Source organism: Cavia porcellus, unplaced genomic scaffold (assembly GCF_034190915.1).
Source record: "Cavia porcellus strain 051 isolate PalLab524CR breed Dunkin Hartley unplaced genomic scaffold, mCavPor4.1 scaffold_22, whole genome shotgun sequence".
Lineage (NCBI taxonomy): Eukaryota > Metazoa > Chordata > Mammalia > Rodentia > Caviidae > Cavia > Cavia porcellus.
The window spans coordinates 42,359,839-42,484,233 of NW_026947505.1; the positions used below are offsets into that span (position 1 = coordinate 42,359,839).

At 42.0% G+C, this 124,395-nt stretch overlaps 6 protein-coding genes and 5 non-coding genes across 13 annotated transcripts; 8 read left to right on the forward strand and 3 right to left on the reverse strand.

Annotated features, from left to right (window-relative positions):
- Positions 1-4,902: 4,902 nt before the first annotated feature.
- On the reverse strand, positions 4,903-23,046 carry Pnldc1 (PARN like ribonuclease domain containing exonuclease 1). Of its 2 annotated transcripts, none has more exons than XM_063233104.1 (19): positions 22,915-23,046; positions 21,889-21,946; positions 21,687-21,760; positions 19,292-19,331; positions 18,482-18,605; positions 18,227-18,315; positions 16,498-16,568; positions 13,909-13,985; positions 13,572-13,715; positions 12,777-12,846; positions 12,383-12,468; positions 10,946-11,001; positions 9,088-9,152; positions 8,656-8,709; positions 8,452-8,494; positions 6,940-7,039; positions 6,472-6,647; positions 6,255-6,353; positions 4,903-5,158 (listed from the first exon to the last, which is right to left on the reverse strand). In XM_063233104.1, the coding sequence occupies exons 1-19, from the start codon at positions 22,988-22,990 to the stop codon at positions 5,095-5,097; spliced, it is 1,566 nt and encodes a 521-aa protein (XP_063089174.1). In that variant the 5' UTR covers positions 22,991-23,046; the 3' UTR covers positions 4,903-5,094. The 2 variants fall into 2 exon arrangements, with proteins under 2 accessions (XP_063089174.1, XP_063089173.1); XM_063233103.1 differs by having other exon boundaries at positions 16,468-16,568.
- A 6,029-nt stretch (positions 23,047-29,075) lies between these two features.
- Mrpl18 (mitochondrial ribosomal protein L18) lies at positions 29,076-36,447 on the reverse strand. 2 transcript variants are annotated; one of them, XM_005002174.4, is made up of 4 exons: positions 36,186-36,447; positions 35,567-35,780; positions 30,066-30,297; positions 29,076-29,437 (listed from the first exon to the last, which is right to left on the reverse strand). In XM_005002174.4, exons 1-4 carry the CDS (start codon positions 36,280-36,282, stop codon positions 29,366-29,368), a joined length of 615 nt encoding a protein of 204 aa, XP_005002231.1. In that variant the 5' UTR covers positions 36,283-36,447; the 3' UTR covers positions 29,076-29,365. The 2 variants fall into 2 exon arrangements, with proteins under 2 accessions (XP_005002231.1, XP_005002232.1); XM_005002175.4 differs by having other exon boundaries at positions 35,567-35,753; positions 36,186-36,415.
- On the forward strand, positions 34,640-34,738 carry LOC111755802 (small nucleolar RNA U13). Its single transcript, XR_002790356.1, has one exon. It is a non-coding gene; the product is annotated as a small nucleolar RNA U13 (small nucleolar RNA).
- A 630-nt stretch (positions 36,448-37,077) lies between the features above and the next one.
- On the forward strand, positions 37,078-48,048 carry LOC100713821 (T-complex protein 1 subunit alpha). Its single transcript, XM_003466333.5, has 12 exons — positions 37,078-37,288; positions 38,476-38,561; positions 38,749-38,877; positions 39,772-39,869; positions 40,264-40,374; positions 40,826-41,007; positions 41,277-41,403; positions 45,281-45,456; positions 45,934-46,057; positions 46,342-46,534; positions 46,665-46,828; positions 47,750-48,048. Exons 1-12 carry the CDS (start codon positions 37,225-37,227, stop codon positions 47,964-47,966), a joined length of 1,671 nt encoding a protein of 556 aa, XP_003466381.1. The 5' UTR covers positions 37,078-37,224; the 3' UTR covers positions 47,967-48,048.
- LOC111755800 (small nucleolar RNA SNORA29) lies at positions 40,033-40,171 on the forward strand. The gene has a single exon (XR_002790354.1). It is a non-coding gene; the product is annotated as a small nucleolar RNA SNORA29 (small nucleolar RNA).
- Positions 46,120-46,249, forward strand: LOC111755795 (small nucleolar RNA SNORA20). The gene has a single exon (XR_002790349.2). It is a non-coding gene; the product is annotated as a small nucleolar RNA SNORA20 (small nucleolar RNA).
- Positions 48,049-66,102: 18,054 nt separating the features above from the next.
- Positions 66,103-79,274, forward strand: Catsper4 (cation channel sperm associated 4). Its single transcript, XM_023563606.2, has 9 exons — positions 66,103-66,320; positions 66,506-66,646; positions 70,183-70,284; positions 71,987-72,078; positions 72,233-72,353; positions 72,545-72,678; positions 76,362-76,533; positions 77,813-78,024; positions 78,331-79,274. The coding sequence occupies exons 1-9, from the start codon at positions 66,240-66,242 to the stop codon at positions 78,515-78,517; spliced, it is 1,242 nt and encodes a 413-aa protein (XP_023419374.1). The 5' UTR covers positions 66,103-66,239; the 3' UTR covers positions 78,518-79,274.
- A 3,103-nt stretch (positions 79,275-82,377) lies between these two features.
- On the forward strand, positions 82,378-93,509 carry LOC100714101 (T-complex protein 1 subunit alpha). The gene is made up of 12 exons (XM_003466334.5): positions 82,378-82,607; positions 83,809-83,894; positions 84,079-84,207; positions 85,464-85,561; positions 85,956-86,066; positions 86,411-86,592; positions 86,905-87,031; positions 90,762-90,937; positions 91,412-91,535; positions 91,820-92,012; positions 92,143-92,306; positions 93,209-93,509. The coding sequence occupies exons 1-12, from the start codon at positions 82,544-82,546 to the stop codon at positions 93,423-93,425; spliced, it is 1,671 nt and encodes a 556-aa protein (XP_003466382.1). The 5' UTR covers positions 82,378-82,543; the 3' UTR covers positions 93,426-93,509.
- LOC111755799 (small nucleolar RNA SNORA29) lies at positions 85,721-85,859 on the forward strand. Its single transcript, XR_002790353.1, has one exon. It is a non-coding gene; the product is annotated as a small nucleolar RNA SNORA29 (small nucleolar RNA).
- Positions 91,598-91,727, forward strand: LOC111755796 (small nucleolar RNA SNORA20). The gene has a single exon (XR_002790350.1). It is a non-coding gene; the product is annotated as a small nucleolar RNA SNORA20 (small nucleolar RNA).
- On the reverse strand, positions 92,465-118,739 carry Acat2 (acetyl-CoA acetyltransferase 2). The gene is made up of 9 exons (XM_003466335.5): positions 118,567-118,739; positions 117,853-117,987; positions 113,077-113,258; positions 111,097-111,214; positions 100,407-100,550; positions 99,513-99,635; positions 98,662-98,816; positions 97,924-98,034; positions 92,465-93,979 (listed from the first exon to the last, which is right to left on the reverse strand). The coding sequence occupies exons 1-9, from the start codon at positions 118,619-118,621 to the stop codon at positions 93,809-93,811; spliced, it is 1,194 nt and encodes a 397-aa protein (XP_003466383.2). The 5' UTR covers positions 118,622-118,739; the 3' UTR covers positions 92,465-93,808.
- Between the last annotated feature and the right edge of the window lie 5,656 nt (positions 118,740-124,395).

Consider the following 124,395-nt stretch of genomic DNA (forward strand, 5'->3'; position numbering starts at 1 on the left):
CTATATTTGGTTCTTGGCTCCTTCCTCTTGAATGTTTCCCTGCTCTCTGCTTCCCACATGCCATAAATTCAGTGGCTTTCCTCCAACATACTCTTCCACCATGATGTTTCTTCCTTGGAGTCAGTTTACCATAGGTTAAGACTCCTAAAACCAGTCAGCCATGGGCTGACACCCCTGAACCCATGAGCCCTCTAAAATGACTTTCTCACATTTTTGGTCACAGCAATAAAAAGCAGCTAATATAGAAAATTGGTACCAAAGAGATGGGTGTTTGGAATTTGTGAGAGGAATTTGAAAATATTTGGAGAAGCAAGCTAAAGAAAGCCTAGACTGCTTTGGGTGATAAACTGAAACAGTATTCCAGCGAGGCTCAGAACACCAGAATGCTGCTAGAAATAAACACAATAAAGTGAATGCTCAGGAAGTTTCAGATGGAAAGGATGCCTCCATTTGGAATTGGACTAAAGGACACCCATGTCACATCACAGCAAATAATGTGGCTACAGTCTGTTCGTGTTCTGAGACTATTTGGGAAGCTGAGCTTAAAGCTAACAGATTAATCTGGTAGAGGACATTTCAAGGCAGCATCATATTTAGGCACCAGCAAAAAGCAGTTGGCTGCTTTTAGCCAAATTTGAGAATCAGAGGCAAAGAAGAGTAAAATGGGAAAATTCTGGAAACTTGTGGCTTGGTGGTCAAAGGAGCACATTTTCAAAGTGCTGCCAAGGAGAACGCCATTGCTGAGGAGATTGGCACCAATAAAAAGAGGCCATGCACTTTGCACCAGATCAACAGAAAGATGCATCCAGAGCATCCGAGCATCTGGGAGGCCACGCAGTGTGTGGCAGGTCACAGCCCTTGCAAGCTGCTCCTGAGAGAAGCTCTGAGAGTAAAGCCAAAGCTGTAAGAGAGACTCCAGAAGTTCAAGATGCCAGGAACGGGGAATATCCGCCACAGGAAACTAGGCAGGGAGCAGAGTCTGCCATGAGACAGGCTGTGTGAGCGGCAGCCCGCAAGGCTGCCACAGGGCCTCAGTGTGACCTGGATGCTGCACTCTGACCTGTGTTCGGTGGTCCCCTGCCATGTTCCTGTTTTTCCCTTTTAGAATAGGTATGTTTACCACCCACCATTTATCTGGGAAATTATATACTTGTTATTTGGCTTTTATAAGGCTCACAGCTGAGTTTACCTTGAGTCTTAAGAGACTTTGGACTCAGACTTTTAAACAATGCTAAAACACGTAAGACTTTGAGGACTCTTGAAATAAATGCATTTTGCATTATAAAATACATAAGGGACCTGGGGTTAGGGAAGGTTTGGTTTGGATACATGTTCTCCAAAGAACCACTGTTAAGGTGTGGTCATCAGCTGTGGCACTCCTGCAGATAGTAAGACCTTTTTTTTTTTTTTTTTTAAGACAGGGTCTCATTATGCAGTTCAGGCTGGCCTGAGCTTACTTTGCAGTCTAGAGTGGTCTTGAACTTGTCGAGATCCTCCTGCCTCAGCCTCGTGAGTGCTGGGATTACAGGCATGCAGTACCATGACCAACTCAGACATCTTTAAAAGGTAAGGCTCCTGGGATAAGGTGAAATCGCTGGGGTCATGCTCTTGAGACCTCGACAGCTTCTCTTCTTGCTTGTCAGCCACAAGGTGAGGAGTCTGTTCCACCATACATCAGCCCAAAGCAACAGTGCCACATGACCATGAAACAATGAGCCATAATAAACTTTCCATCCTTTCATCTCAAGTAGTTTCCTTCCCAAAAGCCAGGAACTGAGCCCGCAGCAAGCACTGGATTAGCTGGCACCCTGATGTCACATGTCCCAGCTGCCAGAACTTAGAGCTAAATATCTGTCATTTAAGCCACTGTGTCAGCCCATAGCACTTACCGTACGGCAGTACCTGAAGGGTATGTGAGAAAGGTTAGCTGGGCATGGTGACACAAGCCTGTAAATACCAGGTCTACTGAGGCATAGTTCAGTGCTCTTTGGGTTTAATCCCCAGTAACACAAGGCAAGGGCGGGGATAAGAGGTGTAACTAATTTTAAGATTTTAAGACTATTTCTAGTCACAATCTCTCACACTAAAAATGTAATGCAGTGGAAACTACAAAAATGCAAAGTTCAAAAAGAGCAAGGGTATGCAACCACTTCACCTCTACCAAATCTGGACCTGGGGCTGGTACAAACACTGCGTTGTGGAGATTTAGAGGCTGCCGCTTGTCCCTTCTCCTTCTTACACACAGGCCCGTATCAGTTACACAAAGTGATGAGACTCAGCGCCATCCTTAAAGTGCCCCAAACGATGAATACTAAATGTCACTCCAAGACCCATGTGTTAAGTTTGGTCCCTCCTGGGGAGGCGGGGAGGCACTATTGGGAGCTGGCAGAACCTTTAACAGATGCAGTCTAGTGGGTGATTTTTAGGTCACTGGAGCTATGGTCCTGAAGGGGGTTGAAGGACCACAGCCACTGTTTGCTTTGTCACTTCCTGACCGTGAGGAGGGATATGTCTTCTGCTAACCTCACCAGCCATGATGCATGGCTTCACCCACCACAGTGGGGGACAAAAGATCGTGGACTGAAACCCCTAAGTTGGTAAGCCAGAATAAACCTTTTCCCTTTATAAGCTGATTATCTCAGATGTTTGTTACAGTAAAGGAAAGCTAGTAACACAGTTGTGCAACACCAAATAACTCTAAAATCACAGCCCAGAGGTGGAGCCTCTAGCAAGCACCAGGACACCCTCTGCAGACACTGAGCAACTGCAGGTGCCACAGTCCAGAGACCCAGTATCACCTGTGTGGGCCAAGATAGGGACAGCCCCACAGGGCCAGGTACCCCAGCAGGCACGAGGTCCCCAGAGGTGAGATGAGTCCCTGACACCTGCTAGGCGAAGTGGGGTGACAATAACTTAGAAACAAGAGATGATGTCAAAGGAGAGACTCAAGGGAATAAGCCAGGCAGATAGAAGAGAAACCCCAAACTCAAGGACAGCTTGCCCATGGGGACAGAGAGTAGAGAGCAGAGATGGCAGGACACCAGTTGTGAAAGTCAAGGGTCTAGGGATTTGGTACAAATTGCAGCACTGGCCATATCTGCTTTGCAGCCCCTCCTCACATCTGAGGTCAGACAGGGCTGTCAGAGCCAAGATGGTTCTCTGTCCCTGCTGGTGGTGCACGAGTAAGCACAGCTGGGCGGAGAGCGGAGAGCGGAGCAGGCTGGGGCCATCAGGGAGCTTGAGGAGGGGTGGCTTTGGTCAGTGCTTCTCAGACAAGGCAACTTGAAGGAGACGTGCCACCCTGCCAGGAAGAGCTGGGCCTGTCAAGGACAATCTAGGAAGCTCAGCAGGGGACCTGGGATGTGGCAGCTGACCAGCAAACTTCAGGGCTGCATTGCCACAGGGCTGACAGTGCCGAGTAGTTAAAATCAAGGTCTGAAACACTACAGGCCTCAGAGGCAAGCACACCCGCAGGCTGGTGTGGGCACCAAGGCCCTTGCAAGGGTACTTGCAGGAGGGCAGGAGAATGGAGTGCACTAGTCCAAAGGTGTGGTTGAAGGGGAAGAAGGGCCAGAGCCAGGCAGCAGCAGACAGAGCCTTGGAAGCAGAGAAGACAGGCTAATTTCTGGCTTCTTTGGTTTTATTCACATCATGATGGGAACTATAACTGAACACAGGCATGCAGAGCTGGATGGGGTCGGGCAAGGAGCACGGGTGAGTGGACTCATGACAGGAGAGACAGGGCCTGTACCACTTGTGGGATCTTCTTCCAGAGATGAGGCAGAAGCTCGGGGAGCAGGTGGCTCCCAGAATGCTAGGCATTTCTACAGTGGGCATGGACTACCAGTGCCAGTGAACTGCATGGATCAGTAAGCAATGCCAAGGCCCTTTCTCCTGCCAAAATGGTCCCATCAGATGAATAAGCAAGCAAGCAAGCAGTGCATGCATGCAATGGGGCCCAAAATCCAAGGAAGAGAAAAAGGAGTTCTCCTTAGCCACACTATTCCATGAAAAAACCAAAGCAAAATTCAAAAACCCTGGCACTGAAGACACAGCCGGGATCATTTGATTATAAGCTGCCCTAAATCTTGTACAGTCACCATGTCCCTTACCCGCCTTAGGAGAAATACATGACTGCTAGAAAAGCAGCTCTTTCAAAGACGGTGTGGGAACTCAACTCCTGTAATCCCAGCACTCTGGAAGGCTGAGACATGAGGATCCTAAGTTTGAGCCTAATGTGGGCAATTTGGTGACTTAAGTGAAATACTGTCTCAAAACTAAAAACAGAAAAGGCGTGGGGATGTAGGTCATTGCAAAGCTTAGGGATTCAATGAGAAAGAAGAGAAAGATGGCAAGCAAAAAATGAGATTTCAAATTCTCAGGGCAGATGCTATATTTTAGTTCTTTTAGAGAAAAGTACCGGACTAAATGTAAGGCTTTGCAGAATCCTCAGGTGAAGTTTACAGCTGAGCAAGAGCCCAGCTGAGCTCAGACCCTTCCGGGAAAAGTGACTGACCACCCTGGAGGGAGTGTGGATGGCTGTGGGGGAAACTGAGCATTTGACTGGAATCTGACTTCCAAGGTATAATCTCTGCCAGGGAGTATTTTTTTATCACTAAAACAAATATGAACATTTTAATAGCTTGAGATACTACATTTATCAAAAATGTCACCAGTGTGTGTCATTAATTCTACCAAGCTTTACTTTTTTCCCTTCATGAGAAAAGTCTTTTCTCGGGCCTAAATCCCCAACAGCTATTCGTCATTAATTTCTCTTCCATAAATGACATGGCCTTTCACTCACTTGGTGGGTGGCTTCTGATGGACTATCCATTCTAGATATTCCAGAGCACTGACTTAAATCACCAGTCAGATATAGAAAGTGATGGCCACACAAAGGTATTATATGCAAGGATTTCTTCATAGTTTATGGTATATATACAGAAGTTCACTCTCAAAACAACACTGACAGCAAAGACCATGCAGATCCACATGCAAATGGAGTATGATTTACAGAAACAAAATCCAGGAAGGCCTTCCCAGGAAGGACTGGGGACAAACAGATGGACAGAGGTTTTCGGAGGCTCGCTGCACTCAGGGGCTGGATCTTCCCAGAAGAAATCCAAGCAGGGCCCAGGCAGCAACTACGCTGCAGACTCTGCAAGACAATGACATGAGTAAGAACAGACAGACAGGGCAGGGCAGGCCTGTGAACTCTACAGGTCAGCAAGCACCACACGGTCGCCCTTCGTTCTCCCAATTGCATTCACCCAACCATGCTTTCTTTTTATCACTTCCCTGGGGCCCACACTGAAGTTTTGCCTTCCAAAGTCAATGGCTCTGGCATTTCCCTGGTGACTTAGATCAGAGGTTGGTACAAGAACACAGTGCCACCCACTAGAGGGATGGTTCGTTCCTACACCATCCCTACACCAGAATCCTCAAAGATGTAAGTCCATCTACCTGGTTGCTCAGCCCCAAACCTTGCGAGCATCCTTGACCCTTTGTGGGTCTGTTGCTGCCCCCCCCCCCGCCGACACCATACCCAGTACCACCAGGCAGGACCAAGTCACGGCCACACTGAAAGAGGCTGTGAGCTTGCTTCCCAAGATGTTCTGCCCTCTGCTTCCACTGCAGCCCATCTCAGCACCTGAGACAGTACTGCTTTGAAAATGCAATCTGGATCTGTCCCTCCTCTGCTCAGACTTGAGTGTCCCTCACTTCTTCTAAGACTGACGCCCATAAGCCTCTCCTCTCCAGTTCCAACAGGCAGGCTCAGTTCCTTCTCAGCGGTTCACTCACTGTGGCCTTCAACAAGGCTTTATACCACTGCCTCTCAGCCCACGCTCTGTTCCCACAGCGCCCTGCCTGGCTTACTCCCTCCCCTTCCCAAGTCTTAGACCTCCTCATAGGCTCCTTTGAGCCCAGCCTTCATTCTGAGACCCTGCCCCCTTCACACTCTTGTTTGTCATCTGTATGTGTGAGGTTTGTCCCCTCATACATACAGTGTACTCGTTTATGTTTGTTTTTGTCTTCTGCTGGCTAGCATGCGGGACTTCGATTTTATTCATTGATTAATTCTGCAATAGCACCCACCACTGCAGATGCCCAGTTATTTGAGGAAGGAACTGAACTGTCTGCTTACTGTAGCTGCGGACAACTCCTGGACAACCAACACTAGCTAGTGAAGTAGCATGAATCAGGCCAACTGGGGACCCAAATGGGCAAAGGGCAGCTTCAGCCTGGGCACTTACTGTAGCACACAGTTGACATTGGGGGAGTGTCTCCAGTATCGGTATAGGGAAACCTGCAGGGTCGGGTGGCACCTGTAGTCCTTCAGGACACTGCGGACACTGCCAAAGAAGTTCATGTGAGTCAGCGAGCAACGCATCACACGGCTGCTGCAGAGGCTCGGGGTGGGCACAGGCAGCGCGGCAGTGATGCAGACCAAGGTAAACTGAGAGCACCTACTCCTTAAACTTATTGGTCAGGAGCAAGAACTGGCTTCGAGTGAGCCGTCTGACATCGAACTTGCAGAGGTTCTGGAACTCGCCATACACTTGCTGCTCACTGACCCCAGGCCACCTTCTGACAGTGAGGATGAGGATGGGAGGCCGGATACTGGGAAAATCTGGGCCTGCAAAGTTCTAGAAAACATGAACAAAAGAGACTGTCCACAATTTTTGCATCTCGTGATTGAAAGTGCTACACAGTAGCAGGAAAGGCTGTGACAGGGGCCGGGGGTGGAAAGAAGGAGAAAGAGAAAAGAGTGCAGTCAGGAGAGTTTTGGTGGAAAAACAAGAAGAAATCAAAAGCTTTCTGAGGTGTGGACACCATCCAGCTCTTACCTCGGTGCTCCTGGAACCCCTCTAGCACATCCCAGGGGACACCAGCCCACCTCCCACCGTCTGCTGAGGGAGCTGAGTGAAACCTACTCACAATTTTAGGGACTGCCGCTCGGATAAGGTTCACTTGGTTCACGTAAGGAGCCAGCACATCGAGGTACTGCGGGAAGGACGACTCAGACGTGGGAACATGGCTACAGGGACAGAGAAGGCCCAGAGCACTCAGGCACATGGGCGTTTGCTCTTACTTCCTCAACCACAGCTGCTGCCCAAGTCGCTCTCCCTTCCACCCATCAGGAGTGCTGGGCTTAATGGTAGAGGCCTTCCTCCAGCCAGCCAAAGTGCCTGCTCCAGGGCCCAAAGAGAAGCACAGCTTCTGGAGAGTCACTATCCACGCTTCCAGGGCAGTTTGGGGACAAGTCCTCTGCTGACCAGCATCACAATAGGCTCAAGACAATCAGCAAGAAGACATCTGGGAGAAGTGCCACTTTATCATACCTTGACACCATGTCACCCTTGATTCTAAATGGTCATCCCTCGCCCCAGAGTGTCATTCTGCCACCAGCCCCACTCTGTCTGGGTATGACCCAAGTTCGGGCCCTGAGAGCAACGCAAGCCAGGGGATCTGGCAGGAATGAAGCCATGGATCTCTATAAACCCAGTACTGCTTCTAGGTCATGGGGAGAAATGTAAACATAGGGTGAAAGGTCCCAGGCCAGCCATGGCGGCACTGTGCCAAAATCAGCAATCTCCCAGCACATTACCATCTGCCACCCACCAGGGGGCACTAAACACTGTCAAACTGCAAGAACTAGGGAGACGGGCTGCTGGATTTCTCACATCAGTCATAAGCTCACATTAATGTGTCATACAATTTTTGTATCTTCCATACCCACTGCCCAAATAAGCAAACACAAGGAATACAGACAGTTATAGCCTAAATGTGTTCCTAAGACAGTCCTGAGTACAAGCTGTAACTGATTAGCTCCTTCCCTAGGCCTGCTAAGCACTACAAATGTCCACCCTGGGACAAGGCTGTAAAACACACGTGTAAAATGTGCACTTGGTTCCTATATCCCTGTGTGGCCGGGCTGGAGGAGTCAGAGATACTGCTGTCATGGTAACCTCTGCCCACAAGCAGCATACTCTAAGTCAGTGCCTTTGCCCCACTTATGTGAACCCCACAGTGTGCCAGGCAACAGCCTGAACTCCTTGCCCTTTTCCCTTGCTTTGAGTTAACAGTTACAAGGATATTTGTAGATAACTGACAGAGGAACACACCAAGCTGGACATAACTGAGGCAGGTATCAGAACCCACACTGAAGCCCGCTGTTGGGTTCCCTGACACCAGTGAATTCTCCCAACTCAAACCCACGGGTAGCAGCCATGACCCACCCAGAAATCAGACAGGGATGACAGGAAAGGGCCTTTATGGACAAAGTCCACGTCTGCACCCACTGTGCTGGCTGCTGCCCAGGCAGAGGCACAATATCTATCCATATGACACTCATGGCACCTTCTCTTTGGTGGCTCAGGGTATGACCACAAGGACTCACTAAATCCTGCCCACAGAATGAGCAACACGATGAAAAGAAGATACACTCACCCATGCACTCGCTGTAGGAGCAAGTGTGCCACTTTCAAAAGAACTGGAAAGAAAAGCTAGAGGTGTAACAACCTTCGAGATCTTGTCAAAACATTCAATCTCCTGTTAGGCTCAACCTGATATGAAATAAACAAGAACCTATGGACAGCAACAGCTTAACACCAATGAAAGTAGGTCTCCTCTAAAAGGGCCCACAACTCTTACCTGATCCACATAGGAAGGCATCATATCCTGCTTCATGGGGGTACTTCGTCTTGGCTGGAGTATTTCCCATATGTAGGACAGTGAACAGCTATTAGAAACAGCCTGGGCAAAGGAGCCCTTTCCCAGCCTAGATCAATGTTCAGGGCAGCTGCAGCACACATGACCCCCAATGCGGTGGGCACTCCCTTCCTGCTCACAAGTCAGTGTCACAACCCAGAGCTTCCTGACAGGTTAGACACCCATCCCGGGGGGAAATAAACAGCTCCTGGCCTTGGATGTGATCTGTGACGGCACACCTCAGAGGCAGGAGTTGTGAGAAGTGGGCAAGGCAGGCAGTGGAGGAAAGCCATGTGTACTCCCACAGCCTGCCACTTGGCCCACTAGGGTCCAGGAAGGCCCCGGCTCAGCCCATAGTGGGACAAGGGGACATACCGTATTTTTCACATTTGTTTCCATGAACAATCACTGGTGCAGAATCCTTGGTGGGATTCAAGTTGCTATTATAGAAAAAAAAAAAACAATCCTTTCTTATTCTCCTGCAAGCCCCTTAAATTATACAGGTATGTCCTCAGCATGTATGCACACACACTACACATATATGTGCACATATACATGTATATTCATGTACATACATATGCATACATGCATGCATACACATGTGTATATATATATGTATAAGAATACACATACAAACACTTTTGGTTTTTGCAGTACTGAGGATTGAACCCAGGGCCCTGGGGCTGGGGATTTAACTCAGTGGTTTGCCTGCCTGCCTGGCAAGCACAAGGTCGTGAGTTCAATCCCCTGTACAAAAAAAAAAAAAGTATTTGATAAGTGAATCCAGAGCCCTTCATACTATATCCCAGATCTTTTTATTTTGAGACACAGCTCAGAATGGGTTTAAACTTTCAATTCTCTTGCCTCAGCCTCCCAAAGTGCTGGGATTATATTGTGCATCACCACAGGCAGTTAGCACATACATTTTTAAAAGCCACAGCTCTAAACATGGACAGTTATGGTCTTGGTAACTAGACAACAGATCAAATGAAAAATCAACTATACAAATAAATAAATTTTTTAAAAGAGAACAGCTGTGCAAAAGGCTCTAGCCAGACCATTCTGGGCATTTAACAAACTCTCACCTGAGCCCAGGCACCAAGACAAACAGGATGATGCCTCTGCTCTCCAAACTTGCTTTCTGATGGCCCAAGTGACAAACATATACTGTGTCTGTGCCCTTTAAATGCATTGTCTTATCCTCATACACTGGCATGAGCGCGTGAGACATAGGCAAATGTCTATTTGAAGGTGCCTGCAGGTCACATAGAGCAGGACCACCCAGGGTTCTCTAGACACAGTAAGAAGCAAGAGGAAGGTCAAGGAAGGGCCCCAAGACAGAACTGAAGAGATGAAGAGATGGACACAGGAATGGATGAAAGACTCTACCCGCCCCGCTCCCAGCAAAAAAGAAAAATCCAGGAGGGCAGCATCACAGACCAGGGCTGTGAAGGACATGGTCATATCCTGTTCTGAATGAACACCTTCCAGCTATTGTCCTGACAACTAAGAGATGTGTAAGCATGTGCACGCCAGCCACACCAAGGGCAATGCATCAAAGGCAAGAAATCCTGATGGTCAAGGTGACGTGGAGACCACTACCTGGACCTGCTACCAACAGCAGAGCAGCAACAGCATCTCCAGGTAACAGCAGCAGATGCCTCACTACTGCCTCCCTGGATCAAAGATGTAGCAACCATCTCAGTCTCCTACCCTAGCACACGGTCACCAACACAGACCTGCCCCATTTTTGCATAGTAACAGGGATGAACTCAGGGCCCTTGTACTGAGGTACATCTCCAGCACTTTTTTTTTTTTGAGATGAACTAAATTGCTAATTTTCTGAGGCTGAGTTTTAATTTACAGTCCTCCTGCCTCTGTAGGACTTCTGTACAGACAGTGTGTACCACCATGCTAGGCTTGGGTTTTAAGTGTTGGTGCTGAAAAAAATAAAAGACTAAAGACCCCAGGGAGGGAATGTAGGGCTAGAGGAGGTCAGGGGGAGTCCTGTCCACCTGGCTCACACTGAGAAGGCACTTGTGTTTGCTGGTGATAGAGGAGACAAGAACAATGACAGGAAAGCAAAGCCTTCAGGAGAGTGGGACAGGGAGTGGAGATATTCCTGCCTCTGGCCTCTTCCTTTCCTCTTGGAAGTGGGGCCCAGGGACTGCCTGATCTGATCATAGGAGTCCCAGCCCTGCTCCAGGAGCACCTTGAGAAACACCTTCCTTACCTACTCAGCACTTCGTATACTTCCAAGAGGTTGGAAACCCGTGGGAAATGCAGTTCCTGCAATTACAGAAAACAAATCAGGGAGAACAAAACATTTGTGCTTCTGGCTATCATCTGCTTTAGGTCTTACCAAAGACCTAAAGTAACCTGGAAAATGTTGACTCCTATAAGCCTCTCTTCCTCTTCCCATGTCCTGAGGGAACGTATTCCTTAATTACAGAATCAGGGAAGCAGGACCCTACAGCGTTGTAGCAGGGTTCCCAATGCCAGGCTAGAGTGAAGTGCCACCAACAGCACACACACCATCTCCCTCAGCAGACAAGTTTAAGGGATTCTGTAAAGACAGGAATCAGGTACTAAATGGGGACTCAGTCACATTCAGAGCATACTAGGGATGAAAGGGTCTTGGGGGAGTCCCAGGAGTTCATCAAAGCTCGAAATACATCAAACCAATATGAAAAGCTTTCCTGGGCAAAGATACACCAAGGAACCTGTTTGTTGGTTCTCTTCTTAAATAACTCATTCAAGGTCACTACCCTAAGAGTTTAAAACTCTTTTCCTCAGTTTCTAGGCACCATTTAAGGCAGCTGGGTCTCTTTTCCACACAGTGCAAGACCTGATGGCACAACAGAACCACCTGGAGGCTGTCAGCACACCATCTGGCCCCATCCTAGACTCCACCTGAACCCACACTGGAGACAGGTGGACCAGTGGGCCAGCTTGTAACTCCACAGTGGTTCTTCCCTCACTATCAGGATGGGAACCCATGACCTCAGGGCCTGGCAAAGATGATGCTTCTCAACACTTTTCAAGAAAGGACCCAACCCTGGTGCTGGGTAAGCCATGTCCAAAATGTTCATCAAAAATCTATCAAGGAGATGTAAGGGAACTTTGATGTGTTGTATTGTTTTTAATTAGATTTTTTTTTTTGAAAACTGACCTGTTCTATCAAGGGGCCCTAAACAGCAGTGTAGGGCCTGCCTGACAAGCATAAGACCTTGAGCTCAATTCCCAGTACCCCCAAACTTATCAAGCTCCAAAATAAAATATTCCATTGTGCCATCTGAAGCACAACAATTACATATAAACAAATCAAAAACAGGGGACTTCAAAGAGGGAAAGGAAAAAATCATATATAAGCTAATATGACCCACAGGTGCCAAAACATGAAACTGATTCCATTTTATTTCTGTTGTGTTTTGATTGGTTTAATTTTTTGAGGCAGGGCCTTGTTATATAGTTCAAGCTGGCCTTAAACTCGTGGCAATTCTCCTGCCTCAACCTCCAAGCAATGGGATTACAGGCATTCACCATCATACCTTGCTAATCCCACTTTTAAAAGGGAAGAATTCAAAGAGAAATTAGAGCAAGAGAAAGCACTAAGTGTACCAATATGGAAAAGAGCAGTCCTTACCCCACAGTAAATTCTATTTGTTACCTTCCAGATATCCTTTGTAACATTCTTGGTGTCAATAAGAACAGGAAACAGGTTGTGGATATTCTGCTTAAACTGATCATAGCTTTCTGAGGAGAAAGATTCAAACAGTAAAATGTGAGTTAGTTTGTTGGTAAAAATGGGAAAGAACCACTCTCTACCCTTGCAGACAAAACAAAAACAAATTAAAAGCATCCTCAATCCTAACCATCAAGGATTTCTAATCTGAAACCAAACTGCCATCACCACTTTTAATGGTACAGACCAGTGGTTTTCTACTAAACTCAAGCTACTTTCATTGCCAACATCAACTAATGCAGTATGAGAAATTCCAGCAAATGGGATGAGAGAGAGAGAGAAATGGAGGTAGAAAGGAAAGCAGCAGGTCTGTCCTCACCTGGGAGGGGTCTGAAGAATTTCTCATGGAGATGCAGCAGATCCATCATCATGTTATGCCCCACCAAGGGCTACTTGGAATAAATCAACAGGTAAGACAAATGAAATTTAAAAAATAATAAAGACAGACACCATAGACCAGAGGTGGTGAGCCTACGGCATGCATCCGCCAGTAAGCTGTACCATTGAAAGCTCTAAAAGGTTTGCCATCACTGTCATAGATGCAAAGGCAAAGGATGTAGCTTCAGAGCCAGCTGTGACTCTGGTCATCTGATAATTCCATCCCCAGTCTCACTCTGTTCCCATGTAAGCTGCAGGACTGCTTGAGGGGAGAAGGCAGGGAAGGGACAGAGTTTTAAAACAGGGTCCACAGTGAAAATCTAAACTGTTTCGATTTTTTATTTGTTTTGGAAGCAGCGTCTTGCTATGTAGTTCAGGTTGGCCATGAATGCAGGGTGATCTTCCTGTCTCACTTCCCATGCTGGGATTACTGGCATGTGCCACCACGCCCAGCTGAGAATCTAAACTGAAATAAATACACATCATTTTCCAAATAGTTTTAGATAATTAGTGTCAAAATCCCTGTGTTACTGAAAAGGACAAACAAAGTATTATTTCACATTATAGTCTTTTGCCAAATTAAGCCATCATGATTTGGTAAAAAAATAAGGTTAGGATCACAAAACTAATTATCAGTAAGAAGGAATCACTGATTTTAGCCTTATTTTACTGTTAAAGGACCCTCAACAACTACAGCCAGAAAGACAAAGGATAAGAAACGACTGTTGTTCCCTACCTTCTGTGCTTGTACCAGCATCTGGAAAAAGACAGAAAAACCTCTCGCAGAGAGAAGAATCTCCTCCTTCCAACAGCTGTCTCGGTCACCAGAGGCATGCTCCAGGTACCAGCGATGCTGAAGGCTCACCTTTTTCACTATCACCTGAAATAAAACAGCAAGAGGCACAGGCCTGTAATCCTGGCTCACTGGGAATCAAGCTTAAAAAAGCTCTTGTCTCAAAATGAAAGGGAAAAAACAAAAGCAGATGAGTGAAGTCTTTCACAGAGACACATTAAGGCTGAATGAGAGACTGGTGACAGAGCTGCTAAAGACGCCTGTTCCCAGGGACACTTACTTCCTGGTCTCTCAGCACTGTCCAGATGTTGGGCAGGGCCTGCCTCAGCACCAGCTGCACCTCAAAGGCCCGAAACCCTGCACAAGGAAACACGAAGCACACACAGACCTGGAGCCACAATGCACACTCTGCAAAAGCAGCCTGAAGACAGGACCTGCTGAGAAAGGCTAGAAGACAGGTGAACCGTGTGCAAAGGCAGGTTTCAGGGGCCCCCAAACCGAGGAGCTACATGATGTCACACAACCTGTCATGATGTTCCAGGGTAGCATTCTCAAAGTTTCTGACAACAGGGCCATTCAAACTGGGGACTCCAAAGAATTTTGGGTTGAGTTACAGTTACATAAAAAATTAGGAATGCGAACTCTAGATTTAAAAAATTTCAATTTTGAAATTCATGAAAATATTTTCCAAAGAGAAAAAGCCAGAAGAGTGACACAGTGCCACGCACAGTGCCACATGCCTGTAATTCCAGCTAAAATAAACAAAAGAATCACAGGTTTGCGGGGAGCCTGGGCACCTCAGAGACCCTGCCTCAAAAAAAAAAGTAAAGGGGGCTGGAGATGTAGCTCAGGGGTAGGTTATGACTGGGTTTCATCCCCAGTACTGTCATTTTTTTTAAGTGTGATATCGTTTCACATTTTTGCACCTAGCTAAAAATCACATCTGCTTTTGCATTTAATCGGCTCATCTTCTGTGATATGCTGTGGTCATTGAAATAAAGAAAAAACCTAAATATACAGATGGCTAAATGGACAGGGGAAGAGCTATCAAATGATTTTGAGTGTTCTTTTGTAATACCATGTAAATTCAATACATGGTAGTTTGAAGATCAACTGTCTAATGTCATCTAAGTTCATTATTAGTAAACTTCCTAGCACTTTAACATTAAATCCTACAGGCCTGTTTTGTATTTTTAATGTTTTTTTCCCCCCAGCATCAGGGATTGAACTCAAGGCCTCTGCACTGAGCTATGTCCACCAGCTTTTTATTTTTTCACTTCAAGACCAAGTCTGAGCCACTAAATTGCTCAGGCTGGCCTTAAACTTGAAATTGTCCTGCCTTAGCTTTCCAAGGTTATGAATACAATAATATGCCACCACATCTAACTCCTTGGATTTTCTTAGCCATGATTTTGTAACAACATACACTGGTTGCTAGGAAGACATTAGTTTGCAGAGTTATGCAGATCTTCCAAATATTCACACATTTCACTACATAATATCAACAAAAGACATTTGTACACATGACCATTGATGTGACATGATGAGGCTATGACATGGCCTCCATGTTAGAAAGCCATCAAGCTTATGGTGGCAGATTCAAGTTTTCCCAAACTCCTGTTTTTGACTGAAATTTTATCACTAGCAAATACTTTTGAGTTTTTTTCCTTAAAGTTACAGACCTACTTTTTCCATTGAGAAAATGACTGCGAAAACAAAGTCTAAATAACAATAAATTTTTTTCCAGTAAAAATTGTATTCCAAGAAAAGAAAAAACCCCAGCTGGGACTGGAAGTATAACACAATGGTAAAACAATTACCTAGCATGCAGGAGGCACTGGGTTTGATTCTCAGCACTGGGACTAAAAAGCACAAAACACACACACACACACACACACACACACAGGGACTAAAAAGCACAAAACACACACACACACACACACACACACTGGGACTAAAAAGCACAAAACACACACACAGGGACTAAAAAGCACAAAACACACACACACACACACGGACTAAAAAGCACAACACACACACACACACACCCAGAACCTAAGCACAATACACACACACACACCCCAGACACACCCAGAACCTAATCCTTGACTCCAAAGACTGCAGAGTGCTTTTTCTCAATAGAACGACAAGTATACTTATTTTTTTCTATACTTACATTAACATAGAATATTTAAAAGACGAGAACTCAAAAATGAGGTCTAAAACTATGAATATTACTTCCTCATCAAGGAGGCTCTCAGTTGCTTTTTTAAAAACCTGATAATAACAAAGAATGCAGTAACTACCAGCACCATCTGATGCACCTACATAATTTAATTCCTGCTAAGATGCCAGCAGGTTTAATCCCCAACACTACAGGACCCAGGAAACACTGCAATGATGACAGCAAGCCACTGCTGAGCAACATTCTGGAAATAGTTCTGATTTTTATGGACCCCATAGCTAGGGTCTGAGACCAACAAGCTCCACAGACTTGGCTCTGTAAACTGTCACATTGGGGCATATGCGTGGGGTAGGGAACAAGGATTAACAAAAGTCAGTAACAAAAAGAATTCAGGATGAAATCTAAAGGATGGCTCATGAATGAACTTCACTTCCTCAGTCTTGAAATTCAAAGTTGAAAAGGCTTTATTTAACTTTTGAATTCAGCTCAGCACTATGTAGCCTGGGGATTAGGCATCTGTGGAGAAAACACTGGCATCAGACTCAATTCATGGTAGTTGGGACCAAGATCTGGAGCTGGTGTGTCCCCCAGCTCTAGTACATGACTATAATCTGCCCCCACACTCCCACCCTGGGAGGATAGCCTGCTCCCTACCAGCCATCCCAGGCAGAGTTATCTGGTCACCTTCCTTGGCCAGGTCCAGCCACCGCGTCACCTCATCAATCACCACCTTGACTTGGTCTTTATCCAGAGTACTAAAAAAGGACATATAAGAGTGGAGACATTGGAGAAAACCACCCCACGAATCCTAAAATAATCTTAACAAGAAAAGTTTCAGGACCTGCTGATTTTATTATTGTAATCTCATAAAAACTGATTCAAAAAGGTCAACTGTTTTCTAGGTCTTTCCATGTAGTAGGAATGCAAAGCTTGACCTATCTAATTGCAGGTTCCCAGAAACTCATTCAATTCCTGCCTGCTCTGCTGATGGTACAAATAAAATGTAAGAAGGCTATAGCCAGTACTAAGCATTTCCACAGAGCTTCTGAAGGGGTACAGTACACACCAGCTTGGAACAAAGGAGAAAGGCAAGGGCTTGGTAAACCTTCTCCTGTATCAGAGAAGAATATTCTGCGAAATTAAGATCTCACTCCAACCTTTGAAAATAATGGGAGATTAAAAATTCAAATTGTTAGCCAGGCACAGTGTGTTATACCTAAAAACTCAGCACTTGGGAGGCTGAGGTAGGAGGATCATTACAAGTTCAAGACCAGCCTGGGCTACATAGTAAGTTCAAGGCGAGCCTGAACTACACAGTAAGATCTGTCTCAAACCACCAAAAATATAAAAATAAAACTTCAAACTGCTGCCAGGCCTTGCGGTACATGTGTATAATCCCAGTTACTTAGAAAGCTGAGGCAGGAGGACTGCAACTAGGCTAGCCTGGGCAACTTAGCAACTTAGCCAGACTCTATATCAATAAAAATTTTAAAAAGGGCTGGCTAACTTAGTGGTAAAGCAACCCTCAGTTTGATTCCCAATACTGACATAAAATTTAAAAAATAGATTTTCCCTTACCAAAAAGAATAAAAAACTCTGTATTTATATATGAAAACTGGCACCAAGGATGGGGGAAAAAAAGTCTGAACATTACACAAGATCATTATCTGGACCAAATTGTGAATCCCATTTCAGAGTTAAAAGCTGTCTAATTTATTCCTTTCTCAGGAAAGTAAAAAAATCTAAAGCCTGAAGAGCTTAAATGACTTCTTCAAAACCAACAGTTAGTTGATAGCACTGGCTGCCTGGACCCTGAGTTCCTGGCTCCATCTGCCACCCAATACTGTAGTCCTCTCCTGTCACTCTTGAACAGGCAGCACAAAGCTGCAGGGCTTAGGCCCAGCACGGGAGCAAAGATAAAGGGGGTACACATGCGTCTCCCACACAGGATTAGGTATGCTGGGCTGGAGCAATCCAAAGCCTATGCCCTGCATAACTGGTATGTCAAGGTCATCTGTGAGTAGCCCTGCAACCCCTCAGAAGGCCAGGCTGGAGCCCAGCATAACATCTTACAGCATGTCCAAGAGAGTTGTTTCTTCTCAACCTGGCACTGGAATAAACTATTTCTTTGAGTCACAAATTAAGGGTTTCTCTTTTTTTCATTTTGAAACACCAGAAACCCCATTTAAAGCAGTGGGCAGTTCATATGAGAGATGAAAGGACAAAATACACAGGAGGCCATGTCTTACCTCTGCAGCAGACAGGTCCCTCACACCACAGACCTTTAGGCCTGGCGGAGCACAAGTGGCCAAAGTGTGGAGTGCACAAGGTCGCCACACTCCCAGAACCAGCTGAACCCACAGGAAACACAGAAAACACGGCAACGAAGAGACGGGCAAGAAGGAAGCCCTACCTGCGAACTTTCCAGTTCCCTGTCAGGATACTATGCTTAATTTTCTTCTCCTGCTCTTCATTCATATATGGGATTCCCTTTTTGAGAAACTAAAAACAGGAAGAAAACAAGTGAGAGGTAGCCTCCAAGGCAAGGAGCAGCAGAGCAGAGGAAAGCACTTTGTCTCCCACAAACAAGTAAGAAAGAAGGCAGGAGCAGGCAGTGTGGCCAGAGAGATGCCGCCCTGAACACGCTGCCTCCCCTCGAACACAGTACCTTGTTATAGTTGAAGCCATACTGATTCAAAAACTGAACACTGGATGCCTGGAAAGAGAATTCTGTGTCCAAAATGCCAAATGTTGTAGGAAAGAGAAAGAAGTTACACGAATGGGCTATATACCTATTTAAAACAAAAAAAGGAAAAGGAGAACATAAGGAGAGTAGAAGCAGTTCAAAAGTACTTTAAATTAAAAATTGCTTTAAAAATTAAAAACAAATCAAAAAACCCATTCTGGCTCATAGAGCAGATTTCAATGGGCTCTTTTTTTTTAATACACGAAGAGCTTGAACACCTACAGTGTAGTGTTTCAAGTCCACAGAGAAGGGCCCTCAACAATGTCTCCCTGCCACTCCGTCCCCCTCCACTGGTAGGAGCCAAAGCCACCCCAGCTAAGTGTAGATGACATGAGGTCACCACAGAAAACACAGCAACAAAGCAAACAGAAAACACCAGAAGACGCAGGCCCTAACCACTGGCCCATGCCCATCAGATCCTTCCTGACGGCCAGAACTTGTGGGCAAACTGCTCTCACAAAGTTGCACAAGGGACCACTGAAGGGAGAGCAGGAGCACCTAAGAGCAGGCCAGGGGTGGTGAGGAAAGGGCCCACAGGAAAGGTAGGCTTGAAGAAAACCGAGGAGGGTAAGTGAGAGTCTGCAGAGGACAGAATGAGTGAAGAGCCAGGAGGAGGAGAGCACACAGAGACCTAAGGCACAGCGACCCAGGTGCCCGGGAACATCCTGGAGGGGCCGCTTAGAACACGCATGGGCAAGAACTGTGTGTTGTGCAAAAGCTCTGCATACATACATGTTTGACTCTCCTTCAATGCTGGAGAATACAGACAACCCTAGAAGAACGAAAACACAAGTAATGACTGCCAAAGACCAGCTACCTGAAGTTAACCAAAGACAAAACATTTCCAGCGGTGCTTTGTATACACATACTCTGTGGATGGCAGAACAAGAGAATGTCCTCTTGAAGAGCAAAAGGACAGACTTCAAGTATGATAACTGTCAAAATGAAATCTGCACTGAAATTACTAAAATATAAATGTGGTCATTTCTTCAAACACAGAAATCTTAAATTGACATGTTCATAATTTAAAAATGACCAGCAGAAACTCCAAAAAGTAGAAATTAAAAACTTAACTGTTTATAATGCCTATTACTAAAAAAGACCATACTCACAGTGAAAAATATTTTAAAATGAGAGAACAGAAACATAAGAATTGTTTCTTATACTTTTCAATGAAAAATAAAATTAAGAAAAATAAACACGGACTGGGAATTTAGTTCAGTGACATAAGCACCTGCCTGGAAAGCACAAGGTTATGAGTTTGACTTCCAGTACCAAAAAAAAAAAAAAAAAAAAGAAAGAAAGAAAGAAAAATAAACAATAAAAAAACAACAGAGGACTAGACTCAAAAGGATAGCTATGCATGGCAGTGCACACTTTTAATCCTAGCACTCAGGAAGCAGAGGCAGGAGGATCACTGAATCGAAGGCCAATTTGTACTACAAGTGAGTTTCAAGGCCAGCCAGAACTGCATAGTGAAATCCTGTATCAAAAAGGCAAAAAAAAAAAAAAAAAAGGAAAATACATATATACTTGTGAATAGATGTCCAATGTCACTCATATAAAAGAGGTCTGTAAAATGCGGCCAATGCTTATCTTGTAAATAACATTTTATTACAATAGTCATGATAAATGATTTATATACAATCAACTGCCAATTTCATAAAGGCGGGACTGAGTAGTTGTAACAAATCACATTTCCAGGGGCTGGGGGTTTAGCTCAGCGGCATAAGCTCCTGCCTTGAAAGCAGGCAGTCATGAGTTCGATCCCCGGTACCAATAAAAAGGAAAAAGACCAAAAAAAAAAATGACAAATCACATTTCCAGCAAAATCTGAGCTGTAGCCTTCTAACCATTTACAGAAAAAGTTGTTGCATCCCCCCCAAAAAAATTGTTGGTCCTGTATTATAAGTCAAAATAGCAATTATATTTTTTTTTCTCTATTAAGTGGGCAAAAAATTTTCAGATCAGTAACACTAGGTATTTGTTAGGTAAATGGGTACATTCACTATTGTTAGTATTAAGAAATTGTGGATGGTTACAATGAACAGTAGTACTTTGGCAACGTACATAAAAAAAGTGGTTTTTGGCAGCACTGGAAATTTGCCTAGTGACTCAAGCACACTAGGCAAATACCCTACCATGGAGCTACATCTCAACCAATATACATTATTAATGGACAAACTTTGGAACTTCAATTCCACCGCTAGAAATATGCATAATGCAAATATTCACAAAAGTACAGTAATACGCAAATTCCAAGCTGGTCAATGAAGTTTGCTTAACTCTATACAGATAGTTAAATGAAAGTATGAATTACTAAGAGTCAACAGACACATTCAGTTCATAATAGTATACAACTATTAAAACTGAACAAGTCTGGGCTGGGGGATGTAGCTCAAAAAAATGTCTGTCTAGAACTTGTAAGGCTCCGATACAATGCCCAGCACCAAAAAACAAACAAAACAAAAAATGAACAAGTCTGAATGTGCTGATAGAGAAGTATCTCCAGGCTCATCAGGTCCCATTAATGGGAGTAAAAAACCCCCAAGATACAAAGTATTCATAGTCTTTTGCTTGTATAAATTTTCTTTTTAAAAAAAAATTGGCATGGAGGTGCATGCTTGTAACAAGGAGGCTGAGGCAAAAGGATTACCACAAACTCAAGGTCAGCCTGGGCTACATAAGCAAGTTCAAGGCCAGACTGTACTGCATAGTGAGATCCTGCATCAAAAAACAGCAACAAAAAAACCAAAAACCTACATATGTTTTTACTTGAAAGATGGAACAGGTGATAGTGATTATTTCTTTACTCTTATTTAGGCACAGAAAACAATGCTGATAATTTTTTCACTTGCTTTAAAGTGCTGGTCACATAAACATAATACAAAAGGATACCTGATGTCTTTGAAAGCAATTTTTAACAACAGAAAAAACAAAGACAAAGGTTTTTCTGAGACAGAGTCAGACTGGTCTTGAACTCACTATGTAGCCCAGGCTGGTCTCAAACTTGCTGAGATCCTTCTACTTCAGCCAAAGTGTTGGGATTATGAGCATGCACCACTACATACCGCTAGACAATAAAGTATTTTCTTCCACAACTCAAACAGATGAATGTTACACTCACCAATTTGACAGATTGAAAATTGCTGAATACTTTGTCGAGTCTTTAGATACCAGTCAGATGGCAAATCAAAAAGGCTGTGAAAAAAGATGTATTGCATACCATAAGGAAGGAAGTCAGATCAGGTGGAGTTTTTTTTTTTTTCCCCGTTACAGCAACTAGGAAACACTAGGACCATTTGGGATCTAGGCAGCTTTAGCTTTACCTGATCTGCTGGAATCTGGACAGGTTAGAACGAAGTCCAGTGAACTCTATGTCCAGGCCTGCAAAGGAGGCAAAAATTACGGTCTCCAGGTACCAGCATGCCACGACTCTACACTAAATAAGGGGTACTCAAATGGTGTTGGTGGGGACTCTACACTAAATAAGGGGTACTCAAATGGTGTTGGTGGGCATAGTAGTGCACACCTGTAATCTCAGCACTGAGGTGGCTGAGGCAGGAAGATTACTGTCAGTTCAAGGCCAGCCTGGGCTACACAGTGAGTTCAAAATCAGCCTAAACTACACAGTGAGACCCTGCCTCAAAAAAAAAAAAAAAAAAAAGTAAATAAAAATTACTACAATTCTTTGTGTATAGATACAGACAGAGACATACATATATGGTGAATGTTGCTGCCAAATGCTATCCAAAAGAAAGGCAGGCTCATTAGGAAAAAAAAAAAAAAAGTCAGGGGGTCCACAGTCATCTTATTCACCCGATAGGGCACCTGGGAGACTTCTAGCTCTTCCCTAGACTCAAAGTGACTTAGAAAGGTCAACGTTTTCAATCAATTCTGGATACTGAGGCAGCTACCATAGCGCCAAGTAAAGACACCCTGGAAAAGGACTCCCAGAACTGCTTTAGAAAGTGGCAAGAAGGAAAGAATGTATGTTCACAGTGAGGGGAGTAACCAGAGGGGATTAACAGCGATGCACGTTACTGTAATGATCTCGTTTTGGATTTTCACCGTATGTTTTGATCACACCTCCTAAATGCTGCAGATGGCCCACGTATTCACACTTGGCACTCAAGAAGCCAACTGGTCAGGATGGGAGATGGAGCAAACTAAAGCAGGACCGGCCATGAGATGACCCTGGACCACAGGGTAGCTGCGGCCACCAAGAGCCCAGGAGCTCTGGGCGCCACTGGCGCTTAATGCCCCCTGCGTAGGGGCCCAAGCAGGGATTCTGATTCCTTTTCAGGGCTCTCTTTCAGGCTAGCGGCCCACAACCACCCTCTCCCGCGTTTTACCCACGAAGTCCGCCTCCCGCAGGAGCTTCTGCAGCATTGGGAGGCTCTTCTCGAACTCGTCGGCACCCACGTCCATGGCGGCTCATGGAGGCAGCCGCGTGCTACGGAACTTCCCCACTTCCGCCTCGCCCTGTCTTAAAGGGCTCGCACACGCTCGCCCAGGCCCCACCCCCACCCCACACCTGCCAGTGGTCTGAAGCTTAACAGTGTGCCCAAAGGTGAAAAGTGCATGCAATCAAAAGCCACCTGCTGGATTGAGGACGTCCTTTCTGCCCTGGGATTACGCTCCTATTGGCAGAAATCCCTATGTACAGCACAGGTTAGAGGTGATTCTGGTCACTACTAGTCCATGATCTTCCTTTCAAACCTTCCCTTGAATTCCAGACTTCTATTTGAAGAGGTTAATGGCACTCCAAACAATATTTAAAGTGCAGGAAGAAAAAAAATTAAGAATCTGCTTCTAAGTGCCTCCAGTGGGGTATTTATTAGGGGATATTTAGTATGGAGTTGCTAAAATATCAATGCTGAAGCCTCACAATCAGTCACACCTTTTATAAGATTGGTGCATACTTGCCAAAACCCACGTGGTTCTCCAACTTCCCAGGGAGAAGATCTTGAAGGGCAGCAGGAAGGTGAAGAAATAGACAAATATACAGAAATCTGGTATCAGGAGGAGCTCTCCTGATCGGAGAAAAGGAACTGCTCAACCAGGCTACCTGTGACACCCCATTTCCTAGCAGTCGGCATGCATGGCAACCCAAGGCCTAGGGGTTCTGTGGACTGTAGCTGCTTGTTTATGCGGCTTGCCCAGGAGCACCTTGTTCTCGGGATCAGCCTTGCTCCAGCCCTGCACGTGTGGTCCATCTCCAGTTTCAGCCACTCCTGACATCTCTTTTCTGTTTTTGCAGTTGTAATTAATGTTGTTTTGTTTTGAGACAGGGTCTTGCTATACAATTCAGTCTTAAATTCAGCTTTGTAGCCCAGGCTAGTCTCGAACTTGCAACTATTCTCCTGCCTCAGCTTCCGAAGTGCTGGGATTACAGACATTCACCACACCTGGCTAATGGGTGTTTAAATGAAGTTGGAAGAGCTATGTTTGGAGAAAGCTGTAGATGATTTTTTTTAAGATATTTAAGACCAAGTTAAAGTGAGACTCGTGTTGAAATTAATCTTTTGCTATTTATCAAGGTTAGTTAAGTCTCTTTGGGAATTATCTTGGAACCATGTACAGCACCTCTTTAGTTTTTTTTGTCATTGTCAGCCATCTGGATGAGTCACAGCCATTGCTTGACCAAATTGCTTTCTGTGAAAGCCTGGAAGATTATTTTTTTTTGGCAGGGGTGACTCTCCTATATATTATTGATCACTTTTTTGGGGGTGGCTCTAAAATCTCCTTGGTTAGAAGACCAGGGATTCACAGTTATAGGATGTCGCAGCAGAGGTTTTTTTCATATCCTGGGTCCTTATTGACTTTGGCAGGATAGGGCCAAAATACTGGCTGTCACCTTAGCCCATCTATTTTTTTAATTTTTGTTTTCCAAACCTGTTATCGAACATCTAGAAGATTGATAACATTACAGTGTGATAGAGGCAGTAAGTTTAACACTACTATCTTATCTAAATATCAAGCACCGTAGAACATGAAATGTTTTTAACCATGTATGTTTTAGTATTTGAATCTCTGTAAAGTGTTAACAGTTACATGCTTCATACATAAAATTAGAAATTAAAACCATATATAATATTGTAGCATGAATCATGATGACTTTTTGTAACACACCTGCATTTTTTGACATAAAACGTTTTAGTCAATCATCCCTATCTAATTACATAACAAGTTTTTACCTAACTTGTTGGCCTTTAGTGGGATACACATCTCATGAGTTTTTGTTAAAGGCAGAGGTCTGTATGTAAAAGAATAGTCTTTTACCATAAGCAATCCCTGTTTTATGTTTTGGAAGACCTGTACATCTGGAGACATGAATACATTTAGTATACCACAAAGTTAGCTATATAAAAACTTTTTATATTAGAGCATTTTTAACTCAAACATCTTACTATCTGGAAAACTTAACCCTTTGATGATGACCAACATAAACATACCACAATAATGTGTTTAATAACATTTATTAGCATGTTTTCCATAAGGCTATGGAGGTCACTGGGGCTTTCTACTAATGAACAAGGACTGGATAATTTTGAGGCAGCTGCTTTTCTATTAATTGAAGTCCTATCTAATAGTCTTTCCACATCCCCAGGGATTTTTGCTTAATTATATTAATAACTTTTGATGACTTACGAAAACCCAATCACAACATTTTACACATTATTTTTGAACAAATGAGAGACTCAAGTCATAATACATAAACAATATACATTATATTTACACAACCAATTTTAGCATCATTTTGACCAGTTTTAACCTTGGCAGAAATATGCTTTTTAAACCTATGAATCAAATTACATAATCAACAAATGAGCCAAAAAGGAAAAAATTCTAGCTCAAAAAAAAAAAAAACTATTCTCGGATATGACAAAGAAACAAGTACACAGCTTACCAGATTGGATAAACAGACAAATTTCTTACAAAATCCGAGTGCACTCAAATACATTTTTGATCAAATCGAATTTTAACTTTTTTTACAATTTTAGGAACTTGTAACTGTAAATAGGCTAGTCAGATTTTGTTATAGGTCAATTAGCAAAGCTTTCTTAAGAATTTGGAAGGAAGGCCAGGGATTTAGTTCAGTGGTTTAAGCACCTGCCTGGTAAGCATGAGGTCATGAGTTCAATCCCCAGTACAAAAAAAAAAAAAAAAAAATTGGAAATATTTTCTCTATAATCAATAAATGTTTAAGATTAGTAACCTTTGTGTCCCTTTCTTTCATGAAAATTTTAGCTCAATATTTATCTCTATATGTGTCACCTACTCAGACCTTTAATTTCTATTTTTTGTTACCATCTACTGAACATCCTGGGTCAAATCCTTTCAGCTTTTTGAAAGGTGGAATCAACTCTTTCTGTGGGTCTGGGTCCATGATACAGCTGGGCATCATGCTCTGGCACCCAGATAGGTGATTTAGCATTCTCTGGAAAGACACACGCATACCCTTGACCTCAAGAGAGTAGTGGGCTGGGGTCCCTTCCTAGATCTTTCCAAAGGTCCTTTCTTAGCTTTTTTCTTTACCTGATTGAATTGTCTTTCTGCTGCTGTAGTTCCATGCCTGGTAGGATTTTAAAAGTTAATAGTATATCTACCAAGTGAAGTCTATTATGAGGTATAAATTTCTTGTAGGAGTCCCCCTTTTGTTTTTGTAGTTAAATTTTGAGTGTATGGTGAACACATTTAACAGTATTTTGACCTTGAGGGTTATAAGGAATTTTCATGATGAGGGAAATACGAAAAGTTTTACAAAATATTTTTTGTAAGTTTTACAAAATACACTCATATAGGCTGGGCCAGTGTAGAAAAAACTCTATTTTGTGTTTAGGTGCCCAGGGCTCCTGCTTTTCACTGTGCCACCTCTGTAGCCATGGCCTTTCTGTATATGGGTTGCCATGGCATACAGGAGGCAGGGCCGCTAGGCTTTTGTCCTTTTGTCCCCACAGCTGAAACAAGTAACTTTTTTTAGGCTGTGGAAGAATAACCTGAGTGATAGAAGCTGCCAAGGCAGCCCCTTTGGCATACCTGGAGCCAGTATCCGTAAAAACCTGTATTATCTGACAGTGTAGCCTGTTTTTTATGGGCTCTTAAAGCATCTCTACACCATTTATTTGTATTTTTAAAGGCCAGTTGTTGAACATTAATTTGTTGGCCTTTGTGTTGCTTATCATCTTTTTACTAGCCTGCAAAAAAGCATGTTGCAAAATCTTGGAAAAAGTTTCATCAGGACTCTGACAAATGGAAGTTAAATCAAGGGATGTTTTAGTCTTTGAAGGAAGTTTTTTTCTAAGTCATTATAGCAGCTATTTTAATTCATTTATATGTTTGTTATTTAAAAGTAAGTTGATTATTTGGCGGCAAAGGCACTTTTTTTTGGTTAACATCTTTTGTAATGGTTGTATTATGAGCAGCAACTCAGTCTGATGCACGCACAAGTCTAAAAAAATTTTTTTTACAATAAATAATCTCCTGGACTTAAAGCATGCTATTTTATTATTTGAGGCCATAATCTGTTGTCTCAGGAGCTCTATTAAACCCAATGTAAAAAGGGCTGTGGTAGCAGCAGCTTAATTCTTTTCAGGGACTTAAAAGGTACAGCTTTATGAAGATGTATAAGTTGTCTTGGGTTATGGGTACTTGAAGTTTAGTAACAGGGTAGATATGTTGAAAACTCTTTATGGACCCTCCCTGCCCATCTGGCTTTTTAAAATGCCAACTATAAGGGAGAGAGAGAAAAAAATGGCTTTATTTCCTGAGAAATGGAAGTTTTAATCTGTGACACAGCAAAATTTTTTTGAACTGAAAAGGTGGGAATTACTGCTTGTGGCTGTTAAGATTATCAGGATGGCTATTGTTTCGCCACCTTTTTATCACTCAGGACTTGACTTTAAAACAGAGCTCTGAGCCAAATCTTTAGTGGTCATCGCAATAAGCTAATGACCATCAACACTCTAATCCCACTCTAAAAAAGAAAGTAAACATGGGAATGAAGCTCAGTTTTTATATTAATGGACTCAATATTGAGGATATTAATACACTTTTGGACTCAATAATGAGGATACTGATACATCTCTCCCTTTTGTGTGCACATTAGAGGTGTCCTCACCTGTTACCTGACAAATTTTTTGTATGGCCCAGGTGCCTGTTCAGGCACCATTCTGCTGCAGCCCAGGTGGCTCTCAAACTTCCCAGGGTAAGGACCATAAAGGGCAGTGAGGTGGGGAAATAAAGGCAAGATGCAGAAAACTGTGATCAGGTGGAGCCCTCTCTCCTGATGGGAAGAAAGGATTCACTCAAGCAGCCTAACCTGTGTATTTATACATTTGGCAGTTAGTGTCACATGACACCCCATTTGCTAGCAGTCTGCATGCAGGCAACCTAAGGCAGTGGTGTTCTGTGGACCGCAGCAGCTTCTTTATATGGTTTGCCTCAGGAGCTCCTTGCTCTTGAGATCAGCCTTGCTCCAGCCCTGAATGTATGATCCAACTCCAGCTTTAGCCACTCCCAGCACATTCTGTATAGACTTGTGTTATCTATGTGCAGGGGCCATGCTAACCCTCTCTGCAGCATGCCAATGTTAGTACTTACTGCCAAAACCAGCATGAGTTGTGTCATCTTTGTAAAATAATATACTGAATAATCAGATTATCAACAAAAATCTACTTTTTTTTTTTGATGCCAGGGATTCAACTCACAACCTTGCCGCTTGCCAGACAGGTGCTGTGCCTCTGGGCTTTATCCTCAGCCCCTTCATTTCTATATAAATATATAAACAGGATATTTAAAATTTTGAAAAAACAATGCTCTGAAAGCTAGCTTAAATGCTTACACACTCTTCTTCCTCACATTTATCAGATGAGATCGGGCGCGTTCGGGGTGGTATGGCCGTAGACTCCTCACATTTATCAAGTTAACAATGTACTTTAATTTAACCAACTAATTTCACAGGGCCGCCATGATACACATCTCCCAAGTACCTTTCAACCTTTCCTGATCTAATTAAAATTCTTGCTTCATGGCTAACCACACACTATCTTTGTTCCGTTTCCACGTGCATTCGCAGTTCTTGCTGGATCTCCTCTTTCATCTGCTTATCTGCAGCAGGAATCAAGAGCCATAGGAGCTTAGCATTTGTCTTTAACTTCACATATCAAGTTTCTAAATGTAACTGACAGACATCTCCTGTTTAAAAATAAAAAATGGCTGGGCATGGTGGCCCACACCTGTAATCCCAACACTCAGGATGCTGAGGCATAAGGATGGCTTCAAGTTCAAGGCCAGCCGGGGCTACAAAGTTAGTTCAAGGGCAACCTGAAATGCAGAGTGACACCCTGTCTCAAAAAGAAAAAAAAAAAAAAAAAAAATGGCCCTACACCTTGAACAGCAAACAACACTTTTACTGAGACCCCCCCCTCACCATGAGCCATCCTTGGTAATGTCCATTTTATAGACATTAAATGTTCACCCTTGGTCACAGGCAAGAAATTTCATATCAGCAGAAGTTATTATACTTTTATTTTCTATCTTACAAATTTTTACTTTTCCTTTAAAAGCTATAATTGCTGATGTTTTCCTTAGATATGTGTTTCATATCCAAAAATGGGGAAGAATTTAGCCATTGATTAAAAAAAAACCACATACAGACACATACAAACCAAGCTTAACGACAAATAATTTCCCACTGTTACATTATTGTTATGAAACTCCAAGATGCTTTTTCTTCCAGATGCTTTCTTTCAATGGCCAATGTAGCCAACAGTTTTATATTTACAAAACAATGTCTCTATTTCATTCATAAATTCTCCGAGGCTCCTGTAGCACTATACCACCTTCTGTCATGGCATTTTGTAGGCGTTTTATCTGGTTTTAAAGATCAGGGGAAAAAAAAAAAAAAAAGAAAGAAAAGATTAAGTCAGCAAACAAGAAAGTTAAAAATAAATCAATTCACTTTCCAAGAGAAAATGAAACAAACAAATGATCTGCTCTTGCTGACCTCCCAGGCTACACTGGTTTTTTTCAGAAAGTGATCTCAAAAATGACCTAGGTAAGAAAAAGGGAATTGACAAACACTCTGCAGTGTTTTAAAATATGTGACCAGGATGCCAGCATGGGAACAGGAAGTGCAACAGCTGACGTTGTGGGCTATCAGGCACCCTGAACTTGAAATCCACCACACACTGACTCTGTTTTACTTATGTATAGAATGGGAATACTAGTCCCTCCTCTATGTGTTGCTGTGAGAATTAAATGAAATAATGCTGTCATAGGGTCTAACTAGGGTCTAACAAATAGAAATCACTTGGAAACTATCATGTAGGTATTTCATATTAAGAATTAACAAAGTACCTTTTATGTATTTTAAAACTTATTTTACAGTGTGCACATGGAACCCATGGTCTCACGTATGCTATGTAAGTGCTCTTCCACCAAGCTGTACCCACAGATTTCCGATGCCCTTTAACCTTTGAGTACATGAAAACAAAAATACCGAGTCTGCAGCGGCTTCCCAAGGGGTTGGCTGGTACACCATGAAGTTGACTCCTGCCTCTAAGCATCGCTGTGCCAGCACCCGTCCTATAGTCTCACAGGCTACCACGTTTCTGGTACTGTAAAGGTGCTTTTTAATTGCCCATTCACGAGTAGATGCTGACACCACAACGCGGCCATTCCAGTGCTCAACAAGGGCTTCTACATGATGCTGAGTCCTTATAACTCGCAACCTAAATAGGATGAGAAGAGAATAAAATCCTAAAACAATCTATCCATCCTAAAGTTAAACTAAAACACAGGAACAAATGCCTAAATATTTTCCAAAATGTCAAAGTTGAGTGTATTTTACTTGGGATTATAAGACTATCTTCAATAAGAATAAACCAAATATTTCAGTTAACTTCAAGTATCAGAGACACTTGGTATTTTCTGAAAGGCTGAGTTTTACTTACTTACATACACACTTCAAAGAAGTTAGAGGCAGAGCTAAACTACTGTGTGCCAGATATATATATACTTTATGCTTTTATTTCCCAGTGAGCACTAAAATAAAGATTTCAATGTAAAAACTGAAATTACAGGAATACAAGGAAATATGTTTTTTTAAAAATAACCTCAAAGTAAGTAAGTCTATTTAAGTGACCCAAACATGTCATGTAGCTTTTATACAAGATAGATACAATTTTCTGCATGATAGGAAAATAAGACATAAAGTCAAAAGACAAGCAATGAAGCTCTAGGTATACCTTGGGCTTGCTTGGTATGAACAAGGCCCAAGTTTAATCCCCAAAACTACCAAAAAAAGAAGAAAAAAAAGGGCAAGCAATGATAAAAGAAAAAGTATGTTAAACATATATATTTCAGAGGGTTAATTTCCACACTACATAAAATACCTCTACCATCAATAAGGAAATGACCAATAACTTAAAGAGAGTAGGTAAAGGATTTGGCTTTTTGAGAAAGGGTTTCACTATGCCAGTGCAGGCTGGCCTTGAAGTCACTACATAGCCCAGGCACACCTGGAACTTTCGACAGTCTCCTGCTTCAGCTTTCTAAGTGCTAGGATTACAGGTATATACCACCACATTCCACAGAGAATTTGAACAGTGTTCACAGGAAAGGAAAATATTAACTTATACATTCATGAAAATATACCTGCTGTCAGTAATAAAATGCACTGTCCAAGCAACTTGTTGCAACACTATAAAAGATAATCATCAGCAGGGAGCCAGTTAACTAGAAATATTCACAAAATTATATTCTACAGTAGGACTTTATGGCAATAGCTATTCACCAAACACTTACAATGCCGTCATGCTTGTTTTAATTGTTTAAAGGTTATATCTCGGGTTTCTAAACAATCTCATTTTTCCACTTTACACTGCAGAAACAGAGCAAAGTAAAGTACACTGGGTGACAATACAACTACTCAGTAATGCAATTAGGAGTTAAGGCCCAAAGTCTGGCTCCAGAGCCAATGCTCTTAACCACAAAGGATCTTCAAGTGAATGCCTGGAGGAGACAGGGCTGGGAAAAGGACATTGCAGAATGATGCTTATGATGTGGTAAGATTTATAATTTTAAAAATATATTTATGATTTTTTATGTGTGTTTCTAGAGAGATACACAAGAAACTTATATTCCACTTGGGGTTTTATAACATATGTAAACACACTTGACCCTCTATGTGTGGATGCCATATCCTTGGATTCAACCCATGACAGATAGAAAATACTTGGGAGGGGGCTGGGGATTTAGCTCAGCGGCATAAGCGCCTGCCTTGCAAGCAGGCAGTCGTGAGTTCGATCCCTGGTACTGATAAAACGGAAAAAGACAAAAAAAAAAGAAAAGAAAAGAAAATACTTGGGAGAAAAACTGCATTTTTGCTGAACATGTATAATTTTTTGTTACTGTTCCCTAAACAGTATAGTATAATAACTACTTACAAGGCATTTATATTGCATTAGGTGGTTTATTTTTGTTTTTAGTTTTTTGACACAGGATCTCACTTCATAGTACAGGCTGCTTGAACTCACTTGTAGCCCAGGATGGCCTGGAACTTGCAGCAATCCGTCTGTCTCAGCCTCCCAAATACTAGAATTACAGATGTGTACCATCATCTCCACTTTGTATCAGGTATTATAAGTAGTCTAAAGATATTTGGAGTTTTGTTGTTGTTGTTTTGAGACAGGGTTTCACTATGCAGTTCAGGCTGGCCTTGAACTCACTTTGTAGCCCAGACTGGCCTCAAACTTACAGTGTTTCTTTTGCCTTAATTTTCTGAGTTCTGGGATTAACAGGAATACAGTACCATGGCAAGATAGTTTTAAGTCACAGGAAAATATGCATAAATTACATGCAAGTGCTATGCTATGTTATATAAAGTACTAGAGCAATCACAGATTTTGACACCTTCTGGAGTCTTGGAGCCAATTCATCATGGATACCAAGTGACAACTCTTTGACTGTTTTCCCCCATTTTTAGGGTTATTTGTTTGGGGCTAGGGGCAAAACCCAGGACCTTGTACATATACATACTATCACTAAGCCTCATTTCCTACCTCTGCATTTTTAAAAATTAAACCCAAGGCCGGGGGTTTAGCTTAGCAGCGTAAGTGCCTGCTTGGCAAACATGAGGTTGTGAGTTCAATCCCTGACATGAAAAAATACATAAATAAATAAACCCAAATTAAATACTCAAATTAGAAGATCTTCACAAAGATTAATAACACAAAATAAAAAAAGCACTAGGGGCCAGGGATTTAGCTCAGTGGCATAAGCGCCTGCCTTGCAAGCAGGCAGTCTTGAGTTCGATCCCCCGTACCAATAAAAAGGAAAAAGACAAAAAAAAAAAAAAAAAAAAAAAGCACTAGGTTTCAATGTGAGTTTTCCTGGTGGCTCTGGTTTAAAAAAAAAAATCATGCCTTTTATTTACTATCTTTTTGAGACAGGGTTTCACTACACAGCTCAGGATGGCCTTGAATTCACTTTGTAGCCCAGGTTAGCCCAGTTCTTCTGTCTCAGCCTCCTGAGTGCTGCAATTACAGGCATGTGCCACCACATGCAGTAAAAATCACTCTCCTAAAGGAAGAGTTTTTTGCAAAGGGCCAAATAGTAAACATTTTAAGCTTTTCAGGCCATAGTCTGTATATACTGATCAACTTAGTCACTGTACTGCTAAACAAATGTAAGTAAGAAAATCTCCTTTGGGGAGACCAAAATTTGAATTTTATCTAAACTTTAAGTGTCACAAAATATTGTTTTTCAACTTTTTTTTCTAAAAAATGTAAAACTAAGGCCAGGGATACAGCTCAGCAACACAGTGCCTGCCTGGCAAGTGTAAGTCCTGAGTTCAACTTCCAGTATGGGGTAGGAGGTATAAAAATAAATGAGTAAGGTGGCACATGTCCACCATCCCAGCCCTCTAGGAGACTCAGGGATTCATAAGTTCCAGTTGAGTTTGGCCAACCTGGCAATTAACAAGATCCTGTCTCAGAAAAAAAAAAATGAAAATAATTTTTTGCTTACAAGCCAACATCAACCTACACGCCAGTTTTTGGATTCTTATCTTAAACAATATATTCAATTAAGGGGTAAGCCTCAGAATCTCTAAGGTCATTTTCCACTACTAATACTCCTAAATTTTGCTGGCAAGCACAAGGTCCTGAGTTCAATTCCCAGCACCAAAAAAGTAAATAAATAAATATCCCTAAATTTCCTGCTAGTATGGCAGATAGGGCAGGAAAAGCTATGTCTATAGGTATTTAAATGATCCAAGTATTTAGTCTCAGTAATAAGCTCAGTGTTTCAAAAGAATTTTAGACTTAAGTTGCAGAATATTTCAAGTCAACTGTTTATTCTTTTTTCAACTCCTCCCTATAAACTTTTAAGTAAAATGTATTGCAGCAATTGTAATGTATTATTATTATTTCTATTCCACTTTCCATTATGAAAGTATTAAGACTCTTTGTGATAAATATGACATAATTTTATTTTGTACTTTCTGCATCTAGCACAATAACTAGCAAGAATATTGGGTGATTTGTGCAGGATAGTGCACACCGATAATTCCAGCACTCAGGAGGCTGAACCAGGAAGATACCCACAAGTTCAAGGCCTGCTTGGACTACATGGTGAGATCCTGCCTCGAAAAAACAAAAAACAAACAAACAAACAAAAAGGATAGGCCCTATGTTGGCTAAACAATTTCTAATCTGCCTTTACTACTTTATATAATCCTTAACATGCTACTTTAACAAATCTCCATCAAGGAAATAAGCAGCAGATGAATACTTTCACTATGCTATACCACAGGATAATAATTTAGTGGCCTTCTCTATCATCATATAAAATGTGTTTGAATCTTAGTTTTGGAACTTACTAATCATGTGTCCCTTAGCCTCAATTCCTCTTCTAAAAAATGGTGACAACTGTTATACCTGCTTCAGAATAAGGTTTAAGGATTAAATGACAAAATACATTTAAAGCAACTAGCATATTTTGTGGCAAAAATAAAATTCCAACCTAGTATAGTTCTTGGCAAATATGAAGTTATTAATAAACAACCATCTGATCCTCAGGTTCATAAGCGTGATTGGGTGTTCATGCTCTATGCATGACATGTGCCTCCTTTGAACCTTGTTACGACCTCAGTACATTACCCATCTGACGTGAAAAAAAGAAAAAAAGAAACCACCGTCTTGGGGTTAGACACAAAGCTCAATGGTAGAGCACTTGTCTATCATGCACAAGGGCCTTGGTTCCATCCCCAGGATTGCTAAATCAACAAAAATATCTCAAGTCCCTAAGAATCAAGTCACAGTGGTCTTCCTTTTTCTATTCCCTACTTTTAAAATTTTGTTTTCCCAAAGCAGCTAAAATGAGCTTCCAACCCAGATCACTCAGACACAAACCTTAAATCCTCATAGTTAACAGGCAGTAAAAACAAGTCTCGGCTGCTGACCTTACTTTGCAAAGCTCATGACCCAATTCCTACCTGCACCTCTGTTTCCATTTCACATTACTCAATCTTGGCCCTTAGGAATCCTACTACACTGACCCATCAGTTTCTCACTCTAAGTTCATTGCCATTGTCTTGAAACAGAACGCTTTTTCTAGTAGATTACTTGGCTTCTTCCTATCTTTCTGATAGCAGCTTTTTAAAAGTCACTTTTTTTGGTACTGAGGATCGAACTCATGACCTCATGCTAGCCAGGCTGGCGCTTCTGTCACTGAACTGTATCCAAAAAGTCACCTTTTAAAAGTCCTACAAGGCTTAGTAGACAGCCAGTTTCCTACTCTGGCATTATCTTCTAAATTTTCTCCAGCACACTATTAATTTGTTCCTCTCCATCTGCTAGCCTCACCTCTGCACATCATGTGTCAACTTCCTGTGTGAGAGAAGCCTAAGCAACCTGGCACAGTCCCTGAATGAACTGGAGAAACAGTCTACAAGATGCTGTGTGCACTGCTGTCAATCACTAAGAGAGTTGGAATTACCTGTGCCAGAATTCGCGGGAGGGCCACACTGTCCCCCAACCCCGCTCCTTCCTGGCTACACCTAAGAGCTCCAGATTCCGGGGATTTCGGTTGGTGAACTCTGGGGCAACAGCTTCATTTTCCACAGTTTCTGTTTTGGGCTTCACCGCTGACTTGGAGCTGGTTGAAAAAGCTGCGAACCGACACCCTAAGAAATGGAAACGACCACATGGATCTTAAGAGGAAAAAAAAAAAGACGAATACAGATAGAATATAAACTTGCTCTAACTATTCCCGTCCCCAAGCTTCCAGGCTTTGAAAGGAGGGCGAAATGTACGTTGTCATCACAGACCCTACTACGTAACGTTCTGCTGCAGTCATCTCAAAGCTGCTAACACGTTTACTTTCCCCTACGTTGAATACAAAACAGTTTCCAAGAGTCAGGCATGGGAGCGCACACCCACAATTCCAGCACACTGAGAGGCTGAGGCAGGAAAATGGCAGGTTCAAGCCAGCATGGGCGACTTAAAAGAGATCTAGTCTCAAAACAAAAAGGGGTAAGCGGCTGGAGATGTAGCTCAATGCAAAGATTCTCGGTTCAATCTAACTACAAACAAAATAGACTGCAAAATTCACTTACTGTGCAGGCACTGGGGAGTACGCTGAGATGTGAAGTCAGATAAATAACCCGGATTTCTGCAAATTGGCAATTTCCAGAGCCGTGATAAAAACGCCATCGCTGAGAGAATGGCGGACGAAAGAACGGCAAGCCTGCCTTCTTTTCCTAACTGTAGACAGAACAATTAACCAGCCTCGGCCATATTAAATCAGGGAAGAGAGGACACAAACTGCCAAAAAAGACGAAAGTCACACTTTCTGGAGCCGAGTGGCTACAGGAGCAATCCGTCATTCTGGCCCCGCCAATCACCGCTTACGTAAAGACGCACCCAGGCACAGAGCCAACCAACCGCTCTCCTAGAGACACTCCCGGAAGGTCGCTGTTTGGGAAACGGTGTTGGTTCGAGTCTAGCCACTTAAGACCCTACTGCGTCCTTTCAGCATTGTTTGGGTCCTCTAGTCTCACAGCCTCACATTAAACAACACGTAAGGAAAAAGATCTAAACCAGAACAGTTGTTTACAATGAACTAAAAACTTGCCTATACTCCCCAGCGAAAGCATTCCCTGGTCCAGCCATGTGTAGACCCTCGAGTCCTAAAACAAAGCACAGCCGATCTGTTCCACCCTGCCTGAACAAGGACTTAAAATGACACATTACACGTTGAAACTAATTCTACCCATAAACGACTTTTTCTAGAAAACACGAGAAAGTTTAACAGCGCAGGCGCAAAATCGCCTGAGGCGAGAATTCAAGTATTTCCTGCTGCCCGTGGTTCCCTCTTTCGCGCCCTTCTCCTCTGGTCTCTAATTGGATGTATATTTTGAGCCGCCCATTTTTATGGTTCCTCCTTTCCAGCAGTCTCCCTTCTCCTCCTTCCCGCCGTGCCTCGCGGCCAGGCCCGGAAGAAGGAAGTGGAACACGCTATTTCCCAGCAGCCCCTGGGGTGCTGTTCTGATCGCTCCACGTTGTCACAGCTCTCGGTGCTGCTGCGCGGCTCGTGGGCGGAGGTAGTAATTGTCAGCCTTCCGAGTCAGATTGGACGCGAACTACACAGGGAAGATGGAGGGACCTTTGTCCGTGTTCGGGGACCGCAGCACGGGGGAAGCGATCCGCTCCCAGAACGGTAAGGAGGGCTAGACCTGTATCAGTTTCTCTTAGGCTGCTGGCCTCGCACCTTAACGTCTCACATCCGAAAGGCCCTTAACAAAGTTCCGTTCAGACGCCGTCTTATTCCGCGGTCATGGCACCCACCCCGCCGCACCCGTGGGTGCAGTGCGTCTAGAGCGCCTGCCCGGAGTAGAGCGGCTGCTCGGGCCGGTACTGACACTGCGCGTCCCGGCGGGAAAGCGCAGCTCGGCCAGGACACGTGCCAGCCACGCCCACAGATTGCAACCATTCCCCGCCCCCAGCATCCTTCCCAATTTTCAGATTTCTTCCTAGGACCCTCAGCCAGAAAAGTTTTGAGTTCGCCTACACAATTATCTCATGGGCAAACGCCTAATTCACTGACATGCACTGCTCCTTTCCACTTATGTACGGTGCATGTCGGGTGCTTCGATGCTCACTCATCCGGTTTTAGTGCACAATCTACTGTGAATAACGTTTTAAAGTGAAATGAGTTAAAGAAATGCTAGATTCACTATTAGTATGAGTGAGACCTTTTCATCCTAGAAAACACTAACATTTCCTGATACCTGTCGCAGTTAATTTTTTTTGATAAAGGCCTTTTTTCCTCTTGAATTTTAAGTAACGTTTAGCACCTTCACTTTAAGACTATTAGATTTTTCAGGTTAAAAAATGAAGTTGTGTAAAGTTCAAGGCCAGCGTAGGCAGCAACTTAAAAAAAGACACTGTCTCAAAGTTAAAGTAAGGGCTGAGTATGTTACTCCGTGATACATACCTTGTCTGTGAAGCAAGGAAACTCAGGTCCTATTCGCAGGACAAAAAACAAAAACCAAAACCTGCCTGGAGTGTGAGGGAAAGGTTGATATCACTGTTTCCCCTCCAAAGCAGAGTATAAAATTGTAACTAGCGATTGATTCCTTTCATATTTTATGCAGCAGTAAACTCTTTCAAATAATTCATGTGTTTGTCAGATATGCTCCAAGTGAAATTTGCTACCATCCTTTGATAGACTTCTAGCAGGTGACTTTTTTTTTTTAAATAAAAAGGACACATTTACACAGTTTTGGAAACTTCAGAGCTGTTGGATGTTTTTTAGTTCTTTAGGCTGAAATAAATGGTTGCTCTTTCGAACAGTGAGGTTTTCTAATGTTATTTCTTTTCTATTTTTCCACCGATGATCTGCAGTTATGGCCGCAGCTTCTATTGCAAATATCGTAAAAAGTTCTCTTGGCCCAGTTGGCTTGGATAAAATGTTGGTAGACGATATTGGTGTAAGTACATTTAACTATCATGTTGTTAACTGTTTTTGCTCAGTAAATTACTTGTTTTTCTGAGTCATTGTAGTGGGACATAATACGTTAAAGTTGAATGTGCATCATAGTGAGGCTGTATTGATTTAGGGGGCATCTTGTTCCCAAAGGTGATTGATGTGACTACTGTGTACTGCATACTTTCTAGGATGTAACCATTACGAATGATGGTGCCACCATCCTGAAGTTACTGGAGGTAGAACATCCTGCAGCCAAAGTTCTTTGTGAGCTGGCTGATCTGCAAGATAAAGAAGTTGGAGATGGAACTACCTCAGTGGTAGGTGGGCCAGTGGCTAAAGAATTGTTTTATCAGGGAATAATTATGAGTCAGTCATTTACTCTCGGTCTGAAATAAGTTGGGCAGCATTGTGAGAAAAAAAATACTACTGTTTAGCAGGTAAAAATTCAGAAAGAAACTGAAAAATTATGATTATAGTTTGCATACTTTTAGCAAGAAACTAATTTGAAATTAAATAATATCTTCCTCATTTCAAATGTTGGATTTCAAGAATTTGGAGGCTTAACATCTCACTGACAATATTCATACATCAGAGAAGTGCTTTTTTATAGTTTCTAAAGTTTTCCTTTTTGTACCACCATCTAAGATTGAGACATTTCTAAAAACTTGTACTTAATTACGCTAAAGGAGAAAAATGTTGCTAGCTTTTTAAAGGGTATTTTTATATTTTAAATGTTGAAAAGCAATCTCAGGGACTCAGAATTGGAGTATGACAAAAAAGAATATAAGAAAGGATTTCGCCACCATGATATGATATACATAGGTACAGATATTACGTTCAAAAGAAGGTAAAAGAATTTTTTAAAGTTATACAATTATTTCTTAGTAATCCTTATAAGGATTTTTAAGTTAAACTAAAACCTAAAATAGTAGAGATCACACCAATAGAATATAGCTTCTCTTGAGTACATAGTTTCTGTTGGTAATAGATGTGATCTGGTGTATTGTAGAACTAGTCACAGCATTTGTTTGACTTCTGATTTTCTCCATTGATGCAGACTCTTTAGTGCTATTTTTAATACTCTGTTCCTCTTTTCCTCACCGTCACACTTTTGTTAATAATGCCGACTCACATAGGTGTTGTGTTCTTATGCACACATTGTATGTGTTGAGTGTTAGGCATATTTAGATCTGTGAATGTTTTCTCAACAGGTTATCATTGCAGCAGAACTTCTGAAAAATGCAGATGAACTAGTCAAACAGAAAATTCATCCCACATCAGTTATTAGTGGCTATCAGCTTGCTTGCAAGTAAGATAGTTTGTGTGTAAACCAAATTTTATTGGCGGTAATATATATGTGAACGGTCTGGGTCTTAATGTCTTCATTAATGATGTCCTTTTAAACTTGAAAGCTTGTGTTTTAAAACTCATGTGGTAACATGTAAGGTAAAAAAACATTGGCCAGTATTATCTTTCCCATTTGACTACCACATTTTCTCCTGTGATAGACTTTAGTGGCTATGCTTATGGGAGAGATGAAAGTTGCCATGATCTGAAGAGGGAGGGCTTTTCAGTGCCCTCCTCCTATATGGAATGGCTGAACAGAAGACCATTTCCTAGAGGGTTTTGACATGATGTGCAGTGTGATAGAGCCAACAGGTTTCAATAGCAAACTTGTATTTTTCTCTCCACACTTTCAACAGGGAAGCAGTGCGCTATATCAGTGAAAACCTCATTATTAACACAGATGAACTTGGAAGAGATTGCCTGATTAATGCTGCTAGAACTTCCATGTCTTCCAAGATTATTGGAATGTATCCTTAAAAATTCCAGTGAAGTTTTTTTTTTTGGTCTTTTTCCTTTTTATTGGTACCGGGAATCGAACTCACGACTGCCTGCTTGCAAGGCAGGCGTCCAGTGAAGTTTAAAGTCTTCTTAATGGAAAAGGTCCTGGGGGTTGGACCCAATTTGAGTTCTTCTTAAAATATCAATTTATTGCAAATTGAAAATTATGTTAGAGATAAGTAGTGGCATACTGAATTGCTTATTGCCTTCCCTGCATTTCTAGGCTGAAACAGGAAGGTAAATAGCCTGTGTGGATGGTGATAATAACTAGTTATTATCACAAACAGTGATAATAGTAGCACAAACAGTGCTTCTTTTCTTGGGTGAATAAGATTGCTGAAAGAAAGTCCTTTTGACTTGCCCTCGCTCTTCATGTGTACCCTCTGTTCGAAGTCTTGTTATCCTTAATTGTTGGTACAGAAATGGTGATTTCTTTTCCAATATGGTAGTGGATGCTGTCCTTGCTGTTAAATACACTGATGCCAGGGGCCAGTCTCGCTATCCAGTCAAATCTGTTAATATTCTGAAAGCCCATGGGAAAAGTCAGACAGAAAGCATGCTCATTAATGGATATGCTCTCAACTGTGTGGTGGGATCTCAGGGTAAGTCTGGGATTTTGTCACAGAGTGAAATTATGACAGTTGAAGCCAACTCTTTTTGTACTTCCCATGCAGTACTTCTTTTTGTAACTTGAGCATACATAAAATGTTAGGATGAGTGTACTGAAAGAGATTGTGTCCTCATAGTGCCATTAAGTTCTTCCAGGATTTAATGCACTAAAGTTACAATCTGAATGTGTGTGGTTGTGTATCCTGTAATATATTTATTATATGATGTGATTTAAAAGAACTTGATGTTTTATTTCTTACAGGCATGCCCAAGAGAATAGTTAATGCAAAAATTGCTTGCCTTGATTTCAGCCTGCAGAAAACAAAAATGAAGCTTGGTGTACAGGTGGTTATTACAGACCCCGAGAAACTGGACCAAATTAGACAGAGGTATGTTGAGATTTTTACTTTTAAAAGAGAGTGTTGCTTAATTATATATACTTGTGTTGGATCAGCTGACAAGAAACCAAAACAATGTGTGGTGTATTTCATACATAACAAATTATCAAAACCACTGATTTTGTGGTTTATAGAAATGAAGGTTTTGTTTTTATTGTGGGTTTTTGGTGATTTGTTTGCTTGTTTTTTGATAGTGTCTTGCTAAGTCATCCAGTCTGGGCTCAAAGCTCAAATTTGTGATCCTCCTGTGTCAGCTTCCCAAAGTGCTGGGGGTGCTGATATGACTACCTGCCATACCAAGAAAAAGTGAGCTTGTAAGTGCTTTTGGAGGACTTTTAACTTTTTATTCAAGTCAAACTGTTTTACATAAGCTCCAGAAAGATTAGAAAATATGGTAATATTTTAAGTGGGATTTGTAGTGATGTAACATATGAAAATGTGCGTTTTTATGGAATTTTGGTCTACTGAGTCTTAAAATTCACTATAAAAAAAGCCATGATGAACTTGTTTCCTCATAGAAGCAGTATAGAACTCAGTAGTTTAGAATTGACTATGCTTTGTTTAGGGATTTTAGGTGCTGGTATTCGTTCACTGGCATACAGGAGAGTTGTTTTTGAACATAGTTTGACTGCTCAAGAAATTTTGGCTCCCCACTTCCACTTGGCCCACATCATTCCAACAGTTTTATTTTTAGGCTGAGCATAGTGGTATATGCCTATAATCCCAGCACTCAGGAGGCTGAGGAGGGAGGATCACTCAAGAGTGCAAGGCCAGCCTGAAATACATAGCAAGAGCCTGTCTCCAAAAAATACAATGAAACAGCGATCCAGTACTTTTATATGACATGATGTATATGTTTATGGGGTGTGCTGTGGCTTTTCAATATATGTATGTAGTGTGTGATGATCAGGCCAAGGTTATTGGTATATATGTCCCCGCTGACATTTACCATTTCTTTGTGTTGGGATCATTTGCAATCCTCTCTACCTCATTTTTTGAAATTATCAGTTGTTGACCTTGTCATCATACTATGCTGTTAAGCACTTGAAATTATTCCTCCTAATCTTAGCACTCTACCTTTTAGCCTTTCTCCCTCTTTACCCCTCACACAAGTACAAACCTCCCCTAAGCTCTGATCACCACTAATGTATTCTCTGCTTCAAGGTATTTTGTTTTTTGACCTTTCTTCATTAGTTTGAACACACAGCTGAATTAAACAAGGATGTTTTGCTGTGATTTAGGAGTGGTCTTTTAACCATCAGCATACACATACTTTAACCTCTTTCTTTCAAAGACCAATGCTACAGTAATGTTTCCATAGTCTTGTTTGTTGGTTGGGTTTTGTCCTAGCACCTCGCTTCATTGATCTTTCTCAATGATACCTAACCGTTCTCATGAGCCCACTTCAGGTTCTTCTATCCCTAAGTAAAGGGCCTGTTCTCCTACATGCCACTCTACTTGCTCCCTGTCCCTCTATATTTCTGGGGGTGGGCATAACATAAGAGTGACTTACGCAGAACTGTTTACTGGTTCTTCACTTGTTATCTGCTCATTACCTGTTTGCTCCTGTGGAGGGCAGGTGTTAGAGTATGTAGACTTCTTAGACTTTTGAACAGGCCTTTGTTGCTTCTGCCTTAAACCACTTTTAGGGGAGGGCTGGCTCGGTCATGTTGACTTTCCTGTGTTCTCTGGGCTGTCATCTCATAATACTTCCCCTGGAATAGCTCATTTATCCCCATGAGTTCAGATATTTATGTTACAAATTCCCAAATGTGTTCCCGATTCTAAACACATACATTTATCAATAACTGAATCTTTTTAGGCATCCTAAAATCAGTATTCTAAAATTAACTTGAAATATTCCAAGTCCACTTTGGCTTTTTAGTAATGGGGACTCCTCCACAAGGCAACAGACTAAGAAATGAGTTTAATTCTTTTCTGCCTAATAGAATAAGTCCTCAATTTAGGAATAGTCAAGTTACGAACTTTCATAACTATGCTGTATAAGACTGACTTTGTCAGATACAAATGAATGCAGAACATTCTTCCAGAACAGTACTCATTTGTAAATCCTGGACTTTACCCTGTTTCTTCCAAACTCTTGAAGACCATTTGATTTTTATGCCTCCAAATTAAATGCAGCAATTTCATTTCTCTTGCCTAGACGATTGCAGAGGTAGCCAAACTAGTCAGTCACAGAGAAATTTTCTTTCTGCCTCAGTCTGAACTTTTCAGTGATACAGATCAGCTCGCTGCAGTCCACATATGATAAGTTTATCACCAGTGATCTAAACTGTGCTCTGTTTACTTTCCCGTTATGTGTTTATACAAATGTATTGTAGCTCTGGAAATAGAGAAAATGATTCTCTTCAGTTTGTAGCCCCAGTCTGCCAGTCCCTGGCATGATACTAGCTCATAGGCAGGGGAAAGTAGAAGTAAGCTGTAAAATATCTGGATGTGGTGAAGCGTGAGTTTAATCCTAGCTACATGGAAGTGTGCGGCAGGAGGATCATGTGAGTGAAGGGGTTTACAACCAGCCATGGGCAACGTAGTGTGGACCCAACATAAAATAGGATGACTAGTGTAGCAGATACACAAAATAGAAGTACATTTATTTATTATTATGCTTGAATATTATGTACTGTGACAATGTGAGCTATAATTGTATACAGTAGAAGCACAGGAATTATATCTGTATCCTAATCACTGCAGACATACAAGTAATGTATGGCACCGTGATGTTAGGTAGCTCTCACATAGTTAGAATTTTAGGGGTTCATTATCTTTTGAACCACTGTTCTGTATTTGGTCCATCTTTTAAAAAAATGTCATGAGTGTGGCACATGACTGCACCTAAAAAACTTGAGTGGTCTCATCTACTCACATGGCTTCAATATAATGTTTTGAATCTGTCTTTCCTGCACTTTACTGGTCATTTCCCTGATGAACCTTACCATGTCCTACCATCTTCAACAAAGTATCAAAGGCTATATTGTCCCAGTGTATACACCTGGTTTCCCAGCCTACCCCCAAACTGTATTTTACTCTAAAAGTCACTGTACCTCCCCATTACCTAAGTCATAAACTTTGACTGGTTTTAGCCTGTGCCTAGGTCATCCTTAACAATATTCTTGTCTCTTATTAATATCTCTTGTCTTGTGTCTTACATCTTTCCAGTATGTTTTACATATCATCAGGAAATCCTTTTGAACAAACAGACTGAATAATGCCTGTTATGCTAAAAAAAATTACCAACTGTTTTAGCCAACTAGGCACATTCATACGGACTACAAGTTTTTTATCTTCTGTTCCCCTGCAATTTGAACTCTGCATCCCTTAACATATGGTCCTGCCTAGTGGGCTGGATTTGTGCCTCTCCTCCTTGGCAGATGGCGTCTCTGCATGCCACTGTGATAGAATTGACCCTAGAGGTGTGATTGGTCATTTTTCCAACTAGATTTGGGCAGCAGTCTTTTTAGTGTTTTCACATAACACTTGTTGATTAAGAACTCAAATTGGAGTTTGGATTTTTTGGGGGTTTTTTTTGGTTTTTTTTTGTTTTTTTGGTCTTTTTCATTTTTATTGGTACCAGGGATCGAACTCACGACCGCCTGCTTGCAAGGCAGGTGCTTATGCTGCTGAGCTAAATCCCCAGCCCTCAAATTGGAGTTTGGAGAGCAAAGTGATACTTTCTCATTGCTTAAAATTTGTCATAAATTGGACTATTAAATTTAGGTTTTAAATTGGGGAAAAACGGTTGATAGAATTTAATTGGCAGCTATTTCATGGAAAATGCCTAAAGGAAGTTATAATTGCATTATTAAAAGGCAGAGAGGGTAACTGAGTTATTAAAATACTTATTTTACAGAGAATCAGATATCACAAAGGAGAGAATTCAGAAGATCCTGGCAACTGGTGCCAATGTTATCCTAACCACCGGTGGGATTGATGACATGTGTCTCAAGTATTTCGTGGAGGCAGGAGCTATGGCAGTTCGAAGAGTCTTGAAAAGGGATCTTAAACGCATTGCTAAAGCTTCTGGAGGTACGTCTTCTGCCAGGTCTTGGGTAAAATGCTTCATGTTAATATGTATGATCGTCTTTGGGGGAAAGCCATAAACCTGAGATCTATAGTGCAACACTTTTGCCATGGGTGTTGTGGCCCATGATTGTAATCCCAGCCATTAGGAGGCTGAGGCGGCAGGAGCACCACAATTCAAAGCCAACCTAAACATAGGCCCAGTCTCAAAAAGCAAAAAAATTAAAAACTTTTAAAGATGTTTCTCAGAATAAAACATGATGGTAAGATCATTACGAGAACAAAGAATGGTGGTATACACCTGTGATCTCAGCACTCAGGAGGCTGAGGTAGGAGGATTACAGTGAGTTTGAGGCCAGCCTGGGCTACATAGTGAGTTCAAGGACAACTTGAACTGAATAAGCAAGGCCCACTACCAAAAAAGCAAAACCTAACAGAAAATCATCATGAGACTATTTCCTAATGGTGTAACTCTCTTAATAGCAACTATTCTGTCAACGTTGGCCAATTTGGAAGGTGAAGAAACTTTTGAAGCTACAATGTTGGGACAAGCAGAAGAGGTGGTACAGGAGAGAATCTGTGATGATGAGCTGATCTTAATCAAAAAGTAAGAGCCGTTTGTGAATCCTAAGGCCATGCTGATTTTGTTGTGAAGGACGAATACATTTCCTTCCCATTTATTTGCTGCTGTAGTCTGTCAGTGACATGAGCGGTTATACGCGTGGGATACAGTAGTGTTGGGCCATTGTACACTGAGATGAAGTGGCTACGTCATCTCTTCTGCATGGTCTGGACATGTTTGGTCAAGGATGTCAGGGTCCTGTGTAAGCAGAAGTTAACCGGGGCCCTCGCAATGAATGACTGAGAATTTCAGGTTTTTTCTCTTCACAGTACTAAGGCTCGTACATCTGCATCAGTTATCTTACGTGGGGCCAATGATTTCATGTGTGATGAGATGGAGCGCTCTTTACACGACGCCCTTTGTGTGGTGAAGAGAGTTCTGGAGTCCAAATCTGTGGTTCCCGGAGGAGGTGCTGTGGAAGCCGCCCTCTCCATATACCTTGAAAACTACGCCACCAGCATGGTAAGAGTGACTTCTGAGGGCTGGGAGCTTAGCTTGCACCTGATCAGTGTGCCTTGTCTGAAACCTTAGCTGCCGCTGAGTTCTTCTTCCCAAATTTTTTGAAGAGACACCAAACTGTCTTTCTCCTCAGGGGTCTCGGGAGCAGCTTGCCATTGCGGAGTTTGCAAGATCTCTTCTTGTCATTCCCAACACGCTGGCGGTGAATGCTGCTCAAGACTCCACAGATCTGGTTGCAAAGTTAAGGGCTTTTCATAATGAGGCTCAGGTTAACCCAGAGCGTAAAAATCTAAAATGGTGAGCATACAGTTTCTTTGTCTTTTTCTTGTCATCTACTTATCATGATAAATTGTACTTTTAAAAAAATCCCTTTCTATACATTGGGAACATGACTTTTGAAATGGTGGTCAATGGGGATGGGGGAGTGTCAGCAAATATCAATCAGAGACTTGTCAGAAGATTTAAACATTACAAGAGGTTTATTGTTTGGTCAGTTGCAGGTTATCCAATGGGCAGTGACTGCTTAACTCTGGTCCCTAACCTGCTTCTCTGGTTAGAGTCATAGTACTTGTAGGAAAGTCAGATTTAAGGATGAGCACATTTATTTTCAGGCTCTTCCCTTAGAGAGTCAGGCATGGCTTCAGCAACTCCTGAGGAATATCTTTTTAAGTGATTTGACCCTTGTGAGAACATCATGCGGTATATTTAAATAAACCAAGACAGCTGTGATACCACTAGGCAAAATGTTGTCATAGGACACAGGACTACACATTAAGTGATCTTGGAATTGGGGTTTTCCGTTTGTTTTGTTCATTTGTTGCTTTGTTTTGTCTTGAGATAATCTCACAATGTAGTTTAGCCTGGGCTTGAACTCACTGTGAAGCCTAGGTTGACTTTGAACTTGTGGTTATCCTACTGCCTCAGCCTCCCAAGTGCTAGAATTAGCAGTCTGTGTCAGCATGCTGGGTTTGGAATTAGGGTTCTTTGCTACCGTCTCAAGGCTTTTGATGGTACTCAGTCCTGCCCTTATCAATCATAACTACTGTATCTTTAATTTTGTAGTGCACTTTTGTAGTACATAGAGTTAAATCCATTGTGGAGTGAAGGTAACACATCCGAATGAACTACTTAGTCTTATTATTGGGAGTAGGGGGAATTAATGGACTGCTTAATCAGTTTCTAAGAGATCGTTTACCCAGGTTTTTTCTTTAATTGCAGGATTGGTCTTGATTTGATCAACGGTAAACCGAGAGACAACAAGCAAGCAGGTGTGTTTGAACCAACCATAGTGAAAGTCAAGAGCTTGAAATTTGCAACAGAAGCTGCAATTACCATTCTTCGAATCGATGATCTGATTAAATTACACCCAGAAAGTAAAGATGATAAACATGGGGGTTATGAAGATGCTGTACATTCTGGAGCCCTTGATGACTGATGTGATCTCCCTTTAATTTATATTAATTTTAGGTGCAATGTCTTGTGTCCTGAATATTACACATTAAAGTACAACAAGCTAACAGTTTTCGTTTGTGTGAAGTAGGAGATGAGTTTATTCCTAGTTTTGGTCCTGATTTCACAGTATATTACTACTTAGTACTTCATTAATTAAAAGAAAAAATGAGATTTAATTTTAGACATAATGTGGTTTTTGTCCAGCTGTTCATACTCTGTGAACACATTGCTGTTCCCATTCCACCTAAATGCACAGGGCCACAGGCCACGCCTTCCACCCGTTCTCTCCAGTGTGTGTAACAGGGTCATAAGAGTCCAACGGCTGGGTGCTCCTAGAGGATGACTTTTCTTTAGTGTCCTAAAGGTAAAAGATTTTTCTCCTTGTCATCCTTCTCCTCTTCTTCATATGGACTGAAACTTCAAACTGAGCTATTTATTACCTTTCCTTAATTTAGGGTGTTATTTTGTCTCAGCAAAGACAAATATTCAAGACTTATCCATTGAGAAACATTTTCTCTTAATGACATTAATTCCATCCAGCAGGTTAAGAATATTCCCTGAAAGGTACCTTAAAGTATAACAGTTAAAATGTTAAGTACATGCACCTGCTCACTAGGGTGAACATGAACATTGTGTACTGTAGCATATACTAATTAAATAATAGCAGCCTGGGATATAGCTCAGCCGCATAAGCTGCTGCCTGGCAAGTGTTGTAGGGTCCTGAGTTAAGTTCCCAGTACCAAGAAAAAAACAAAGCACATGAAGCTGGATATGGTGCACACTTTAATCCCAGCACTTAGGAGGCAGGTGGGTTGTCATGAGTTTAGACCAGCCTCAGCTACAGGATGAGTTTAAGGCCAGCCTGAACTGCATAGTGAAATTGTGCCTCAAAAAGGTTTTTTTAAAAAAGCAGGTAAAACCTGATAAGAATAACAGCCAGGGATGGTGACCCACGCATGTAACCCTAGCACGCAGTTTCCACAGGTTCGAGGCTAACCCGTGGCATGTAGTTCAGAGACACTCTTGACTACATAGGTCCTCTCAACACCCTGCGCCTCCAAAAACCTGGAATGGAAAGGTGGTCTGAGCAGGGGTTTAATGACAGTTCAGCACAGAATGACTGGTCATTGGGCTGTCTCATGGTCATCAGCAGACCCAGGGTATGTGAAGGCTCTGGGTGCATGGGAGCATGATGAAAGTCTCAATCTGAGTTCTGGAAAGCCCTCTGCAGGGTGTTAGATGAAAAACCGACGGAGCCAGGACATTAGTCCAGGAAGAAAGAACAACATATGCACGGACCCTGAGGCCAGAGGTCCAGGAGCTAAAAGGATGTGCTGTGGAAGTGTTCCATTTGAGCTGCTATGCCGGGGTGCTGGAAAGTCAGGCACCCTGGTCATGAAGGTCATGATATAACCAGGTACAGCAACAATAGAATAGCTGCAGTGTTTTTGTTCTCTTGTTTTTTTAAGACAAAGTCACTATTTCAGGCTGAGCTTGAACTTACTATATAACTGATCTTGAACTTGCAGTGATCTTCCTGCCCTCAGGCTCCCGAGTGCTGAGATTACTGGTGTGTATCACCATGAGCAGCTTGGCTGTTAATGATTACATTACTGCAAGTCTCAGTGAAAAAGTGCTTCTTTCTGTCCTTGTTCCCATTTTAGGGGTGAAGGAACAAAGGCACAGCAATTATGTGACTTCCTCCAGTGCTGGCTGCCAGGTTTCCCTCACTCTAGAGGTCCTTGTGGTATCTCTGTGTCACTAGTTCTTAGACTTCTGGGAACATCAGAGACATCTGCTGGAATACCATGCCACAAATGGAAATCTGCAGAGCCTCACAGAGGAACTCCTGAGAGGAACCAGACCTTCCAGAACTTAGTGCAGGGCCACCTTGGGGACCCATGCTAATGTCCTCAGCACCGCTGTGGATCTAGTGCATGAGACTCATGCCTTCCGTCTCAACAGATAGCTAGGTTGGGATGACTGGTTAGGGGAATCTAGTTTTGTAGGGTTTTTTTTACTAATGTATTTAATTTTTGAGACAGGGTCTTACTCTACAATTCAGGCTATCCTTGAACTCACTTTGTAGTTCAGGCTGGCCTCACGCTTGCAGTAATCCTGCCTCAGCCTCCTGAGTGCTGAAATTAGAGACGTGTCACCATGGCCGACTGACCCTCATCATCCTTGGCTTCCTTGGCTTCCTTTAAGGGTTAGAAGACAAAAACAAAGCTTGGTTCTTACTTACACATGGCAGAGTGAGCAGAAACACAAAGAGCCTCTGCAAGATTTGGTGTCCAGAGGCTGGAATATAGCAATGTGAAGGAGAGAAGGATGGAAGTGAGTCTCTGGGACCCAGCAAAGATCCAGTTACATCCCAGTCTAGGTAACATAGCAAGTTAACAAAAACCCTGTCTCAAAAAGTGAAAAGAGGTTTGGGATGTTGCTCAGTGCAAAGGTTTTAGGCTCAATCCCCAACACTGTAAAGAAATCTAAATATATAAAACTATTCCTTGAGATTTAATTGCTAGACATACTTTATGGCTCATGGGTTTCAGCCATTTGGCTTGTGCATGAAGTAAATAATCTGAGGAGAAATAAAATGTACAATCATAAAGGCAGTTAGCAATAAGTTTAGAAGTTAAATCTGGGGGGGAAAAAAAGTCCAAAGGGAGAATAAAGAGAGAGCCCTCAGGGCAGAAGAAGGAGACGAAAAGTGTTGCTTTCTCCCTGAGCCCAGATTCTATGTGGAGAAGTGGCTTGAACCTGTAGAAGCACAGAGGCCTCCACAAAGAAATACACCAGTGAAATGCAGAGGTGGATGCAGAGGACTGCAGTAGCTGATGAGTTATCCCAGTTCAGATGTTCCCCGGAAGAGTGTAGCCTTAGCCATCTTGAAAGAGAGGCTACTGAACTCAGAACTCAAAGCATCTGTAGGCTGACCCCATAGTGGCTCCCAGTGTCAGGGTGAGGCAGAAATACTGTAATCCAAATATTATAATCCCTTTTTCAGTCCTCACAATCTGGAAAGTTATATTTATATTACCACTGAAACATTATTGGAAAGAAGAAAAATCCAAGTTAATTGGAATCCAAGTTAATTCCAATCTACTGCCTCCAATACAACTCACAGCAAAAATAAAGACATATTCAAAGTTATGCCCCCCCCCCAAAAAAAAGTTATGGACCGCCACAGGGTTCTAGATCTGGGGCAAGAGAGGATATATGGACAGAGGCCTTGGGTCAAGAACTGAATATTCCACTGTCACAAATAGACATTAACTAGACAAATCAATAATGAAAGAACTAAATCAAACTTTTGAACAAATGGATTTAGTAGACATCTATAGAGTGTTCCATCCCATGATAAACAGAATACACATTCTCACCTGCCTGGAAAATTCAAAATCATCAGTACCAAAAACAAACAAAACAATGTGATACTGGCACACACACAAAGACCCAAAGGTCATGGAGCAGATTAAAAGAGGCAGAAACAACTGCAGACACACTAAGCCACCTTATCTTTGACAAAGGTGACAAACACATTCACTGGAAGAAAGATAGCTTTTTAAATAAATAGTGCTGGAAGGGGCTGGAGATTTAGCTCAGCAGCATAAGCACCTGCCTTGCAAGTGTGTGGTCATGAGTTTGATCCCCAGTACCAATGAAAAAGACAAAATAAAATAAAATAAAATAAAATAAATGGTGCTGGAAAAACTGGCTCTACACATGCCGAAGATAAAACTGGACCCATATTTTTCATCGTACTAATCTAAAATCAGAATGTATCGAAGCTCTTAATATTAAAACAGGAACATTAAGTCTGCTGGAAGATAGGGTAGATAAAACTCTTGAGACATTGGTGTAAGCAAAGACTTTATGAGCAAAAACCCAGATTGCATAGGAACTATCACAAAGAATTAAGAACTAGGATCTCACCCTACTGAAAATCTTTGCACATCAAGGGAAACCACCAACAGAGTGAAGAGACAAACCATAATGAGGGAGAAAATGTTTGCCAACTGTACCTGAGACAAAGGATTATTATTAAGAACATATGAAGAACTCAACAAAATCAGTCCTTTCAGATTTAAAGACCCAAGCCAATATACACCGCTGAGGTGAAGAAATATGAACAGCAAATAAATACATGAAAAAATGTTCAACATCACTAGTCATTCAAGAGATGCAAATTAAAACAACACTGAGATTTCACCTCACCCCAGAAGGCATGGTTAGCATCAAGAAATCAAGGATTAACAAATATTGGAGGAGCTGTGGAGAAAAAGGAACATTTTTCCACTGTTGGCTTGAATGTAGACTGGTGCAACCACTGTGGAAATCAGTGTGGAGATTCCTCACAAACTAGGACTAGAGGTTCCATTCAACTCAGTTATTCCCCCTCTAGGTGTCTTCCCAAAAGAATTAAAAACATCATACCACAGTGATATATGTGCACCTATGTTTATAGCAGCACAAAGAGTAATAGCCAGATCTTGGAAACAACCTACATGCCCATCAACTAAGGAGTGGATAAAAATGATGTGGTATTACTATATAATGGGATACTACTTGGACATAAAGAAGGATAAACTGGAGATTTTTATAGTTAAGTGGATGTAGCTTGAGACCATACTCATTAGTGAAATAAATAAGACACAGATGTGTAAACATATTGTCTCATTAGTATGAGAAGCTGAAAGAAACAACATATGTGTATGTATATGTATATAAAAGTAGTCAAGATAGTTACATTACTGATTTTTCTGAGTTCACTGAAGAGAACAATTTGTGTGATATTTTTTGGGTAATTGAATGCAGATGTCTTGTGCTCTGAGTGGACAATTTCGAGATAACAGTGGACAATGTATGTATCATTGTTGCCCCAGATTAATGGGTTTTGAAATTTAATATTAGGAGTTTTTTTTCTCCTTTTTCTTTTTCTCCTTTTAAATAAAATGGATTTTAAAGGAAAATAATAAAAGCTGTTAGAGAAAAAGCAGCATATCACACATAAAGGAAAACTGAACAGAGGACTAGCAGATATCTCAACACAATCTCTAAACTTAAGGAGAACTTGGAGTGAAGTATTTTAAGCTCTAAAAGAAAACTTCCTCCCCAGATTGATGTTCCTCCCCCAAAACTATTTTTCAAAATTGATGGAGAAATAAGATACTGCCATGGCAAAAAAAAAAAAAAAAAAACTCCTTAAGACATTCAAGACCAACAAATCAGGACTCCAAAATGCTCTGAAGGACATTCTAGAAAGAGATAAGGACAACCACAGGAACCCCAAGAGAATGAATCCATCAGGCAAGGCAAGCAATTACAGAGGTGATAAAAAAGGGGAGCCAACAACAGGAAAATAGCCAGGATATGTCAGTACATATCAGTTATGACCATCAATATAAAGGACCTCAATTCATCAATCAAAAGAACAGACTGTCAGAAGAGATCAAGAAGCAAGATCCACAAACCTTTCTCTTCTGTAAACTCAGAGGAAAGTATAACTATCTTAACTACTGTGTCTATATTTCTATATCTATATCTATAGAGAAAAAGAGAGACAGACAGACAGACATTGTATTGTTTGGATAATTGAATGCAGAAGTCTTGTGCTCTGAGTGAATGATTTGGTGATGATTGCTGCCCCTGATTGGCATGTTTTCAAATTTTATTTTCTTTTTTCTCATTGAAATAAAATGGTTTTGAAAAAATAAAAATGAAAAAAAGAAGCAAAATCCAATAATAAGCTGCTTACCAGAAACACATTTAATTGAAAAATTCATACTATACTCCATGCAACAGGAACCCCGAAAAAAGCAAGGATAGTTATTGTATTTGTAGACAAAGTAGATTTCAGTCCAATACTGATTAAGAGAGACAAAGAAGGTCACTACATCCTTGAAAAGGGAACAATCCAAGAGGCAGAGATAACAATCATAAATATATATGTGATCCGGCCTGCGGGTCAGTCCGTGGGTCTTGCCTGGAGAGAGAACGGGAATGGGGGGCAGGGCAAGAGGAAAGAGAAATGGAGACAAGATGAGATTCCAATCAAGTCTCGTTTATTCAGGAAGTGTACATGGCTTACATAAAGTCCAAGGGAATGTGGCTTCATAGATAGGTCAGTTTAGATCTCCTCATATGTGGTGGACTTACCAGATTAGTAGGAAACCATGCGTAGGCAACTAGGTTAAGTGGAAGCAAAAATATGTGAGCAGGAGAGAATTATGAGTAATGTAGGCAGACATGAGGATCATTGGAAATGTAGGCGGATGCATCAGAGGCCCACAGGAGGGTGAGATAAGGTGGCAGCAGTGAGATATGCCACTCCCTACGTATATGCACCAAATACCAGTGCACCCAACTATATAAAACAAATATCAATGGACACAAAAAATCAAATAAGCACTAATACAATTATAATAGGGGACCTCAGTATCCCACTGTCACAAATAGACAGGTCAACTAGACAAAAAAAAATCAATAATGAAATACTAGAACTGAACCAAAATTTTGAACAATTGGACTTAATAAATGTCTACAGAGTATTCCACCCCACCACATCAGAATACATTTTCAGCTGCACATGGGACCATTCTCCAACACAGAACCCATACTGGCTCACACAGCATGCTTAAGTAAATGCAAAAGAATTGAAATTATCCCATGCGTATTATCAGACCATAGTGCAAAGAAATGAAATTGATAGAGGTTACATTCAACCCAGCTATTTCCCTTCTTGATATCTTTTGAAAGAACTAAAAGCATTATACTATAGGGATATATCACACCCACATTTATAAAGACACTTTGTAATAACCAAATATTGAAAAAAGCCCAAATGCCCATCACCAAGGAATGGATAAAGATGTGTAGCTCTTTATACAAAGGAGTACTATTGTGCCATAAAGAAGAATACACTTGAGACATTTCTAGCTAAATGAATACGTCTTGAGACTATACTCGAGTGAAATAAATTAGACACACCTCCTTTTTGTGTTGTTTTTGTTTGTATTTTGAGACAGGGTTTCACTATGTAATTTAGGCTGGCCTTGAATTTACAGTATATCCCAGGCTAGCCTTGAACTCATGATTGTCCTGCCTCAACCACCCAAGTCCTGGGATTACAGGTGTACACCACTACGCCTGGCTAAATACACACATTTAAATACCTCGTTGTTTCTCTGGTGAGAGAAACCAAAAGTGTAAATAAGGAGAGCTGCATTCAGTGTGGCTCTCAAAATTCTCAGGATAAAGGACAGTGGAAGGATCAGAAACACAGACAAGAGTCAGGAAACAGAACACTGAGGTCAGGTGGAGCCCTTTCTCTGGATGGGAGAAAAAGGGACTGTTTGACAATGGCAGTGCATTTATTTATACACTTGGCGTGTTGATGTCAAATGACATTCTTCTGCATAGCAACCTGTTTGCCTGGATTACCTTGGGTTCTCCGTGTACTCAGAGCTGGAACAGCTTGTTTACATGGCTCACCTTGGGCATTCCACACATGTGATCAATCTCCAGCTTTAGCCACTCCCCACAAGGGACCAAAATGCATAATAGATACTGGGAAATGGGAAGAAAATATTCAAGTGAGAAGTGGAACAAAGGGGAAGAGAGGAGGAAAGGAAGGAAGGGACAAGGAAAAAGGAATAGAAGGGGAAATGGAAACAGAGCTTTTATAAATAAGGGGAGGAAGAGAGTCTGAAGGGATGGCGGGAGATGGGGAAATCGAATCCGCAAGATATATCATGTACAGGTCCACATTCCCCGTGATGGAGGATTCAAAATGGCTGAATAAACGACTCTCACTGGAGTTTCTCAGAGGAAATCAACTAAAAGCACAGGTAATTGGAAGAAAGGGGAGGACATACATCCTGATACCAAAATTAATATGAGATGAGATTTGTAGAGCAAACAAAACAGGGATAGGACTTTATAAAACCATAAATCATCCCTGAGTGTTTCCCACCATTGGGATTGGAGTCAAAGCAGGAATCACCATTCCCAGGAAGCTCCCCACTGGGGAAAAAAAAGCAAACTCAATCCACTCAGGATAGAACTAGTATCTCACCTCTTTTGATTTCCTGAAATCAAAAACACTGAAACCTGGCAACAAATTTTGCTGGCACACATATGACTGTTACCTCCCTAATGGGCTGCCAGGTTTTTTTCTTTCATCCTTTTCTTTCTCTGTTGAGCACCATAACCCACAAGGTTAAGGTCCAGCCACAGCACTGAAGATTGCTAGTGAAACAAATACAACTCCTCCTGCCCTATGACTAGTGCAAGACTCAATGTATACAAGTTCCTGATTTTTGTTGGATGTGGTAGATTGATAACTGGTGATTAGTTTGTAGCATCCAGCTGAACTGAATCACCATGGTGCTGGATGCAGAGGGCCCACCTCAGGACCATTGCTAATAATATAAAAAGAAGCACTAGAGAGGAAGAGGGGGTACTCTTGTTTCTCCTGGAGACTGTTGTGCTGGCTTTCCTGATATGAATTCAGCTGTTATCATCCAGAGGAGCTTGGGACTTCGTTGTTGCTGAGAATGGCTGTGATTCATTTACTTTGAGGGAGCTCCAGTCCTTACTTTGAGAATCACTTCCTAGTTCTGGAGGGCAGGAGGGTGTTGTTAGTTCTCCTGGAGGAGCTTGTCATGGTGGCTTTCATGATATGAATTCCCAATATCAGAGGAGCAAGGGACCTCGCTGTGGCTGAGGATTACAGTAATTCTTTTCAGAAGGTTCTGGTCTTTAATTTGAGCGTCACTTCCTAGCTCTGTGCAGACTCCTCAGCCTGCTGGCATAGATCCTTCGTCCTACTGGCACTGACTTTCTAGCTTCCACCACTGACCTTTGGTCTTCTCAAGCAGATTCTTGATATAGACTTGCATGAGACATTGTTGTTGGCTGTAGGCCTCCAGTTGGACTTGTGGAGGACGTTGCCATGGGTCCTAGGTCATCAGCTGAATTCATTCAGGTCATTGCCATGATATCCAAGCCCTCAGCTGACTTCCCTGGGTCTCTAGTGCGTGGACAGATTTTCTGCACTCTTTTTGCATTTGACTCTTTTGGGTTAATATTATAAAATGATCCTATATATTATATGTCCTATATCACATCTTTTCCCTTGCAAACCCTGAGTACAACATTGAGCTTTATCATGTAACTATAGATCTTGCCCCTGTGATTGAAGATACCAAGTCAAGAGTTGCCACAGTTTGTCAAATACTAGGTAGTGTGTGTGTTCTTTTGTTATTGCTAATTGTAATACTTTAACCAGGATGTCATACTAGTTATAATTAGTTGTTCTCCTTTTATAACAATACTGTAGCATCTCACAGCACCTGGGACAAACACGTCTCTGCTCTGAGACTGGTGAGTGACCAGGAACACAGCTGATTTCCATTGGACTAGAAGATCAGCAACTGCCTCCAACCTGAAACCTGCAGTACAGGGTCAAGGAGTGGGAGACAAGCCCCACCCTACCCTGTGATAATGGTGAATGGCACAATTACCTTTGAAGAGAAGTCAGCACTCACTCTGACTTGCAACACTTAATGAGGGACAAATTTGTGACCACCAGTGCAGCATGGGACAAGGAGAGCAGAGCATAAGAGGAGCCAGCAATGTGAAATGGAGCAGGCTGTCCAAGATCTGGGAGGGGCCAACTGTACATGGGACGAGAGCCACCTTCAGCTATCGCTGTTTGAGGGTGCAACAGCAACCTGGAGAGAAATGTAGAGAAAAACAGGATAAGGTATACGGGGGGGGGGGCATTCAGAAAGTTGCTGGCTAAAGACTGGCCACAGCCCCTACATTCAGAGGCCCAGATCACCTCTAATTCAGCAGTAATGCTATTGCAGAATTGATGGGACAATGATTTGGACAGTACCACAGAACAGTGGAACCAAAGGGATGTTTTCTCTTGTTTATGTGTTGTTTTTCTTATATTGTTTGGTTAGGGTTTTTGTTGTTTTTTCTTTCTTTCTTCTTTTTTAGCTTTATATGCGTATTCCTATTGTATTCCATTTATCTTTTTTCTCTCATCTTTCTTGATCTTAGCATATGTTTACATAAGTAAACATTGTCTCTAATTTTTCTGATTTGCTTCAATGATCTTTTGCTTTCTCTTCATTCTTTCTTTCCTGCCCTCTTTTCCTAATGCTTGCATAATAATCCTTTGTTCTCCAACATTGCTTTTACTATATTTCTCTTTATTTCTCTCTGTATTGTCCCTTATATTTCATGTGTGTGTGAGTGTGTGTGTGTGTGTGTGTGTGAGTGTGTGTGTGTTTGAAGCAGATTAAAACAGATATCTCGTAAGCCAAAAATTCTATTCAAAGCTGGCAAAATCCCCTCAATGAAAATGAAACCATAATTTCAGACCTAGAAGACAGGCTTGTGGCTAGAAATCAAGAGAAATCATCTCTTAAAAATAACAAGAGGCCAGGAAAAACAGTCCAACATCTGCAAGATAATGCAAAGAATAATAATATTACAAGACTGATTGGAGTTAATGAAAAAAAGCAAGAACCAATACAAATGACATAAAAACTGTTTACAGAAGTAATGACAGAAAACTTCCTAAGTATAGAAAAAGAACTTGATGTAGAAATAAGTGAGGCAAATAGAATTCCAATAAGCCTGGCCAAAATAAATCTATACAAAGGCATATCAAGATTCCAGAAATCTGGCAGGAGAACAGAATATTAAAAACTGCTAAACTGCTATAGGAAAGAAACAAACCACATATAAAAGGAAAGTCCATCAGAATTATAGCAGACTTCTCAACACAAACCCATAAGTCAAGGAGAGCTTAAAGTATCCCAAATTCTGAAAGAAAATAATTTCCAACCCAGATTGATGTACCCTGTGAAGCTGTCTTTCAGAATTAACGGAGAAATAAGATGCTTCTATGACAAAGAACTGAAGAAATTCATGGTCACCAAGCCAGCTCTAGAATGTGTTTTGAATGATATTGTAGAGAGATGACAATGTGCCCAAATCCAAGAACACCAATAGGAATAAGCCACCAGGCAATTAAACAGAGGAGAAAGATAAGGAGCCAACAGCAGGTAATAATATGAGAAGGATAAATCAATACATGTATTGTGGTTTGTGTCTGGATGTCCCCCCAAAGCCTCATGTGGTCATGGGGTCGTGGGGTTTTTGGAGATGCTGAATCTAGAGTTTGTGATTGGTTCATTGTCTAGTGCTGAGATTGGTGGTGTGAATGTTGCACCCAGACTGGGTTGGGTAGCCTGCATACGAGATAAGGGAGGGAAAGCAGCTTGTGCCTCCATTTTGGCCTTTTTTTTTTTTTTTTTTTGCTCTTGCTGCTTTTGCTGTTTTCCACCATCAAGAGCTTTGCCTCTCTGCCATGCCACCCTGCATTGGAGCCCACAGATTATAGACTGAAACCTCTGCAAACTGTGAGCTAAATAAATCTTTTCTCTTTTAACATTGAGTGTTGGGTATTTTGTCTCAGCAATGAGGGAAAAGTAGCCAAGACAACATGTCAGTCATAACCATCAATGTAAATGGTCTCAGCTCACCAATCAAAAGAAATAGACTGGCAGAATGGATTGAAAAACAAAATCCAACACTATGCTGCACATAAGAAATACATTTACTCAAAAAGAAATTCATAAACTGAAAGTCAAATGATGGAAAATAATATTCCCTGAGACAGGAACCCAGAAAAAAACAGGAGTAGCTATTGTATTTGCAGATAATGTGAACTTCAAGCCAAGACAGATAAAAAAAAGATAAAGAAGATCTCTATTTTCTTGTTAAGGGAAACTCCAAGAAGAAGAGATTACAATCATAAATATACATACACCAAATACTATTGCAGCATCAAACTATATAAAACAAATATTAATGGATATGAAAAACAAATAAGCATTAACATAATTGTAATGGGGGGGCCTTAACACCCCATTGTCACAAATAGATCAACAAGACAAAAAAATTAGAATTGAACCAAACTTGTGAACAAATGGACTTAGTAGAGGTCCACAGAGTATTCCACCCAACATTCTTCACAGCTGCGCATGAGTTGTTATTCAAAAGAGAACACATACTAGCCCATAGAACATGTATAAGTAAATGCAAAGGAACTGAAATTATCCCAAGCATATTATCAGACAGTAGTACAATGAAATTGGAAATCAATGGCAAGAGAAATCACAAAAACTCTATAAATACATGGAAATTAAATAACACCTTCCTGAATAACCAATAGGACACAGATGAAATTAAAGCAAAAATTAAACAATATCTACAACTAGATGATAATGCTGATATAACGAATCTTAACATATAACACAATGAAGCAATCCTAAGGGGGAAATTTACAGCAGTGAATACCCATATCAGGAAAACAGAATGAGCTAAAATAAACAATCTAACATTGAGCCTCAAACATCTATAAAAAGCACAACAAGTCAAGCTCAAAACTTGTAAAAGGACGGACTGGGAGTTTAGCTCAGCAGCACAAGCACCTGCCTGGCAAGCACAAAATCATGTGCTTGTACCAAAAAAAAAAAAAACCTTGTACAAGGGAGATAATTATAAAAATCAGAGCAGAAATTAATGCAATAGAGACTAAGAATATAAAGAATCAAGAAATCAAATATTTGGTTCTTTGAACTATTAAATAAAATTGATAAACCCTTAGCCAACCTTATTTTTAAAAAAGGAAAGACTCAAAATCATGCAATTAGGAATGAAAGGGTGAACCACAACAGAAACTATCCTAATGAAATGGAAAACACTGATGAAATGAACAGATTACTAGATACATAGGAACTACCACAGCAGAATCCAACCCTTGGCAGCCTTGTCTGGACCCTAAAATATGTTCTAGGATCTCTGGCATCCTACACTGCTAGCTGAAATCCTATTATGTACAGATGGGCATGGTGGCCACTCCAGAGGCTGAAGCAGAAGCAGCTCAAGTTCATACTAGCCTAAGTCCCAATGAGATCCTGTCACAATTTTTAAAAGCACTAGGGGTGTGGCTCAATGGTACAGTTCTTCCATATTATGTTTGAGGCCCTAGGTTCAATCCCCACTACTGGAGAAAAGTAGTAGGAGCCAGAGCTCCTGTTATGTAGCACCTTCTCCATTCTTGAGGGGCCATGCTGGCTTGGTCTCTGGCAGCATGTTCCAGCCCTGTGATACAGACCTAGAGAAGGGTACATGTGAGGAAGAGAAAGGATGTTACCTCTTGCTTTCACTAGTTGGGAAAACGGAAGCCCCCAGGCTGCCCTGTCCTGCCCCCAACCTTCAAGAAAACTGCAGTCTAGTGTTTCTAAAATCAGCTTCCCTGTGGACCTCTCAGAGGTGGTGGCAGAGGCACAGAGAGGAGCTGCAAACCCTAAGTCACCCAGCAAATTTGGGCAGAACTTTCCTAGATCAATGAAGGAATAAATAGATGGGGGGAGGGTGGAAAGCAGAGGTAGGGTGAAGGGGTAGTGGGAGGCACTGGGGACTGTAAGGAGCTTGGAGATGGCAGGTAGGAAAGGCTGCCCAGGGCTCTGCCCTTTGGAGACAGCAGGGTTGTGGGAACTGCCTGACAAGAAGGTCAGAACTGGCTTCCGGGTGAGAACCTCACACTGTTGGCAGCCACTCAGCCCCAGGCCCTTTCATTTGCTTCTAGAAGCCAAGGCCAAGGGCTCAGGAGGCCCCTTGCGGGCTGTGTAGGCAAAGCAGCAGGAGGAAACTCAGCTCCTAGTGCAAGAGTTGGTGAGTTGCTTCACAGACTTCATGACCTCCTCTTCTTTCAATCCATCTCAGACTGCAAGTGCATTCCAAGGTGACAGGTCTTCAGTGCTCCACTGCCACCATAGCACAGGTAGCAAGGGACATCCTTCAGCCTCCAAGCAGGCTGAGTAGGGTTCTGCACAGGGAGCCACAGGAGGCACAGCTTTGTCCTGTTCCCACCAACAGCAGTGAAGAGGCAATAGAAGAAAAGGTCTGAGGACTGAGGCACAGTGGTGTGTCCCTTCTGCGCCAGTCACAGGTCCTGGCTCATGAACTGCGGCAGTGGTCTTCCATTCAGCACAGGTAAGAGCCCACTTCAGTGAGTGAGTGTACCACGTGCAGGTGCTACCAAGCACGCTTGAGGTCAACTGGGGAAATGGGCATGGTGAGGCACTCGGCTCTGGGCTCCCAGCTCTAGTGGGTGTCAGACTGCAGGCTCAGCCCTGGGTTTTGGACTCTGGTTTGGGCTCAGCTGCTGAATGGGCCAAGTTCTAGCATCCAGCTAAGATTTGAAATCTCACCTGAGTACCTGGTGCCAGGCTGGTCAGGTGCTGGGGTCTAGCTATAGGACTCCAGAGTTAGCTCTGGACACAGGCTCTGCACCCTCCTTGGTGCAGTCATAGCTTCTTAAACCCCTGCTCTCTTACACATAAAGCTGCAGAAGCTACGGGCTCTGGAGGAAGTGTCTATTTCATATCAGACATACTTTTCAACAAATAAACTAGATTTCTCTAAAAATGAATATATGTGCGCCTTTATTTTAGAGTGCAGAGAGAACTGGGAAGGAAAGCTGTAGGGTTGCGTGCTTCTCTGTCGTAGGGTGGGTGACAAGTTCCCACTGTGCAGCCCATGGTTCACCTGAGGCTCCTGCCTGCCAGGGTGATGGGCTCTGGTCCAGGGCTGGGAAGGATCCTGCTCACATCCACCCCTCCCCAGCATCGTGGAGCCCAGCAATGCTCCCCACCCATCTTCAGGGGGACAGGTGAGAAATTTTCATTTGGGAGGTGGAGGAACAGGCCTAGCACAGAAGGGCAAGGAGGACAACCTGAGCAGGGCAGTGGTCAGTACCTGGGGTGGGGGAAGGGTACAATGTGTCATAAGGAAAGTCCCAGTATTAATACTCCTCTCCTCTTCTCTCTCTCTTTTTTTAAAATTTTATTTAAGGAGAAAAAGAAAAAAAGCAGAGAAAGGGTACAAGTTATACAGATTTACAGAAAAAAAAATAAACAGTAGGAAATCACTAGATAATGGATTACATATTGTCATCTTAGAAATAATTGTTCAAGTTACAAAATTAAAGCTTATAAAGTGGACATTCCAACAGTGAGACTGTAAACAGTTTTGTTCAATGATCCAACAAAACTCAGTAATATCATTATCTATCTTACACACTTAAATATACATGCAGTTATATCGTTTAGAGCACTTTCTTTTCCTCTCTTTTGTACAATGACAATTACTCATTTTGGGTTTTGTTGTTCCCACAGTTCTTATTACTTTTTTGGAAGAGAGTAGAACCAAATGTGACATAACAGAACAGAGTCAGTCAAATCAAAAGGGTGGACATAATAGATAATGTAAAAGCATAATACAAGGTGATCAACAATGGTTACCAGAATGCCTCCCGCTATCTCTAATAGAATTGCCTATATCATCAGTTATAATAAAATTGAACAAAACAGTAAAGAACAAAACTGGCAAAATCAAAACATTGGAGACATTATAGGTCTTCAAAAGTAGATAATAGTCAACGAGAATGGGCGTCATAATGAATCCCACTATCTTCACAGCTGTTGCCTAAACTTTCAAACCTGGTACTTTCAAGCACAACAGAATAGAGGGACATCAGTCAAAACAAGATGGTGAGAGCAATACAGGGCTTTAAATCAAGATAATGGAGAGTCAAAGTGGGTTACTATAGTATATCCTGCTATTTTTTATTTCTTTTTCCCTTAATTAAAAGGATAAAAATAAAAAAGTAAATAATAAAATGGAGATTGAGATAAAAGAGGGCATAACAGCAAAACAGCACAGATCAAAACATAACCATTTAAGCAAAATAGTGTTTCACCACAAGATAATCCCAACATAAAAGTAGCTACCATATTGTCTCTTTCCTTGAAATCTTTGAGTATAACTTCATATACTGTAGCATCAAATATATCAAAACAATGTAAAACCATTTAAGAGAATGACAGTATTACAGGGTATTTAGAATCAACTAGCAGAAAATGAACAATGGTTTCTGTATAATCTCTTTGTCTATAAAAGTTTTTGCTTATACTATCATGTATATTAAAATCCAGTAAGATACAACCTGTTTAGACCAATGGAGACAGAAGAACAAAAGCTTCAAAACAAGATGATACTAAATCAGTATTACCTATTAAGACGTCATTTTCTCCAACATAGCTGTTCCTATCATCCAATCTTCTCTGCCTCATTTCTGTTGAGCTCTTTTTCTGTCATTAGCTGTCAGTTTGTCTTCTTCATTTTGTTTTCTGGTCCATTCATTGAGGCCTCCCTGCCACTATTTCTGGATTCTTTGTATTTTTCTTTTTTAGAATATCCTGCAGTATTCTCTGTAGAGTTGAATTGGTGGTTGCATATTCCCCTAGTTCCTCTTTATCCTGGAAGCACCTTGTTTTTCCATCAATTTCCAGGGATAGTTGTGCAGGATATATCAATCTTGGCTGGAGATTATTATCTTTCAAAGCTTGAATTATTTCCCTCCACGCTCTTCATGATTTGATGGTTTGTGCCGAGAAATCTGCTGTAATTCTGATGGGTGTTCCCTTGTAAGTGATCAGTTTCTTGTCTCTGACGGCTTTTAATATTCTGTTCTTGTATTGGATTTCTGGAATTTTAATTATTATATGCGTGGGTGTTGCTCTGTTTGGGTTGTAGGTGGCTGGGGTCCTGTATGCTTCATACAACTGAGTATCTTTACCTTTTGCTAAATTAGGAAAATTCTCCTGGATTATTTCTGTGAGTAGCTTTTGTAGTTCATTTGTTTGTGTCCCTACTTCTTCTTTTATGTTCTTAATCCTTAAGTTATGGATCCTCTTATCATCTTTTAGTCTTTGTATTATTGCTGTTTGTTTCTTTGTTATTTTTAAGAAGTTTTTCATTTCATTTTCCCATATTACAAATCTGCCCTCCAGTTCAGATATTCTGTCCTTAGTTTCTTTCAAGCTGTTATGCCAGTTTTTGATAGAGTGTTTAGTTTCCTGGTAGTCTCTTTGAACCTGCTTCACGTATTCTATGCTTTCTCTATTTTCTCCATCAAACAATTCTCCCCTCTTTTTCTGTTCTTCCATTCCACCATCTGTTTTTTCTTGGGTGGTGCTTAGCATTTCTCTAACTATTCTGCTTATTTCTAGCTTCAGGTTATTAATAACTTCATTCCTGAACTCGTCTATGAGGCTCTGGAGATAGTGCTTTATGTCTATTGGTGCGGTGTCTGCTATTGCCTGTTTCTCAGGATTGGGGGCTGAGGGGCCTTTCTTGTTGCTCCCTCTTCCCATATTTTTTGTTCCTTATATATGCAAGCGTATATAGGAGGCCCAGCTTCCTTCCCTGTTGGCCACAGTCTGATTGAATTGTGCTGGCTAGGTGTTCCCACCCACGGCAGCGCACCAGAGAGTTATGGACCAGGCAGCCTATACGGGTCCACCCCTCCAGGTCACCTTCAGGCGCTGGGACCTGGGTTGTGCTAGCCTACTGGGTCTCAGCCAGCAGCGTCACATAAGCTAGGCACTGCTCACCAGTCCCGCTTGAGAGGGGAATATGTGACTGAAGTCACCGCAGCACCCTTTTCCGGCAAGTCTGCCCGGTCCCAGAATGTCCTCTATTGGAGCCTCCTAGATCGTGGAAGAGTCCCAGTTTCTCTGACTCACCACAGGTCGATGCACAGCTGCCCCTCCTCTCCTCTTCTCAATGCTCCTTTCCTCATCTTCTTTGCTCTCCCATCCCCTCTCTTCCCCTCCCCTTTCCTTCTCTCTCTTCCCCTCTCCATCCAGCCTCACCTCCAGCTTCTAGATCCAGAGCAGGACCATATCCTTTGACTCTATCCCGGGTACCCAGGAGACCTGAGCTCTCCTATTAGCCTCTGCCCTCAGTCAGAGCCCAGCCCAGCATCCTCACCTTGAAAGCTGTCCCTGAGGTCTTCTGTGTTGGTGCAGAGGGACCAATGAGAGGGGCTCCTAGGACAGAATGCCTGGATAGAACACAGAAAGCTGGAAGTCACGGCCACCTCTGTGATCTCACTGTGTTGAGGGGCCAAGACCCCTGGAGCAAAGTTTCTTTTAAGAGGAGGAGAAAGAGTAACTGTGGCCTGGTGGTAGCAAGGCACAGACTCAGGCAAGTCAAATATTTGAGCATCCTGGTGGTGGCTGTTGACTGGCTCCCCACAGAGCTGTCACCTGGGAGTGGACAGGGCCAGTGTTTCACTGAGGACTGCTCTTCTTTCATGCAGAGCACTATGCAACGTCGCTTCAGCCAGCCGCAGGAGCAAGTGCTCATCAACCGCCAGGACGTCATAAACAAAAAGGTGGGGATGGCTGGGGGTGGGATCCGCAGCAACCCTCCATACACATCCTACACTCCATGATCTCCAGCCACTCCCCTTCTAGAACAGACTCTCAGGAAACCCCTTCCCCATGGCTCACTGAAAGCAAAAGTCCAGGCCACTGTGGTGACACTTGCCTGAAGGAAGGTCTCTACCCTCTCTCCCAGGATGCCTGGGAGAAGCAAGAGTTCATTCGCATGTCCATCCAATATATGCTGCAACATCCTGCCTTCCAGCTGCTGCTGGCCTTTCTGCTGGTGACCAATGCCATCACCATTGCTCTCCGCACCAACTCCTTCCTTGACCAGGTGAAGCCCAACCTCTGCTCCCTTGGCTTGGATGGGGGCTGGGGGCAGGCGCTTCCCCTGTGGGCTCCCCATACTATGATAGTTGGTCATCAAGGGTCTGTCCAGTCTGATCTTCTGAGAATGTGCAGGTCAGGAAGACTTTGTGATGCAGGAGATTCTGGAGCCCAAAATAAAGAAAGCATTGGATCTGTAGAGGGACAAGGAAAGAGTCATGGGAAATAGACAGACAAATGGGCACTTTGTGGGGACTAATGGCCAGTAATAATCACAGTCGCTAAAGGAGAGTCACTCCGGCCAAGTGCTGACTCTGCTTGTTGGCAAGGATCCAGGAAAAGAACTACAGATGCAGACATACTAGTACTAGTGCCTGAGTATCAGAGTGTGTGGAGCTCAATAATGACAATAAAACCTAACCTGAGGGGTCAGGGAAGGCTTCTTGGTGAGGATGACACTTAAACTGAGAGTAAAGAATTAGCAGGAAACTAGGTGTGTGGTGCATGCATGTAAGCCAGCACTCAGGAGCCTGAGGAGAGGATGCTGAGTTCAAGTCAGCCTGGGCTACAAAGTAAGACCTTACCTTAAAAAAGAATGAGTCAGAGTTCACCACACAAAGTGAGACAGTGAAGAGGGAGAAGTGTTTTGGACCATAGAAACAGCATGTGAAAGAGTTCTGCGAGTCCAATTCAAAGTCCAGTGACTTTGATCTTACTCATGTTTTAATTTCTTATAAAGAGTATTCATGCAGGTATTGTGTGATTTAAAATTAATATGCCAACTAGGCATGGTAGTACACACCTGTAATCCAAGCACGTGGGAGGCTGAGGAGGAAGATTACTTCAAGTTCAAGGCCAGCCTGGGCTACAAAGTGACTTGAAGCCCAGCCTGAACTGCATAGTGGGTTCTCAAAAACAAATCAAATAAATCAAATCAAATCAGTATGTCAGCATGGGAATATAGGTTGACAGTAGAGTGCCTGCCTAGCATGTGCGCAACCCTGTGTTTGAACCCTTACCGCAGAAGTATGTTCAGTGTGGTAGTGGCAGATAAGCTCAGATAGATAGTCAGTGGCCAGATCACACTGGGTCTATTAGTCAAGAAAGACGACCTTTCTCCTTTGTCATCAGAAATCCAGAGGTTTAAAGCATTAAACTGTAATACACAAACTCTTATTTTAGAAAATTTCCAGTGGCTGCCGCAGTGTGAACTCTAGAGGGAGGGGCCGAGAACGGAAAAGATGGAGCACTGCTGAGATGTGTGTGTGACGGAGGCTGGGTCTTGACGCAGGAGCATGGCGGTGGACAAGGAGGTCAGAAGCACAGGCAGCTCTCCAGAGTTGAATCCCTGAGCCTTTCTGATTGATCAGATTCCTAGCTTACATTTAGGGAGCACAGACTCTGTGCCGCCTTGTGTCAGCAACATGGGTCCACATCTCAGGCCTCATGCAGACAAAGGGACAGCAAGAAAGAAAGTTCTTGACTGAGTAGTGGTGGAGCTGGTGCTGTGTCAGGATGAAGTGGGTGTGGGGCACACAGGAGGAAAGGCAGGTCTGCAGAGGGTGCAGGAGTCTAGGGATTCCAAGGTCAGGTCTGAAAGGAGGTGGAAGGCACCAGCTGAAGATGGGGCACGTGAGATTTTCTACAGTCCTGTGCCCAGGCTGAGGAGGCCTGTGGGGCAAGTGGCCTGTGAGGAGCTGAGGAGAGAGAAGAGGACCAAGACAGATCCAAGGAAACCCTTTTTAGAGGGGGCAAGGAGGGAGGTAGAGGCAGAAAAAGAGACTGAAGAGAAGTGGCCAGGGGCCCATGGTGATGGGGCAGCCCAGGAAAGACCCCCAAGCAGCAGTGCCAGATGTGGTGAGATGCTGCTGAGGACCCTAGATTTGCTTCACTGGGCTGCCGGGAAGTCAGTCAGTTTTGTATGGAGGCAGAAACATACCTGCCAAATTTGAAGAATGAGCAGAGTGGACAGAGGGGTACAGAGCAGATGTTGTGATGGGCTATGAAATCAATCCAGAGTAAAGATGCCAGCTTTGTGCTTTGTTTTGTTTTGTTTTGTAGACAAGGTCTCACTATATAATTTAAGCTGGGCTTGAGCTTGCAATTCTCCTGCCTCAGCCTCCTGGCTGCTGGTGGATCGCAGGCCTATACCATAACACGTGGCAAGAAGTTCTTTCTCTGGGCTCATAGCCACAGTCCCTAACAGTGCTTTGGGAATTTGAAAAAATCAGAAAGCCTGTACAACTTAACCCACATATAAATAGAAGCTCTAAGCAGCCTGACATCAAATGTGGGTAGGGGTAGACACAAGCAGCAGGGAAGTCCCTTCTGCAGTAATGAGACCCAAAGGACCAACTCTGACCACTGGAATAAAGGGGGTAGATGAACCAGGTCTGGTGGCATTCCCCTGTGATCCCAGCACTTCGGGGGACTGAGGCATGAGGACTGCAAGCTCAAGTGAAGCCTGAGAAATTTAACAAGAGTCTGTCTCAAAATAAAAATTAAAAGGGTTGAAGATGTTAGCTCAGAGGAATAGTGCCTCTTGGTTCGATTACTAGTACCACCACGAAAGAAAGAAAGAAAGAAAGAAAGAAAGAAAGAAAGAAAGAAAGAAAGAAAGAAAGAAAGAAAGAAAAGAAAGCAATCAAAATACCACATGGGAGGAGACAAAGTGACTTTGGTGACACTAGGTTGAAACCATGTGGGGAAGGTAGCAGGCTGTCAGTAAAGGTCACAGCTCTAAGGAAGCCGAAGTGAGGCAAGGCAGAAGTGAATAGGGTTTAGACAGATGCTAGTAGTCATCTACCTAGGATACCTGTTCCAGGCCAGTACGAGGAGGGCATCAGGAGCTGAGTCAGGCCTGAGCTAGCGGACTCGGGGTGCTGGAGCAGCAGGAGTGGTTGGGGCACACAGAGAAGGGGTCTGTGGCTTGATGTCCCCTGGTCTCAGGGTTGAAGCTTCTTCCTCCCATGGCTGGGCTTGCTCAGCCCCCTCTGCTTCACTTCCCCGGATCCTCCTGCCCTAGAAGCTGGCGGAAATGGGAGCAAAAGTCTTCAATAAATAGGAATCTTTTCTGGCCATTGGAATAGGAATCTTCAATCAATAGGAATCTTTTCTGAGTATTGGACTCCTCTTTAGTCCCTGTCTGGAAGATAGGAGTAGGATCTGCTCTTGTCTTGTCTTGTCTTGTCTTGGAGATCAGGCTAAACTTGAACTCACTATGTAGCTCAGGTTGGCCTTGAACTGATAGCAATCCTCCCGCCTCAGGCTCCTGAGTGCCGTGATTTTACAGGCATGTGCCACTATGCACATTCAGGACCTGCTGTGCAGGACAATATCCACAGTCACATGAAGCAATGCATGGATGGCCTCAGCACAGGGCCTGGGGTTACAGGGAACTTGTACTCCAAAGCAGGTAACAGAGATGCTGGGAGGAGTAGCCACAGGGACACAGGCCTCCCTTCCCTGCAGACAACCTGTCCCTGTCTGCCCAGGTCCTACTCACTGATGCCCCACACCTCTCTCCATCCGCCTCCTGCTTAGAAACACTATGAATTGTTCTCAGTCATAGACAACATTGTGCTGACCACCCTCATCTGTGAGGTTCTCCTCCACTGGCTCAGTGACTTCTGGATTTTCTGGAAGGTATGATCCTGGGATCTCTCTAACATTGGCCTAACTCTCCCTGAGGGTTAACGACCCTGAGAGCTGTCTGTATGTGAGGTGGGGGAATGAGAGAGTATGAAAAAAAGAGGCAACAGAATTTCTGACATGTCTGTGCAAAAATGGATTCTAGTTCCAAATCTGCTCCCAGTCCCCAGGTCTGCAGGGAGGTGAACCCTGATTTCTGTAGCTGAGAAATCGGGCTGATAGGGGTCTGGAGCAGCAGTCAACAAACTTCTTCTGCAGTCTACCAGAGAATCAACACGATGCGTGGCAGGCTTTACATTCTCTTTTTCAATTGACCCACCTCCACAAGGGCACAAAAGTGGGTCACATATCACACACGTGCTAAAACATGGCTGCATTCCAAATTTTTGGGTGAAAATAGTTCTTTGGTGTTTTGTTGTGTTTCGTTGAGATCGGATCTGACCATGTTGCTCAGTTGGCCCCAAATTCATGGGCTCAAGTGGCCCTCCTGCTTCAGCCTCTAAATTAGCTGGAACTATAGGTATGTACCACCATATCCAGCTCTATTTCAATAAAATTTTATTTATGGGCACTGAACTTTGAATTTCCTATAATTTTCACATTTCACAAAGTAGACAAACAGATGTTGTGTACTTGAAGGCACGGATGGAATTTAAGAGGCCAGGATAACTTGTGTTTACTGAGTTGCCCACAAAATTTAAGAAAATTTTTCCCATTAAAATAAATATTCGTTTTGAATATTTAATGAAGATATATATTGAAAATTAAAACTATATTAGAAAACTTACACAGAATTCTTGTTCCATTCCAGTCCCCTCATCCGTTTCCCACAACTCCTTTCTGGGTAAACTTTTTCTATTCAAAGTCTCTTGTTGACTCCACATGCCAGTAGTTATTTGATAATCATAAGCAAACAGATACATATGCTTAGTCCCACTTTCCTGACAGCAGAATCTTTTGCTCTTGTTGCTGACTGGATCTTTGTGTGTTAGCAGTAGGAGATTTTTTTTCACTGATCTTTTTTAATGATTATATAGTGCTCCATAAAATGAAGGTACTGTAGCAGTTTATTCAAGCAGTCTTTGATGTCTGGGTCCTCTGGTTGTTTTCAACCTTGCATATATGTCATTTTGTACTCATACCACTGGGTCCAATCATTGGTCAAATCATTCATACAGATAAGCTTCTTCCCTAAACCCTGTCCTGTACAGAAACACCTCACTAAACAAACTAAAGACTGGCCTCTTTCCCTTCCTTGTGCTGTATGATTTCACTTTTGCCTTGCTACTGAAGCAGCATTCCTTGATATCTTCACTAGTATTTACTTTTGTTTTATTCATTGGAGCATGCTCCATAGAGACAGGAGCACACACACATCTCAGGTCACTTCATTATCAGGCAAGGCTACTGTCTGCAGGTGACTGGCCCAGGCGGCCTCAGCTCAGGGACATCTGTGTGGGGGTGAGGCAAGGTCTCCACGGGAGTTCCTGAGGTCGCCATGGTTGTCAATACATGTGCAGGACAGAGTGCATGTGTGTTCTGAGGCATGTGTGGGGATGACAGCATGACAGCCGTAGACAGCAGGTCACTGTCCTGCTGTGAGAACACTGAGCCCTCGCCTTGGGGTTTGAGAGAGCAAACTTGGGCACCCCATGACTGGACCTGACTGGCCCAACTGGGGCTGGCCTATCCTCAGGACGGATGGAACATCCTCAACTTCTTCATTGTCTGCATGTTGACTTTGGGGGTCCTGAAAGTGGTCAACGTCTCTATCACATACTGTCTCAGGTAAGATAAGAGATCTGGAAAAGAGGGTGACCTGACTGTATCCCAAGAACTGGAAGGGATGGCTGTTCCCAGCTTGGGTTCAGCTCTGCCTCCCTGGAAAGTTGGTGGAGGGCAGTGGAGGGGTAGGGCTGAGGGGCTAAGAGAGTTTTCTCAGGGTTCTTCGGCTGGTGCATGTGTGCATGGCGGTGGAGCCCCTGGCCCGGATCATCCGTGTCATCCTGCAGGCGGGCCCCGGCATGGCCCAGATCGGGGTCCTCATCCTCTTTGTCATGCTGGTCAGTGCCACTCCTGCTCTCTGAGTAGAACTCCTGGGGCCTTGGGGAAAGAAGGGTCCCTGGAGAAGAAAGGTTTATAAGTACAAAGCTCTGCGTTTCCCTTGGCAACACTTATTTTCCTCCTATTTACTTTTGTGTTCTGGCTCCAAGTGCTCTGAGTGAAGCTAGCATGGGGCTTTGCTTTCTGGCAGGTTTTCGCACTGCTTGGGGTCACACTCTTTGGTGAGTTCGTGCCTATCCATTTTGGGAACCTGGGGGTGGCCTTGTACACTCTCTTCGTCTGCCTCACACAGGATGGATGGGTGGACATCTACAGCGACTTCCGGTGAGTGTCCTGGGCTGCAGGCCTCCTCCTACCAAAGAGGCAGAATTATACAGGCGGGAGGCTGGGCATAGGATGCTGTCAAGGTACATATGGGCCCCAGAGGGAAGAGGTGGGCCTGGCAGGAAGAGAGTATCCAAGTTTTAAACTGGGGAGAAGTCTTTGTAGTGAGGGTCTGGGCTTGTGACCTGTGGTACTGAAATCCTTGGCCCCCATAGAAATTTCATGCATTCAAAATGCCACCTGACCCTGTCCATGGAGCAGTGTCCAATCATGCTAAACAGCTAGGTGGCTAGATGTTGGCTGAAGAGCAGGTCTGTGGTGATACCCAAGGTCAGAGCAATCTGCAACTCCAGAAGAGCTGAGCTGCTCCCTGGACCCCCCGGAGCTTCAGGCTCACCTCAGACTTGCTCAGAATGATCAGCAAGGTCACGTCTCTGTTCTATTCTGTTCTGTTGTCTCTTCACAGGCCCATCTTAGCCAGATTTCTTTCTATTTCACTACAGGCAGTAGATCCCTGACAGGTTTTCTTTTTTGGTCCCTTTCATAAGGGTAGAATCCCATAGCTAAAGGTTTCTGTGGTCAGTATTCATGAGGATATAGGTCATAGAAAAGAATCACCAACTGTTTCTAAAACTATACTGGGGTTTTATAAGGTTGGAGTTGTGCTTTGTTTTTTGTCTGAGATAAGGTTTTACTACGCAGTTGAGGCTGGCCTTGAGGCTCACTTTGTAGCCCACGCTGGTCTTGAACTTGCCAAGATCCTCCAGCCTCAATCTCCCAAGTGCTGGGATTACAGAAGATTGGGATTTTATCCAAGTTCTTTGAAGCCCAAATAAAGAACTGAGCAGGACCCAAGAGGAGGAGCAAGATCAGTGATTTATTTGGAAAAGAAAACACAAGATTCAGAATGGGAGTGGGCCAGTAATAAGAGCTTGCAGTGCCAAGGGAATTTGATTTTGAGGGTTTTAATTCTTAGGGTTTGGGGTGAGACTGAGAGTTTGGTTTGAAGTATGACTCCGTAAATTAGCAGTTTGATGTACCCCCATCATCAGGTTAGTGGGGTTTTTGATCCTTACAGGAACCATCACAGAATCCAAAGCCCACAGAGGTCAATATGGCATGTAGGGTCAGCCAAGGGTTGCAGAAGAGCATCAGGCATGTACTCGGGCCTTACTGTTTATAAGCTAAGCTCTACTTGGTTACTTTCTCCCATTGTATTTAGATCTGGGCATCCCAGTCCTGGGCTAATGTATAGTTCAGAAGTTGAATCTAGTCCCAGAAAATGGGTACCCAAGGGGGGCCCTTCCTTCTTTTTCCAACTACATCTTTTGTTATCTTAGGCCTCAAACACCAGCCTGCAAAGTGGGCTGGTCCTCTCTTCTTTCTTCAACCTTTTTTTTAGCTACTTCTTACCTCAAGGAGGGGATGCAAAGGGATCAAAACTGATCAAGACATATGTACCAATTTCCCAATGTGAACTTAGTAAAGTGGATTTAGTATGTGCATAATAAGTATACTAATAAAAAATTACACTGGGGTAATTTTTTTTGTTCTACCACATTAGTCATATGAATTTGGGTAAGTTACTTCATTGTTCTCCTGAAACTCCGTTTCCTCCACTGTAAACTGGGGATTACTATTCCAGATTGGATGTGGTAGTGTATACCTATAATTCCAGCACTTGGTAGGCTTGGTGTGTCACCATGCCTAGCTTCGAGAACTACATTGTGAAGAGAACTATTTATTTGGTTGTTTTTTTGTTTTTTTTTTTTTTTTTTTTGCAATACTAGAGACTGAGCCTAGTGCCTTCACACTGAGCTACATTCCAGCCCTTTAATAAAATTTTTAAATTTTGAGGCTGGGTCTTATTAAGTTGCTTGGGCTTGGCTGAAACTTTTAATCCTCTTGCCTTAGACTCTCAGACTATGAGACTACAGGTGGGCACTACCAGAACTGGTATGAAAAAATATTTTTGGGAGATTTATAACAAAATATGAACAGCAGGTAACTCACAAGATGAGAATTTAAGTCTGTATATAAGGTATGACCAAAAAGCAATCAACGTTTACATTTTTAAAAAATTATTTCAATAACTATTAACAGTTTTTAAAATTATTACAGTAAGAGATACATTGCCATTAATCCGAGTCAAGATACTCCCCCTCACTTTGAACACATTTATTCTATCATTTTTACCACTTTTGCTGTTTTTGTTTTCAAGACAGGGTCTCACTGTATAGTTCAGGCTGGACTTGAACTCACTAGGTAGCCCAGATTGGCCTCAAAATTACAGCAATTCTCCTGCATCAGCCTCCCAAGTGCTGAGTTGACAGGTGTGCACTACCATGCCTGATTTTTTACCACTTTCTAAAGCAGTCCTCAGTCTTCTTTCATGAATGTCTTTAGTTGTGCTGTCATAGCTACCTCAATGTCTCGAATCTGTTAAAAATGCTTATCTTGGGCCAGGGAAAAAGCTCAGTGGTAAGTGCCTACCTGGAAAGTGTAAGGTCCTGAGTTCAATTCCTGGTAAATATATATACATAATAAATAAATATGCTTACCTTTCATGGTCATCTTGACTTTGGGAAAAAACCTGAAATCGCAGTGCCAGATCTGGTGAGTAAGGTGGATGAAAATACACTGTAATGTTTTCACAAGTCTTTCTGTTTGATGGCATTTGGCATCAGCATTCACTGTACTTTTTTTTTGTTTGTTTCTCTCCCACTGTACTTTTTAATCACAAAAGACGCAAAAGAAGAGTTCTAGAACTGCTTCAAAAGGTGGCCAGAATGATAGGATAAGTGTGTTCCAAATGAAGGGAAGTACCTATATTTTGAAGGAGATTAATTGCAATGTGTCTTTTATTGTAATTTTAAGAATTAAACATTTATTATATTTTTATCATACTCCATGTTTCCTCCCAATCTTTCTATCATGAATTCCAATTTTTTTTTTTTGTAATGAGGGGGGAAAAGCCACGTATGGTAGCAAATGCCTGTAGTTCAAGCATTTGGGAGGCCAAGGTAGGAGGATCCCAGTGAGTTTGAGGCCAGCTGGGGCTACAGTAGCGAAATTCAATGAGTTAAGGCCAGCCTGAAATCTTAGTGAGAACCTGTGTCAGAAAACAAAAAACTGAATAAGAATATAGCTAATGGGAGGCAGGGGCAGTGTAATCTCAGCACTTGGGAGCCTGAGAAAAGATAATGAATTCAAGGCCAGTTGGTACTACATACTGAGACCCTGTCTCAGGGGAAAAAAAGATATAGCAAATTGGTCTGGAGGTGTAAATCCCTGGCTTTACACAAGGCCCCTGGTTCAATCCCCAGTACCACTTTTAAAATATTATGGCTAGGGGCTGGGGATTTAGCTCAGTGGCATAAATGCCTGCCTGGCAAGTACAAGGTCATGAGTTCAAGTCCCAGTACCCAAAATAATAATATTAATGGCTAATAGATTGAACTCAGTAGTGGTGATCCACCAGTCACCTTGTAGGGCTGGTTTCAGAGCTGGAACCTGTGTGGCAACAAAGCAGGTTGGCAATAAGAGCTGGTGCTGTGCCCACCAGGTCCCTGTAATAGCTAAAAAGCAGGCAGAATTGCCAGTAGTTTCCCCCACTTAACAGATGAGGAAACTAAGGCTCAAAGGGCCAGGGAAGTCACAGGGCCCCTGTCTGCCATCTCCAGGAGGAATCAGAGGGACTATGCCCTGGAGACCGGGGGAGCCATCTACTTTGCCATCTTCATCATCATCGGTGGCATCATTGGCATGAACCTGCTTGTTACTGTGGTGATCAGGAATCTAGAACAAATCATGACAGAGAAGATGGAGAAACAGCATCAAAAAAACTTCAGTGAGGTTTGTGGGATAGGGAGGGCAGGAGGGAGAGGGAGGGGTGTGTGTGATGACTTGAGTAGATGTCAGTGTGTATGTGTTTTTGCACACTCAAGAGCCTGGAGAAAGCCAAGTCCAGGACATGGAGACAGGAACCCCCATTTGAAGTGCCACTTACATGTTGGGGTGAGGGGTATGGATTTCATATATATGTTGTACCGGGGATCAAACTCATGACTGCGTACTTGCAAGGCAGGCGCTTATGCCACTGAGCTAAACCCCCAGCCCCAAGATGTTATATTTCTATAGTAATTCAAAACTAAGCAGTTGGGTGGCCTGAGACATTTAATCAATTTCTTATTCTGTAATATGGGACTAGTATTACTACTCACATAGCTGTAATAAAGATTATGCGGGTCAATGAACAGCGCTGGGCACATAGTAAGCACTCAATAAATGGCAGCTCCAGCTTACTCATTCAAGAATAGAAATCCATAAGGTTGGAAAAGGAAGTGGAGTACAATACTTACAGAAGTGCTGCAGCAGCACTCTTGGAGGCTGAAGCAGGGAGATTGCAAATTTGAGCCCTACCTGGGCAACTTGGGGACTTAGGGAGACGCAGTTTCAAAACTGAAAAGTGAGATGGAGTGCTGGGCATGGTGGCATGTACCTGTGTCCCAGCACTCAGGAGGCTGAGGAAGAAGTACTGTCATGAGTTCAAGCCCAGCCTTAAATACATAGCAAAACTCTGTTTCAAGAAACCAAACCAAACCAAAAAAGTTATGTGGTGGGGTTGGGAGCCATGATGGAGAGTAGGTAGAGTTTTACAAGTTTGCTGGGTAGGACTTATCTGGGATGCAATAGGGCTGGGGATTTAGCTCAGCAGCATAAGCGCCTGCTTTGCAAGCATGTGGTCGTGAGTTCGATCCCTGGTACTGATTAGAAAAAAGAAAAAAGAAATGGAATGGAATAGAAGACAACTTTCAAAGAGGAGGGGGAATGGGTGTATGCATTTGAACTTGAGCTCTTATAGCAAGGAGGAAGGATTAGATTGGCTGGAACTAAGTGCTGGGAATCCAGCTCAGTGGTAGAGACCAAGCATGCTGGAGGTCCTGAATTACAGAGGAGAGAGAGAGAGAGAGAGAGGGAGAGGGAGAGAGAGAGAGAGAGAGAGAGAGAGAGAGAGAGAGAGAGAGAGACAGAGATTGGGTTATTAGAGTCCTACTGTCCAATCCCACAGACTTCTCTATGGGGCTGGCGAGTTCCAGGCTGAGTCTCATCCCTCTCCCATTCTCCCCTGCAGGCAGGTACTGAGAAGGAAGACTGGAGTCACGAGCTGCCACTCCTGCACTGTGCACTTGTTCGCGTGGAGAAAACTGGTCCCTACCAGGAACCTCTTGTGGGGAGCCCCATGTCAAACCTCTCAGAAAACATGCTTGATGGTTTCTGCTTGGTGCTTGAAGCAATAGAGGAGAACTTGACGCAGTACAAGAAGATCAGAGAGGAGCTTGACAAGTAGGGGGTGTATTGGGGGTACTCTGAGTCCTGGGAGTCAGGGAACAATGCAGTCTCAGATTCTTCTCATCCTATTTTCTAATGCAGATCCTAGACCCCAGAGAGGTTGAATAACATGCCTAGGGACCCTCAGCCTTATAGATGGAGGAGCTGGAATCTTGACCTGTGTGTTCCCTCCATCTCACAGGAGGGCACAGTTCCGCCTGGATATTCACCAGGGCTGGGGAGGCGGGAGGGGTGCATATGCACCAGGGAAGAGGTGGAAGGGCTACATACTCCTGGAACATACTCCTCTCTCTTCCCAAGCATCGTGCAGAAGGTACGCGCCATCCCCTTCAACCAGGAGCAAGTGGAAGAGCTGATGCATAGGCCCTTGTCGATGACCTTGATGGAAAGCGGGTCTTCTATAGACCTCCAGAACATAGCTAAAAAGCAAGATTTGTTCAGTGCGCTGGTTAGCAGAGCAAAGGTGTGCTTTCTTTCTTGTATCTAACCAACACTCACCCCAACATCCAACCCAGCCCCAGGTCTACTAGTCAAGGTCAATGTCTGTTCCAAGATCTGTCTGTCCCCTCAACTCCCATCCCTGGAGTTAGGTCTCACACTTCCCTTCTCAGAGGCCTTACACACTGGCATCAGGCTTCACCTTATGACTCAGTTTCCTTTCTCTAATAAACCCACTCCCTCTTAGTGTGGCTTGAGCCAGCTCAGCTCCTCCCTAGAGCCAGATGCTTAGCTCCACCATGGACAAAAAGACACCTGGATCCCATCTAGGGTACATAAGAACAGCAGCCTCCTAAGAAAGGAAGCTTCTAGATGGAACAGGCACACATTCATCTCACTTAGTCCTTCCCTCTCTCTCCCACACTCCCCATCCCACCGGGATAGAAAGTCCTGAAACCTTGGGAGTGTATGGGCTTCCTGCTCCCCAACAAACTAAGTTAGACCTCTGGAAAGTCGGGATGGTGCAGGCCTACCTTGCCCCAGCTCCATCCTGGAGAAATGTGAGGCTGAAGGGAAGAAGAGAGTGTCATGTCAGGGAGGGGGAATGACAAGACCTCTTGGTTTGCAGGTTTATGAGTCTGTAACAAACACGGCAGTGAGCAAACACAAGATCAGCCTCTGAGAAAGCAGGATGGGAGCCAAGGGGCTTGTACATGCACAGGCAGCTACTATGTCTTCCTGTACCCTGAGCACGGCTTGGCAAGACCAGGCATTTGTACTGACAATAAAGTTTTGTGTTGGAATCTGTGTCTGACTGGCAGATCTCCCACACTTGGGGCACTTGTCTCAAGTCTGTTGGGGAAGATAAATATTTGATAAGAGAATCACACTATCAAGGGCTTCTAGTCCATTGGGGGTAGAGAATCTATACCCTCCACAAATTTCTGACTTAATAGTAGAGATAAACATCCTGCTCTTTGCATCCTCAATGTTGGGAGAAAAAGGCTGGGCTTCATAAGCCGCCACTCTCCACACTGTTCCCCCACCTCTATATATCCAGACTGCCTGCAAGCCCTCCAAACCTTGAACCTTTGATGTAATAGGCACTCGTATCTCCTTCCCCTAACCCCCACAGACTGGCTATGTCCTGCCAGGTCACTCACTCACCCATATACCGCCAACTGGTTGCACCCTCATCCACCCTCCTACCTCCACATGGGCTCAGCTCTGCCTTGGAGATATGCCTGCCCACGCTCATACACCCTGACTCCAACTTTTTTTTTTTTTTTCTTTTTTGTACAGGGATCAATTTCATGACCTCACACTTGCCAGGCAGGCGCTTGTGCCACTGAACTAAATCCCCAGCCTTCACCCTGACTCCAACTTAACCCAATGGACCATCTTTTTCTATAGGGTACTACTGATGTAGGATTGTAAAAAGAAAAACAAAAAAAGAGACAAGGAAATTGAGATTTTAAAATTATAGATACATGTTAAAAGATTCAAGCCTTTTCCCCTTCCAGAAAATGCTTTTAAAAAATCCTAAAGGTCTTAAAAGACAATATGCCTGTAAATCCAGGGTCTGGATCTGTCCTTTTCACCTTAAATGGATGGCAGCATATCTCAACTTTAAACACACGGACGTGGCTTGCACTATAACTTGACAGGGCATGTTGTAACTTACTTGCTGACTATGGCCTGCACTGCTTTTCTGTGAACTGTTCCCCTCTGTGATGCCTCCCTTAGAGCCATCTGACTATCAACTGAAATTCTATGAACAATAAATTAAGTAAACCTTTCCTCCTCTAACTTGTGTTATAGTCAAAGGTTGCAAGAACAATTACATACAGGACACAGAATTTATATTATTTTATGATGGTCACTTGGAGTTAAATAAATTTCCTGGAGTGCAGGAAATCTATCCACAACAGGAATGACCCAAAATATTCAGCCAATGGCCTGGATCCCACAGTAATGTCTCATCCCACAGCATGAGTCTAGCTGAAGACCAGAGCCCATAACAATGCCTCCCACAAGTCCAACTGGAGGTCAAGAGCCCACGACAAGGACTCATGCAAGTCTGTTTTACAGATCTGCGTTGGGAAAGCCCAACGGTGGGCAGTGCAGTCTAGAAAGTCTATGCCAGCTGGGTGAAGGAGCTGTACCAGTAAGTTGAGGGTTCTACACTGGAGCCAAGAAGTCACACTCAAAATAAGGACCAGGGCTGCCCTGAAAAGTTCCACAGTCATCCTCAGCAAGAGAAGTCCCAAGCTTCTCTGACAATGAGAACAGTTGAGTACATGCCAGGAAGCCAGGGTGACAAGCTTCTAAAAATTAAACAGCACACACCTGCACCTCCAGAGCCAGGAAGCGATGCTCAATGCAAGGAGCAAAGCTCCCCCAAAGTGAACCACAGCCACTCTCAGCGACAAGGTCCTGAGCTTCTCTGATGATAATGGCTGAACTCATATTGAGGAAGTTAGCCATGACAAGCTCCTTCAGAACCAACGGCTCAAAACAGCAACACTTAGGAGAACCCACAATGCCTAAGCTCTTCTCCACATCTCAATTTATGCTGGCAACTTCCCTTAGGTGGGTCATCTACACTCATCACTATGCTGATTTAATTCAGTTGGTGTTGTTGACCTACAGTTTTTAATCCATACCTTGGATGTTGGGTACTTTGTTTCAAAAACAAGAAAAGTAACTAAGACATTTGGAATACGCATCCTAGATGGCCCCTTAAAGACACTCCATTAAATATACTCAATTCCACCTAACAATGAGTATCATTTAAAGTCACTGATAAACCCTTATGTCTCTTACTAATGCGTCCTAAAAATTGCTTTTCTGAGATAAGATTCAGCAAACCTGAAAATTTATTCTGCAGGGATGAGATAAGTTCCTCAACTTTAGTCTCAGGGACCCTCAGACCCAGCCCAGTGACTACTGTGTCCAAATGCTCAGAGCCTTGCCTGTGACAATCTTATGGGATGGAAGTCTCGAGGGAGTGATTTCCAGGTTCTTGATGTCAAAAAAAAAAAAAAAAAAAAAAAAACCCCAAAAAACAAACAAACAAAAAAAAAAAAAACAAAAAAACAAAAAAACTGAGGACACTCACAATAGGAAGAATAAAATTTAAAAAGGAGTAACAAGAGTAAGTGAAAGAAATGAAGGCACACTACTTGGATTGAGAAAAAGTCTGTGAGAAGAGCTTCCAGCCCCCATAGGGGAGGTACTGGGTCTCTTAAAATCCTGGGATTACGGAGAAGTCTATAGTAGAGAACTGACAGAGGTAGAGGACCGACCCATCCATTTGTGGAGAGGGGCTCGACTGCTTGTCAGGCTAGCGCTTCAGCCGCTGAGCTAAATCCCCGGCCCTTACAAAAGGTTTTTACATGAAGTGTGGTGGGGCCCAAAGCCCACTGAGGGTGTATAAATCTCAATGCCAGCCACGTGTGGTGACACTTGGAAGCCTGTGGCACTCCTGCGTCAGGAATTTGAGGGCAGCCTGAGCTACATAGCAAGTACAAGCCCAGCCTGAGATACAGAGCAAGACCCTGTCTCAAAAATCAAACAGTGCCACCCAAAACAAAACAAAAACACCCCCACCCAAATACAAATAAAGCAGGGTGCAGACTAGGGTCATGTACTTTTAAGTTTATGCATGCTTGCCGATCTTGAGGGAACACAGTCACCTTTATGTATTAGTTTTCTGACATTCTGACACACTCGTCCTTTCTGTCTGAATTCTCGACTCTTGTCCCACGGCTTCCTGATATTTATCTCTCCTTGCTCATCTCTCATCCCACACAAATACTAAGCCTGTGCCTTTCCGGTTCCTCATTTCCGGCAGATTCGTGCCCACCCCCACCCCCAGCCCCAGCCATTCCCTCTTTCCCGCCGTGCCTTGCGGCCAGCCAGCGACGGCCCGGGTGGAGCGGGGCAGGCGCTGTGTTACCCAGCAGCCCCTTGGGCGTCATTGTGGCGTCTCCATCGCCTCAGTCAACTCTATTTCCAGGCCTGGGGACAGCTGTACTGGTTGTCAGGGTTTAGTGCGGAAACCCTGGCGAAGATGGAGGGCCCTTTGTCCGTGTTCGGAGACCGCAGCACTGGGGAGGCGATCCGCTCCCAGAACGGTAAGGCGCTCGAGGCCTGTGTGGGTTCGACCTGGGCTGTCGGCCTCGCCCCTTTACGTCCCTCAGCACAAAGGGTCCGGCGCCCGCTGCGGCCACGTGGTCAGCCAGTGGGCGCAGCGAGTCCAGAGACCCCCCCGGGAGGAGCGCGAGTGCCCGAGCTGGTGTAGAGATGGCGCCCCAGCCGGTAAAGCGAGCCCCCGCCAAGACACGTGCCAGCTGCGTCCCGCCGCCCGGCTATAGAGAAGCCAACCGCGTGGGCGTCTGTCCCACTCTTCGGGCTTCCTCCTGGGACCATCGGCCAGGACACGTTTGAGTTCGCCTGCACATTTGGCGCGTAGGCAAATGCGTATAGAATTTAGGTGACTTACGCTGCTCCTTTCCGGTTATCTACTGTGGATGTCTGGTGCCCCGATTCTCGCTCAGATCTAGTTTTGGTGTGGAACCTGCCGTTGATAGCTTCTTACAGTGAATTAAGTTAAAGAAATGCTCGATTCCATACGAGTGTGAGCGAATCGTGTTTATCCTAGCGAACACTAATAAAAATTATCAAATCAGTTCTGATACCTGTCGCAGTTACCTTATTTTTTTAAAAAATAAAGTTCGTTTTCCCTTGAACAGATTTTAAGTAACATTTAACATCTTGACTTTAGGACCACTGGATTTGTGTTTTAAAAAATGAGATTGTGGTAATTAAGGATTTTTTTTTTAAAAACCTGCCGGCTGAGGGTGGGAAGTTAAAGGCCAGTATGGGCAACTTATAAGAGACACTATCTCAAAGTTAAAGGGCTGGGTGTGTTACTCAGTGATAGACGCCTTGCCTAAGAAGCGCGGAGACTCGTGCAATCCGCAGCACCCATACAAAAAAAACCTGCTTCAGTGTGAAGGGAAAGGTTGTCACTGCCCCCTCCAAGGCAGAGCATAACATTGTAATTGGTGGTTGATTACTTTTGTATTTTATGCGGCAGTAAGCTCCTTAAAACAATGTGTTTGTTAAATACTCTCCAAATGAAATTTGCTACCCTTCTTTGATAGACTTACAGCAGGTGATTTTTTAAAATAAAAAGGACATATTTACATAGTTTTGGAAACTTTACAGCTGTTGGATGTTTTTTAGTTCTTTAGGCTGAAATAAATGATTGCTCTTTAGAAAAAGTTTTCTAATGTTATTTCTTTTTTATTTTTTGACTGATTATATCTACAGTTATGGCCGCAGCTTCTATTGCAAATATTGTAAAAAGTTCTCTTGGTCCAGTTGGCTTGGATAAAATGTTGGTAGACGATATTGGTGTAAGTACATTTAACTATTGTGTTGTTCACTGTTTTTACTCTGTAAATTACTTGTTTTTCTGAGTGGTAGTGGGACATATACGTTAAAGTTGAATGTGCATCATAATGAGGCTATGTTGATTTAAGGGGGCATCTTGTTCCCAAAGGTGATTGATGTGACCACTTTGTATTGCATACTTCCTAGGATGTAACCATTACGAATGATGGTGCCACCATCCTGAAGTTACTGGAGGTAGAACATCCTGCAGCCAAAGTTCTTTGTGAGCTGGCTGATCTGCAAGATAAAGAAGTTGGAGATGGAACTACCTCAGTGGTAGGTGGGCCAGCCTTTAAAGAATAGTCATTTTAGGGGTCAGGGATTTAGCTCAGTAGTTCAAGTACTTGAATGGTAAACATGAGGTCCTGAGTTCAACCCCCAGTACCAAAAAAAAAAAAAAAAAAAAGAGTCATTTTGTCACAGTCATAGCCATAAGTGAGTCATTTGATCTGGGCCAGAAATAAGAATAATTAAGAAGGAAAATGTTATTGTTAATATTATTGTTTGGCAGATAATTCAGAAACAAACTTTAAAAGCCAGTAATTATAGATAGTTTGAACAGTTTTAGTAGGAAAGGAGCTTGAGATGATTATATATACCATTTTCATTTTAATTGAAAATGCAGGCTATGTTGGTGCAGGCCTGTAATCCCAGCAGTTGTGAGGGTGAGGCTAGACAAGTATAAACAAATAGAGGGCCAGGAAATTCCTATAGCAAATAGATACTTTTTATATTTTAAATGCTGACAGGTGATCTCAAGAACTCAGGATTGGAGTGTGAAAACAGATCACCACTGTGACATGTTGTACATATGTATAAGCATGACTAGTTTTGTTTTTTTGTTGGTTTTGATTTTATCTTTGGATTTTTGAGGCAGAGTTTCACCATATAGTCCGTTCTGGCCTCAAACTCAAGGAGATCCCCATGAGAAAGTGTCACCTGACAAGGAAGCTTTCTCTTTTAAAATATGAAAATGGTCTTTGACCAAGTAAATGATAAAATGACTTAAATAATGTAATTTCTCCCAAAAGAAGTTGAAACTTTAAAAATGTTTTAAACAAACAAGTATGTCTTAGTGTTCCTTACAAGAAGAGTTTTTGAATTGAACTGTAGTATACAGTCTAAAATTGTACAAATTACCAGTAGTTAGGAATATAGCTTCTCTTGAGTACCTGATGGTGAAAGATGTGTTCTGATCTGTCGTGGAGCTAGTTACAGCATTTTTCTGGGTTCTCTCCGGTTTTATCCACTGGCGTACAGAATCTTGAGCACTATTTTTGATACCCTGTTACTTTTTTGCTCACCATCACTCTGCTGGTTAATAATGCCCACTCATGTTAGTGTTGTATTTTAATGTGTTCATTGCACAGATTGAGAGTAAGGCATATTTTGACTTCTGTGGGTGGGGGATATAGCCCAGTGGCACAGCATCTGTCTGGTAAACAGGAGGTCATGAGTTTGATTCCTGGTACAAAAAAAAAGAAACCAGGCACAAAAAATCATATTTAAGCCTGTGAATGTTTTCCCAACAGGTTATCATTGCAGCAGAACTTCTGAAAAATGCAGATGAACTAGTCAAACAGAAAATTCATCCCACATCAGTTATTAGTGGCTATCGACTTGCTTGCAAGTAAGATTGTGTGTAAACCAAATTTTATTGGCTATAATATATATGTGAACAGTCTGGGTCTTAATGTCTTCATTAATGATGTCCTTTTAAACTTGAAAGCTTGTCTTTTAAAACTCATGTGGTAACATGTAAGGTAAAAAAACATTGGCCAGTATTATCTTTCCCATTTGACTACCACATTTTCTCCTGTGATAGATTTTAGTGGCTATGCTTATGGGAGAGATGAAAGTTGCCATGATCTGAAGAGGGAGGGCTTTTCAGTGCCCTCCTCCTATATGGAATGGCTGAACAGAAGACCATTTCCTAGAGGGTTTTGACATGATGTGCAGTGTGATAGAGCCAACAGGTTTCAATAGCAAATTGGTATGTATTTTTCTCTCCACACTTTCAACAGGGAAGCAGTGCGCTATATCAGTGAAAACCTCATTATTAACACAGATGAACTTGGAAGAGATTGCCTGATTAATGCTGCTAGGACATCCATGTCTTCCAAGATTATTGGAATGTATCCTTAAAAGTTCCAGTGAAGTTTAAGGTGTTTTTAATGGAAGAGGTCCCAGGGGATGGACCTGATTTGAGTTCTTAAAATATCAATTTACTACAAATTGAAAACTATGTTAGAGAGAAGTCAGGGCATACTGAATTGCCTATTGCCTTCCCTGCATTTCTAGGCTGAAACAGAAAGATAAAATAGCATGTGTGGACAGTGATAATAACTAGTGATTTTTTTAGCACAAACAGTGCTGCTTTTCTTGGGTGAATAAGATTGCTGAAAGTCCTTTTGACTTGCCCTCGCTCTTCATGTGTACCCTCTGTTCGAAGTCTTGTTATCCTTAATTGTTCGTGCAGAAATGGTGATTTCTTTTCCAATATGGTAGTGGATGCTGTCCTTGCTGTTAAATACACTGATGCAAGGGGCCAGTCTCGCTATCCAGTCAATTCTGTTAATATTCTAAAAGCCCATGGGAGAAGTCAGACAGAAAGCATGCTCATCAATGGCTATGCACTCAACTGTGTGGTGGGATCTCAGGGTAAGTTTGGGATTTTGTCACAGAGTGAAATTATGACAGTTGAAGCCAACTCTTTTTGTACTTCCCATGCAGTACTTTTTGTAACCTGAGCATACATAAAATGTTAGGATGAGTGCAGTGAAAGAGATTGTGTTCTCATAGTGCCATTAAGTTCTTCCAGGATTTAATGCACTAAAGTTACAATCTGAATTTGTGTGGTTGTGTATCCTGTAATTTATTTATTATATGATGTGATTTCAAGGATGGGTATATTTGATGAACGGTAGCATTGCTATAGTTATTTAAAAGAACATGATGTTTTCTTTCTTACAGGCATGCCCAAGAGAATAGTTAATGCAAAAATTGCTTGCCTTGATTTCAGCCTGCAGAAAACAAAAATGAAGCTTGGTGTACAGGTGGTTATTACAGACCCCGAGAAACTGGACCAAATTAGACAGAGGTATGTTGAGATTTTTACTTTTAAAAGAGAGTGTTGCTTAATTATATATACTTGTGTTGGATCAGCTGACAAGAAACCAAAACAATGTGTGGTGTATTTCATACATAACAAATTATCAAAACCACTGATTTTGTGGTTTATAGAAATGAAGGTTTTGTTTTTATTGTGGGTTTTTGGTGATTTGTTTGCTTGTTTTTTGATAGTGTCTTGCTAAGTCATCCAGTCTGGGCTCAAAGCTCAAATTTGTGATCCTCCTGTGTCAGCTTCCCAAAGTGCTGGGGGTGCTGATATGACTACCTGCCATACCAAGAAAAAGTGAGCTTGTAAGTGCTTTTGGAGGACTTTTAACTTTTTATTCAAGTCAAACTGTTTTACATAAGCTCCAGAAAGATTAGAAAATATGGTAATATTTTAAGTGGGATTTGTAGTGATGTAACATATGAAAATGTGCGTTTTTATGGAATTTTGGTCTACTGAGTCTTAAAATTCACTATAAAAAAAGCCATGATGAACTTGTTTCCTCATAGAAGCAGTATAGAACTCAGTAGTTTAGAATTGACTATGCTTTGTTTAGGGATTTTAGGTGCTGGTATTCGTTCACTGGCATACAGGAGAGTTGTTTTTGAACATAGTTTGACTGCTCAAGAAATTTTGGCTCCCCACTTCCACTTGGCCCACATCATTCCAACAGTTTTATTTTTAGGCTGAGCATAGTGGTATATGCCTATAATCCCAGCACTCAGGAGGCTGAGGAGGGAGGATCACTCAAGAGTGCAAGGCCAGCCTGAAATACATAGCAAGAGCCTGTCTCCAAAAAATACAATGAAACAGCGATCCAGTACTTTTATATGACATGATGTATATGTTTATGGGGTGTGCTGTGGCTTTTCAATATATGTATGTAGTGTGTGATGATCAGGCCAAGGTTATTGGTATATATGTCCCCGCTGACATTTACCATTTCTTTGTGTTGGGATCATTTGCAATCCTCTCTACCTCATTTTTTGAAATTATCAGTTGTTGACCTTGTCATCATACTATGCTGTTAAGCACTTGAAATTATTCCTCCTAATCTTAGCACTCTACCTTTTAGCCTTTCTCCCTCTTTACCCCTCACACAAGTACAAACCTCCCCTAAGCTCTGATCACCACTAATGTATTCTCTGCTTCAAGGTATTTTGTTTTTTGACCTTTCTTCATTAGTTTGAACACACAGCTGAATTAAACAAGGATGTTTTGCTGTGATTTAGGAGTGGTCTTTTAACCATCAGCATACACATACTTTAACCTCTTTCTTTCAAAGACCAATGCTACAGTAATGTTTCCATAGTCTTGTTTGTTGGTTGGGTTTTGTCCTAGCACCTCGCTTCATTGATCTTTCTCAATGATACCTAACCGTTCTCATGAGCCCACTTCAGGTTCTTCTATCCCTAAGTAAAGGGCCTGTTCTCCTACATGCCACTCTACTTGCTCCCTGTCCCTCTATATTTCTGGGGGTGGGCATAACATAAGAGTGACTTACGCAGAACTGTTTACTGGTTCTTCACTTGTTATCTGCTCATTACCTGTTTGCTCCTGTGGAGGGCAGGTGTTAGAGTATGTAGACTTCTTAGACTTTTGAACAGGCCTTTGTTGCTTCTGCCTTAAACCACTTTTAGGGGAGGGCTGGCTCGGTCATGTTGACTTTCCTGTGTTCTCTGGGCTGTCATCTCATAATACTTCCCCTGGAATAGCTCATTTATCCCCATGAGTTCAGATATTTATGTTACAAATTCCCAAATGTGTTCCCGATTCTAAACACATACATTTATCAATAACTGAATCTTTTTAGGCATCCTAAAATCAGTATTCTAAAATTAACTTGAAATATTCCAAGTCCACTTTGGCTTTTTAGTAATGGGGACTCCTCCACAAGGCAACAGACTAAGAAATGAGTTTAATTCTTTTCTGCCTAATAGAATAAGTCCTCAATTTAGGAATAGTCAAGTTACGAACTTTCATAACTATGCTGTATAAGACTGACTTTGTCAGATACAAATGAATGCAGAACATTCTTCCAGAACAGTACTCATTTGTAAATCATGGACTTTATCCTGTTTCTTCCAAACTCTTGAAGACCATTTGATTTTTTGCCTCCAAATTAAATGCAGCAATTTCAATTTTCTTGCCTAGACAATTGCAGAGGTAGCCAAACTAGTCAGTCACAGAGAAATTTTCTTTCTGCCTCAGTCTGAACTTTTCAGTGATACAGATCAGCTCGCTGCAGTCCACATGCCATAGGTTTTTCACCTGTGATCTAAACTGTGCTCTGTTTACTTTCCGTTATGTGTTTATCCAAGTGTATTGTAGCTCTGAAAATAGAGAAAATGATTCTCTTCAGTTTGTAGCCCCAGTCTGCCAGTCCCTGGCATACTAGCTCATAGGCAGGGGAAAGTAGAAGTAAGCTGTAAAATATCTGGATGTGGTGAAGCGTGAGTTTAATCCTAGCTACATGGAAGTGTGCGGCAGGAGGATCATGTGAGTGAAGGGGTTTACAACCAGCCATGGGCAACGTAGTGTGGACCCAACATAAAATAGGATGACTAGTATAGCAGATACACAAAATAGAAGTACATTGGTTTATTATTATACTTGAATATTGTGTACTGTGACAATTTAAGCTATAACTGTATACAGTAGAAGCACAGGAATTATACCTGTATCCTAATCACTACAGACATACAAGTAATGTATGGCACCATGATGTTAGGACAGCTCTCACATACTTAGGAGAGAAGAATTTTAGGGGTTCATTATCTTTTGAACCACTGTTCTATATTTGGGCTGTCTTGTAAAAAAATGTCATGAGTGTGGCACATGACTGGACCTAAAAAACTTGAGTGGTCTCATCTACTCACATGGCTTCAATATAATGTTTTGAATCTGTCTTTATTGCACTTTACTGGTCATTTCACTGATGAACCTTACCATGTCCTATTATCTTCAACAACGTATCAAAGGCTGTATTGTCCCAGGACTCCTGATTTCCCAGCCTACCCCTAAACTGTATTTTACTCTAAATGTCACTGTACCTCCCATTACCTAAGCCATAAACTTTGACTGTTATTTTTAGCCTGTCAATAGGTCATCCTTAACAATATTCTTGTCTCTTATTAATATCTCTTTTTGTGTCTTTCATCTTTCCAGTATGTTTTACATATCATCATCAGGAAATCCTTTTGAACAAATTGAATAATGCCAGTTTTGCTAAAAAACAATTACCAACTATTTTAGCCAACTAGGTGCATTAATATGGGCTACAAGTTTTTTATCTTCTGTTCTGCAATTTGAACTCTGCACCCCTTTCTTAACCTCTGGTCCTGCCTAGTGGGCTGGATTTGTGCCTCTCCTCCTTGGCAGATGGTGTCTCTGCATACCACTGTGATAGAATTGACCCTAGAACTGTGATTGGTCATTTTTCCCACTAGATTTGGGTAGCAGTCTTTTTAGTGTTTTCACATAACACTTGTTGATTAAGAACTCAAATTGGAGTTTGGAGAGCAAAGTGGTGCTTTCTCATTGCTTAAAATTTGTCATAAATTAGACTATTAAATTTAGGTTTTAAGTTGGGAAAGAAAGGTTGATAGAATTTAATCGGCAGCTATTTCATGGAAAATGCCTAAAGGAAGTTATAATTGCATTATTAAAAGGCAGAGAGGGTAACTTGGTTATTAAAATACTTCTTTTGTAGAGAATCAGATATCACAAAGGAGAGAATTCAGAAGATCCTGGCAACTGGTGCCAATGTTATCCTAACCACTGGTGGGATTGATGACATGTGTCTCAAGTATTTCGTGGAGGCGGGAGCTATGGCAGTTCGAAGAGTCTTGAAAAGGGATCTTAAACGCATTGCTAAAGCTTCTGGAGGTAAGTCTTCTGCCAGGTCTTGGGTAAAATGCTTCATGTTAATATGTATGATGGTCTTTGGGGGAAAGCTATAAACCTGAGATCTATAGTGCAACACTTTTGCCATGGGTTTTGTGGCCCATGATTGTAATCCCAGCCATTAGGAGGCTGAGGCGGCAGGAGCACCACAATTCAAAGCCAACCTAAACATAGGCCCAGTCTCAAAAAGCAAAAAAATTAAAAACTTAAAGATGTTTCTCAGAATAAAACATGATGGTAAGATCATTACGAGAACAAGGCATGGCGATATACACCTGTGATCTCAGCACTCAGGAGGCTGAGGTAGGAGGATTACAGTGAGTTTGAGGCCAGCCTGGGCTACATAGTGAGTTCAAGGACAACTTGAACTGAATAGCAAGGCCCACTACCAAAAAAACAAAACCTAACAGAAAATCATCATGAGACTATTTCCTAATGGTGTAACTCTCTTAATAGCAACTATTCTGTCAACGTTGGCCAATTTGGAAGGTGAAGAAACTTTTGAAGCTACAATGTTGGGACAAGCAGAAGAGGTGGTACAGGAGAGAATCTGTGATGATGAGCTGATCTTAATCAAAAAGTAAGAGCCGTTTGTGAATCCTAAGGCCATGCTGATTTTGTTGTGAAGGACGAATACATTTCCTTCCCATTTATTTGCTGCTGTAGTCTGTCAGTGACATGAGCGGTTATACGCGTGGGATACAGTAGTGTTGGGCCATTGTACACTGAGATGAAGTGGCTACGTCATCTCTTCTGCATGGTCTGGACATGTTTGGTCAAGGATGTCAGGGTCCTGTGTAAGCAGAAGTTAACCGGGGCCCTCGCAATGAATGACTGAGAATTTCAGGTTTTTTCTCTTCACAGTACTAAGGCTCGTACATCTGCATCAGTTATCTTACGTGGGGCCAATGATTTCATGTGTGATGAGATGGAGCGCTCTTTACACGACGCCCTTTGTGTGGTGAAGAGAGTTCTGGAGTCCAAATCTGTGGTTCCCGGAGGAGGTGCTGTGGAAGCCGCCCTCTCCATATACCTTGAAAACTACGCCACCAGCATGGTAAGAGTGACTTCTGAGGGCTGGGAGCTTAGCTTGCACCTGATCAGTGTGCCTTGTCTGAAACCTTAGTTGCCGCTGAGTTCTTCTTCCCAAATTTTTTGAAGAGACACCAAACTGTCTTTCTCCTCAGGGGTCTCGGGAGCAGCTTGCCATTGCGGAGTTTGCAAGATCTCTTCTTGTCATTCCCAACACGCTGGCGGTGAACGCTGCTCAAGACTCCACAGATCTGGTTGCAAAGTTAAGGGCTTTTCATAATGAGGCTCAGGTTAACCCAGAGCGTAAAAATCTAAAATGGTGAGCATACAGTTTCTTTATGTTTTTCTTGTCATCTACTTATCATGACTAATTGTACTTTTAAAAAAATCCCTTTCTATACATTGGGAACATAACATTTGAAATGGTGGTCAATGGGAATGGGGGAATGTCAGCAAATATCAATCAGAGACTTGTCAGAAGATTTAAACATTACAAGAGGTTTATTGTTTGGTCAGTTACAGCTTATCCAATGGGCAGTGACTGTTAAACTCTGGTCCCTAACCTGCTTCTCTGGTTAGAGTCATAGTACTTGCAGGAAAGTCAGATTTAAGGATGAGCCACGTTTATGTTCAGGCTCTCCCCTTAGAGAGTCAGGAGTGGCTTCCGCAACTCCTGAGGAATATCTCTTTAGATGATTTGACCCTTGTGAGAATATCATGCGGTATATTTAAATAAACCAAGACAGTTGTGATATCACTAGGCAAAATGTTTTCATAGGACACAGGACACATTAAGTGATCTTGGAATTGGGGCTTTCCGTTTGTTGTTTTGTTTTGTCTTGAGATAGTCTCACAATGTAGTTTAGCCTGGTCTTGATCTCACTGTGAAGCCTAGGTTGACTTTGAACTTGTGGTTATCCTACTGCCTCAGCCTCCCAAGTGCTAGAATTAGCAGTCTATGTCAGCATGCTGGGTTTGGAATTAGGGTTTTTTGTTACCATTTCAAGGCTTTTGATGGTACTCAGTCCTGCCCTTGTCAATCATAACTATTTATTTTTAATTTTTTAGTGCATTTTTGTAGTACATAGAGTTAAATCCATTGTGGAGTGAAGGTAACACATCTGAATGAACTACTTTAGTCTTATTATCGAGAGTAGGGAGAATTAATGAACTGCTTAATCAACTTCTAAGAGATCGTTTACCCAGGTTTTTTAATTGCAGGATTGGTCTTGATTTGATCAACGGTAAACCGAGAGACAACAAGCAAGCAGGTGTGTTTGAACCAACCATAGTGAAAGTCAAGAGCTTGAAATTTGCAACAGAAGCTGCAATTACCATTCTTCGAATCGATGATCTGATTAAATTACACCCAGAAAGTAAAGACGATAAACATGGGGGTTATGAAGATGCTGTACATTCTGGAGCCCTTGATGACTGATGTGATCTCCCTTTAATTTATATTAATTTTAGGTACAATGTCTTGTGTCTTGAGTATTACACATTAAAGTACAGTAAACTCACAGCTTGTGTTCTTTTGGTCCTCTAATTCACATTACTAGTTTTAAAAGGTTTGTTTTAGCTCAGTGGGCATAAACACCTGCCTTGCAAGCAGGCAGTTGTGAGTTCAATCCCTGGTACCGATTAAAAAAGAAGGTTTGAATGTAGAGTAAGTGTGATTACTTTTTTTTTTTTTTAGAGACACAGTTTTACTATGTGGTTCAGACTGATCTCGAACTGGCAGCAGTCCTGTCTCAGCATCCCAAGTGCTGGTATTATAAGTGTGTGCCACCATGCCTGCCTTTGTTATTACTGTTAAGCAATTTATCCTCTCTGAACACACATTGCTATTCCCATTCCACCTCCAATGCACAGGGCTGCAACACCACGCCTTCCACCTGTTCTCTCCAGTGTGTGTAACAGGGTCACAAGAATCCGACAGCCAGATGCTCCTAGAGGATGACCCAAAGCTATCGCCCCTCCTTCAATGTTGACCTAAGAAGGAAGACAAGATCAGTCTTAGATCATTCATTTTGTGGACATATGTGAAAGAACCTAAATTTGTCATTTTTCTTCCTATGTTATATCAACAAACTGTCCTTTCAAATTGAACTTAATTTCTTAATTGCTTAGGATTAAACTCACCTTTGTGATACTTATTGCTGAACACTTTCCCTTGTTCTTTAACAGCATGGGGGGTCAAATCCAGGACCTTGTGCATGGTAGATAAGCACTTTACCAACTGAGCTACATCCTTGGCCCTTTTTACTTTTGAGGCCAGACCTAGCAATTATCTGTTCTGGAGCCTCAACTTCCTGAGTAGCTGGGACAATTGGCAAAGTATCACACCTAGTTAGTTTAAAAGTAATTTCAAAAAGTCAACAATCCCCTGTTGGTAAACTAATGTTTTTATGGTTTGTTTTGTTTGTGCCTTGGGAAGCAATAAAACAAGTTAACTGAATCCTAGTAGGAATTTAGTACTATTTTTTTTTTTAAAAGAGGGTAAGATTAAACAGAACAAAACATCATAAGGAAACAATATTAAGAAACACGGATTTCAAAGCAACTCCACTGGAGATCTTCACTGTCTTACTGTCTCTAGTTTTCTTCTAAAAAGTTGTCCCCACCTTCACACACATTGAATACATACCGAACACCATAGAACTAATCTCATTATAACAGGATGATGAAGGCTTTTTAGGTCTTCAAGACCTGACATTAGGGAAGTCAATAATGACTGCCATAATGTCTCTCATTCTCTTTGTAGTAGCTGTCCTTATCTTTATGTATGCTGAAATTGAACATAAGAGACTACACTAATAACACTCTGAACAGTAAATAATAGTATTGCTAGATTTCATATCATAATGCTACAGAATTAGCGTTGGGTTTCTTAGTTCTATTCATTACTTCGTGATTATATAATCTGTTCCCATAAATAGTTTAGAAACTCGCCATGTGTGAGTCTCTACATGTATATCCTTTCTGTATTCTAGGAAAGAAAAACAGGACAACAAAACAAATTCCTAGAAAAACATGAAAAAGACATAAAACCACAATATTAGGTGATCTACAGTAGTTACTATGCTTTCTCTTATTATTTTCAATAGAATTGTCCACATCATCAGATATAATAATTGAACATAGCATTACATAGCTATTTTAATAAAAACACAACTTTGTAGACATTGTAGGACTTCAAAAGCAGTTAATAATCACACTGGAATGGGTATCTTATTACATCTTGTCATCTTCAGAGTAGCTGCCTCTACTCTTAGACTTGACACTATCAAGCATACCAAATTCGAATAAAATCAGTCAAGGCAAAACAGTGGTCTAACAAACCAGCTTCAAATAAGATCAGTCATAGACTACCTGTGGCTTTTAAATCCTGATACACTATTAACAATGTCCTCTGCCTTCCTTTTTTAGGCAATTCCTCACTTTTCCCCTTCTCAGGATGCTTTGTATATTTTGGGTCCCACTAGCTCCTTTAGTTTTTAGATTAGGGGATCAATCCATTCTCTATCTGGTGCTAAGCCTTTTTACCTCTGAGCTTGATCTTGAGCTGTACTCCTTTACTTACTAAAGCCACAAGGTTTTCCTTCCTTCTAGCTGTGTAGTTCTATACTGCACATAAGTGTCAAAACTTTCCAACCTATCTGTAACTGCTGGACAAGTTGTCCCTATTTCTCTCTGATTCCCTGTCACATGGACCATCGTTTTCTAATCTTTGACTTTCAGTTTATTAACCCTCTTTTAGGTTGAGTATATTTCCTATTCAAAGCATCTCGATGGATCCTGCCTCGTAATCCACTCTGCCTGTGTTTCTTTTTGTTAGTGTACGAAGGCTATCTGTATTAAAGATTATAGCCTACCTTCTCTGCCTCATCTCTGCTATTCTATTTTTCTGCTATTATTTATTCACTTTTCTCCTTCATTCAACTGTCTGCCCTGTTCATTGAGGCCTCTCTGCCACTGTTGCTGGAATCCTGGTATTTTTTTCTTTCTAGAATGTCCTTCGGTATTTTTTGTAGGGTAGGATTGGTGGCCATGAACTCCTACAGTTCCTCCTTGTCTTGGAAACATCTTATTTCTCCATTAATTTTGAGAGAGAGTTTTTCAGGGTACATCAATCTGAGTTGAAGGTTAGGACTATTTCCCTCCAGGCTCTTCTCGATTTGGTAGTTTGTGTTGAGAAGTCTGTCATTATTTTGATAATTTTTCCTTTGTAGGTGATCTTCTTTTCTCTGGCTGATTTTAATATTCTGTCCTTGTGGTAGATTTCTGGGATCTTGATGTTTCTGGATGTAGACCTGTTTTGGTTGTAGTTGGTTGGAGTTCTGTCTGCCTCATTTACCTGGATATCATTTCCTTTTCCTTTGCTTGGGAAGTTTTCCTTAATTATTTCTGTGAATAGTCTTTGTACTTCATTTGTGGTTACTCCTGCTTCTTCACTCACATTTTTTATTCTTTTTTTTTTTTTATCGGTACTGGGGATTGAACTTCATTTTTTATTCTTAAGTTATAGATTCTCTTGTTGTGTTCTAGCCTTTGAATTGTTTCTTCCTGGTTCCTTGTTATTTTTAAGAGACCTTTTCTTTCATGATCACACATTGTAAATCTCTTTTCAAGTTTTGAAAGGCTAACTTTAGTTTCTGGCAAGGCATTTTGCCAGCTTTCAATGGAATTTTTAGTTTCCTGGTAATCTCTTTGGATCTGTTTCATGTATTCTAGATTTTGTTTATATTCTTCACCAAAGGTTTCTCTTCCTTTTCTGGGTTCCTCCATTCTTCCCATCTGTGTCTTCTTGAGAGAGACTTAGCATTTTTAATTAATCTTTTTATATCTTGCATCACTTGGATTAGAATTTCAGTTTTAAGTTCATTTATGAGGTCACGAAGGTATTTCTTTATGTCCGCTGATGTTGTGGCCAATATTGCACGATTGCTGCACTGAATCTCTTCTGTATTTACCTCTCCTGGGCTTATTTTCCCAGGGTCAGTGGCTGGGTTTTCTCTTATTTTCTTCTCTTGTCATGTTTACGGTTTCTTTCAGACAGGTGTGTGGTGGAGATCTCTGGCTCTCTCTGTAATGCTTATGATTTTTCCGAAGTGTGCTGGCTGGGGTTTTGCTGCCCTCTCCAATTTGCTGTTATCTGAGGTGCATGCAGGGACTGTGGGCTGGCCCTTCTCCTCTGAGCCTATCAAATGGCAAGTGCCTTCAGCAACTTAGGCTGTGCTGTGGCAGACGTCACAGGGTCAGGACTCAGCCCAAGCAGATCCCACCAGTCCTCTCTGGGCCAGGGGCAGCCGACTGACACCACCGGACTGCTGGGCTCTGCCCCACTCCAAGATGTCTTCAGACAGCGACACCCCTTGCAGGACCCAATTTCCAAGACTCACCAAGAATTAATGCAGCTCTCCACCTTGGCTCCATTCCATGCTGAGCCGCATCCTCCCGCCAAGGGCCTGGGACTCACCAACTCCAGTTATCAGTGGCCGTGGCTTCAGCGCGACCTTGAATCGTCTGACTCCATGGCACTCCCAGCACAGTGCAGGACGGATCTCAGTGAGCGAGTCGGGCTCCAGCCCTCCACCCCATTTTTCCTTCCTCTTCCTATTTTTGTTTTTCCTTCAGTTTCCTCCTAGGTTCATGAGAATCCCTCTCTACTCGTCCAGCCCTCTCCATGTTGTCAAATTGCAGCATCTGAGCTGTTTTTCCCAGAGAGGCTCTCCACCCAGCTACCTAACAAGCTGGTATCTTCTTCCCCTTTTCTTCCCCTCAATTTCAAAAACTCTTAATATTCCCAATCAGGAATTTAGTACTATTTCTTCACCCATTAACCAGTCAAAAACCTGGAAAATGCCTAATTTGACACGACAACTTTTAAGTTTACAAGTTAGCTGGCACTATGAGGAGTACTTTATAATGCTTACCTTGTCTGGGTTTAATCCAAGTTCTTTAGTTATTGCAACAGAGAGTGCTGCATAGGCTTCATTGATTTCAAATATATCGACATCCTCCAGAGACCAGCCTGCTTTCGCGACCTAAAAAAAAAAATAATGCATAGATTTTGGGTGTGAGGGCTGAAGTAAAACCATTCATTTCTGGCAAGAGACAACTAACTGCATGATACGAAAGGATTTCTTTCTTTTTTTTTGGAACCAGGGATTGAACTCATGACCTCACGATTGGCAGGCAGGCGCTTATGCCACTGAGCTAAATCCCTGGCCCTAAAGACTTCTCTTAACAACTGGTACCCACTATGGATTGCTCTAGATGGAACCAGTGAAAAACATTTTTTTTAGTGACATTAAATTCCATCCAAAGGTTTAGTATGTGCACTACAATGTTCTTTAAAGGAGAAGTTTTAAGCAGTCCTAAAGACTGAATTTTTAGCATTCAGTGTTCAGTGATTTGTGCACGTTAGGGAAAACATCAGACTTGGACTAGTGAAAAAATGTGATCCAACTGTTCTTGGTTGCTCTTCATTATGGAGAAAGATGGGAGAGAAAACAGCAAAAAGGAAATTGTAAACACAGAATCTTGGAATGGAAAGGATGTCTGAGGAGAGGATTTATGAGCATTTAGTAGAATAATGCAGGTTATTGTTCTGCTTTCCTGCTTTTGTGGTTCCTAGCAGTAGAACACAGGATAAAAGCTGATGTACTTACAGCTTGCTTTATGGCTGGAATTGGTCCTATTCCCATAAGGGAAGGCTCCACACCTGCTTGCGACCAGGAAATGATCTGTGCTAAAGGTGTAAGTCCTCGATTATCAGCTTCTGACTTCTTCATGAGAACCACAGCTGCAGCACCATCATTTATTCCTGTGAAATGTGAGTGGCTTGATTTCTACAGTGCTCATTAGCTTCAGTTACATATCTTTGGGTACCTTTTCTACCTAAAGACACCAATTACATTATTCTGATGTCTTGGCAAAGCTGCTTACCACAATTCAGCTGATTTTATAATACAGTTACAAATGCTAAGTGTAGCATGTAACTCACCACAGAAAGTGGAAAAATTACAGTATTTTGGGAGGGGAAAGACTTGAAACGGAACAATCATGTACTACGAGTTTCTGGTATAGGAAAAGTACAAAGGTAACCAACCTGGAGTACTCAAATTTACTTTTTTGGGCCAGGGGTTTAGCTCATTGGCACCAAGTACCTGCCTGGGAAGCACAAGGTAGTGAGCTTATCCCCAGTACCAAAAAAATTTTTTTCATTTATATGTCTGGAAGAGATGCCAAGAAACCAAACTGATTCAGTATAGATGAAGTCAATGATCAAATATAGGGAAACTATAAGATTCTTCTGGTGGGCTGGTGTTTACCATTCCTATAATCTTAGCATTTGGGAGGCTGAGGCAGGCGGATCATTGTGAGTTCTGGGCTCCATAAGTGAGCCAGCCAGAACTACACACTGAGACCTCTGCCCCCAAGAATCAGTTAGTGTACAAAGACATTTTGGTAGACCTTAGAGCAAGACGGCATTGTCCCACATGACCTTCAGAAATCAAACCTGAAGCATTAGCTGCAGTGACTGTTCCTGTCCCATCTGTGAGAAAATAAGGCTTTAGCCTGGACACAGCTTCAAGGTTACTCCCATGACGAGGAAACTCATCTACTTTAACTTCAGTGAGACCTGGAAAGAAAAACCAGTTACCTCAGATTATTACAGACGTCAGCAAGTGTGCAGGGGAATGGTGGCTGTCTCAGAATCATGACGATTCACATTTGATAGAAAATGTTACTAGTTACCCAGTTTCATTACTGTAGCAATGTGCTGTATGTTAAACACTTTATGAGAGTTATTCTCATGAGACAGTTTGAATTTTAAATCTATTGCCCTCCCTGAAGAAAGCAGTCCCAGGGAGCTATTGTTCAAAACGTCCTAAGGTTTGGATCACAGTACAAGCTACCAGGGAGTCTATCAGGAAATCTTAATGCCAGCCTCACATGGGTGGGACACAGTTACAGCAAGGAAAGCGGCTGTAGCATCCTGTATTAGATAAGGACAAGTGACCCTAGAAGGCCCAGCCTCTAGAGAGATGCATGTGAGATACACACAGCAGCAACAGAAAGGAAGAGAAGACGTTCACTGCTGACGAGGTTTAGTTAGTCTGTATGGGGGACAAAGCAGCTGTTGCCTCCTAACAGCCACAAGCCAAGGTCTAGTTTCTCATGAAACCTGCTGATACACAGCAGCTGTAGACACTGAGGCTGACAGTTTGCTGTGTTTACCATGTCCCGCCACATATAGCATCCTCTTCCCCTCATTTAGATACATCTAGGATAGATCCTTGCAACCTGGAAAACTTAGAATAAAACTATAAATATTCCTGTACATTATTCTTTTGGATGCTACTTTTATCTATAAATAGGTTGATGTTTAAATCTCCATTTATATACCTACCTTTTCTAGATGACACAAAAACTGGTACAATCTCTTTGTCAAAATGGCCAGCTTTCTGTGCACTTTCTGTCCTGTTCTGAGATAGGACAGCAACCTTGTCTTGAGCTTCTCTACTCACTTGCCATTTTTTAGCTACATTTTCAGCTGGGAGAAAAAAAGAAAAAAAAAAAAATGACTTCATGAACTAACTCTGGGTAGCCCAAGCCATTCACCCACATGTATTCCCAGGTTCTCCCTAGGGGTTACAGGGCAGTACTCTGTTGGGTATCCTGCATTCCTCAAAGGAAATAACTTTTAGTGGGAAAGGTTTTTGTTTTTGAAGTATGGAACATGAAACCAGGGCCTGTGTGTGCAAGGAAGGTGCTTTACTGCTGAGCTACAGCCCTAGCCCTATTTTTTTGAGATGAGGCCTTAACTTTGTAGCCTACACTCAACTCAAACTTGGACTCTTCCTGCCTCAGCCAACAAGTGTTAGGATTACAGTCATTGCTATCTCACTTGACTCTCAAGTCCCTTATTTTTTATCTATATTTTGCGACAGGGTGTCATCAACTTGCCCAGACTAACCTCAAACTTGAGATCTTCCAGCCTCAGGTTCATGAGTATCTGGAATTACAGCCATGCTGTGAAGTTAGGACTATCACTGGTTTGTCACTACCACCAAGCCTGCTCTGTACGAACACATACACATACCTACAGAACTTAAAACTTTATGTATAGACACATAGTGACAGCATAAATTCATGTTGACATTTCTGAGAGCAATCTGACAACACAAGCCACACTCTTCCTCATTTCTGCTGTATTCATTTCTATAAGCAAGAAGCTTGGCTTCATTATCCTCAAAATATTCATTCATTTATTCAAACTTGAATATACAGAAGGTGGTTCTGGACTCGCTATCCCATACCAATGCAAAAAGCAAACCAAATAACTAGAACCCAGGATCTTTTAAAGAAAATAGTCTCAGCTGGGCATAGTGGCACACGACTATAAACGCAGAACCCTGGTAACTCAGGCAGGTGGATTGTAAATATGAGCCTAGGCTAGGTAACTTAGTGAGACCGTGTCTCAAAATAAAACATAAACAAATGACCCCTCAAAATCTTGCCATGTTGCCCAAGAAGGCCTCCAACTCCTGTGTGTAAGCCAGGACTACAGGTTTGCCACTGTGGCTAGCTTCAGTCTTTCTTCTCTCTTCTCTGTCCTTTTTCTATCCCCCTCCCCCATTTTCTCTATGGTAAAATTTATATTCAGTAGGATGAAACAGAGGAGTCATACATATACACATCTTAATGGTTTCTGTATTTTTTCTTTTTTGTCTTTTTCCTTTTTACCGGTACCGGGGATTGAATTCACGACTGCCTGCTTGCAAGGCAGGTGCTTATGCCGCTGAGCTAAATCCCCAGCCCCATCTTAATGGTTTTTGAAAAATGCATGCAATCACATGTCCACATGTGTAATATTTCTATTACTAAAAATTGAGAGGATTTCTAGGAAGATGGCAGAGCCACAGGCAGCAGAGAAAACAGCCTCAGAACTATCATCCAGATGATGGAATAGAGTGCTGAGAATCACAAGAAGCGAGGAAGTGGATCCCCTAGACCCAGGAAGAATCTCAAGTGTGAACTGAAGCCTGCAGAGAGAGTAAAAAGAAAAACTTCAATGAAGAAGGTCATAGCTGGCAGCGCATTTGCCCTGAGACAGGACTCACTGAGCAAGAGGAGCTGTTCAAAACTGGGGACCCATGGCCATAGTGAAGGTGACAGCTGGCGACCCCAGAGGCCTCTGCAGAGAGACGCAGAATGGAGAGGAGCCACAGATGCGGAAGACTGCACTGGCTGGTGGTGAGTACAGAGGACTTAGTCCTCCTGCAGGAAGAGAGCAATTAGCTGGGAGCCATTTTGGAGATTGGCTGGATAAACCCAGAACCCAGAACTGCTGCTGGCTTTCTCTAGCAGCTTCCAGCTGGGCACAAACCTGTGGAAATTTCATGGACAGTGGTGAGGTCCATGAGTCTGGTCTCAGGGAAGGCCTGCTGAGGTTATCCACTACTCCAAAAAGCAACTGCTGGCTTGCTGGGAGAGATCTGCACACACTGGGACTCTGTGTCCACAGATCTACTACTGAAACCAGAGAAATCCTGCAAGTGGCTATTTTTCTTTTTCATTTTTATTTTTGTTGTTGTTTTCTCGCTCTCCATGTTTTTATGAGTGTGAAAGTGGTTCCTGACCTCCTTGTGGGTGTGGTTCTGTTTTGTTCTTCCTTTTGTCTCTTCCATCGCTTTCCTTCAATTTTCTGCATCAGTTTCCCCAAGTTGGCATGATCCCCCTTTTCCTCCAACCTTACTTCTAATCTCTTTCTCTACTTCCATTTCTCTATTTTCTCCTTAATCCATTTTAAATTTTAACCCTGAGGGCAACATTGACACATTACGCACTTAAATACTGCATATAATTATCTGTTTGTTTTATATTTTGTTATAATCACAAATCTACTTCATACAGTTAAAAGTGGCAAATTAAGGCTTAGCTGAGTTTGTTTTTTCCTAAGCTGTGTTTGATGCTATTGGAACCACTATAGCCAAAATTAACATAATTGTTCTAAAAAGCTGTTGATCCTCATAATCCATGACTGAGATTAACTAAGGGTCATAGCAAACATGCTGGCACAGTGCCAAAGAACCAGGGACTGGGCCAAACAAGCAACAACTTCTCATCTCCAACCGAGGAGGTAAGACCTTCCAACAGACTCAAAACCCAAAAACCAGGTACACCTGGAAGATACCTCCGAGAAGTAATCATCACCTAAGGGTCCTAAATACTACCAACAAAGCAATCCACCACAGGCAATTTACAAGAATCATCACAGAAATTAAACTAAAAAAAAAAATAGAAAATACAATGAGAAGACATTTAAGCAAAATACAACCTCAGACATCAGTTCACCAAAGGCAAATCCAGAGGGCAACGCGATGCAACAATCTGAAAGCCCTCACCAGGGCTCTCTGAAGGAGAAGCAACAAAGAAATTGAATGAGGCTCTGGACAAAATGAAATCTGAAATAATCTCTCAGATAACTACAGAAATTACCAAAATACACAGCATGTTTAGCAATGTTGGAGCATAGGAAAAAAATAGATGAGCTTAAGCAAATTATGGAAGCTCAGTATAGGAAAGAAATGGAATCCACAAAGCAAATTCAAGCAGATAACCAGAAGAATAAAAACTCTATTGAAAGTATTCTAAGCAGATTAAGATAATGTAAGGACAGGATCTCAGATATTGAAGACAGGCTTGCAGTTAGTGACCAGGAAAAGAAAGATTTCTCAACATGAGCAAGGGACCATGAAAATCAAGCCAGCAGCTGCTGGATGAGACAAAGAATAACTTAAGATTAACTGGAGTCAATGAACAAGCAGGAGATACCACAAATGACATTAAAAACACGTTCAGAGACATTGTGACAGAAAACTTTCTTGAGAGAGAAAAATAATTTGACATACAAATAAATGAGGCATATAGAACTCCAATTAGCAATGATCATAAAAAAATCTACATCTAGACATATCATAGTCAAGATTCCAGAAATTCAGCACAACAATAGAATCTTAAAAGCTGTTAGGGAAAAGAAACAAATCATCCATAAAGGAAAACCCATCAGAATCACAGCTGACTTCTTAGCACAAACTCTCAAATCAAGAAGAGCTAGAAGTTGTAAAGGAAAACAACTTTCAACCCAGACTGATATATCCCGCAAAACTATCTTTCAAAATTGATGAAAAAATAAGATACATCTCTGATAAAAAACATTTGAGGAAAATTATGACCACCAAACCAGCAATGCAAAATGTTCTGAAGGACATTCTGGAGAGATAATAAGGACTACAGCTCCATGAACCCCAACAGAAGGAATCCACCAGGGAAGGCAAACAATTAGGAGGGTGAAAAAAGAACAACAAAAGGAAAATAACATGACAAGGACAAGTCAATACATATACAGCCATCAATGTTAATGGTTTCAGTTCACCAGTCAAAAGACACAGACTGGCAGAATGGATCAAGAAGCAAGATCCAAATACAGGCTGCATACAAGAAACACATTTATTGAAAAAGAAATTCATAGACTGAAAGTCAAAGGGTAGAAAAAATAGCCCATGCAACAGGAACCCAGACAAAAGCAGAGGTAGCTATTCTATTTGCAGGCAAAGTGAATTTCAAGCCAAGACTGATTAAGAGAGATAAAGAAAGTCACTATGTCCTTGTAAAGGGAACTATCCAAGAAAAAGAGGTAATAATCATATATATATATATATGCCATAAATAGCAGTATATCCAACTGTATAAAACAAATACTAATGGACATGAAAAATCAAATAAGCCCTAATACAATTGTATTAGGAGGTCTCAATACCCCACTGTCAGAAAGACAGATCAACTAGACAAAATCAATAATGAAATATTAGAACTAAATCAAACTTCACTCAAGAGGTTTCAGGTGAAAAAAAAAAAAAAGAACTAAATCAAACTTTTGAACAAATAGACTTAGATGTCTATAGAGTGTTCCACCCCACCACACTGGAATACACATTCTTCTCAGCTGCAAGCGGGAAATTCACCAAAACAGGCTATATACTGACTTATAGAACATACTTAAGTAAATGCAAAGGGATGGAAATTATCCCATGCATACTATTAGATCACAGTGCAATGAAACTGGAAATCCATGACAAGGAAAACCAGAAGTAGTTCATAAATACATGGAAATTAAATAGCACCAGTGAACAACCAATGGGTCACAGATGAAATTAAAGAAATTAAGACAGTTTTTATAGCTGAATGATAACAACAATACAACATACTGGAACTTGTAGGACACAATGAAAGCAGTCTTAAAAAGAAAATTTATAGCAGTAAATACCCATATAAGGAAAACACAGCAAACACATATAAACAATTTAATGTTGTACCTCAAACTTGTAGAAAAAGAAGAGCAGGCTAAATCAAAACCTCATACAAGGGAAGAAATTATAAAGATCAGAGCAGAAATTAACACCCTGGAGACTAAATCACGATAGAAGAATCAATGAATCAAAGAATTGGTTCTTTGAAAGATTAAATGAAATTGACAAACCCTTAGCCAATCTTATTAAAAAAAAAAAAAAAAAAAGGAAAGAGGGTTGGGGATTTAGCTCAGTGACACAAACACTGGCCTGGCAAGTGCGAGGTCATGAGTTTGATCCCTAGTACCCTCTTTGCCCCCCAAAAAAGGAAAGAAAAGACTCAAATTCATGTAATTAGGAATGGAAAGGGTGAAATCACAACAGATCCTGAAGAAATCCAGAAAATCATATATACCTACTTCGAAAACTTGTATTCTAACAAGATGGAAAATACAGCAGAAATGGAGAGATTCCTACCTACATATGAATTACCTAAGCTGAATAAAGAAGATAAAACAATCCTAAATAATTCAGTATCAATAAATGAAATCAATGATGTAATTAAAAACCTATCAACAAAGAAAGCCCAGACCCTGAAAGATTCACTGCTGAATTCTACAAGAAATTTAGAGAAGACCTAACACTATTATTTCTCAAACTCTTTAATGAAATTGAAGGGGAAGCAATACTTCCAAATTCATTCCTGGCCTGTAAGCAAGCATTACCCTGATACCAAAACCAGAGAAAGATTCACCTAAGAAAGAGAATTATAGGCCAATTTCCCTAATGAACATTGATGCAAAAAATCCTCAAAAAGACACTGGCAAACAGATTGCAGCAAATCATAAGAAGATTGTACACAATGACCAAGTGGGATTCATCCCAGGGATGCAGGGATGGTTCAACATACAGAAACCCATAAACCTAATACATCATGTTGACAGAGCCAAGGTTAAAAAATCATATGATCATCTCAATTAAGTGTAGGAAAAAAGCTTTTGATAAAGTCCAGCATCCATTCATGATAAAAACTCTACAAAAAATTAAAATAGATGGTCTTTGTCTCAATCTGATAAAAGCCATCTATGACAAACCAACAGCCATCATCATACTAAATGGACAAAAACTGAAAGCTTTCTTTCAAAATCAGGAACAAGATATGGATGTCCACTGTCTCCACTCTTACTCAACATTGTCCTGGAAACTTTAGTCAAAGCAGTTAGACAAGATAAAGAAATAAAAGGAATAAAGATACGGAAGGAAGAAGTTAAACTATCATTATTTGCAGATGACAGGATAGTCTACCTCCAAAACTCCACCAAAAGATTATTAGATTTGGACCGGAGATTTAGCTCAGTGGCATAAGTACCTGTCTGGCAAGCACAGTCATGAGTTCAATCCCCAGTACCAATTTAAAAAAAAATAAATTAAATTGAAAGGTTATTAGATTTAATAAGCCAATTCAGTAACCTAACTGGTTACAAAGTCAACACTTGGGGCTGGGGATTTAGCTCAGCGGCATAAGTATCTGCCTTGCAAGCAGGCAGTCGTTGAGTTCGATCCCCGGTACCGATAAAAATGAAAAAGACAAAGTCAACGCTCAAAAATCAATAGCCTTCCTACACATGAATAACAAACTCACTGAGACAGAAATCAGGGAAACAATACCTTTTATGATAGCATCCAAAAAATGAAACACCTAGAAATCAATCTAACAAAGGATGTAAAGGACTTCTACATTGAAAACTATTGTATTCTGAAAAAGGTGATTGAAGAGGATATTAGAAAATGGAAGATGTCATGCTGTTGAGTAGGAAGAACCAGTATAGTGACAATGGCCATACTTCCAAAACTGTTTTACAGATTCAAAGCCATCTTAGTCAAACTTCCAATAGCATATCTCACAGAATCACAGAAAACAATCCTAAAATTCATCTGGAACCAGAAGAGACCTAGAATAGCAAAGGCAATCCTGAGCAACAAAGGCAAGGCAGGGGGCATCACAATCCCTGATTTGAAATTATAAGATAAAGCTACTGTGATAAGAAATAATATGGTACTGGCCAAAAACAGATCCAAAGGTCAGTGAATAGATTAGAAGAGGCAAAACAACTGCAGACACATGAAGTCACTTTATCTTTGATAAAGGTGCCAAACACACTTACTGGAAGAAAGATAGCCTTTATAATAAATGGTGCTGGAAAAATTGGCTCTACACATGCCAAAGATTAAAACTGGGCCCATATCTTTCACCATGTACTAAGGTAAAATCAGGATGGATCAAAGATCTTAATATTACAACAGAATCTAAATCTGCTGGAAGACAGAGTGGGTAAAACTGTTGAAGACGTTACTGTAGGCAAGGGCATTATGAACAAAACCCAGGTTGCACAGGAACTATCACAAAGAATCAACAACTGGGATCTCACCCTACTGAAAATTTTTTGCACAGCAAGAGAAACCACCAATAGAATGAAGAGACAACCTACAATGTGGGAGAAAATGTTTGCCAGCTGAGAGTTACACATAGGTATATTTATATGTATATGTATACTATTGACAACATATATATATGTATATAGAAGATAAGGTAGTTATCCTACTGATTTCTCTGCATTCACGTAAGAGCAAGATTTGTGCTGGTATTGTCGGACAATTGAATGCAGATGTCTTGTGCTCTGGGTGTATGATTTCGGGATGACAATATGCATTGTTACCCCCAGATTAACATGTTTTGAAACTGTGTTGTAGTTTGTTTTTTTCTTCTATTTCTCTTTTTTTTCCTTTTTATCTTTGAAATAAAACGGATTTGGAAAAAAAATTATCACATCTCCTAATCTGAAGCAAAATAATGTTTTGATTTCTTTCACTAGAGATTGTAAATGCAATTCTGCTTGTTTTTCTCAGTATATTTGTCAGTTATTAATATTTACAAGTACAACAGCATTTTTTTAAAGCAGTATTTCATGGTATGAACATATCGCTATTATGCAATCTCCTGTTGACGGACGTATGAGCTGTTTCTAGGTCTGCATGGTTAGGAATAAAATTGGGCAGCCTATGTTTCAATGTTGAGAAAAAAGTCACATGTATCAAATTTTTCTCTTAAGTCTATTGCTATCTATGTCTTATCTAGCTTTGGAAACTATTCATCCCTAGCTTTGGAAACTATTTTCTTTTCTTTTCTTCTTTTGGTACCGGGAAGTAAACTCACAACCTTACACTTGCCAAACAGGCACAGTGCCACTGAGGTATATCCTTGGGCTCTATGGACACTATTAAGTTAACTTTTATTTACTTAACCTTTATTTAGCCCTTATTTGGGGGGGCCTAGACACCAGGGCACTGACGCTCACAGCAGCTTCCATTGTCTATACCTGCGTTCATCAGCTTCTGCTGCCTGTTTTTTCACCTAAGATGCCTTTAAGCTTTTACTGTGTGCCACGTCTCAAAGCCCTTGCCTCCTGCCCTGCATTTGCATATTTTGTCCCCCGGCCTACACTCCTGCGCTTTTCCCCATGATCTTCTTTTGTGGGGAGGGGAACTGAGACAAGGTCTCAGGGTCTTGTTATGCAGTTGAAGCTGGCCTTGAACTTAGGAGGTAACCCAGTTTAGTCTTGAACTTAAGAGATCCTCTTCCTTCAGCTTCCTGAGTGCTCGGATTTACAGGTGTGAGCCACCATGCTTGGCCTCCCCACTATATCTGTCATCTAACTTATACTTCCCATGGAACCAGAGCCATTCTTGCCTTGCAAAAAGAGGCCTAGGGTTCGGTTACCTGAACTATAAACACACACACACACACACACACACACACACACACACACACACACACAACCAAACACCTTGCTGGAGCTGCGGGGGAGGAGTGACAGGGAAGAAAAAAGAAAAAAAAGAAAGAAAGCTATTGCTGCATAGGTTTGAGCAAGGAAATTGATTCCTCAGGGTTTCTTTCTTTACCTCTGAAATCAATGTTCATTTTGTTTATGTCTTACGTTTTCATATAGTAAAGACATCAGTTCTTATGATGTGTTCTTAAAAGAACACAGGAGTTTTCAAGATACATGACACAATTGTGTGAAGTCTCAAACACTGGCTTAACTGAAACTGCCTGTGCCACAGAACCACTTTTCTTTATTTGGCAAAATGAAGGGTTTGATACAAAAGTACCAAAGTACACTGCCACCTTTCACATTCCCAATGTCAAAGGTTCATAAAGTAGAAAGAATATTTATTTATTCACCAGGCATGGTGGTGCATACCAGTAATCCTAGCTCAGGGGCCTCAGGCAAGGGATCTTCATGAGTTTGGGGCCAGCCTGAGCTATCTAGTGAGATCAAATCCAGCCTAAATTACACAGCAAGACCCAGAGTCAAAAAAAAAAAAAAATTATTCACTTTAGTTATTAGGAACTATGGATGTACATAGAGATTCAAAAATAATTAGAACCTGGTGTTATAGCTGATACCTAGATTTTCACCCAAAGCCTCATGTGCTCACAGGTGGAGCTCTTGGGAGGTGGCTGGACCATGAGTCTGGGTTAGTCCACTGATGGTTTTGTAGCTGGATGTGATGCTGGGTGGGAAGAGGTGGGCGTGGCCTGGAAGGGTGCGTGTATAAATCTCCCTCCTCTCCAGACAGATCACTGCTTCTCTTACTTTCAGAACAGCCTCTTGGGCTTTCTTGCCAAATATCTTCAGAGCAAGTACTTCATGGCTGGAGTTCTGATTCTTCTGAGCTGTCAGAGGAGGTGCTGCCGACTGGTCTGAGACTTTCTGGGCAAGGACCTTCTGGGTGCCTATTTGCCACAGTAGTCATCTTTTCTACTGGAATTTTAGCTTTAGAAGCAGCTGCTGTAGCTACCATTGCAACTTGAGCAACATGGAGTTTTAGGGGGGACCCTAAGGAGTGCTGCCTTCTGAAATCTATTAGCTTCGTTCTGTTTTGTCGGTACTGGGAATGGAACCTTCACGGGTCCGCAAGCATACTAGGGAAATGCTCCCCCACTGACCTACATCTCCTGCACTTTTTCTTCTCTCCAGACAGTCTTGCTTAGTTGTCTATCCTGGCTTCACACTTGTGATATTTCTGCATCAGCCTCTCAGGTGGCTGAGAGACAAGTACGTAACTGGACTAACTTTTAAATTGTTAAAACCTGCCTTGCAGTTGACCATTGTGTACTGGTATCTGACTTCTGCCAGGCTTGTGAAACACTGAAAGTGGGCACTGTGAGGGCCCTTGCAGATAGACAGTAAGCTGCTTGCCTTGCTTTTGTTTTTGTTTTATTTTTGAGATACAGTCTTGCTATGTAGTTTAGGCTGACCTTGGACTCACTATGTAGCCCATGCTGGCCTCAGACTCACAACAATCCTGCCTCAGCCTACTGAGTGCTGGGAATGTAGATGTGAGCCACCACGCCGGTTCAGTGAGCTGCTTGTTTTAGACAGGCATGGGCTGGCTCCTCACCTGAGTTCAAGATCCATCCACCTCAGCCCTGTTCTGAATGATAGTATCCATGACTGGGATGATTTTCTGGTGTGAGACCTGAAGAGATACAGGCAACCTGGGAAACCTCCATGAAGTATCTGAACACCATGTGCTTCCCAGGACCCTCTGGCCACCATCCTCAGCTCAGCTTCCTGCCCAAATGAGAGGTCGAGCAGCAGGGCCTACAACAGCAAGACTCACTGACACTACGTGGTCTTTTCCAACTTTTTACAGTTGCATTTGCGGCTATGTCTGCCTTACCTGTCACACCCATGTGGTAGCTGTGAAACGCATCTGTAAGGCCATCACAGAGTATACTGTCACGCAATGCCATCTCACCAATCTTCACTCCTTCTCTCAAGTGAACCAAGTGAGGAGCCTGGAAACAAGGAACAAAAATGGATTTAGGCTTAGTTGATTTTTTTTTTTTTGGTACCGGGGATCAAACTCACCACCTCTCGCTTGCCAGGCAGGTGCTTAAGCCACTGAGCTAAATCCCTGGCCTGATTTAGGCTTAGATGTCATATCTCGCCCTTGGTACACCGCTCAGAACCATCTAGTATTCAGCACTCCTTGCAGCCCTTCCCACTAGGAGCAGAGCACCTCTATGATTGACGGACAACTCCACCTTGCCTACTCTTGGAATCCTCCACTCTACCTGCCCGTTTCCATGGTTCCCTTCAGCCTCGTTCATTCTGTCTTACAGCGATACCCTCATTGTGAGATGGCTCCAAGCTCGAACTTTCTACTACTTGAACAGCAAAGTTTGAAAAAATATGCTTGGTGTTTGTAATTTTGCTCAACAGTCAACCAAAAATCCCACCTGAAAGGAACCTCTAAGTGCCAGTTTCAGCCAGATGAATTTTTGGTGAGAAAAGTTGAGAAAAGACCCTAGAAAGTGTACTGCCAGCAGTCATTACAGAGACTCCCCTTTCCAAAAAATAACATTTTTCCTCAACTTTCTCTCCTGCTTCCAGTATGCCAGGAAGCTTCCAAGTCAAGGTAGAGTAACAGTACAAAATTTATAACAAAATAATTACTATGTATTTTGATAGTTCAGGGGGTACTTCTATAATCTACAGCTGTTAACTTTGTGTTAAAGTCCTGGAAAAATGAATTTATAAGTGTAATTTTGGGGCCTCAGAACCAATTATTTGCTTTTTCGTTATTTCTTATGAGAAACATATGTTTAGCTCAAACTTTTCTTGTCTTCGAACATGAATTTGGAACAACTGAGTTATCACTGTATTTCCTTAAGGATCCCATTGACACTTCCAGAGAGGCAACTAATTATCTGTCAAATGAAGGAGCTCATGTGATGCCTTAAGTAATGCTAAGGATGTGTTACTGTTTTGTTTTTTTGAGACAGGGTCTCGCTATGTAGTTCAGGCTGGCCTTGAACTCACTTTGTAGCCCAGGCTAGTGTCAAACTTGGAAGGGTCCTTCTGACTCAGTCTTCTGAGTGCTGTGATTACAGGCATATGCCACCACGCCCAGCTTTTGTGTTACTGTTTTGATGGGTCAAATAATGCTGACAGTGAGAATTAGGGTGCTTAAACTGGCATTGATTTCTGAGTGGAGAGTGCTTTGCTTTATTTTTTTCCCTTCACACAGGATCTCACTGGATAGCCCAGGCTAGCCTTGAACTTGTGCTGTAGCTCAGGCTGTTCTCAAATGCAAAATCCTCCTGTCTCAACCTCACATGTATGTCACCACAGCCAGCTGAACAGTGGCAACATCAGATTTTGTCTTTTCCTTATGAAAGTAAATTTAAAAACAAAGTTATTAATCAAGTAATATTATGTTTTTGAGATGCCAGGCATTAAGCCAAGGTCTTCACACTGAGCTACACCCTTATATTTTATTACTTTGAGACAAGGTCCCACTACGTCTCTAAGTTTCCTAGACTAGGCTCAGACTCACGATCCTTAGCCTCCCAAAATACTGGTCCACCACCATGCTCACTACATTTTGGGTTTAATTGGGGAAATACTGTAATGCTTCAGTAACAATTTAATAATAATAATATCCCCAGTCCCAATTGCACTGATTAATAGGCATTTTCTTCAAATGGAATTTCCGATTTGGAGAAGAACTTTCATGTAAGGGTCAAGATTGAATCTACTCTTATTTGGTTTTCTAGCTGTAGTTTGAGTCTACCTCTGATATCCAGCAGTTTGCTGCTGTACCGACCGGAGTGTTCAGCGCGAGGTCAGTGAGAAGCACCTTTTCAGAGCTTACCTTGCTCATACTTTCCATGCCTCCTGCAACCACAATACTTGAGTCACCAATCCTTATGGACTGGGCTGCAAGGCACACGGCTTTAAGGCCTGACCCACAGATCATCTGGCAGCTCCATGCTGGAACAGAGTAAGGAATTCCGGCACCTACACTGGCTTGTCGAACAGGATTCTGCCCAGAACCTGGAAGAAGGAACATAAACGTCTCCTAGCAATCAAGGGAAAAGGCACAATACCTGGGTATGAATGTGTATAAAACTGCTCATAAGTGGCTCATCTGGCACTTACGAAGGCTATTGGCCAAGGTCTGACCAAAGGCAGAAAAGTCTTACTAAACACGCTCTCTGCCCACCACAGTCCAGCCCTGGTGTACACTGTCTTGTGCAGTTTTTTATCTAAGTATTTTAGAGATATACACATTTTGCGCTACGAAGTTCTGAGTACATTAAAACAGAATCACAAGATCTTCATCTTGTGATAAGAGCTTAACTGTTTCTCACAACGCAAAAAGAATTTAAAACCACAGATATCAACCAACTGGTATTACACACATACTTTGTATAAGGCATAACCTAAGTTATTATCAATATTTCTAATGAGAGCCAGGATCAGAGCTAAAAACATTTGAGAAGAAGAGTGACTTAAAGAGGAAATCCTCTGAAAAGAAAACACTTCTTTTCTTCCTTACTGTTCATCACACCATGGTTAAGTTACATACAAAACCAGAACTGATAAAAACCTGTCAGTAATTCAACTGTGGGGATTTCCTTTACTTAGGAAGAATGTATCACATACTCAACATAGGAGAAAAGGGAAAGAAGCCAAAGGTTTCTAATATTCTGTCTTTACTATCAAAGAGTCAACAATAAATATTTATACAGTGGTCAGTGTATTACAAGTCTTAGATACATCTACCTAGCATTATTAATGGGTTTGTTTAAAAAAAAATTAACAAATGTGTCACACACAAAAATTTAGAGATTATAGGGCTGGGGATTTAGCTCAGTAGCATAAGCGCCCACCTTGCAAGCACACAGTTGTGAGTTTGATCCCCGGTACCCCTCAGCAAAAGTTTCTTAAGTTTTGGGGCCAGGGATTTAGCTCAGTGGCCTAAGTGCCTGCCTGGCAAGGGAGAGGTTGTGAGTTCGATCCTCAGTACCAAAAAAAAAAAAAAAAAAAATTATCCAGGGAAAATGATTAAAAAGATAGTGTCAATATACAGACTGAATTGAACTCACAAGAAGTGAGCTAATAAAGACAATACTATTATGTAAGATTCCAGCTTTTTTTTTTTTTTGCTTTTTCATTTTTATTGGTACCAGGGTACTCATGACCGCACACTTGCAAGGCAGGCGCTTATGCCGCTGAGCTAAATCTCCAGCCCCAAGATTCTAGCTTTTTAAACTGCAATAAATTACATATGCATTCAAGTAAATAACTCTTCTTTAAAAATTTGTGGATTTTTAAAATATACCCCATCCTAAAAGTAGTCAGGATGAAGAAATGAGTGTTAAAGCTGGCCATCATGGGTGCACTACTGTAATCCCATCACTTTGAGGCTGAAGCAGGAGGATCAAAGTTTCTGTTTATCCCAGGCAATTTACCAAGACTCTGTCTCAAAATAAAAAAGGCTGCTGGGGTGCTTGGGAGGATCACCACAAGTTTGAAGCCAGCCTGACTACATAGCAAGATCCCGTCCCAAAAGACAAACTACTGGAAAATAAAAGGGAAATGTAGATCAGCAGATCAGTGTAATCACTCCAGTACAGCCAAAAGCAATACCAGAATGTAAGCTCCACAAAGTAAGAATTATCCTTCTTTTTAAACTAAGTTTATTAGTACATTTCAGGTATATAATGATCACATTCATTCCAGGAAATTTGTATCTGTATAACATGTATCTTGATTCCTCTTTTTTTTTTCACCCCCTACCCACCCTTCAACCAAAGAAGGTTTCTATCTCACATAGATAACGTTTATTCCTAGATACTAGAATAGTGCCTTGGATGCTGGGGATTTAGCCCAGTGGGATAAGTGCTGCCTGGCAAGCTCAAGGTTGTGAATTCAGTCCCTAGTTCAAAAAAAAAAAAAAAAAAGACAACGTGGTAGAATAGTGCCTTGTATAGTCAGTGCACAGTAAATATTTGTTACATGATTGTGGAGGCTACACCTTGTTCAATTACTCACTGTTCTTCAGATTATGACTTCATTATCTGACCTCTCAAATCTCACTATAGGCATCTTTTGCTTTCTCTCCAGTGTTGGAGATTGATCTCAGGGCCTTGTACCACAAATGTTCTACTAGTCCTTTTAATTTGAGACAAAGTCTTATGGCTTCTCACAAGACTTTAAGGACAAGTTGAGAAAGGAGAATTAGGAAGAATTACACAATCATAAGGAAAATACAGGTTGACTAAGTCTATTCAGAAAAGCTGGATACTCCAAATATAAAATTGATTGAGTATAAAATTGATTACATGCCACAGTAAATTCCAAACCTGACATTTTGTAATGGGTTGAGGTCAAAATGCACATATATTTGGTATTCTCAAGGGAAGAAAGACCCTTCTCAGTCCTTTAGTTTCATGCACAGAATTATTAAAAATATTATATAAAATTACCTTCAGTCTCTGTGTTTAAGATGTATATTGAACATAAATATTGAGTTCAAACTTGGGTCCATGCCCAAGATATCTCATTATGTATATATAAATATTTCAAAATCTCAAAGAAAAACAGAGAAAGAAAAACTAAAATCCAAAATGTAAAACACTTCTGGTCCCAAGTATTTTTTCTTTCTTTTTGGATTTTTTGAGATAAGGTCTCACTGCAGCTCAGGCTGGCTTTGAACTCACAGAGATCTTACATCAGCCTTCCAAATGCTAAGACTGTAGGAGTGTACCACCACACCTGGCTCCAAGCATTTCTAATAAGGAACATTAAACTTGTATTTTGGTCAGGTCTCAGGTGAGGTAAGGACAGAAGTTGGTTTATCAACTATTAATACAATTAATTAGAGTATATATTACTCTAATTGACTGAACAAGACTACTACATAGAAAGTCAGACATTAGCAGGCCTAGAGATATGAGGGTGGGGGGCTACTTGAAAAGCAAAGAGGGTAGGCATGATGGTGCACACCTGTAATCCCAGCATTGAGGAGGCTGAGCAAGACGGCTGCTGTAAGTTTGAGACCAGTCTGGGCTACATGGTGAGTTTAAGACCAGCCTGAATTACACTGGGAGATCTTGTCTCAAAAGCACCAAAAAAAGAAAAGCAAAGATGTGATGATATTTTTCTTTTTTTCCTTCATTTTTTTAATCACTGGGGCTGGGGATTTAGCTCAGAGGCATAGGCGCCTGCCTTGCAAGCGTGTAGTCATGAGTTTGATCCCTGGTACCGATTAAAAAAAAAAAACCTAACATTTTCTTAATCATTAGCTATAGAGAAAATACACATGAACTTGTGTTTTCAAATTTTTGCTTAATATACTCTAGGGCTCGAGGCACAACTCAGCAACATAAGTGCCTGCCTGGCAAGTTCAAGGTCCTGAGTTTGATTCCCTCCACCCCCAAATATATATACTCTCTGAGCATGTCCATAAGGTCCAGGACCTGAACAATCTACCATGGGTCAGGGCTTGATAAAACTTCAAGGTCTCAAAACAAATAAGAAACCAAAGTACAAAATCGACCTAGAGAGTAAATAGACTCCTAGGTCAACACAGAGCTGATTTGTAGAAGTGATAAGATCCAGGGCCCATACAAGTGTCTAAGCATATGTGAGGGGTCGAAAAACTGTGAGCCTCAAAAAAAGTGGAAGATGTCCCCCTAGAGAGTACAAAAGAACCCATCTAAACAGCCCATTTTCTTTGTAAAAGAACAAAAAGGCTGGAGAACAGAAAGGATATTCCTTGAAAATGTCACTTAACCTGAGAGCTTCCTCAGAGACAGCCACCTTGGCTCCTGCTCTTTATGCTCCAAGGCACACTGTCACTCACTCTAAGAAACTAATTTTGCAATCAGCTGTAAACTCTAAACAGGCTGCATATCTGAAATCTAGGCCAAAGACACAAAAGCTCAAAAGTGTGTTGGTTCCTCCTGCTGTTAAGGTCCAGTTTCCTGGTGATAAAATTAGTTTTTTTTTTTTTTCCTGTTGTTTTATTTTTTTCTTTGTTCTTTCTTTCTCTTTTTTAAAATTTTTGATGCTGGGAGTGGGCCATGAACACAGTGACCATGCACTTGACACTGAACTACACCCCAAATTAGTTTTATTAACAATTAACAACAAGCAAAGGTCAGAAGTCCCTTAGCTCGGAAGTAATCGGGAGATTGCGCAAAATCCTGTCAAAGATGGGTAACCTACCTCTTCAGTTCTGAAGTGTGTCCTAAGTGGGTAAGAACATCACCTTTGTTGTTCCAACCACCCCTGCAACAGGGTCCTAACACGGTGCTGGGCACATAGGACGACTTCAGTAAGTCTCCATAAGATGTATGACATTTTAGAGGAAGACAGAGACATGTATACACTCTGATGCAGCAGGGAGGCCCTGCTTCTAAACAGTGTTGTGGAATCATTCAGGAAAAATGTTGAACACATGAAATTACCAATGGCCGGGAAGAGAGGCAGCAGCTGGGACAAGCTAAGCAAATATATGGAAATAGACGCGCGTGTGCGTTTGTTCGTAGGTTGTGCGCCTGGGTGTGCAACGTGGGGAGGAGGGGAGAACAGGCTCTTCCTAATAAACCTGACCTTTCCTGGTTCACTGAGGAGTTACCTGCTGACAAAACATGTCCAAATATGACCTCGGACACGTCTTCCGGAGCTAGTGTGGCCCTTTTCAGAACTTCTTTGATGACAGCTGAGCCCAGGTCGTGGACAGGCACAGTAGATAAAGCACCATTGAAAGAGCCTACAAGAGAATGGTGGGGACAAGGGACGCGTGAACCTCGGAGACACTTCAGAAGCCGCCACGCGCCCGGGGGCGGCGGGATGGGGCGCCTTTTGGTAAGGCCACCGAGAGTGTGGACGCGGCCGCATCGTTCCCAAACGAAAGCCGCAGGTGCTCTAGTGAGCCAAAGATTTGCAAACTGCGGCACTAATGGAGGCCATCCCGTTAGCAGTTGCAACAGCCCAGACCCTGCGGGAAACTGATTGCTGACCTCTTGTAGTCAGCCCAGACCGACTGATGGCGCGTCCCAGTTCGGCCAATTAGAGGACATCGCCAGAGGATGCCTCCCTACACCAGCCAATGGGAGAGCCTGAGCCCTCAGTTGCTCTATCGCGGAGAGCCAATCCGCGGGCAAGGGGTGGAGCGGGGGCGGGCAGAATTAGGCGAATAGGGGGCGGGGCAGACAAAAGGGCGAGGCCAGGGACTCTAGGGTCCCCAGGGTCCCGGGCAGGTCCTTTGCCCAACCCTATCCCACACCAAGCTGATCTGGCCCTCAGGGCAGGGAGCTCCAATCCCGATCTGAACCTGCTGGCTACTCACCTATGGCAGTCCGCGCCGCCGAGACGATGACTACGGGGTCCGAGCCGGCACTCATCCTGCCTCTACCGCCTCTGTAACCGTTCTCTGGTGCTCAACCAGCAGAGTGAAGCAAAGCTCTCCGCGTTTTTATGGACCGCGCTGGGGGCGGAGTCTGAGCCCGCCCCGCCCCCGCGTGGCTCTCAGTGCGCAGGCGCTAGTCCAGACTGGCAGTGGAGTAAGGGCACGGAAGGTGGGGGCGGGTGCGGGTTGCCCAGAAGCTAGTGTTCTGTGGGCCCGGGTGGGTCCTGGGACAGGTGGTCTGGGGATTCGTGGCGCTAGCGATTCCCTGAGTGAGGGAATAGTGTCCCTGGAGTGGGTCTGGGGATTCTTGTGGCGAGGGAGGGAGCGTTCCAAGGTAGCCGTCTGGGAATTACTTGGACCAAGGCAAAGAGGAGGTGCTGATGCGGAGGGTAGGGTGTTCCCTGGCCGGGGAGGGGTGTGCCAGAGGTGGGATCTGGGGATTTTAGGTGGCGGGGATAAGGTCGTGGTTTCTGGAGGCGCGAAGAATCCGCGGATTTTAGACCCACACACACCCCTAGCTCTTTATCTGGGCCCCAGCAGTTGTATCCTGTCTTGTTTTGGGTTTTTGTTGTTTTGTTTACCTGGGAGTTTTTCTCAACAGCAAGAAATGAGTGACGAAGTAGGATTTTCTTACTGGCAAGAATCTTAAGTGGGACTCAACTGCAGGACTGGGGATAATTCTGTCGTGTCCTTTTGCTCTCAGTGGCTTTGAATGTTCCTCCAGATTTTGCCTGGGTGCCATAACCACCCTCAGCCTCGACTTCCCAGAGCCACCAGCTTTTGTCCCCGTCAAAAGTTCCTCTGGTTGACTTTTGACAATTTAGACAATGAAATATTAAGGGTCTGTAGTGATGTTACATGTTTTAAGACCTTTTGTGACTTCTTATTCCAAATGGAGTCAGAGTTTTTCTGAGCTGTCTAGTTACCTGACAGATGGCATCTATTCCATTTGCAGCCTGAGCTCAGGGACACTTCCCTGGCCAACTTCTGTTCTGAAATGACCTCCCTTATTTCACTTTCCCAGCCTGCTGGCTGGTAGAGGACTCCACCTACACCTTAGGAAAGAAAGGTGAAGACAAGAAGAGACATGATTAGCCATTGTTGATTTCCTGTTATTTTATTTTGAAACCCTGTGTCACACTTTTGATTGGCTTTATTGTTTTATTTTGCTTGGTTTCATTCTCTTTAAAATAAAAAGTTATACACACAAAAAATGAGTTTGCTCCCTGGTACCAAAAAAAAAAAAAAAAAAAAGAAAAGGCAAGGGTTTCAAGGTAAGCATTGCAATAGGTTGGGAACACTGAATAATCAGAAGATTGTGGACAAGCCTGAAGAGTCCTCAACTTTAAAATAAACCATTATAGGGGCCAGGGATTTAGCTCAGCGGTGTATGTGTCTTCAATCCCTGGTACCAAAATAAACCATTAGGTTTTAGGATTAAACAAAAGTCACTAGGTCTTAGGAAACCAGTGTAAGAGATGTGATGTGTAAAATAGCTGAAGAATATAAAGTGTAGACCCTAAAGTTGGGGCCATGAAAGGAAAAGATTGGATCAGTGTTTCCATTAAGAGAAATCCTTAGTCTGGGTTATTGAGGGGATCAGCCATCCTTTCTGGTAACCCGGTGGCACACATGTAAGTCTTTTTTTTTTTTAACTTTTAACTTTTTATCAGTACCAGGGATTGAACTCACGACCACCTGCTTGCAACGCAGGTGCTTATGCCGCTGAGCTAAATCCCCAGCCCCGTAAGTCTCTTCTTTCTGGTACTGTGGAACATGTTTCCTGTAAGAATTCAAGGAACTTTCATCTGGATTTTTTGTTTTGTTTGGTTTGGTTTTTGACCTAGTCTTGTAGCTTAGACTGGCCTTTAACTCACTATGTAACCCAGGCTGACCTCTTTAACTCATAGTCACAGCCTCCAGAGTGCAAGGATTGCAGGCGTGTGCCGTACCATGCCTGGCCCCTTCATATGGGTTTGATTTTGTTTTATCTCATTTTATTCTTGCTCTTGAACTCCTTGGTTTCATTTGTGGGCTCTAACATCTAAGCCAAATTCATTACATCTACCTTTCTCAGCCTTTTGTTTCTTTTCTGTTTAAAATCTCAGCAGTGTAAATGTCTTCTTGTTACCAAGTCAGACAGCTACCTCTAGAACTCTTCTTTCTCCAAGAAGCCCTCCTGTTTTGCTGCAGTGGTGTTCCCTAAGCAACCTGTTCCTAATCTTAGTGTTCTAGTTACCATGTAATTCCTAGTTCATATGCATTCTTGGTTAGACAGTACAAGCTTTGCATGATACCTTTGCTGTACAGCTTTATGCACAGCTCTTGGCACACTACAGGCATTAAATAAAAACATACTCATTTGTCTCCTGTCTAGAGAGAGGCTCTATCAAAACCCAATTTTTTTTTTTTTTTTTTTTTTTTTTTTTTTTTTTTTGTCTTTTTCATTTTTATCGGTACCGGGGATCGAACTCACGACCGCCTGCTTGCAAGGCAGGTGCTTATGCCGCTGAGCTAAACCCCTAGCCCCTTCAAAACCCAATTTTGGAGGAAATTTTGAGAAGGGTGTTGCTTTTGTGGAGTGGCCAGAAGCACCTGTCTTCTGGGGAGCCCTCCATAAAACTGCATATTGGTATGTACTTGGTGTGAAGGGGCACATGTGTACTGTAAAAGAGAAAAGAGAAAGAGAATAGGTTTTTAAAATTTTATTTATTTTTTGGTGCTGGGGATTGAGCCCAGGGCCTTTATACTAAGTTACATCCTCAGACCTTATTTTTTGAGACAGGGTCTCACTAACTTTGTCCAGGTTGGGCTCAAACTTGCAGTCTTCACGCTTCAGCCTTCCAGAGTGCTGGGATTACAGGTATATGCGCCCCTCCTGGTGAGAAATTTCTTAAATTATACCTGGGTCTAAAATCATATGCTATGTTGGCTAGCGAGGAGTTAAAAGGAAACCAGTATAATCTCCAAGTGTTTATGACAGGCCACCATTTTAGCAATGCTACAGAGCTAGTATGTCCTGAAGGGGCCTTGCAATCCCTCATGTTTTCATAAACAGGTGTAGGAGTGTAGGCCAGGTCAACTTAACATGTAGCAGAATCATTACTGGGTCTCTCTGATAGGAACAGTGAATCCCTAGTGAATTTGCCAGGGGGGGTTTAGCATTGTGCTTCTTACCATTCAGGGTAGCTCAATGCTACCTCACAACAACTGTTCCATAATGGGTCTAAATCAGAGGTAATGACAATAACCTGGGCTGTAAAGGTTACATATAACTACGAGGGTAGAGGAACTCCCAAAATATGTCCTCCAAAAAAACGTACAGAGAAAACCAGCTTACTAGAGAACAGCTGAGGGAAAAAGTGCCAGGGTGACTTTGCACCATTTTGCAAGTGTGTTAGAGAATAATTAAACCACATTAAACACAGGTGAGGTCTGTATATGAGCGCCATGTGTGGTGCAACAGGCACTTTTGCGTATCTTATTAATCTTGCCAGCATGCGCTGGACCTTTAAGATAGAGCAACTGTTTGATATTCCAGTGTGAGACTTGTATCCATATACTGGTATTTCCTTCACAGGCCAAATTACTCCCTCACAGACAATAAATGGGGCCTCCTACATGCTAGACTAGTGTGCAACTGAGCTATACCACTAGTGGTCCTGATAACCTAGAGACTGCACTTCATAAAGTCTGTTATATTAGAGAATACAGTTTCACTTTGGTTTTCTAACAGGAAAGACTTAAGGTTTGTTTCTTCATGGTACTGGGGATTGAACCAGAACATCACACATGTTAGAGAAGTGCTCTACCAGAGCTACAGACCTAATTCCTTAAGCCTATTGCAATAGCCTGCATTTTTACCTGTATACTTAAAATCTTTATTTGCATTTTTTCTAGTTATTGCATTGCTATTTTGTGTGACTGTTTCCAATTTTTGCTTAGCACAGCAATCATTAAGACTGACTGTATCTGTAATCCCAGCATTCAGGAGGCTGAGGCAGGACGATTATTGTGAGTCTGAGGCCAAACGAGGCTGCAGAGTTGAAGGCTGGCCTGTGCTACATAGTGAGATCCTATCTGAAAAGTCAAAAAAAGCAAATGAACAAAAAAACTGATCTGTTTTTTGAAGCTGTTTTCTTGCTTGGATGGCCCACCGCCATGCTGCGAAGTACACTTCTTTTCCTTTTACTTGACCCAAACTTATTACGTAGAATGTTTCTTTTTTTACCTTTAATAAAAGTTAACATTAAAACTCTCGACTGTGAGCCGTCATCCCTAGCTCAGGTACATTTCTGCCTCTTATTCAAGATGGAAGGATCAAGATGAAGGGAGGAAGTTAACAGTAGTACCAGAAGAATCTCAGCTTTTGGAATTGGAGTTGGTCCAGCTTTGAGGTGAATGTTATCAAGTTTTAATGACAGCACTTTAAGGGACACGTTCAACACTTAGCAGTCCTTTGATTAAATTACAGCTGTGGTCTCAGCATAAACTAAACAGTAAAAAGAACGAACTGTGGCACAATTAAGACTGTCAGACTGGAACTGCACTTTGAAATGAGAATAGTGGCTAACATTTATTGGCTAGTCACTCCGAACTTGGCAACAACTATGACAAAACATTTGTCTTCTATTCTCCAATGTCATGTCTAAGCTCTACTCCCCAGTGTAGTGTTAGGAGATGAGGCCTTTCTATGACAAAAAGTCAAAGAGGTGACCACTGTGCCCTGTGAGGATATAGCAGGAAGGTAGCCCTTGCAAGCTAGGAAGCAAGCCAACACCAGGGACCAAACTGCAAAGTAATTGGTCTCACATTTCCCAGCCTTCATAACTGTAGAAATAAATGCTATCGAAGTCATCCACTCTGCTTTTTATATAATAGCTCAAGCTAAGATAGTACTTTTACATTATTTAATGCTTTTATTTTTTCCTTTTTTTTTCTTAATCATCGGTACCAGGGATCGAACTCACGACTGCCTGCTTGCAAGGCAGGTACTTATGCCGCTGAGCTAAATCCCCAGCCCTCATTTAATGCTCTAAGGAGAGAAAAAAGTGAACCAGAGAGCTTTAGCTTGCCCAACTCATGCAAGGAATGTGTGCTAATGCACAAAGTTCAGATCCACTAGCTCCAGAAGCCATTCGATCTGCACATGACCAGTTCCAACTCATCTTAGCAAGAGCAAGACAAGAAATAAAACATCCATTTCCAGAGGTGAGAAATAGTGCCACGAAGAACAATCATTAAGCCCAACAGGTTATTCAGCAAGAAGATTCCATAGCCACATATGAAGATTAGTTAATGTTACATTTACAAATCTAAATATATTCCTAAAGTTATATTACCAGTTGAAAATGACCAATAATTACATAACGGCTACATGATAAAAGAAATTCTATTTTCATTTAAGCTAAGCCGGTCAAAAGGATATATATGATAAAGTCAAAGTCCACATTATCTGATAAACCAAGGAATCAGTTTTAGTACACGTCAAAATATACTAATTTACTTAAAACTGTATGGAAATTTTTGCTTAAGAATGCACAAAAATGTAAGACGATGGAGGGATATTTTTGTTTTTTGTAGTCTAGGGGCAAGTCCTCTTACTGAGTCACATCTCCAACGTTACAGTTTTTAGTATCTGAGACAAGTACTATAAGCCAGCTAGACAAGTAGAAAACATAGCAGTTACGTGTAAGTTGTATCTATTTTAAATGCTGTTGTAATTCTACTTGAGGATCTAAGTTGCATCTAATTTAAATGATTGTTTTC

Excerpts from the sequence above, each read along its gene's own strand:
- Mrpl18 (XM_005002174.4), bottom strand. The coding sequence starts at position 36,282 with ATGGCGTTTTTATCACGGCTCTGGAAATTGCCAATTTGCAGAAATCCG. Across the intron at positions 30,298-35,566 it reads TCCCGCGAATTCTGGCACAG|GTTGCGAGTTATAAGGACTC; the intron begins GTAATTCCAACT and ends CATCCTATTTAG. Across the intron at positions 29,438-30,065 it reads GGGAAGCCGCTGCAGACTCG|ATAAAACGCCTACAAAATGC; the intron begins GTATTTTTGTTT and ends CTTTAAAACCAG.
- LOC100713821 (XM_003466333.5), top strand. The coding sequence starts at position 37,225 with ATGGAGGGACCTTTGTCCGTGTTCGGGGACCGCAGCACGGGGGAAGCG. Across the intron at positions 38,878-39,771 it reads GAGATGGAACTACCTCAGTG|GTTATCATTGCAGCAGAACT; the intron begins GTAGGTGGGCCA and ends TTTTCTCAACAG. Across the intron at positions 39,870-40,263 it reads GGCTATCAGCTTGCTTGCAA|GGAAGCAGTGCGCTATATCA; the intron begins GTAAGATAGTTT and ends CACTTTCAACAG.
- Pnldc1 (XM_063233103.1), bottom strand. The coding sequence starts at position 22,990 with ATGGACGTGGGTGCCGACGAGTTCGAGAAGAGCCTCCCAATGCTGCAG. Across the intron at positions 13,986-16,467 it reads AACTCTGCCTGGGATGGCTG|GGTTTCGGGCCTTTGAGGTG; the intron begins GTAGGGAGCAGG and ends TTCCTTGTGCAG. Across the intron at positions 6,648-6,939 it reads GAGCGGCAGTCCCTAAAATT|AACTTTGCAGGCCCAGATTT; the intron begins GTGAGTAGGTTT and ends CATGTTTTCTAG.
- Catsper4 (XM_023563606.2), top strand. The coding sequence starts at position 66,240 with ATGCAGAGCACTATGCAACGTCGCTTCAGCCAGCCGCAGGAGCAAGTG. Across the intron at positions 72,354-72,544 it reads TCATCCTCTTTGTCATGCTG|GTTTTCGCACTGCTTGGGGT; the intron begins GTCAGTGCCACT and ends GCTTTCTGGCAG. Across the intron at positions 78,025-78,330 it reads ATCAGAGAGGAGCTTGACAA|CATCGTGCAGAAGGTACGCG; the intron begins GTAGGGGGTGTA and ends TCTCTTCCCAAG.
- Acat2 (XM_003466335.5), bottom strand. The coding sequence starts at position 118,621 with ATGAGTGCCGGCTCGGACCCCGTAGTCATCGTCTCGGCGGCGCGGACT. Across the intron at positions 113,259-117,852 it reads TGGACATGTTTTGTCAGCAG|GTTCTGGGCAGAATCCTGTT; the intron begins GTAACTCCTCAG and ends TCCTTCTTCCAG. Across the intron at positions 111,215-113,076 it reads GCATGGAAAGTATGAGCAAG|GCTCCTCACTTGGTTCACTT; the intron begins GTAAGCTCTGAA and ends CCTTGTTTCCAG.
- LOC100714101 (XM_003466334.5), top strand. The coding sequence starts at position 82,544 with ATGGAGGGCCCTTTGTCCGTGTTCGGAGACCGCAGCACTGGGGAGGCG. Across the intron at positions 85,562-85,955 it reads GGCTATCGACTTGCTTGCAA|GGAAGCAGTGCGCTATATCA; the intron begins GTAAGATTGTGT and ends CACTTTCAACAG. Across the intron at positions 92,013-92,142 it reads AAAACTACGCCACCAGCATG|GGGTCTCGGGAGCAGCTTGC; the intron begins GTAAGAGTGACT and ends CTTTCTCCTCAG.